The following is a 144,179-nucleotide window of genomic DNA, read 5'->3' on the forward strand; positions in this document are numbered from 1 at the left end:
GTTTTAAAATAAGACACCTAACTTCTGTCCCTGAATGATTATTGTAAATTATCACGGCTATTGACTTACTCATTATTATCTTATTATGAACATAGTAAATAATGAATTACATGTATATTTGAGAGTATTTGATAAAGTGAGTTCCAATACATCTTCTTTCCATGCATAAGGACACCCAATCATGGGTAACAAGTTTCCACAATTTAAGCGGGCCTCTCATTTGCAATTAGATTAATTTTGGAAACAGCACACAGGGTAGTAGCACACTGAACTGCAGAGCAGGTCTCAGGAAATGAGATGGAAAAAATGTTTCTTGAAAGTAATGAATTAAAATCATGGCAGGATTTGTAATATTCAGAATGTACTGAAATGTTAGAGGGATTATATTTCTGCCAAAGAAATACATAAACTAAAAACTTAATTAGACATACATTTTCCATAGATTTAAAATTTTTTATAATTCACATTCTTATTCTGTGTACTTCTGAGAAGTGAAATAACATTAACCTTCTCCATTATAACCAGTTATTTGTTCTATTTAGGTAAAAGCTACAAATGGAACGTTCCCCCGGGACACATTTTCTTTTCCTTTTCTAGTTTTTTTTAAAGCAAGACAATAGATTAAGAAACAAAAATAACAGTTTTGCCACAAATCCTCTCTAGAGACTATAACCACTCTAGGAGATAATTTTGGGAAACCAAACTAGCATAATTTATCACATGCTTCTTTTATGTGAAGCAATATGGTGAATTTAGATAAAAAAATGAAAATCATTAATGGTTCATTAAAGCATAAATGAAATGCATAGGCAATAGTCAACCATTAATTTCACAATTAAAGATTGATGATAGCTACATAAGTGTAACCCAGAAAGATAGCATTGGGTCTCCAAAGTAACTTAAAGAAACCGAGAAACTACTTGCCCATATTGCTATGTTTCTGAAGGAATAAAATGTAAATTTAGCAGAGTCTATTAGAATCATAGAAGTATGGAAGGTAATGGTTGGCTTCATCAGCATATGGTTTAGGTAATAACACCAAATTTCAGTGACAAGTACATCATCTATGATGACATTTCCTATTTATTTCTATATCTTCTTCATCTATCTGTCTCTATATATACATAATGTTTTATTTTTCTGTTCAGATGTCTTTTACCTGAAGATATAGATATTAGATAGATATTAGATGAGAGAATATTAGGTAGGCACATCAGAAAAATACATCATGGGCACCATTAACGATGGATTTAAACTCTTCCTGAGACTTATTAAGATGGAAACAGTGATGAAATATATATTCCTGAAGACTGAAACTAATAAAACTAAGAAGATTGCAATGGTCTGTTGTAATAAATGTGATAGTAATAAATATGGTAGACAGATGAGAGATAAACACTGAGCACTTATAGAACTTATAAGAATCAAATAATATATCAAATAGTGATGAAAGCTCTAAAAGGCCGTGTAGGAGAGAGAAAGAGCGAGATAGAAAAAAGAGAGAAGAGAGAAGAGAGAGAGGGAGGGAGAGAGAGGGAGAGAGGAGAGAGAGGAGAGAGAGAGAGAGAGAGAGAGAGAGAGAGAGAGAGAGAGAGAGAGAGAGAGAGAGAGAGAGAGAGAGAGAGAGGAGAGAGAGGGGAGAGAGGGGGGGGAGAGGATGTTTAGGGAAGCCTTCTTTGCATAGTTGAAGGACTATTTTGAGAAACACCTGAATGGCAGGAAAAAGCTAGCCAAATAAAGATCTGGAGAAGCATGATAGTCAGAGCAAGCTGCTAATGAAAAAAAAAGGTATCAAGTTTAGTGTGGTGAAGAACTGAAAAATAAAACCGTCTGAACTGAATGCAGTGCACGAGAAGCAATATTAAAAGAAACGAAAGATATACCACAGAGTCTCAGGTCATATGAAGTACCATTACAAAATGCTACCATGATTTATAGTGAACTACATCATTTTTCCTAGTTCTAGAGGTTGAGAAGTTCAAGACAAAGGGACCATAATTTGGAGAGGACCTTCTTATTGCATCATCTATGGCATAAGGCAAAGAAATAATAGTATCAATACACTCATGAAGGCAGAGCCCCCTTAGCTTAGTCAACTCCTTAGTACCATTCTTGGTGCCTCTTCTTGATACTATTAAAATGACACATTTTAACATGAGTTTGGGAGGGGGCAGATGTACATCATTTAGGTCTTTACAAGATGAAGTAAATTAGTCCATATGTGACAGAAAGTCGTTAGACAAGTTGGGCAATGCTCTGATGTTACTGTTTCTAAAATATTGCTCTGGCTAATGTGTGGAAAATGCTTTGTGAATGTTCAAAGGAAAAGGAAATTTCAGTTATGAAAGGGAAATTTGATGGTAACTGAGACAAGAATGGTGGTTTGTTGGGTAATCGCAGTACTTAACACTTACTAGTAACCAAATTCATAAAGCATAGAGAAGAAGAGAATCACAAATAACAAAAGCATGTAGAACCTGGGTGACAGATGCTTAGAAGATGCTGTGAGGTTCATGACCATGAAATCTGGAGGAGAGGGGCAACATCAGAGATGAATATAAAATGACTTGGATGGATTAAGACAGAGTGACAATGAAGGATCTATAATAGCATCAATTTACCCCCCCTCAATTGACCTCAAGGCTGCGATGTGTCCATTTATCCTCTCACAAATGTTAATTCTTTAGTATTTAAATCTATGTTTCATTCATTCTTATATTCTCTGAAGTTTCTAGCCACACAACTATGCTTAAATGAACAAATAGTGAATATTTGTTGACTTGAGTGGATACAGATGATTTAAAGATTGTTTACTCAGCTTTCTATCATATATTTCTCTTTCATGTTGCATTCTAGAAAAGTACTTGTCTTCTGCCTTCTATTTTCCTATATCCCTAAGTACTTGGCATTCTTTGTATGGCTAGCTTTTATTCTGTATATTATCACTAGAATTAGCCTATGTTTCATAGTCATATATTACTCCTGTTTCAGCCAGTGAATATTTGGCTTTATCCTCTCCATTTCTTCACTCTGGGAGTACTTGGTCCACACATAAAACAAATAACACTGTCTGAAAGTTTATCCTAATAATTAACATGAATTTATTACTCTGAAAGCACTGAATCCTTTATAGGCATAGGAAATTGTAAAATGTTTGTGCATTATTACCCACATCCCTCTTAAATTATGGTGTAATTGGGAAGAGTTGAATCTCATTATTCATGTCATTCCTGCTTTTCTATTTATTCTCTAGTGGTTGCCTGCATGGAGTTTGCACTGAAGGACTACACCTAGGGCCCTGTTCCTTTCCTAAAACTTATCAATGTTTGTTCTGTTATATCAAATGGTGACATAAGTTTCTAATACAATCTATGGATCTTTTCCTGTAATCCAAATTTCTTGACTGATCTCGGCATGAAAGGGAATATACTGTTTTACTGTAGATAATGAACTCTAAGATGCCCATCTATCTTCTCTTTTAGGCCTGCCACATTCATTTCCTCAAGGAATTTGTGCATGCTTGTACATATAGCTTTGAAATATTCCTGAAATTCTTCCCTGAACAATGTAATGGAGCTCTTTGGTTCAGTTCTTCAAACCAGTTTCATACGGTCAGTAGACAGTCAAGTTAACCTGTATCTTCAAATAAGATTAAGCCATACTGAATGGAACAGATATGAACAAAGCTGTGACATAATTTATCAATTTACTAAAAGGGTTGGGATTCCACTAGAGTCTTTCCTCTTCCCCCACTTAAATTCATCCTTTAATGCTGGAAAGCTAATTCAATTGAGTTGGCCCTGTGCCCCATGGTGACATTATCTCTTAGCTTTGCTTATCTTGGCAGAAGCTCTTACCTTGTGACATTGTAAGGGCACTAATTTTTTAAAAAATACACTCAGATGACACACAAGGATTTAAATTCTGTAGCAGTGACTACAGTCACAAGCTTAGATCTTTGTTTCTCTTGGAAATTCATCCTGTTCCAAATATTTTGACAAAAACACTTAAAACCTAAGGAAAAAAAAATGTCTAGAGCCTTCCGTCCTTACCCACAGATAACTTTGAAAAGTGTAAGTTGAATAATAGCTACAAAGTCCTTGGTAGAATACAATCTAAACACTTCAAGGAAAATAAAATCTGGGGATGACCAGCTTGTTATTCGAGACTGTGAGAACCTCGACTGTGCCAAATGCGAGGCTCCTACAAATGCTCGCCACATACCTGACACCAGAATAAGTCACTCAGAAAGAGTTTAGCCAACACCATGGCTTTCTCTAAACATTTCTCCCAAAGTGTACTTCAGAGTAAGTTTAAATTTCACATCTCCAGGCTAAAATGAAATTCCTTAAATCTTTCCTTGCATGACTTGTTTTGAAACAGAGTAAGCTTTCTCCTTGATTGACCAAAATAATTATGCCTGTGTGCAGTTTCCAAGATTTAAATTGGAAATAAATCTTAGCAGGATAAAATGTCTGGCACTGTTCTTCGCTGAGTATAAAGAAGTGGGGGGTAGGGAGTGTACTCTGAGAAGATTCTGAGGAGAATTCAGTGCTTTAGACGCAGAATGCAGCATCTAAATACATCAATTACCATTCACCCATTCACACCAAAGCTTCCATGCTTGGGTAGCACCTGAGCTTCTTTGTGCCCTGGCCTGTGGGGAGACCTTATTGCCAATTACACTCTAAAAGGCTTTTTCCTAGTCTCAGGTTTTTCCTGAGAATTTTCTTCCAGATTAATTTCTTATGGTTTCTATTTTGTATCAACTTTTAAAAATATATTTAGAATGCGCTTTGCCTATTTTCGGGGGTGGTGTGGAATTGGAACCCAAGGCCTTGTATTTTGCAGGTACTCTAGCATTTGAGCCACATTTTGAAACCCTTTGCACATCTGTTTTTCAGTTAGTGTTTCATGGTTTTGCCCAAGGCCAGCTTCAGACATTGATTTTCCCACATACAGCCTCCTGAATGGATCATCATGGCTAGTTGATTTTTTTTTTGAGATAGCTCTTGCTAATATCTTGTCTTAATTGTTTCTTTTAGCCTTTAGATCCCTCTGATCTCTGCCTTCCAAGTGGCTGGATTACAGACACAGAGCCTTATCTGCCTTTTGCTCTAAGGTAAGATTCTAATACACTTTCCTAAATTAGTCAAGTTAAATACCATTTGAACTTGAATGGAATGGTATTTTTATTTTATAGATAGAAAGGTTAAACCGTGTCAGTACTAGGCTAATCTCAGGTTCACGTGACCTAATCTGTGATTGAAGCCTGTAGTAATAACATACGCTAAACAACTATTTATTGGGATGAAAAATGGTCAGACAAATAGTTGTCAGTGAGTGTTAGGGTTGCTGGGAAATAATTTTAAGGTGAAAACTTTTGAATATGTACATCCAGAGGTTAGGATGATAAACAAAACAACAACAACAAAAGTGTATCAACCGTTCTTTGCTTCTTGGATTTCTGGAGAAACCCTCATCTTTGTTCTTCCTAGTAAGCAACTGTCTCGATTCATGGATTACACTATTTTTTCCCTCCTGAATTCCTGTTCTCAAGTTAGCCAACGTCAGTTTCTATTACTTGCAACCAGAGAATGTGGACTAAGAGAATCCTCACTTGATTGAAGTAAAGCTTCAGAAACTAAGTAACTTGAACAAGATTCCACAGCAAGAGTAAACAGAATATGAACCCAGACAGATTCGTTTCAGAACCAGTCTTTTCCTGCAGCTGCACCAAGCCATACATTCCAATTTTGATCTCCTGAGCTACTTATCGTTGAAGGTAGTGTATTGATGCCAAGATTTAGGAAAACAAATGTGACCTCTATAGCCAGCAAGTAAGCAAATGCTGTTCATTGGAGAATTCTCTCTCAGATAGATTTTGGTCTCTCTATTGTATGCATTTTCTTTTTCTGTGTACTGATTTCTATGCTGTTTCATTTTGATGTTTAACTACAATATTTCTCTCTTTGGCTTAAAATTCCTTCTGAAACTTGAAGATAAAAGCCACAAAGCTGAGCATACACTTCGATGATGGACCTGTGAGTTTCATTTTCACACATATCAATTATATATATACATGTATATATATATCCATCTCCTCTCTCAATCCATTTCTTCACCTTTCACCTAAGCCATTTACCTCTTTTTCATGAGATAATCCCTTCACAATTAATTAACCCATTGCTAAGAGGTACTCAAACTCTTCTGTGTCTGTAGATACTTTTCTGTTATTACTGTGCTTATTCTTGTTGCTGGCAGTGCTGGTGTTTGAACTCAGAGCTTCAAGTACTTGCTAGACAAGAGCTCAATTGCTTAAGCCATACCCCTAGCCTCTGCTAAGTGATTTTTTGGATGTTCAGATTTCTCCTATTGTTAACATGCACACACACACACACACACACACACACACACACACACACACACATCTCCCAACAAAATGTCTATTTTATCTTTCTTCTAGTCACAACATTTTTCAGACTTTTAGTTTCTAAATCTATCTGGAATTGATTCTGTAAGTGCTTTGAGATAGGGCTCCAATTTCATTTTCTCCCATATGAATTAACCCTGTTTCAGCACCAAGTATTAGTTTCTCTTTTGCTCAATGACTTATCACACAACTTATATCATGTATCTGAATTCCACATGTGGATACCATGTTTTGTGAGCTTACTATTTTGTTTTAACAATCAAAAGTCCATCCCTACACTGTACCTCTTAAGTATGAAAGAGTTTTATATCCTCCGTCTCTTGAGCCACAAACCTTTTCTCCATTTTGTTCCCTTTCAAAAATGAGTTGGCTATTCCTACTCTCTTCTATTCTGCATAAATTATAGAATCAGTCCACCAGAAAATATCATGCTGAGATTCATCTGATGATTTTGATAATGTAGAATCAATGGATCTATATTTACTATGCATTTATAAAAATATATTTCATAATTCATATAAATATTTACATTTATTACATACATCTATTTTATTAAGTTTTATAATTTATATTAATTGATTAAAAATCTGTTTGGTTAAAATTATGCTTTTATTTATCCAGAAGTATTTCAAAGTATTAAAAATGTTTGGTAAAAAGTACACTAAAAAAGAAAAAAACACAAAACCCTCTTGTTTGCATATCATAGAGGTAATTTTGATTAGCATCATTTATGTGGTCATATATAAATAGCTAATGAGCTATTGTGAACTTATGCTAGGACTATCCTAGACATATATTAATTATTACAAATGAAGGAAACCATGGAGCCTAAGTTTCTTGGGGTCTGGCTTATTTTACTTAATATGATTTTTTTCCAAGTCATTCCATTTCCTAATGAATGGAGCAATGTCATTCTTTCTAATCAGCAATATTTACTAGAAACTATGTTGGAAATGAACTTTATCAGATGGGGGGGATGAGGAGTCTGGGGAGAGGAAAAGTGAGAGAAAACAAGTAAGAGGTAACACTAATTGAAAAGAAAAGTACTTGTTACCTAAATTATGTAACTGTAACCTCTTATGTAACTGTACATCACTTTTAGAATAAAATAAATTTTTAAATGCTCAGTAAAATATTATCTCCCCCATCAAACAATGTATTAGGAAAAAATTAAAATGTATTTAAAAGGTTAAATGAGTAATAAAAATGCATCACAGACATCAAAGATCTAGATGGAACATATGTTAACATTTTGTTATTTCAAAGTAAGTTGCAGACATGATACTCCTAAAAATAAAAAACCTTTACATTTCTTTTTGTTCTAAAAAGATATCTTCTGAGGGGAGGGGGTGGAAGGAAGGAAATGGAGACAAAAACATGAGAAGGGGTATCAAGTGTGAGTGAAGTAATGCACCTTTTATCTGGCGAATATAATTGTAAACCCTTCTATTAATTACAATAAAAAATAAAAATAAAAAGTATCTTCTGGATTTGGAGGTGTGGTTTAAGTGGTATCATGCCTTCCTAGCAAGTTTAATATTCTGAGTTCAAACCCCAATACTGCCAAAAAAGAATTTTCCTAGATAACCACAATATTATTATTGTCCTAGAAAAATTCAAATATAAATTATCAGTGTAATGTAATACTATCTTATATCTAAATATCTCCTTGGCAACAAAGTATCTTTTGTAACTTTTTGTAGCTTTTTCATAAGTAAAAATTCCATAATTTAACTATGATATTTACTTATTAAAGTCTTTTAGTATTTCTTCATTGAGATTGGCATTACCATCATTTTTCCTTTTTGGAAATTATTTAATTACTTTTAATTAGTTGTACAAAAGGTTTCCTTTTTTTTGCCAGTCCTGGGCTTGAACTCAGGGACTGAGCACTGTCCTTGGACTTTCTCAATGCTAGAGCTCTACCACTTGAGCCTCAGCACCATTTCTGGCATTTTTCTATGCATGTGGTACCAAGAATCAAACCAGGTTTTTGTGCATGCTAGGCAAGTACTCTACCACTAGGCCAAACTCCCCGCCCAAAAGGTTCCAATCCAACATGTCAGTTTACAAGTAAAATGCAATGTCACCTCCTCCATCTTTCCCAAGACCATCTATCCTCTCAAGTTAGCTGGTTCCAGTTTTCATATATACATTAAATATTATGACTGCTTTTGCCCACCTTTCCTCTCTCCATTCATGGTTCTAATACCCTTAACTTCCCTGCCACTTCACATACATGTTTTAGCTCCTTTTGAGGCTACAATTCCAGTCCGGCTTTTTACTGTTTATTTTGGAGATGGAATTTCATAGTCTTTTCTGCTTGGACTGGATTCAAACCTCAATCATCCAAATCTTAGCCTCCTTAGTAGCTAGGATTACAGGTGCCAACCACTGGTATCAACTCAATATATATATATATATATATATATATATATATATATATATATATATATATACTTTTTTTAGTCACTCTTGCTCTTTAAAGAAACTAATCCAGTCATCTCATTGAAGTCCTACAATTAGAATTTGGTTGGATTATTTCTACCTAAATGCCATTCTTTTTGCTTCTTTTATCTCTTATATTGATATTAAACTAAAAGTTTGGTTCACAGGAAAACATGAGATTCAACTTAAATGTATCCAATACAAACTCATTATAGAGGATGTAGTATGCTTTGAATTATGTATCAGGTGACCCATAAAATCAGATTGTGTTGTTTTTGATAATAGCAAATTGTGGTACTTAAGACGGTAGACGTTTGATGCTTTCATTGCTATTTTTAAAATGCTTATAATTAGAATATTAATGTTTTGTCTCTGAGTACATCAAATATCATTCCTAAATATTTTTTCCAATGGTCTTAGTACATTTGATAATTATTACAACATCCAATGATTTCATTATGGAATTAGAAAACGGTAGAAATTTCTCTCCAGCTGTATACATTTTATGTTTATTAGCAGGCGTTTATCTCAAAAGAAAAGTTTTCTTTCATGAATTAAAAGATTAACTATAGTCCTTTGCAAAAAAGTTTTATGTTCCTCGTTTTCCTTTACTTATCAATGTTCAGAATAACATTGCTATAGAAAGGTAATTTCCAAAGATGAGTTGACCCATGAAAGCCTCTTCCTCCTGACACATCTCTCGTATTCTTTGAACTCTTGCTTCCTATTTTAACAAAATGCTCCCAAATAATTTTACCTTCTTTAATCCAAACCATCAAATGAATTATTTTACTTAATCATTCTGATTCTCTTAGTCAAGAATTATAGTAGGAACCGAAACCTTAGTATCCGGTTGCTTGTTTACCAGAAAAATATACTTTTAGCCATCATAACTGAACAGAACTTGTTTACCAGAGCAAAAAAAATTCTACAGTTGCCTTTTGGGCCAAGGTACACTAATGAGGACCAGATTTTTACCCTCGTCCTTGAAACAACCAAAAATATGTTGGATAATCCACATGGAATGATTTTCAAGACAATAACTACAAGGTGACTAAAGACAGTTGTTCCCTTTAAGCAAGAAGAATCTAAAGATTATTTAAAGTATATTCCTTAAAACAGTTTTTAGGGAAATAGCCCAAACAACAGTGTCTTGAGCATTCCCTAAGGTGAAAAAGGCAAAATTTCAGAATTTTCAAGTCAAATTACTAGAGTTGAATGGCTGCACATTAGGGAAACAGGAATAGAAGTGCACACTAAAGACACATGCATAAGATTACCACTTAGCTGGTACTAATAAAGAAATGCACACAGTATTCACAGTATCAGACCATGAGGTAGAGAAGTAACTGGCAATAGTGCCTATTCTCACTAGAAAGACTACAAAACCTCAGAATCTACAAGTCATTGAATAAGATATTCAGAGAAGTCTTGTCTAAGCCTTACAGAATCATAATCATTAGTCTTAGATCAAATACTTCTCCTGTACCAATCTAAACTAACAATATTCCAAGATGTTAAATCACTCTGACTGAACTTAGCTGTACCTCAGGATAAACTTCAAGACTTTTTATAGGAATGTAACTAGCACCTAATAGGTTGAAATTCATAGGCTGTCATGTAACAAAACAAACAAGAAAAGCAAGACTATAGGACCTCTAAAAAGGAATTTTAATTTTAAAAAGATCCCAAATATGTGTATGTTAAAAATTATTAGGAAAGTACAAAATAATAGTCATCATAAGTGCATTCCACATATCCAAAAATGTAACTAGAAATGCTGAATACAGACAATAGTCAACCTCTAGAAATGGAGGTTATGCTGAAGTGAAAAGCACACTGGATAGAATAAGACATAATGAAAGATTCAACATCATAGAACAAGTATTAGTGAACTTGAAGACATAAAAAAGAATTCTGCTATATTAACTACAATGAAAAATAATTACAAAAATTAAAATGACATAAGTGATGTGTGTGTGTGTGTGTGTGTGTGTGTGTTCGGAACTCAAAGGTTATAGAAAAAGTATTTGAGGGCCGGGAGTTTAGCCTAGTGGTAGAGTGCTTGCCTAGCATGCATGAAGACCTGGGTTCAATTCCTCAGTACCACATACAGAGAAAAAAAGCCAGAAATCGTGCTGTAGCTTAAATGGTAGAGCTCTAGCCTTGAGAAAGTCCAAGGACAGTGCTCAGGCCCTGAGTTCAAGGCCCAAGACTAATAAAAAATGAAAAACAGAAAAGTATTTAAAAAATATTGAGTAAAATTGCAAGTTAAATGAGAGGCTCATCAACTTTCCTTCCTGGGTTGTCTTCCATCTACCGTCCTCAGATCTCAGCCTCCTAAGTAGCTAGGATTGCAGGCATGTGTCTTTGATGCTGTGCTACGAATTTCACTTAGTATCTTTTCTATTTCTCCTTACCATCCAGCCTCATTTCCACTCTTATTATTTTTAATTTTTCATCTGTCCTGGGGCTTGAACTCATTAACATTCTTGTTGTCAAGGCTAGCATTCTACCACTTCAGTCACAGTGCCACTTCCAGCTTTTTCTGACTAGTTGAATAGAGGTAGGAAGTCTCACAGATTTCCTGCTGGGGTTCTAACCACAGTGCTCAGATCTCAGCTACCTGAATAGCTAGGATTACAGGCTTGAGCCACTAGCACCTGGCTTCATTATCTCCTTTTTTTTCTTTTTCTTTTTTTTTTTTTTTTTTTTGCCAGTCCTGGGCTTGAGCTCAGGGCCTGAGCACTGTCCTTGGACTTTCTCAAGGCTCGAGCTCTACCACTTGAGCCTCAGCACCATTTCCGGCTTTTTTCTATGTATGTGGTACGGAGGAATCGAACCCGGGTCTTTATGCATGCTAGGCATGCATGCTACCACTAGGCCAAACTCCCGGCCCTTCATTATCTCTTTTAAAACCAGTTTCTGCACACCTTCCAAGTCCTTCCTTTACCTCCCAAGCTTTGACTCACCAGATCTGATTTGTTTTCCACATTTCCCAACGGGGTGGGTTTCTCCTCTTCTGTTTGGACCTTATTGACATCAACTGTGTTCCACATCCTGTAAGAATGCCCTATGCTGTCTTCTTGGTCCAGTCACTAAATGACTCACATCACCACTGTGTGTCCTAGAAGTTCCTGCAATAATCCTGACTGCTGTCTCTCCATTTACATGTCAATTAGACTTAATATCTCCTCTGCTTCCTTATTATATGACAGGTATGGGATAGGGGTGATTATAATCCTTTCTGTAGTGAAAATTCTCATCATTCTTATTAGAGTGTGGGGATAGGTTAAGTCTGTTCGTGAGTCCCTTCCTGTCTATCTTGCTTTTCCACTTTCTATTCAATGATACATAAGGTGGCTTCGAAGCAATCTAGAGCAGCTGCCTCAGCAAGGTCGTTCGTTTATTGTGTAGACTTTGAAGGATGTATCACAATGCTTTCTTGACTTAATGCTTCTGTATGTTTGCATATTTTTAGCTATTCCTCAATTCTTGATATGACATTCTTCAGGTTTTTTTTCTCTCTTCTTGCTTGTTTCTTGGTCATATCAGTTCTTCTACGGGCTTCTATCTGATTCGATGTCTGGTCTAGATTTTAATCACCTTTTATGCTAAACCTATTTTTTTCCTTCTATGATTTCCCTCAAAATATTTTCCTAAATAAGACCTCTCACCCCAAATTAAAACTATAAACCTGCTTGCTGAAAATCTCTATTTTATTCTGTGAAGCTGCCTCAAAAAAGTATGTCCCAAATTAAATTCTGTACTACCAAACCCTACCCAACTCATTCCTACCTAATCTGTTACTTCCTGACTCTTGTTACTAGCCTACCATGATCCAAGCCAGAAATCTAGTCTTTCTCTCGCCCTTCTCTCTCCTCTTCCTCAATGGCTTGATGATTCTCTCTCTTTGTTAGTTGTTGACTGCCCCATTTATTGTATTTATTGCTATTGCTAGCTTAGTTCTAGTCTCATCATCTTTTTCCTGATTATCACATAGACTAACAGCTACCCACATAGAGTAACATCCTTTATCCAATTGATACGTCAGAAAACATTTGATCAACTGTGAATCATAGCTCCAATTCCTTAAAATTCAGGGACTCAGTCTGTCGAAACTCTTTAACATGCCTTACAAAGTCAGTAAGTCAGCCCTTTTCTTTGAACTCAGTCTTCTGTGGCACTGACCACATTCCAATTGTATGGAACTCTGTACTACATTCATAGCCAATTCTAGGACTTCTAGGACCCTACGTTTTAGGCTGCACCTCAAATCTTCCTTCCTCTTTGAAGCTCTCTCTTATCCTCTCCTGCCTCAAGAACAAATTAAGAATATTTCCCTTTGGTTCTGTGATACCAAGCACCTATCCCTCCCATACACATTTTCAGAGTATAACTACAATTGCTTGTTTCCAGGTCTATTAGCTCTATTAGAAGATGAGTTATTTAGGCAAAAATATCTTCATTTGAACTATTAACCTGACATATAATAAGTACTTAATAGGTAAGTGCTAAAGGAACACATGATTTATGCATACAAACACAAATGAATGATTTATATTAAATTTATGTTAAAATGCTTATTCTCATTAGTTAACATATTTATTAACAATCCTATTTATGAGATTAAAATGTGCATACATGACTCTCAAGTGGATATGATTCTGGTTTTGTAAAATAATGCCCATAAAATTCAAAGTTATCTTTCTTATTTGAAACTGAAAGATTTTCAAATTCCTTGAAAACAGCTAGTGTATAGTGTATAGCATTTTCAAGTGTAAATGAATTTTTTTCTGGGTTCTACATTTCTAAATGATAATAAGTTAAACTTACCAAGCACTCAGTGTGTGTCAAACAATGGTCTGAGAGTTGCATATCTAATAAATTAGCAAATCTATTCCATTTTGTGCTTTTTGTGAACATGGTACCTTATTTAAATCACAACTTATTTGCTGCTATCCCATTGACAAACTGATACATTATGTAGTTTAGTAACTTCCTAGAATAACTGGTAATCAGAGCTGAGATATAGCTCAAAAAGTCTAGTTGCAGAATACTCTTAACTACCAGGCTTCATGGTTACTTCCTTTTTGTGGTTTGAGAACACTTTCATGTGAATGTTCTGCCTATTCTTTGACATAACAAATAATTTTTATGTTGATCCATGTAAATATGTTATCTGTTCATTTACATTCCACAAAACCAACTCCAAATTAACTTTGTCTTTTGAAATCAAAAGACCAAAAACTAATTCTTTCTTTCTTTCTTTCTTTCTTTCTTTCTTTCTTTCTTTCTTTCTTTCTTTTCTTTCCTCCCTCCATTTATCCCTCCCTTTCTTCCTTCCATCTTTCCTTTCTTTCTGATACTGGGTTTGAACTGAAGGCTTCCATGCTTGTTAGGCAGGCAGACATTCTACCATTTGAGCCACTTTACCATCCTATACCTATTTTTATTATAAGGTACAATAATGCCTCTATTTATGTGGTTCCCTGCCCCCCCACCTCATAAATTTGAACAAGCAAGCATGTAGCACTGAATTTCCTTCCTAAGTTTCAGGGCTGACTAAGTAATTTGCAAGACTATGTACAAAATGAAAATGTAAGGTCCTGGTTCACAAGTTATTAAGCTTCTCTAGGCGTTGACAGCATAACAGTAATCCAAGCATGAAACCCTCCTAAGCACAAGATCCTTGCAACTGCTCAGGAAACACATCAGGAAGCTGGGCTTGCTGACTCCTCTAAAGAACACCTACGTTTTATGTGTAGTTGATACTCACTTGAGAACAGTGTTACTTGGCTTTGTATTCTTATGTTTAAAATACCACCTTTTAGATTGTTTATGTTACCAATCCTCAATAGCGTAGCCTAGACACAGAACCTTTATAATCAAAGGAGAATCTATTAAGCCCAGTGTCTTACATATTTTAGCTACCCCATACACACTACTTCATAACTCTGTGCAATAGAATTAAGTTTTTATTTCACAGATGAATAAACATACTGGAAGATATTAAGTAACACCCATAAAACCACTTAGCTAGTAAATTAAGGAGCTACTAGTTAAGCTCAGAACCACCTGCCTCTAAGGCCCATGGTTTTTCCATTATACTAGGTCATGTCTTCTGCCGCAATGGAAAAATCTTAATCAGTCATGGACTAATAAGTTGAATCATGAGATGTTTATTGTTGCTTCAAGGAAAGAAAAACTTACTCTTCTTTTCTGTCTCTCTATGAAACTGTCAGGTTCTTCATTCATGGGTACATTTATGGGTCGGCATGGGCAATAGATGAGTTTTTAAGAGTGAAGCTATCTTTTGAGGCTTGTTTATCTCCCCCCCACCCCAGGAATGTTGTCATGGTCATTCTCAAATATCGGGGCAGATGTCTATTAGGAATTACAAGGCCAGCTGTTGTTTTATATCATTAGACTTTTGCAACCAACTGGGAAAAATCCACTTCTGCCAGGAGGCAAATCTCCAGGCTCTGCAACAAATATCAATTCTAATTTGGTTGAAGTTGTGCAGGGTCATTCTTTTTCTATTTCTCATGGTTCCAGAAGTGATTCCCTGCACACTAGTTGGAGCTCAACCTGAAGTATGTCACATTTTCCATATAGATTTAAGAAAATGTGCATTGACTCTGACCCCCCCCCCAAAAAAATGAGTTGGTATGCATTTTCCATCTAGATTGAAGCATATGCCCTCTAAAGTCAAACTGGGCATAAAACTTGCCTGAGAGTTTAGCTAAGAACAGTGCATGGTTTGCAAAACCAATCATCTTTCCTTGGAAAAAGAAAAGAAGAATTATAATTTGCTGTTCTCTCTAGTGAACAGTTATATTGTCCAGTCAAGGTTATTAGCCTTCTAACAATTCACAAGTGGCTCTCCTTGGCAAATCTCATTTTGAGTCTGACAGCAATCTGATGATTTCATAGCATTTTAAAATCATGAAGTGTTAGCATTGGAAAGGACTTTAGCAATCATATAATGTAAATACCTCATTTTCCAGATGAGGACACTGATGTTCAGAGATGTTTCAAGGTGGCTAAAGTCATAAAGCCAGCAACTGAGTTTGTCCTTGAAATTGAAGCTTCCAGTCCTAGGCTAGTTCCCATTTCTTTACCTTATAACTGCCTCAGTTTACTTCATTGATGTCAAAAAATCAGCTTTCTTTTATTTTGTGAACAGTTTCCACCCTAGCAGGGGCTTTATTAAATGGAACCACTTAAATGAATCATTAAAACAAGTACATACTTAGCTTTTCAAAAAATATTTTCGGAAGCATCCAGTGTGGCCCTTTGCTTAGGGAGTTTTCATTCATTCTCCTATCCATTTATTCAGTCAACTCATATTTATTAAGCATTTAAAAAGGCATATTAGACTATGTGGTAGAATCCATTGCTTATTTTTGCTAAGTGATATTTAACTCGGCTTAAAGGATATGCATACAAAGAATTCATAATTTTAAAATTTTAGAAGTTTAAATGAATTTTAAATCTAACTTATATAGTTTAAATTTTAAATGAAGCTAGTATGACAGATCTATAAACAGTTTTAATAACTATTTTAGTTAATAACATATGTATATATGTATGAAGACATAAAAAAACCACAGGAAGTAAGATAAGCTTTCATTGAATATACCCTGTAGGGTCAAGTGATGTCGCTGAAGGAAAGGTCATTTCTATCTGCAGTCCTGATGGAGAAAAGGCTTCACCAGCAGGTGAGCAAAACATCTATGTAAAATAGCAAAAGTATTCCATCAATTATTGGAGGTTTCTGAACATCATGGGATATTTTCGTGTAAATGATTGAAATATTAAGTTAAAGGCACGAAAATGATTTAATCTGTGTGTTTGTGGATGGTGTGAAAGTTGTGCTGAAAAAATAAGAGAACAGAAATAGCTAATAAATCACCCCAAATTTGTCTTTCCCAGATGTAAATGAGATGAGCCCATTATGAATTATATATTATTATGTTGCTTCAAAATAGTTCTTTTATCTCTCATCTCTTTTGCTGTCCCTTGGTTATCTCATATTGTTACAGTATTTTACCTTGTTATCTGATATATTGGATATATGAGTATTTGGTTATTTGAAATCATAAGGAAGGGGGAAAACAAGATAAGAGGTGGGAGTAGGGGGAGGGAAATGGGGACCAAGACATGAGAAAGGGTATCAATGTTTGTAAAGTAATGCACCTTCTATCTGGTGAATATATTGTAACCCTTCTATTAATTGCAAATATATGAAAAAATAGTTCTTTATTGTTATTCATAAAATGTCTACAATCTTCAATATTTCAATGTCTAAACTCAACCTGTCCCAACCAAAACCTCTAAATTTCTTGGCTGATATCCTCAGATTTGTTCCTCTGCATGCACTACATGTCTCTGTCCAAGGCAATTCCCTCCTTTCACTTGGTCAGGCTAAATCTTGAGTCATTCTTGACTCCTCTTTTTCTCATATCCTATATCCAGTACCTCAGGAATTCTGTTTATTTCTACCTTCATAGTCTCTCTAGAATGGAACCACTACTCCTCATTTTTGCTACCAGCCTAGTCTAAGCCATTATGATCTCTGTGCTGGATTATCACTGTAGCCTCCAAAAAAATCTTTTTTCTTCCTCTCTCTATTCTTGCCCCTGATTAGCCTGTCTAAGGAATGATCAATTGTTGAACTTTTGCACGCCCATTCAGGGATATTTGGCAATATTTGGAACTATTTCTCATTTGATTATCACAACTGAAAGAGATGGAGCCACTGTCCTATAGTAGGCAGAGGTCAGGGATGCTCCAGTTGAAATTGCGCATGCCATTCTGTAAAATACAGAATTGTTTGGTGGAAAATGTCAACAGCTCTGAGCTTAAGAAATTCTTATCACCAGCATCACTGCTACACTGATCCTATTGGGAAACAAAGCCAATTTGGAGCAGCAATAGTGCTATTTGAAATGCTTTAGAGATTATCTTTTGCGCTTGGAATAAGACTTAAGTTCAATAATGGTCCAGAAGGACCTAGAAGATCTTTCCCTGGCTTAGCATTCTGGGATCATTTTCTATCAGTTTCTACCATGCTCTCTGTTTCAGAGACACAGCCTCCTTGCTGGCTTTCAAACAAGCTGGTGACACTGCTACCTCAGGCTTTCCTCCAATCATTCACAGTAGCTAGGACAATCCTAAAACAGTTCACAGATGTATACCTTCTCTAAGTCTCATACACTATTTCCAGGTAGCATTACAAACTGCTCTCTCCCAGGAAAGTTTCGATTCTCCTTGTTCTGCTTTATGTAGTCATTATTTACCTTCTCATGTAATCCTTAATTATGTATATCATTTGTTGTCTGTCTCTGGAATAGCTCCACAAGGGCAGAGTTTCGTCAATATACCTGAGCATGTAAACGTATTTGCATAGAGGAAAAGTTTTGCTTATATAATGATGGTTTCATAAAGGCAAGAAGCCCAACAGAAGAAAATGGCTTATGTTAGCATGAATTGGTATCTTGAGCTATTTCCATGGCAAGTACAAGAGGAAGGAAGGAAAGAAGGAAGGAAGGAGAGGAAGGAGGGAAGGGCAAAGGAAGGGATGGAGGGAAGGAAGGACTAAGATATAGTCAAATGGACTCAGGAAATTATATTGTCATCTAAGGACTGTCTACCACATCTCTTTCACCCTTCTGTAGAGTCACTCTTCAAATTGTGAAAAAAATATAGTAAACATTTGAGTAATTTTATTTAATTCAAGCACAAAGTGACTGCTGATTGTTTTCACATTTATATAACAAAAAGTAAAATTTTAAAGTATATTCATTTTAAATATATTCGTTTCCTACATCTTGTGTGTTGGATGCTTTGTCCACAGCTCCTGGCACTATTTAGGGCAGGTCTAGAAACACAGAAGTTGGGGCTTGACAGGAAGAAGTAGAGTCATTGGCAGTAAAGTCATTAATTATACTTGCTTCCCAGTCCCTCTTTACTCTCTTCCTCCTGTCCACAGACACCCCTACAGCATATCCAATGTGGCCCAGGAGCAATGGAATCAAGGACGGTGAACTGAAACTTTCAAAACTATGAATTCATATATATCCTTCCCCTTTTTTTAAGTGGTTTTTTTTTCAGCTATTTTGGCACAGTGCTGAAAAGCCTAATACTCAATGGTTTAATACTGATGCCTTCCTCTGTCCCTCTGTTTCAAGGACAAGACTAATGTTAATGTGTGCCCTTAGTCGATACATATTTAAACAACACATTAAAGCAGAGCTATTCTTTCTATAGCAACTGAGAAGTGTTTCTTTTTGTTTGCAAACATTTCCCTATGCCGTGATCCACAACTTTAACATAGCTGATGGGCACTTATTTAGGCATTTGCTCCTATTACACATGCACATGCAATTATATTTGTCCCCTAGCATGCCAGGAGCATGGTCCAATCTCCCAAATTGGACTCCACTCCACCCATGTATATTCATAGGCTTCAGAATCTGGTGGCTTCTCCAAGTTCCAGTGTGTAGCAACTTTTGCTAGCACCAGATTCTCTTCTCTTCTCAGTGGCCTCCCTGTCTCCAGCACTGGGGAGTCAATCATTCAATCTAGCTGCGTGACAAACCTCCATGGCAGCTGCAAAGTATGCAGAGGGGTCCCTGAAAAACTCTTCCTTGGGTTAAGCCTTTGGGATTAAGTTATAAATAGATTACTAAAAATATGAGTGTCTAAAATTAATTTTCAATATAATAATAAATCAGAAACTGCTTTCCCCCACTTGAGGAGTCAAACTTGTTAATATATTACATGCATTCCCACTAGTTCTTTTTTTTGTCATAGTTCCATATGTGCATATGATATAATTTGAGATATATACATATATATACATATTCCTTTTGTTTGCTCTCTTTTCACTTCCATTATCCCATTTTTCTTTATAATGTTTTCACACATGTACACAGTGCATTAAATTTTCTGAAATGATGTTATATCCACAAACATCAAAATGAAAAACAAACAGATGTTTTACAGTTACATTGTACAGAACAATATATATTAATTATACGTCATTTATTAAGAATGGTTTGTCCATGGCTTATCTTCCTTGTCATGACTGGAGTAGTTGTTCTCACCTACTTTTCAGATGAGAAGAAAAATAAGCTCTATAAGTAAGTCATTTTTCTAAAATCATTCCATTAACCCTTGAAAAATGAATGTGGAAACTCAGATTTGCATTTCATCCAACCATCTGTCCTGCCACCTCTCACCTCAAGGACAGCACTACCTCTGGGTGAGGAAATCAAGTTAATTGGGTGATTCCCTTCCACAGAGTTCTTTCTCAAATGCAGGAGGTGGCAGGGACTGGTGAGGAGAGGAAAGCAGGGAAGGGAGGAACTATCAAAGAACGCTTCTAATAAATCTTTGTAACATTTAAGAAACAATTTCTGAGCTCAACATCTCTGGCCATAAAAGAAATGTGAATCAAAGCAACTATGAGATTCCACCTCACTCCAGTTAGACTGGCCAGGATCAAGAAATCTAATAACAACAGATGCTGGAGGGGATGTGGCCAGGAGCAATCACTACTACACTGTCCGGGGAAGTGTAAACTCATTCAACCACTATGAAAAGCAGTATGGTGATTCCTCAAAAGACTAAACATAGAGATCCCCTGTGACCTAGCAATTCCACTCCTTGGCATTTACCCAAATGTCCAGAAACAAAGACATACTAAATCCACTATCACAACAATGTTCATTGCAGCACTATTTACCATAGCAAAGGTATGGAACCAACCCAGATGCCCCTCAGTCAATGACTGGATCAACAAGATATGGAACTCTATACTGCCACCATAAAGAATGACATTGCCCCATTCATAAGGAAAGGAAAGACTTTGAAAAAAATCATATTAAGTGAAGTAAGCCAGATCGAAAGGAACATAGGCTCAATGGGTTCCCTCATTTGTAATAATTATTGCACACTGCAAGAGCTCAAAACCTAGGCACATAAGGTCATATAGAATGAGACTAAATGAAAGAAACTATAGGATATGGAAACAGGAGCTTTATCTTGTGTGATTGTTGTTCTTAATGTACTATATTATTTCTCTTCTCTTTTTTTGCCCTTTGATTAATCTCATATTGTTACAGTATCTGACTTTGTTACCTGGTATATTGTATATATATTTATTATTTGAAATAGGAAAGGGAAGGGGAGAAAACAAGATGATTGGGAGGGATGGAGGGAAGGAAATGAGGACAAAACCATGAGAGGGGTATCAATGTGTGAGAAGTAATGCATATACTACCTGGAGAATGTAACTGTAACCCCTCTATATATTACCACTACAATAAAAAATTTAAAAAGTAAAAAGAAACAATTTCTAATATTAAGATTTTTTCTGATTTTTTAATCTTACCTGTTTAGTGAAATTCATATAGCTTCTTGGAGAAAGGAGCTACAAGGGGAAAAAAAATTTTAGTCATGGAGCTTTTCTACTCTTCATGCAGTTATTTCTAGAGCCACCATGTGGTTTTGTTGTGCAATTAAAAATGCTGCTCCTCTTAGCAGGCTGGTCTTTCCCTGACTAGTTTTCATCAAAGGAGTATCTTTTCTGAATATTACTCTGTAAACTAGACCATAGGTGCTTACACATCTCTCCCCTTATTTTTTAAATTTTATTGTGTGGGGTAATGCATAGAGGGGTTACACTTACATTCTCCAGGTAGTATATGCATTCATCAGGTGGTAAGTGCATTACTTCTCACACATTGATATCCTTTCTCATGTTTTTGTTCTCATTTCCCTCCCCCACCTCTCCCTATCATCTTGTTTTCCCCTTTTCCTCCCTTTCCTATTTCACATAAACAAATAAACATATATATATATATATAATATACCAGGTAACAAAATCAGATACAGTAACATCATGAGATTAGCCACAAGGGCAAAAAAGAGAAAATATATAACATAGTACATTAAGAACAACAAACACAAAGATAAACCTCTTTCCATATCCTAGAATTCATTTTGTTTAGCCTCATCCTATATGACCTTATGTGCATAGCTTTTGAGCTATTGTAATCCTCTGCTAGGAGAGCTCAGATGTGTACTAATTATTATAAACGAGGGAAACCATGGAGCCTATGTTCCTTTGAGTTTGGCTTACTTCACTTAATATGATTTTTTCCAAGTCTTTCCATTTCCTTACAAATGGGGCGATGTCATTCTTTCTGACAGCAGCATAGAATTCCATTATGTATAAATACCACATCTTGTTGATCCACTCATCAACTGAGGGGCATCTGGGTTGGTTCCATATAATGCCAAGGAGCGGAATGGCTGGGTCATAGGGGAGCTATAGCTAAACTTTAGGTTTAGTCTTTTGAGGAACTGCCATACTGCTTTCCATAGTGGCTGAACAAGTTTACACTCTCACCAACATACACTTCTCTCTTTAACATCTGAACGCTCACATTTCTCCCGAAGCAGAGAAGAATGACTGGTTAAATAGGCCTGGAGTTTGGCCTAGTGGTAGAGTGCTTGCCTAGCTTGCACGAAGACCCGGGTTCGATTCCTTGGTACCACATACTTAGAAAAAGCTGGACGTGGTGCTGAGGCTCAAGTGGTAGAGCTCTAGCCTTGAGAAAGTCCAAGGACAGTGCTCAGCCCCTGAGCTTAAGCCCAGGATTGGCAAAAAATAAATAAATAAATAAATAAATAAATAGGCCTGAGTTTTAAGATTCGATCACAAGCACTGTTAATATTTTGATATGATTTTCTTATATTAAAATGGGTGTGAAAGCATATTTTTACCTGTACTCAATGCGTATTTGCCTACTGGATTTTGTTATCCAGGCTTCTATCATAAACATGTAATTGGCTTTTGAAAAAAAAAGTCACTAAGATATATTTGCACATGCCATTGGTCCAAGGAAGAACAATTCTGTATTTGTTGCCTGGCTAACTTTTATCACAGCACCAAGTGATAGGAACACTTGGCCCCCTGTGAGGAGAGCCGCCCAGAGCCTGTGTACAGGACATCATTGTCTGGACACACCAGCTTGAGCCTAGGTCTTTGATGCTGTCCAGCTCTTCCATCATAAGAGCCACATAAAAGCACATGAAAAATTAGGTCTCACTTTATAACTCCCCAAGGGAAAGCTATCGCCAGGGGAGGGCAGTACAATAGAAGGAGTATACTGAGCTTTGGAATTTGCATCTGCAAGTTCTGGAATCTCCTTGAAGACCTCTGGAAAGTTTCAGCCCTCAGATTGTGCTTTAAAATATTATCTCGTCTTCTTATCACAGTCATCACCATTTGTGTATATGAGGATTTTTATTGTAATCTTTTGCTATTTTCTCTTATATCCAAAAGGTCAATGTCTTACACACAAAGATTGTACACAAAAAGATGCACATAAGGCAAATTAGTAGATATTAATCATATTTAGAATACTTTTTCATACATTATCCAATGTAGCTGCACAGTGCCTCTGTAAGGCAGATATTGATTATTGTGAATGGCAAAACTAAGTGTATGTGTGTGTGTGTGTGTATGTGTGTGGCACATGCATGCACATGTGCCAGTACTGGGGCTTGAACTTAGGGCTTCACATCTTCCCTTAGCTTTTTCATTCAAGGCTGGTTCCCTGTCACTTGAGCCACACCTTAACTTTCTACTTTTTGCTAGTTAATTGGAGATAAGAGTCTCAGATCTTTTTCTGCCTATGCTCACATAGGCAGAAACAACAATCCACAGATTTCAGCCTCCTGAGTAGCTAAGTGTACAGGCATCAGCCATTGGCACCAGGCGATGAAACTGGGATTCTCAGAGGTCAAATGATTTCCTTTAAATCATTGAGTGACAGAAGCAAGATAGAGCTTAGGTTTTGGAGTATCAGTGCTCTGAGTAGTGGAATATCACAAACACACATGTACATATGCACATATACTCACACAGTGAAGGAAGTGTGAGATAAAAGACAGCCAAGTCAAGCATGGCAAGCAACTGGAAATTAAGACAACAGATGACTTTCATGAAATGAGAGAATTTCTAGCAATCAAAATAGAGTAATGCTTTAAATTCTTCCTAGGTAGAATTTCTATAAAATAATTTAGTTAAGTGGCCAGAAAGTTGATCACATGGAGTAAAAAATATATTTTTTAAGGAGGGAATAAAACACTTCTTATCAGCTAATGTTTGTCAGGGTGTCTTTCACTTGAAAATGTGCTTTGCACATGTGGATACTAATAATGATCATGACAATGAGAACTGATGAATTGAAGTCACCTTTGGCACTGAACTTGCCAGCTTTCACATGAGTAGCATATGATGAAAAATGCTGTGTCCCATAGCTAATTTGCTGAGCATTAGAGCCTATATTAAGAACTTTTTGAGCCCAGCATCCTTTTGGTGGGGGTCCAAGGGCTGATAGCACAAGGCCATGTATACATAATGGCAATCATTCCGATGAAAACTGAAAAATAACATCAATCATCTGGGGAGTTATCCACATGAGACCAAACATCTGGATGACGGAGTGCTTCCTGGTTTTCACTAAGAAGATGCTTACATCTATGTTTAATGCTGCAAGACAAATAAGCTTTTCCATAGTTTACCACTAGATGGGTCACCAGAATGTATTTCATCTCTTCACTCCAGAAACATCTCTAAGATGGAGTATTATGTGTGCCTAGCCACTCTTTTGCTATAAGACACCAATATGTACAAAGTACTCATAGCCTCATGGAAGGAGATTGTGAGATCAGTGCAGGGGGAAGTTGTTTATCATAGAAATATGATCAGAAATGTGAAGAAAATATGAAGTGGCAATGAACTCTGCCTGAGGGGCTTACAAGGATGCAAGGAGAAAGTACCACTCAATAAGCACACTTGATATATATAAATGCTATAAGTGGAAGAGAAGTATAGAGGGAGTAACCTAGATGAAGACAGAGAGATACTGAAATAAAACAGCACAAGAATAAGCAGAAATTGGAGGGTATAGAAGGGAGGTCTAGTAGCGATATTTGTCCTCAGCTCTCTGTATGACAGGGAGAGCTTCAGCTCTCTTCTACCTACAGCCTTCCAAGAAACAAGACCATAGACTAGAGGGAGAGCTTACCCAGAACCAGTCTCCTTTGTGACCACCATGTTGCTTCCTGGGATCCAAAATGCCCTATCCATGGGGCCCCAACTTAAAGTGCCCTGCACTGGTAACTGGGAGGGAGCCGCATCCATTCCTGGAGTCCAAGAATTCTAAATAGGAATCTAGCTTTTCAGGTTGTTACAAATGTGGGATATCCACATAGGGCAGTGTGATGTATTTATGTCATAGTTTGCAACCTGGCTTTATAACATTAACATGTGTAAATGCATGATGTACTCTTAACCACTGATACTGTTAACCAGGTACTATAAATGTTAGGAACAATTCTTATCAGAAATGCAGCAGGACAGAGGTTGGAAGTAGGCACTGGAGCATTGTACATGACTGATTTGGCAGAGATATATTATTAATGTTTTTATGACCTTTAATTATTTGTACAAAGGTATTGCCACTAAAGAAAACAGTCTATGAATACAGTACATCTTGATCAACGTCCATGCTTCCCAGCTCATCCCTTCTCTCACTTTTTTTTTTTTGCCAGTCCTGGGCGTTGGACTCAGGGACTGGGCACCATTCCTGAACTTCTTATGACCACCCTACCACATAATTTTTTAGGATGTGTATTGATTTTTTTGCCAATTAACAAAGCAGCCTATGTATATAATGCACCCTGATCTATCATCTCTTCAACATTTCACCCACCTTTGACTCACCCCTTCCCTTATTTTTCTTAATTTTGTGGTACTCACAATGAATTCTTGACTGACTTTCCCCCTTTGTCCCATTCACTTGTCTATCCCTCTCCCCTCAGCCCCACTTAACCTCTTGCAACTACCCAGTTCTTGTTACATATTTTGTTGGACTTTGGCTTAGCCTTTCTAAAGAATTATACTCAGGGCTGGGATGTAGCTCAGTGGCAAAGTGTTTGCCTAGCAAGTGCAGATAGGGAAGGGGGGAAATCAGGATGATGGGAGGGGGGAGGGGGAATGGGGACCATGTCATGAGAAAGGGTATCAATGTTTGTGAAGTAATGCACCTTCTGTCTGGTGAATATAATGTAACCTTTCTATTAATTACAATAAAAATATGGGAAAAAAGAATTATGCTATTTGAGCTCTCCACTGGCAGAGAGATTGCTTCAATAGTTATATGCTAGGCGCCATGGCTCATGCTTGAAATCCTAGCTATTTAAGAGGCTGAAATGTAACAGTCACAGTTCAAAGCCAGTCTGGGCAGGAAATTCCATGAGAATCCAATTAACCACCAGAAAACTAGAAATGGAGTCTTAAGGGACAGAGTACTAACCTTGATTGAAACAGCTAAGGGATAGTGCCCCGGCCTTAAGTTCTAGCTCTAATAGGAACATACACACTCAAAAACTAAATGTCTTTTAATGACTCAAGTCCTTCCTTTTCACAACCTCTCCGTCTATCCCTATCCTCAATGATGCCATTGGTTTAAAATTAACATTTTAATTATCTGTAATATCCTGTTTATCTTTTATGCATAGAATGTATCAAATTTCACTAATGTGGACAAACAACATTAACTGATCAGAAATACTAGATAAAATGCCTAGTATTTCCTTTTTAAACTTCCATGGATATCTTATATAGTATCATCATGGAAATTTTTCTAAAAACGACTTAATGATTTATTGTAAAGAAATTGTAAATGAAAAACAAATTTTAGTGTCACAACTGAACCCTGCTCTGCTGCCAACCTTTTATGTATCTGTATCACTCCGGGGATGACTACATAATTTTCAAGAACTGATTAAAATTAAAATGTGGAGCCTCCTGTCCTAAAATTAGTCAGAACTTCAGGAAGGTAGCAGCAGAGCATTCAACAAAGCCCGGGGCCCTCTGAATTCAGGACATATGTATCTATATGGGTAGCTGTCTTTGTACTCATTTAAGGCAAGATGCTTCTCCTTCAGGCTTAGTACACCCAGTGAAAGTCTTTTTTCGACTTCCAGAAGTGTGGTGCATCAGTAAATGAGATGGTACACAGATGGTCATTTATTTAGTGTCATAGTTATGTACCAATGTATTATGATATATGTAATAGTTATGTAAATGTGCTTTAGGGAAATAGAATTTGCACATCAATCAATAATTTAAAGTTTTTGATTGTTTGAGACAAGGCTAAGTTTAAAATTGGGGCAAATTAAAAGAAAAATATTAAGTAAATAAGGGTACAGGTGGTATATAGATGTTGAGTGAAGTATAACATGAGAAGGGACAGTGGAAACACTGGAAAATTAAGATGTCCTAATGGCCTTATGTATTTGGTAGCTTCTTGGGCCATACCTGACCTTTGATTTTCTGTTCTGGTTGATCCCATTTTTATGTTTTCCATTAAGCCGGCAATATGTTTTGCTTTGTTATGAACAAAAGCTACTAAATATAGAGCCTAGTGAGAGGCAGTCACAGATAACCTCCTGAATCTCCTATTCCAATTTTACATACTGGAAAGATATATACAAAGCTGTTTCTACAACTTGCCAATTGGCCTTAAGGTACTTCCAGTGTTCTTTACATTATTAATTAAGATAGATATCTAAAAATGTTTGCTCCATGGATATGATTTACTGTTTATACTACTTATTTGCCTTCTCAGATGTATTACATGGGCATATAAAATAGAGCAAAGGGTTTACATGATATAATTGGTTGAATTGATACTCTATTTCTTTAGAGTAGATTAAATGATATAAAGTATAATTCCTCATTTTGATTGATGTTTTCAGTAATCCATACATATTCACATCTGAGAGATGAGTCTCACAAAGCCAGGTGAAACTAACTAGTCCATGGACACCTGGAAGGTTATGTTTGCTTTTTTTCTCTTCTAATTCTGAAGTTCAAGACATTTTCACCTTTCATTTGTTTGGATATTTAACACCAGGGGTCCAATATGATGAATTTAAGGATGTATTTTGCTTCTAAATCCCATTATTTCTTGAAATACTGCTCAGAGAGTCTGTATAACATATTTCATGTCATTAAACTTAGCAATCTTTTATTTACAAGAATGACTCACCATTAGCCTCACACTGGGGCATGCTTATTGAGCAATAACATGATAGTAACCACAAGCAATACTGACCAATTAGAGTCTGCTCCTTTCTCCCTTCATGTGCGCCTGGTCAGGGCACATAAAGTGCCAACCTCAAACTCTGTCATCATTTCTTGAGACTTCTGTGACTCAGGAACTTCTCTTTATTAAGTTGAATTCTTCCAGAAGATGATCTGTTGTTCAGGTTTTCCCAGCTTCTCTGCTAACTTTGTTTGACATTCAGGATTAGAAAAAGCAAATTAATGTAAAAGAAATGCTTGAAAAAAATTCCATGTGGCAACATAACCCAGGTCAGGCAATAGCCCAGGATTATGCTCATTTGGGTGGAGCAGTTAATTTATTTGTATTCCAAGAAAAAGAAGGGTAACAAATAAGATTTTGACAACACTTCCCTTTTGAAACAATGAACCTTTGTAAAGCTTGTGTTGGTCATGAGTATTCTATATGCAATTAAAACTCATTCTCTTCCCAGGAAGAACTATTACTTAGGAGTTAATTACTATTGCTTGTTTAGACTTTCTGTGGCTGTCAGATTCTTGCTGAGTAGGGACCTTATAAACAAGAAGCTCCCTAGCATGTCCTTGCCAGACCAAAAGGACATGTGTTTCCCATTTAAACTTTTCATTGCCCCAACTGAAAACAAATCAGCTGTGTCTTTGGGATCTTAAGGGGAGAAGGTTGGGATTTATTCCTGGACAAGCCTGAGGAAAACATTATCCTAATGAATGAAATATGTTCGTACTAAAGACTTCTTAAAAGTGTTGGATTGGTCTTTCCTAACTAGGTCTCTCCTGTTCCTTAAAGAGAGGAAAAGAAGTAGAGTGTGTGTGTGGTGGGAGGGGTGGGGGGTGGGGGAGTCCATGGGTATTAGCCTGGCTTTGTCCTTAAATGAGAAGTAATGGATAAAACTTGCTTTGGTTTAGGTAAGCTTCAAAAGTAGTCTCTGTCTCTAGGGTTTACCCACACACCTTCAACAATGTGGCCTTAAAAAAAAAAATCTCATTCTCTTGGCTTTATATAGCAATAGAAACCCACTTCCTGTTTTCTTAAGCCAAATTCCTCCATCAATGCAATTTTTCCCAAGAAAGCTTGCACTGATTTCTCAATGTGGTCAGCAAGAAAATTGGTTCTGGAAAAAATATTTGCTTTGCTGCATTCAAAATAATGGTCTTCTTAAGATTGCAAGCCCACTGTGGAGGAATTTTGGCTTATTTTATGTTTTGAACCCTGATGGAGCTCAGGAAATAGGAAAATGAATTTTATTTTCCTTGGCAAAACTGAGGTATGCTTGGTTTAGTAATTTGACAATTTTTAAGAGTTCAAGCTGGGCAGCACAACATGAAACCACTCTCAAAACTGTAGGTCAGAAAAAAAATCTGTAGGTCAGATTCTCATTCGTAATTAGGAAAATTCATCACCACAAATGACCTTATTCTGAATGCTGTACGATGAAACTGCCCAGAAAATGATCTGTTGTCTTCTTCCTTTCCTTCTTTGCTCTCTACCCATCTTCCTTCCTTCCTTCCTTCCTTCCTTCCTTCCTTCCTTCCTTCCTTCCTTCCTTCCTTCCTTCCTTCCTTTCTTTCTTTTTCTCTCTCCTCCCTCCCTCTTCCTCTCTCCCTTCCTCTCTCCCTTCCTTCCTTCCTTCCTTCCTTCCTTTCTTCCTTCCTTCCTTCCTTTCATATATAATGAGATTCAAATTTAGAATGAGCTGTAGAATTCATTGTTCCATCACTCAGATTGGTAGTTTACCATATGGAAAGAGTCTGCTATATAGTGCTTTTTTGTTTTATGTTTTTTTCCTATAACCAATGAAGAAAATTTTAATAGAATTATCTGAGAAACACCTGTGATTTTTTTATTTTTTCTTTTTTGTCAGTCCTGCGACTTGAATTTTAGACCTAGGCAATGGCACTGAACTTGTTTTGCTCAAGATGAATACTCTACCACTTGAGCCAGAGTGCCTCTTCTGGCTTTTTATGAGTAGTTTATTGGAAGTAAGAGTCTCACAATCTTTCCTGACCAGGTTGGCTTGGCACAGCAGTCCTCAGATCTCAGCCTCTTGAAAAACTAGGATTACAGGCTACAGCCACTGGTGCCCAGATTACCTCTGGGATTTTTACCTAAATCATCTTTTGCTTTCATATTGCATGGTACAAACTCTACCTTTTTAATTTTGACTCCAAGTTTTTTGCATGAGCATCATTCTCTGAAGCACAGTGAGTTCTTGACAAAATAAATTCACATTCATACAGAATGAAAATGTACCTGGTCACATTGAAAACTTTTATTCATCTTATTTTTAGCACCAACATTACTGGTCTTATAAGAAACTATATTTACATTGTAGAAACTCTCCAAGTAGAAATATAACTGTTACAGGATTACAAGATAAATGGATATATGCATATACATATACAATCAAATGTAATATATAATAATAGTGACTATAATTTCTGGATTTCAGACCCTAGTCAATATCTTTTAAGGTCTGAAGGCAATTCCAAACATGTCATGTTCTTTGAAGTCATTTTAGAAATTTTATTTTTGGCATTAATGTACAATTAATAAAACTAATCAACACATACCAAGAGTTTGTTCCATACTTTGCAGCTTCAGTTGTTGGTCAACAATTTCTGTCCCATAGGTCTCATTTCCTATGATTCAAACACTTTGATTGCAACATATTCATGAAGTTTCAGTTTTTCCTGCCATATACTTTACTAGTCTATCTTCAATTTTTCTTAGAATTTTACAACCTTGCTATTCACAACTTTATTGATGCATAATTTATGTCTAGCTGGTTTCTTGCACTCATAGGTTAAGAAGAAAAGTATCTGTACCAACTATATACAGACATTTTTAACATTGTTCTCTAAACAATACAATTGTGTAACTATTTTAAAACTATTTACATTGTAAATAGCGGAGAAATGGTTTAAAACCCAATCATCTGCAAATACTGCAGATTTTGATAAGATCTTATGCATCTGAAGATGCCTGTGTTTTCTGTGGTCCTGGAATCAATACCTCCATGAGTACCAGGGACACATATAGACCAAACCTACGTACTTCATGAGTATAGTTCATAAGCTTTAACAAACGGACAAGACTGAGAGAAATTGCAAAACCTTGAGAAGATCCCTATGACCTATTCAGTCAAAACCTCTAACCTCACCCACGGGAATCACCTGAACCTTCTCCATTTCTATAGATGAGAGTTGTCTTTTCTAAAATCTTGCATAATGCAATCAAACCTGTATACTCGTCTCTATTGACTTAGACTCAACATAATACTTTGGGACCCATTCATGCTTACATTGCCAAGAATTCCATTTTGGACAGAACACTAACTCACTTACTGTGGGCAATTAGGTTGTTTTTACTTGTTGCTACTATGAATAAAATTGTTATAACATTTGTATGTATACATATTTTTATCTAAATAAATACTTTATTTCTCTTGAATTAAGTATATAGAAATAGAATTTCTTTAGTCAGAGGGCCACAATATTTTCATTTAGATAAAAAACTAACAAATTGCAAGTGATTATATACATTTTCATTTCAAACTACAATGTGTCCTATTTCTAGTTCTTTCATATTCTCACCAATAATCATTATTGACAATCTCTTTTATTTTAGTCATTCTAGTCTATTAGATGTAAACTAGATATTAATACATTTATGGTTACTAAACTTAGTAGATATTTCTGAATTTACAGTTTCTTTCCTACTGGTATTTTTGGACACTGTTGACTGGTTGTCTAATATACATGTGAAATAATTAGAGTCTTGCTGACTTTCCTGTCCAAGCTGACTTTGAACTGCAATCCTCAGAATTCAGCTTCCAAAGTATCTAGAGACTATAAGCACAAGCCATCAGCACACAGCAGAGTTCATATTTTTGATTAATATATTGTTTAGGAGGTACCCAGTATGCCTGTCTCAATTCTATATACTTTCTCAGAAGTTGAAACAGTTCAGAATTATTCTAAGTTAAAGTTACTTCTCATTCTTATGCATCCCCTTCTAGTTTACTACATGCATAGGTTTACATAAACATTGTGACACTACCTGATTTTTTTATGTATATACAATGGAATAATTCTGAGACATAGCCAGATGAAAAAACATACATGTGGTTCATTCATTACTTATGTCTGATTACTATTCCATACCACATTCTGCTTCTTTCTCCCAATGATGGGCATTTTGTTTATTTCCAGTGTTTCGCCATTGTGAACCATGCTGCAGTGAGTCTCTGTTCTTGTTTTCCAACTCTCCAGGATTGCTAGCCTTATTTTACCTCTGCTAAACTGAGAGACACTAAGCAAAAAAAGTACATAACACTAAGAAATACTTTTCAGATGCCTTCAATTTATAGACAACCTGGTTATCTTCATCTTAGGGATGCTGCCTTTCTAGAATAACACTAAGGGATATTTTCCAGGAATCCCAGAAAGCCAGTTATTACTGTTTGGGGACTAACTTACTATAAAGTTCAATTATTTATGAGATTATGATTTTAAAGTGACAGATGTTATGTAACTGTATACCATATATTTAAATGGCCAATCTGAAAGGGTAATCACATCTGGTTGTTGAGAGCTCTAAGTCTGTAAGTAGGGACCTTGAAATGTAGAGACTGAGAGGTGGAAGCCATGTGTTTACTACTTTCACAGTACTTGCATATCTAGTGAGGTATGGTAACATGGAGAAGCTAGAGGGTCACAGTGCATGCGTGCAGGGTCAGCCCTTCATATAAGAAGTGAGACTGAGAGTCAGAATCTGCCAAACTACAAAAGCATTTTTCCCTTTTGGAGAAAAGGCATGAAGTTTAAAATTGAGTAGAAAGTACTAAGGCTTAGGATACTTTAGAGAAGCCAGGTGCAATGGTCCACATCTGTAACCCCAGTGCTCAGAAGGCTGAGGAAGGCCAGTCTAGGAGAGAGAGAGAGAGAGAGAGAGAGAGAGAGAGAGAGAGAGAGAGAGAGAGAGAGAGAGAGAGAGAGAGAGAGAGAGAGAGAGAGAGAGAGAGAGAGAGAGAGAGAGAGAGAGAGAGAGAGAGAGAGAGAGAGAGAGAGAGAGAGAGAGAGAGAGAGAGAGAGAGAGAGAGAGGAGAGATGGGAGGGGAGGGGAGGGGAGGAGAAAAGGGAGGGGGAGGCAGAGGGAGGGAGGGAGGGAGGGAGGGAGAGAGAGATCCCTTCTGGGCCACTCTGCTATTGTCCTCATATTCCATGTGTGGGCCTATTAAAATGTAACAAAACACTACCATCACTGGCTACTTTCGCCAGGATGCTGAGTGAGAGCACAGTCATATCTTCAGTTCCCCAACCTACTATGTCACTGTGTATCCCAGCAGAAGACTGGGATGATGCCTTTAAATCAAGGTCCTAAGGGTGAGCAGAACTCTTGAATACCATCATGACAGGTGAAAAATGAGTGAAAGCTGGGCCCTGGTGGGTCACACCTGTTATCCTAGCTATTCTGGATGCTGAGATCTGAGAATTATGGTTTAAAGCCAACCCCAGCAAGAAAATCCATGAGACACTTATCTCCACTTAATCACCAGAAAACCGAAAGTGGAGATGCGGCTCAAAGTGGTAGAGTACTACTAGCCGTGAGCAAAAGAGCTCAGGGACAGCACCCTGGTCCTGAGTTCAAGCCCTATAACCCCCCCACCCCTGAAGTGAGTTTAGATTTAGGAGTTTAGCTACATTTTTGACATTATTTACTAGCCACAGAGTCAGAGAGTTGAAGCAAAATCAAATCAAACCATGCTCTAAAGTAAGCATGTGCTAGTCATCTACTAACTAGCATGGTAGGTAGTTCAGCTATCAGGAAGGACTTAAGGGCAAAGGTTTGAAGAGCAAAGGCCAAAGCAGGCAGAAATTGGGGAACTTTCTTCAGTGGAGCGAGTCCCGTACATTTCCAGTCTCATTTGCTACAGATGAGTGGAATGCTGTATATAATTTTCTCTCTGCTTTACCCTAAATAGGAATTTTACTTTTGGGCTCTGTTCTTCGCACTCAGTAGAGATGCTTAATAATGTCATTTTGGCTATAAGTTGGAGGATCATAAGAAACTATATCTACACATGTGCCTCACAGTCCTGGTTAAGTGTTTTGGGGAGTCGTTGGCATCTTGTTAGTCAAGGGCCTTGTGAGTGGAAGAAGGTAGCACATGTTCTGGGAATCAAGCATGCACAGTATTGGATCTGTGTTGTTCCCAGTCCATTAACCCTTCCCAGGGGATAATAGCATTCCCCTTCTCTTAGGAGGCTTTTCCCAATTCACAACCATTTCCTTATGGTCCAGGAAGATCTGTCATTCAGAGCATCCTGCCGGCATCCATCTGGCCAATCAGAGGATGACAGTTGCCTGACTTCAGCACTATGTTAAAAAGACCACAATAACCCAAGTCAGGCCACATTCATTCCCCAGGATTATTGTGCTTAGAACCAGTGCAGAAAATTCTTTGTCTCTTGGCAGAATGCAAATATAAAGCTGTGGCCCTATTTTCCGTCTGTTCAAATAAGTAATGAAAACAAGAGAGAAAATGGAGGGAAGTTGGTGGGTATGGGAGATAAGAGTACCGAGCCCTTATTGGCTTTAGGGTTCGAAAAGTCAAAAGTACACATTCAAGATCTGGATATTTATTTATTTTTATGTTACAAACTATGCTAATAGACCACTCAAGTATGTTCTACTCTCCTTGACAAATACACCTCCATCATGACACCCAAAAAGCCAAGTTTGTGTTTGAATTCTCAGACTCGTCACGTGTTTCTTTCAAGAACATGGCAATACAGGGAGGGTCAGACCCCATGAGTGTATTTTTTTTATCACCTAGCATCACATTGGAAAATGGACATATATGCATGGCGACTGTAGAATGCATGTTCCGGATCTGTGTGCACTCCCAACTCCCACACAATGAACCTTTGGCTACCCCTCAGTCATATGAACCAGGATGAACTGGGCTTGGGATAATTGGATTAGGGATCTCCACACCTCACATGCTCATAATGCCGTGTACAAATGGAGGTGCTGGCTCCAAGTGCATGTGTGGAAGTGTCTGGGTGGGGCTAGGAAAGGGAGAGTCTAAGAAGACCTCATCTGGTCCAAAGATATGTCTGCATGTTTGGGTCCACATGAAGTTCACATATTGAACATTGAACCCCACCTCCAGTTGGCGCTTAGGAAGGTGGGTGATATTGGGAAATAATCATGTTTAGATGAGGTCGGGAGGGTAGAGTCCTCTTGACAGGATCTGTGTCCCTATAAAAAGAAAAAGTAAGCTCATGTTCACCACCTTGTGGGCTGTAACAAGAGGAGAGCTGTCTCAGGAAGATGGCTTTTATCAGACTCTGAACCTGATGTTAGTCTGCTTGGGACTTTTAGTCTCTAGAACTGTAAGAAAGCATCTTTCAGCTACCCACTTTAGAGTGACTTATTGGGACAAAGTATGGGCTTCATTCCAAGATCTAAAATTCCTAGTGCTGTTGTTCTGAGTCTGGCAAAACTTGGAGACTGAGGAAACCATCCTCTCAGCCAAGCTTCTTTGACAACTCATTGGAGAAGCTTATAAAGTGAGCTCAAACTTCTATCATCATTCTTGATCAAGTCCAGCTTTCATGCCTTCCCGTACTGGACTCTTATATTTGATTTTTCAGGTTTAATAATGTATCAAAAACCTCAATTGTCATTTCCTGTGACTGGATCATTCTGTTTTTATTGGCCTTTTTCACAAACAAAAACATTGATATGTTCTTCTACTCACCAGTTTTCATTGGTTTCCACTGCTTTCTGTCTACTAAGTCCTATTAATTCTTTCCTTATATGATGCTCCCACTTCAGCTTTGTTTTTTGTTTCTTGTGTATCAAGCTTTTTCTGATCTATTTCCCTTTCTTATTCTGCACTAGTTTATCCTCATTCTTTAAAGAATAGCTTTACTAAAATGGCATAATTATATGGCTTTTTCCCCTGCTTAATAGCCTTGAATAGATCTCGATGGCCAGCATTTTCTTCTACTCTGCTTTAAAATAAACTATCGCATCAAGGATCATCTCTCCATGTTTCCCTGGGCTAAATTCCTCACATCTGTATCTCTGCCCTTATTTTCTCCCTATTTCCCGTTACTCTCTGTCCAAATAAATGCTTGTTGATGAATCTCAACTCCCAGTTCGGCTATAAAATACTTCTCCCACTCTGGCTCACAGTGTTTTGTTTCTTTTTCTGGAATCCTTCGGTCTGGTTTATTTGTTTTGATATCTATTAATTTATTGTCCTGAACTGTTGCATAAACTTGCTTTTGCACAAGATTTTAATTGTGTGAAAACGTAACCTGTGTCTCACAATGTGGATTTCACTGTTCTCCTTATTATTATACCCTATGTTATGCACAAGAACAATGGATACTTAATATACTGAATTTTCTTACTTGCATATTCCAAAATGAAAAGTATGCTTTATATTTTTTTATTGGTCATGAAGTATCTACTCTTAATGTTACTTACCATGTTAATTTTAAAAATACTAAGTTTTTCTAAACATCCTTCCATACATTTATCCATTATTGTAAAGTACCCTTGTGATCACCACTGTTTTCTTTCTTTTTTAACGAGAAATAAAATATATTCTGATAAAGAATTTTTCTCCTCCTTACCGTCACTCATGTGAATGTCATTTTGTGTCCTAGTAGAGGTTTTTAAAGTTTAAAGTGTTTGCATTTATCCAAAAAATTACAAGTTAGGATATAGTAAAGACACTTACAAAGATACTACCACTACCTTAAAAAACATTATCTATAGACAGATAGATAGATAGATAGATAGATAGATAGATAGATAAAATTTTACTCATTCATCAAGAAGAATGGTATTATGTAATTTGCAGGAACGAGGATGGATCCGAAAAAATTATGTTAAGTGAGGGATGCATGTTTTCTCTCATATGTGGAAGTGAGATCTAAATTATATATACATAAACATATACAGGGTTATACATGTACATACACAATGGTATTAACTAAAGTATTGTATATGAAGTGTAGGATTCCAATGGTATAACTCCTTTGAGAAGTTAATGTAGATGTCAACGAAATGGGTACCAAGAATCTGGAACACATGTTCTGAGGAAGTGAGGTCAAGGGGCAAGGGTAGGTGAATGGTGAGAAAAGGAGTTGGTGAGTATATGTGAAACTGGAATCAGGTAAATTGAGTGAATGAGTGGTGATAGAGATGAGGGAAAATGAGAAAGGAGTAGCATTGATCAACATATGTTGTACTCACAAACTAGCACGTTGAATGGAGACTCCTTCATACAACTACTTAAGGATAATACAAAGTCAAACATTCAAAGAAAGGAATCAGCTGGCTCCAATGTGTATAACAAAAGACAAGATTGCATCATTCTTTCATTTTATTGAAAACGAATCATTTCTACTCTAGCGCAAACAATGTATATTTTACACCATAAAGCAAGATATAATTTACATATTACATTTCTTATGAGATCTTTATTCATTCCATTTTTCTTTTAATTAGGTCACCTCTCTGGTTTAATTTAACCTTCCAAGTGCCCTACCAATCCACATCTTATTTGGGGAACATCTGAGGACACAGGTAGTCATACATATCCATCTGTATCTGGGTCTACTGCTGGTAAAGAACAGGGATGTGGCTGGAGTGTGTGGTACTTTGACCCTCTTCTACAAACTGGCTTCAGAGCCAGACGTCTACTCCTCCAAATCACTTATTGAACTTGTTTCTAGATCAGTGATAAGTGGACTGAAGTGAATGCTTCTTGACCAAATGCTCAGATAATAGATGCTTGTGGCATTAACCTACCGGCAATGAGCATTCCTATGACTAACCAGCTCTGTGGCTCAGCGAAAGTTCCAGACATTGCTTGCCCAAGGCATGAGATAAATGTTTTCTTTACCATTAGGGTGAATGGGAACAAACTTTTCTGTTGGCCACTGGAAAGGGGTGTCAGCATGAAGATTTCAAATGATTTTTTTGTTTCACATGACCCTCTACCTTTCCTCTCCTGCTTAGCAAATCCTCTGCATATGTCATTTGTTCCTGCTCTCCATAATTCAAAGCCTCTCTTTAAACTCCACCCCCCTAAAGTTTAGATTCAACATACTTCTCAAGCCAAAGAATATTCTGATCTTCAAGGATATACTGTTCTTTCAAAACCTGATAATCCCCAGCAGTGAATGGGACAAAAAAATGGAAGATTTCTTAGAAGCAAATAATGCGTGTTGCTCAGTGACTTACATGAACCTCCATAAAAAAACTTTCTGGTTAAAATAAGAGAGAGCCAGGGCTGAGAGCAAAATGCAAAAGATGGGTGCCCTTATTACTGAAAGAAATACAGAATCATTAGAAATACATTTCCAGATTGGTAGCTGCTAGATTTTTTTAAGAAAACATTTCTGTCAGCTCAATCTGATCGGAATACAAATATGTGTTAAAAGTGCATTTTACATCCCAAATTCCTTGCCTGTAACTCCGAGTACACAAAGTTGGCATGTTTAGCCAAAACCAACCTAAAGCTTTCTTACCACTGATAACTGAAATGATGAGAACCAAGCTGACCAGGATAAGAAAATAAGTTAAAAATATTGTCTATTCTGTGTGCCTTTAGTTAGTCCTTAGTCAGATGACATGCTTTGTGAGACATCCAACAATACAAGCCTATTTTCAAATACAAGATGATAAGTACGTACAGCAATTGCAGCATTCCCTTCCTACAAGACAAGCCTTACAGATGGCATCTCATTCCACTGATTAGCCCTGTACACTTTTACAGCCCCTTTCTTCCCATGGCTACAAAGTGCTGCACATACAGAGAATACAGGAAAAGAAAGATGAATAGAGCCTCACAACACCCCTGTGAGGTAGGTAGGAATTGCCATCTTGTATAAACAGGTAAACTGAGGCACCACTTGGTCAAGTCCACCTGGCAAGTAATTTAGGAAAGCAGGGCTGGGAACAAAGAGTAAGAAACCTGGCTTTCATCCCTCGAGTCTAAACTTTTATTTGGAAATACTAACTATATCTGTGTCAGTAATTGTATTTAAATTTTTTGGAATTTAAGCCAACTGTTAAGTAATCTACTTTAGTGTGTGTTTTGTCTTTTACAGTTCCATGAAGTGGAGAAGGAGCAGATGACTAAACATCTTTTCCTCCTCTTAAGTGGAATTCCCTGGACATCAGGGTTCTGGCTCCAACCTCAAGGATACTTTAATAGTCTAAAACAACTTGTAACTCATTGAAAGCTCTAAGGTGAGAAGGAGCCCTAGTTCTTAAACAACATTCTTGCCGACTGCACTATAACTCCAATGAGAAAACAAGCAAGATGCCTAATTAATGTTTCATCGCTGTAGAAGTAAAGACAGGGAGGGAAGTATGAGTTTTGCTTTTTTGTTTTGCTATGTGTGAGAAACTGCAAACTCAAGCTTGCAATATTATATATAATATATATAAATATATACAGTATATATATATAAAGTGTGCATCTGACTACACTTAAGGCACCAAAGAGATGTAGGCCAGGCATTTCACAATTCAGTCTTGGTTTTCCTGAAGAAATTTCTATCCCTCTCAAGTGAAAAAAAAACTATATATATATTCTGTATCAAATAGCTCTCAACAGCAAATCACTGAAGCACAACAAATGCCTTGAACGTAAGTTTGCTGATTGCTTGCATGAATGTGTGAGGTGATGTTGATGGCAATATTATAATCTATAGCTTAAAGCTTAAATCCATGGTTAAGAAGTAGAGTTTAGAGCTTAGAATTAGCCAGATTTAGCTGATTATATTGATCAATCTGATAGGCCAATAATCAGAACTTGTGCACGATTTTTGTGTGTGTAGTAGCTGACTGTAAGAACCTTACCATAACCCACAGACATGTAGACAGTGACAAAGGCAGTCATGCCTGGAACAGGTTCTTCAGAAAGACTTTGGCTTTCCAAACATTCCTAGGGGGGACTAGGAAGAAGACAGAGTAAGGCACTGAGGTCAAACAGGTTGATGAGAAATTATAGGTGAATCATTTTGAATATGGATATATGTATATAGGGGATTATTTCTTTGGCTACTGCACAGTTTTTTTAAAACCCATACAAATTTATGACAGTGGGTTGGCAGGCCCTAACTGATGAAGCTAGGAGTATATTAAGCAAAGCATAAATAGAAAGAAAAATGAAATAAACACACACACAGAAACAAATGGTGGTAGTATTCCAGAGAAAGGAGGTACATTTGTTAACTAATTTTCATTTTGTTCCTCTCCTGCTTTTCTCTGCCATGGTCCCAATATTTTAGTTCTGTCTTTTGTTTGTTTGTTTGTACTTTTTTTCTCCAGCAGATGAAGAAATGACAGAGCAGGATAGGTGTCTTATGGTTTTTTTGATTTCTTCTTAGGCCTGTTTAATTATTATTTTTTCCTCAGTTGACTGTTGGCACCTGGTTCCTCTGTAAACTATATTCCTTGGCCTTCAGTCTCAGGTTGGCAATGCTGTTAGCCATGTTGATACCCTGTGCAGGGCTATTGTTGGCACATGTGGCAGAATAAGTAGCCATGGCGCTGTAGGGACAAAGAAGAAAGCAGGAAGAATAACAGACATTAGTTTCACCAAGAAGCAAGTCTGTGCCCCAAATGGATGTACTTTCAGGATGCAGGCAGGAAGGGGCTGCTAGACTGAACTAGGGTGTCTAGGAGCTCTTATAACCCCAGTTTTCCATTCATGTAAGGCATTTGGAAAGAGGGGTAGTCTTGTGTTGCAGTGCAAAGGAAAGCAGAGGAGAATGACACAAAGGGAGGGAGAGGTATTTGCTGTACTGGATACAGTGAGTAATGATTTATTTCTGGGGTGAGAGAAAAAGTTACCTAGTAGGTTTTTCATCAGCTGACTAGTTAAAACAGTCCTTGATCTCTTTTTCTTGCCCACACGATCCAGACTGAAGGGGGTGGGGCGAATGAAGAAGGAAAGCCAGCCATTTGACAATAAATGGAAGAGAATTTTGGTTCTTTACTCTAGGTAGCTGTACTTTAGATTATCAATAAAATACCACAATAAGCACTGTGCTTGGAGAATCAAATAATCCAACATAACTTCTTTGTTCCTCTTGATTCATTTATTGATAGTACCATGTGTCGCAGGATCAAAAGGTCCCTACTCACGTGCTTTGATTTCTATGATCTGTTCTCCAAGTATGTGAGTAGCATGTAAATGCTTTTGGATCAGTTATTATGTGAATGTTTGAATTTCCTAACTAGACTAAAAGAGCTCCAGTTTTAGCATTTTTAACCCTCAGAGGTAACTCTTTCTCACTACACATTGCTGAGAAAAACATGAAGTTTGATTTTCATTTCAGATATTGTTAATAAGACCTAGGAACACTGCTGACTAAAATTCATCAATGGTGGATCTTTGTTAATTGCATTCAAGAATCTCTTACAAAAGGAAAAAGAAATGGTGTGTTGACTTAGGGTGCAAATTCTCTTTTATTTTATCCTAAATGGTTAAAAGGGGACATTTTAATGAAATGAAAACATTTCTAGTTGTTTCTAAGATTAGCAAAACCCTTTCAACTGAGATATATTTATAAATGGAATGACATGTGTTTTTCTCTTGCCTGCATTCCAATGGAATTTTGTCACCCACACAGGAGTTTGTGGTTCTGAGGATCAAGTGACAAGATCAGAAAGAGAGCAAACTGAAGTTGTTCTACAAATAGAGAGAATGTACCATTGATACTTATCTGGGACACCACATAGTCAAGACTCATAGTCAAGACTCTTAATAGTCTATTTACCTCAGATACTAGCAATTAAGAAAACCAAGTATTAAAAAAAGTATAATTAGTTCCAGATAATTTCCTCTTTCTAGATATACACATCTTTAAAAGCCTTAGAGCACTAATTACAAATATGTGAGAGAATGTGTGTGCATTTATATGTATGTTCATACAGAAGGATGAAGACTCAAAAGAGTTACAAAAATAATCCTACTTTGGGTACCAGTGATTCATGTCTAACTACCCAGGAAGCTGAGATCTGAAGAACTATGATTTAAAGCCAGCCTCAGAAGACAAACTCACTAGACTCCATTCCAAAATAAGCAGCCAAAAAGCAGGAACAGAGGCATAGCTCAAGTGGTAGAAAAAAGAACTTTACTTTTTCTATTCTTTTTTCTTTTTTTTTTAGCAGCTTCACTGGGATCATTTCTGAGGAAATGATCTACACACGTGTATGTTCTTCTGAACTTTTGCTTTTAATTAACAACTTATATGGTATATATCGCTGACCTAAAGCATAAGCTTTATAGATCTGATATTACACCTGCCTGCTCACTATGTCCTCAGGGAATGCTGATAAAATCATAGCATATGTTTAGTGTTCAATAAATCATCAAGATATCACTATGGTACGATTAAACTGATTTCTATTCAATGCCATTGATCTCTATCACTATCTCTAGCTCTGTCCCTCTGACATCTAAAACCTATCTGACCAATATTATTTTATTCTTAGTAGTAGTAGTTTTTACTGTAAGTTTCATTGTCTCAGCAGAAAGAATAAAAAAGACTATAAAAAAGAAAAGTTGGGCCAGGAGTTTGGCCTAGTGGTAGAGTGCTTGCCTACCATGCACGAAGACCCAGGTTCAATTCCTCGGTATCACATACATAGAAAAAAGCCAGAAGTGGTGCTGAGGCTCAAGTGGTAGAGCTCTAGCCTTGAGAAAGTCCAAGGACAGTGCTCAGGTCCTGAGTTCAAGCCCAGGACTGGCAAAAAAAAAAGAGAAGAGCTGATGATTATTTATCTTGAGTTCATAATGTCATTTAACAAGAAAAAGAAATATCAGTACAGTTAAGGCTATCTTTTACCATTGTCCACCAAAGGACAGAGGTAGTGGGTTTAGATTAGGAGTGAGATAAATGATCAGAACACATTAAGACAAAAGTCTTTTTTTTTGAATGTACCAACAAATGTCATTTGATTCAGAAATCCATATGCACTTATTCATTTACATGTTTCCATCCAATATCCTATAGGAAGTTTTAGGACATACCAATGACTCTAATATTTAATGGTTAAGAAAAGACATCGTTAAAGTTAGGGAATCTAACTGGTGGATTATTATAAAAATCAATAAACTTAGCCTTTTTTTTTTTTTGCACCAGTCCTGGGCCTTGAGCTCAGGGCCTGAGCACTGTCCTTGGGCTTTCTCAAGGCCAGAGCTTTACCACTTGAGCCCAGCTCCACTTCTGGCTTTTTTTTCTATGTATGTGGTATTGAGGAATCGAACCCTGGCCTTTGTGCATACTAGGCAAGCACTCTACCACTAGGCCAAACTCCTGGCCCCAACTTAGACTTTCCTAACCACAAGCTGGTAAGATAATTAAGTCCTAAGAATGGTACAGAGCACCATTTTTTTTTTTTTTTGCCAGTCCTGGGCTTGAGCTCAGGGCCTGAGCGCTGTCCTTGGACTTTCTCAAGGCTAGAGCTCTACTACTTGAGCCTCAGCACCACTTCCGGCTTTTTTTTGTATGTATGTGGTACCAAGGAATCGAACCCGGGTCTTCGTGCATGCTAGGCAAGCACTTTAACCACTAGGCCAAACTCCCGGCCCCGCATAGCATCATTTTAAACACAGAGGAATGAACTTGGAATTATAAGGTATATTATTTCTTGAGGACTGATAATAAAGTTGGATGGCTTTTCAATACATAAGGTTAAAACTGTGAGAGCATTAAAAGCATTCTCTGGTGGCAAATTGCAGATTGTCATGGAACTTGTACTTTAAGTTCTTGGCTGAGTTTCTGAGAAATGTGGTTCCCATCATTTTAGATTCAGGACCAGCAAAAAGTCTGATTTAATAGAAACCCACACTGTCTTTGATAATCAAAGATGTGTTCAATTTCCTCAGCAAACAAAAGGAAATGGAACCATGGGGGATTATTTTGGTTTACTGAAGTTGTTGTGACTGTTTTCCAGAAATATGTACCGTAGTAGTGATTGCACTTTTATCTCCTCTGCACCAGTTACTACAGTTGACTAACTGCACCATCTGTTATTCCAGTGTGGGGATTTACTATGGTTAATAGCTGTTTTAAAAAATACTGAGTTTGTTTCTCTATTATAGGCCAGAGAGTAATATCTGAAGTGAGATGAATGTTTATCTTCTTTGTTACTCAAAAAATTAATGGACATATATATTCTCTATTACACAACAGACTGACTATTCACCAAGTCATTTTTCATTTAAATGACAGACTACTTCCACAACAGAGAACAGTAACTTTGTCCAGTTATATGATGGTGTTAATATGGAACCAGCATTAGAACAGTGACTCTGTGCAAAGTTTTGTAGGAATTCCTTTGTAGGAACTTGAGGGTAAAATAAAAACCTGTTATTATTGGAAAATGAATTTTGTTATCTCTTAAGTTATCAATAAGTGATATCATTATCACTTGATTGTTTAGGGAAGTTGTAATAATTGAACAACTTTTTCAGAATTTCATGGTCACAATATGTTGACTAAAAGAGCAGAGGCCAAACGGGGAGCTGGTTGCTGATGCCTGTAATCCTAGCTACTTAGAAGGCTGAGATCTGAGAATGACAGTTCAAAGCCTACCCAGGCAGGAAAGTTCATAAGACAGTGACAGCATCTAGGCCCTGAGTTAAAGCCCCAGGATTAGCATAAAAGAAATAAAGAAAAAAGAACAGAAGCCATCTCAATGTATTTCTTTTCAGCAAACATTTAGAATATATAATCCTATAAACAGAGTCTAATATTTTTCTATATACTAAAGAAAGATCTCTCACTCTAATAACTTGCTTTATATCTAATTTTACAACTTGATCTAATTATGCCATCTAGTCAAGTGATAGCCAGTCCTTTGACAAACCAGTGACAAGCAAGTCTTGTTACAGGTCAGAAAAAAATAGAATTAATATGTGAGTAGTCTAAGAGTAGCTTAGTCATGCTTTAAACATGACATTGGAAGAGGGAGAGGGCTTTCTTCCTAAAGTGACAACAGATGTGAGACACCCTTGAATGGCTGCCAATCTGAAAGAGAGCTCACTACCACCTGTTCTTGTCATGGAAACTTCTAAAGCTGCTTCAGCACAAGAAAGAGAACCCTAGAATAAAAGTCCTTCCACAAGAGTGTGCCACTGGGGGTAATTAGCTGTTTTCAGCTCAATTCACGGGCCCTCTGAACCACTCCTTCCTATCTAGGATTAAACTTCCTGGGATAAAAAGCTAAGGCTAACACTAAATAATTAGTGCATGTTAAGGACAGGACAATAACCATGGATGTGTTTCACAACCAAGTTCCTTCCTGCTGGTCTTGCATTCTAAGTAACATTCATTTATTCCTTGGAAATAAAAGATCTGGGCAGAGTCAGTAACTGAATTTCTAGAGGTGGTTTAGAGCACTATTTCTCCTGAACTTTTAGCAAAACTCCTTTGTGCCTGTGACCAAAAATGACCTTGCCAAATAAAATGCATTGAGCCATTAGAGATTAATTTAAAAAAAAAGAAAAAGCTTTTCTTCCATGTGTTGACTCATCAAATCTGCACTGGGACTTCCACAGAGCTGACACATTTAAGAATGCTTAAATTTTTTTTTTCATTTCCTTATTTGGAGATTCCTAACAGATGCAGCCCAACTATGGACAACAGCATACTAACCCCACCAGCAGCAAGGAATAATGTTTTCACTGGGGACATGTCATTTATAATCCACTCAACTCTTTCTGAAAAGTTACTGTGAGGAAAAATATGTTACAATAACTGCCAACACGAAGAAAAGGCTATTAACCAGATGATTTTAAAGGCAGGAAACAAATGGGCATCTGCTTTGTAATCACCCTTAATATAAAGCCTACAAATCACAAAACAGTTGAGAATAACGTTTTTTGGAAAGTACTATTTGACTCTATTTCAACTTTAACATTGTTTTTTTATTTGGGTTGTTTTAAACACATAATGATAAATTGTTTAAAGTTTCATCCAAAGTCAAATGTGTGGACTTGTAGACGTCTGTGGGTCTCCCTGAAGATCTAGGGTTTCAAATCTTTCACTCTGAGGCACTGACGTATAATTTGGAGACCATCTCCTTGGTTTGTTCTTTTCTCAACCCAAGAATAATGGAGGCATACTTACTTCATCTAAGAAAACTCAATATCAATTTTTATAAGAAAACTTACTTCTAAAGAAAAACCCCATCAATTCTTGAAAGTGATCTTGTGTGACTTAAAAAAAATCATTTCTCACTGACCATGAAATTCTGAAATAAGTTGTTCAATTATTACAACTTCCCTAAACAATCAAGTGAGAATGATATCACTTATTGATAACTTAAGAGATAACAAAATCATTTTCCAATAATAACAGGCTTTTATTTTACCCTCAAATCCTAGCTACTGAGGAGGCTGAGATCTGAGGATTGCCGCTCAAAGCCTGCCCAGCAGGAAAGTCCATGAGACTCTCACCTACAATTAAGCAATAAAAATGTTGGACATGGATATGTGGGTTCAAGTGGTAGAGTGCTAGCTTTGAACAACAACAACAACAAAAAGCTCAGGGACAGTGGATAGGCCCTGAGTTCAAGTTCAGGAGTGGTACACACACACACACACACACACACACACACACACACACACACACACACAATCATTTCTTACTCTTAGTTGAAAAATTCCATAGTTGATATTTTTAATGGATATTGGCCCGTCTAAGTGGACACACTTGCACTTCATTTCACTGGTAAGCCTTCAATTTCTACTATGTGTTCAATGATCCTTTGGCAACTGTTAATCTTTCTTCCTAGGACTATTTGTATCTATAAACTCCCAATCTTATATCTTATATCCTTCTATTACTGCAAGAACTTCCTTACATTTCTGCCCTTTGATCTATAAATACTCTTGTGAGCTATACGAAGAGAAATCTATTGCTAGATATAAGATGACATATGAAATCAATGATCTGAGAAGCTGTAGTAGCCAGGACAAAAATACTTTGCCATGTACTCTAGTCATCTAGGGCTTTGCTGTTCAATGTAAGTACTGAGGGACAAGAGCATTGGCATCAACCGTGGAGTGGCGGGACTCAGATATACAGAATCCCATTCTCCCCTACCCTTAGTGCAGCAAAGTCTACATGGGCACTGACCCAAGAGATTCCTGTGCACAGCCATGTTTGAAGAGTCCTGTTGTAGCCTCTCATGCTCCTTTTAATTTTATGGACACATTTTCTTAGGATGCTGGCTTCCAATAGTCTTCCCTATGTGAGGACCTCCATCTTGACATTTCTAAGGCTCAAACCCCTTTCTTACGTATAACTAATTTCCCCTTTACCCTACCCCCGGGAGCCACCTCCCAACCCCTCTGACAAGTTACCTTTTCAGTGTCCTCCGTTAGAATCCGTTATGAAGCCCCTCGTGTAAACAACATCTTGGGAGGGACGAGGATCTATTTTTGAAAGTGTGAAAGGGAGAAATGAGCCAAATGCGTTCAGCAGATGTCATGTAGCACCATGACCACGACCAAATGAGGGGAGGAGGAGAGAGAGAATGGAGGAGGGGGAACGTGGATGAGGAGAGTCAGCCTCTCTTTCACTTGTCACGGGTTTTCTTTGAAGTCTTGCCCTCCCGCTCAAAATAGCATTCTGAACCAACAGTGCAGAGCCCAGGGCATTTGCTATCTACCTCTCACAAGAGCAGAGGGCTCGAAGGGAAGGTTTCTTGGCCAGTTTGTCTTAAACCATAGTCAAAAGTCCATGTCTGGATTGATCACCGATACCCAAAAGGCACAGTACTAGAAAATTAGCAAGTCTTAATTAGTTCTCTTGCTCATGTGTGCTTTCATTCTCACAATTTGCAATAAGAGAATAGTTCTGAACTAAGAAGCAAGCGTGTGTTCCAAAAGCAAGTTTCCTTTCACTGGCCACAAATAAACAAAGCAGCCACCTGCCAAGAAAGTACAGCCTTGTTGGAAAGTGTTTTGCTCCCTCGGGGACTCTGTTGCTGGCCTGCCACCATCATCTCTAATTTGCTTAAGGGAATGACGGAGTAACACGTGTGCTCTAGATCGCCAGGTACAATCCTGTGTTATGCCTGTTGTCTACCGTTAACTATTAATATCAGTCCCTTTTTACTTTAAAATGCCCTAGTTTGACAAGTCATGCGCCACCACTTTGAATCGCTAATAGACACTCATAAAAAAAAATCACATAAAATAAAATCCATATGGGGTATTTTCCAGCCCATACTTCAGACATGTTGCAAATGTGTCCTGCTTTCATTCATTCTTAGGACCACGAAATTGTTCTGTCTAACAAAGCTGTCTAGTCACTGAACCTGGGACACATGAATGAGACACGCAGGTTCTCTCAATGTGATGCCCACGACTCCACAATGTGGACTTGACACAGACCCAAAAGATTGTTTAGAAAAAAAATTGCATCTTATTACTGCCAATACAATGCAAGGTTTAATTTGAATAAAATATGGGGATATGTCCTAATATGTTGGACAGAACCAGGACTCACAAGCATGCAGTCTAATTCTGCTTACTGAAGACTTAAATTTGGACAAGTGTTCCATCTCCTCTTGTTTGGAGCCAGAAGAAGGAAACAGCTATCACACAGGAGTGTCCAAGGATCAACCGAGAGATATGTCTTTTAATGAATGTTACATGTGAAGTAACTAACTTGACATAGTAGTACCAACAGAGACAGCACATTTTTCATCTCACTGAAGATCAGTCATTTCTTTTGCTTTTCATTACTTGTTTTTCTTTTGTACTTTGTAAACAATAGTTATACTTCCTAGCATGTTTCAAAGTGTGAAATTGTAATGAATATTTCTAAACATAGCATAAAATATCTCCAAAGAACAGAACAGTTTTTGCCATTTTTAGAAGTGAACCAAACTGTAAAACACTTCAGTCAACACTGAGTCAAGGAAAAAAACGTATTATTGATAAATAACTGCTTTAAATCATTGCTTTTCTACTCATAGTGGAGATTAATTAATTCCTCTTACAGAATATGAATCCTCACTTTCTATGGTATTGTCTTAATTAATTTCTTTCTTTTTTTTTTTTTTTTGGTGGGTCATGGGGCTTGAACTTAGTTTGGGCACTGGCCCTAAGCTCTTCAGCTCAAGGCTACTGCCCTACCTTTGAGCCAAGTCCCACTTCCCATTTTCTAGTGGTTAATTGTAGAAAAGTCTCAGATTCTTTTGTACCCGGGCTGGCTTTGAACTTTGATCCTCAGATCTCAGCTCCTGAGTAGCTAGGATTATAGGCGTGAGCCACTGTGCCCGGCTTGTCTTTTTTTTTTTTTTTTTAACCAACTCTGGATCTAAGAGAGAAATGATATAAATGCATACTCTGGAATGAATAAAATACTAGGTTATATGATTGTAAGAAAAGAGTAGAATACAAAATAATGTGTGCACTAATGCTATATCTACATAAAATATTGAGCTCTAGTCACAAATATGAACAAACTAATTATATATTTAAGGGTGTTTTTGAAAACGTATCTAGAATTTTACATAACATTTTCAGTGAACGGAGGATATCTCCACAAACAAAACAAAATAAAAAGCACATGCAAGTTTGTCATGTTCATAGCTTCAGTGAAATGCCCACGTACAGAAATCCTGTGATGCAGACACTGAGGCTGGGAGTCTGCTTTGGTCCAGTCTAACCCAAAACTAATTCAGGAAAAAATTCATCTCCATTTGTACCCTGTGCTGCTCTCGGCACATCCTTAAGAAGGATGGAGCAGCAGCCATCTGGATTTATTTTAAAGCTGCTTCAAAAGCTTCTAAGGAGAGCACAGGGCTAATACTTCCTCATTAGCCCCAAATTCAAACTAAGAGTCTTGAAACATCATTTTGAATGACACCCATTCCCCGAGGTAATCAGTGAACCTATAGGATACCAATGTGTAGGAAAGACAAAGCAGCCCCCTACTTATTTAAAATACTGCAGAATATATGATTTCACAACCATCTTCTTAATGTCCTGCTGGTAAACCTGAAGGAAGAATCTAAATTTTAAATAAGGCACATAGATATAACTGATCTCAAAATCAGCAAAACAAGGGTGAACAGAGACCTGGAATAGGAGTTTGCTATACATGAAGTTTCTGTGTATTAAGACCAGACCTGTGTCATGCTTTTGTTAGTGGCATTTCTCTGAAATGCTGATTTGGCATTCAGAACAGAACCAACCATTCAGGTGAGGTTACTGGCATTAACGAGAGCATTTGCATTTTACAAATGTGTCATTTCATATTAGGGATGTATCTCCAGCTAAAACATAATCTGTAATTACAGCAAGGCCTCTCTTTTAGCCAATAATCAATCTTAATGATGAATAGGCAAATAAAAAAGTAATACATGAATGTGTGAATACTTTTTTCTCCCCCTGAGGGAACATGTAGCCCGAACCTGGTTTCCTCTGGGTTAAAGAGGCAAGTTGATGCATTAACACCAGGCATCTCAGCTATCTGGATGGAATAAATTTATATTTTCTGATCACATAATAAATGGAGGTTAAAAACCTCACAATGAGACTAAAATATTCCTCTGATTTTGCGTCTTCAGAAATTTTACCTTTTTCATATAAAATTAGGTTCAAATTATATATTCTCTTTAGTCAGAAGACACATATATGTGCACACACATATTCCCCCACACATACATACACTCATTCACTGATGTCCAAAGAAATCTTTAGCCAAGTAGATGCCAAGTAGATAAGTATAGCTATAGATATGAAGGCATTTGGAGCCCTAAGATATCCACTTATTAATTAAAAAAAAAAAGTGATCAAGTGACCTTGAGTTTTCTTTCTTTCTCTCTGCCACGTTTTCCCTCTTTTCTACCTTCCACTCTCCTTAATTTCTTCCCCCTCTCTCTCCTTTTTTTGCTCTCTTATAATTCAAAATCAGTTTTACTGTGAAGTTCGCCATTGTGCCTGTTTGGATTCTTACACATTCATTTCCTACTTGAGCATAATAAAATAAACCTATCTTAAATTTGGGGATGGGGTAGCCTTCTTCCAAAATGGTTATGAGAAGGGCACTCAACACTGCTTAATAATGTTCTTTTCCTTTAGATTCTTTCCCATCCTTGAAAGCTTTCCAAGAGTTCCCAAGTCCAAAAGGAGATTGCTGAGGGCCTGCCCCCCTGTCTCTTCTGCCCCAAACCCTGCTCCTGGGGCAATCTCCTGTGAAAATGTGGGGAGGCCAGCAAGTTGAGCGTCTCTGAAGAGGTTAACCCAGGAAGAAATGTCAGTCTGCTGCAAATACAGCTTTGAGTGTGACCGACTGCTGAGAAATATGTGGAATGGAGCAAGGGAGAGTGGACCATCATTCACCTGTACGGAGAGGCTGTTCCCCAGGAGAGATAATCCGTGGGCCTTGGTGCAGGACGAGGTACGATGGGCTGCTCCACAGCAGTCACGTCTCCTGAATAGGTTTTGAGGAGAGAAGCATTTTTATTGGCCAGCATGGCTCGTTCATTCCTGCGGAACTTGGCTCTTCGATTCTGAAACCACACCTGGAAGGTTAATTGGGACAAGAGAAAGACGTATTGAGAATGTAGAAAGGAGGGGGAGAGAAAGAGAAGAAAGAGACAAAGTGATCACATGAAGGGAATTCTGGTTGTTTTTCTTTACTACTGGATACTTTCTAAACAAGACACTCAACATTCTTCCTAGAACAATAGAAACCGACATGGTCCCTCCATGGTAGGTGGCTATACAGCTTTTAGGGTTTATGACGATAGGGCTCAATGGCAGAGCATTTGTTTAACATGTATGAAGCCCTCTGCTCAGTCCCTAGCACAAAAGCAAAACAAAACCACAAAGTACTTCCAGTAATCAAGATTCCAGAGATGGAGTCTGTAATCAATGGGCAAGGACAGCAACCAAAGTTACAGACACTAAGGCATGAAGTTGATCGGATTACACTTATTTGTAGGGTATGGAGTACTTATCCAGTGCTAGTACTGAGAACCAACACAGGTACTTTACCTACAGAATTTCTCATGACATTTCCACATGTTAAGTTCGATCATTCCTAATATAGAGCTGAAGGAATAGTACATTGATGCTAAGTAGTTGATGTAAGTAACAAATGACTGATATTTTTGTTTGATCATGGGGCTTGAAATCTGAGCCTGGGCACTGTCCCTGAGCTCTTCAGCTCAAGGCTAGTGATCTACCACTTTGAGCCACAGCTCTACTTCCAGTTTTCTGGTGGTTAACTGGAGATAAGGGATCTCACAGACTTTGGTGCCCAGGCTGGCTTTGAACTGTGATCCTCAGATCTCAGCCTGCTGAGTAGCTAGGATTACAGGCATGAGCCACTGGCACTCAGCAAAATGACTGATTTTTAACACAAGGATATCCAATTCCTGGACCTATAGCTCTTTCAGATTGCAATGGAATTTTCTTCAGTTGCTTGTTCATTCAGGAAGTCTGTGGAGTACTGTAGCTCAGATCCTGTACTACATACCAAGAAGAGGAAGACTTTCATTCACTGCTTTCATTGTTCACAATCTAATTAAGGAAGATATGTACATTGGAAACATTGCAAGGCAAATATTTTAGGTGTAATTGTATATGCCTACAGTAAGGTATGGGGTAAGGAAAATCCACGGTGTGGTGAAATGGCTGTATGACTCTGTGGTCTACATCTACCAAAACTGCTTTGTGTTCACTGCCTACTCTGTTGCGTCTGAGTAGAAAACAGGGAAACCTGGATGCCCTCTCCCAGGCCTCCCAGACTTCCATCTCTCTCTTCTTTCTGTTCTGCCTTTTAGATTCTTATTACAGCTATCATTTTAAATGTGACTATGTTCATACCAGCACTCTACTTGTTACCATCTACTGTCTTCCCATTAAAGAATAAGATAAAAACTTCTCACCATGAAACACACAATGCTCAGAAATTGGCTCGGTGCATCAAAAAAAAAAGTCATAACACTATGACTTTCTGCGCTGGTCATCTATCATTCTAACTCCTGTCATGAGCTTGAAGACTACCTACGGACTCCTCAACCGAGGAGGCCATTTTCTACCTACATATAGTCATACCAGATCCTCTGCCTGCAATATTCTTCCCTTTTGTCCAGTTGTCAGCATCTAATGTTCAAGACTTGAATTTAACACCACCTCTGTTGGGAAGCATTGTAGTGGAAAGAACATAATTTTAAAGTCAAAGTGGATTGGAGAAAATACTTTCTCTAGTACATTAAACATTTATTCTTGGATAGTTTTTTCTTTGTTCCGTTGGCTCCCATTTGGAGATAATGACATTTACAGGATAGTTGTGAAAGTTAGTCAAGATTGGATGATTAATAGATGTGCGTTCCCTCCCTTTCCTCTGTGCATCCTGAATCATCATTTCCTCTGATCTAGAACTAATTCTTGAGTAATATTTGACAGTAGGATTATGATACCATAATCTGATGGTTTATACATCTGTCTCCTCTACCTCAGACCATAACATCCTTACATAGAAGCCCAGTGTTTTACCCATCCCAAAAAATCAACACAGCTCCAAATGTACAAGAGGTATTCACTAAGTGTTTGAGGGAAATGAGGACAATAAAAGAAAAGGGGGGGGGAATTAATCTTGCAAAGAGGAATAAAATCTGGCCTCTATATAAAGGGACCATCACATGGATGATGTGACCCACAAATAACTCCATATTGTACGTGTCATATTACAATAACTGCTCAAAGTATTAAATAAAAACAACTAGATGGATTACTTCAGTCTGGGAGAGGGTAGAAGAGTAAATTCATGGAGAAAATTCTTCCCTGTTCAGGAAAATAAGGATTCATGGCACTGAAAGTTATCAATATGTAATGTGATATGAAAGAGAGAAGAAAAAAAATCTGTCCCCTTTCCACAGACAGATGAACAGACAGACACACACACAGATGGAATTTGTCTTGATATGATATGAGTTGTCCCCAATTCAAGATGAACTCTTCCACATTTTTGTTTAATTTCTACCATTTTGTTTTCTAGGCTTCCTTCTTTAAACTTCAGATCACTGTAGCAAAAGTGGTACAGTTAGGTACTGGGAGTCCCTAGTTGAGAATTACCCATTACTTCAACTGTGGGCTGAGGTTGTGGCATGAGTGATACTAGGGAATTAGGAGAGCAGAAAGATTTTGAGAGCTCAGTATAGTAAGTAGCCTGGGGGAAAAGGTGGGAGAAGGCATTGAAGAAAGAGCTAAGTGGAGAGAGCAGAACTGAGATTTGTCCTGAGGCACTGCTATCCTGTGTTGCACAGTGCATTCGTTCTCATGAACCTCTGCTCTTCCTTCCCAACTCTAGGAAACTCAGGAAAGCTAAACAGCCTTTTGCTTTTGCCATTGACCATTTTCTTCCTGTCTCTTGAGATGAAGCTACTCTTTGCCCCAGGGAGAAAATATTTTCATACTTTCTTTTCAGGATACCTTCAGGACCTCCCCATCCACCTAACATGTGTGATGAGCTGTGTCTCAACAAGTGTCTACTTTGTGGACATAAACTCCACACTGCTCAAGATGTCTGCTGCGTGGCTCAAGTCTCCTTTGGTCTAGAAGGCTACAATTTATAGAAAGACATTCCTCGAACTCATACTGAGCATAAATATGCAAATAGTAATCTTGTTAGCAAGACAAGACAGACTGGTCACATGTGTTTTGTCAAAACAGATGCTTACTGCTGGCAAGATAATTTCAGCAGAAATAGCAAAGCATTACTTGTGAAAGTATTTGGTCAGAAGACCATTATTTATTCAAAGTCTATTGTGTATGTGCAGGCGAGTGCATGTGCTAGTGATCAAACTCAGGGCCTTGAGATGCTAGGTAAATGCCCCCACCATGTAGCCTCATCTCAGGCCTTCAAAGTCTATTGTGGGGATTAAAGGCCCAAACTCTGGATTGACATTCCATCATTCGCATTCTTATTGACTAATTCCTAGCTGTGTAACTGCTTGCCAAATGCTTTAACCTCTATGTGCCTCAATGTTTCTCAGCTGTAAGATAGAGAATAACATCCAAATCACAGATTGATGTACTAGAATAGTCATATAAAGAGCATTTCTTCACGTGTAAGGGCTTCATCAGTTTTAAGTGTTGTAGTAGTATCACAACAATAACTGGTTATATTGTGGTTTAGTTGTATGGCCTGTCGCTGATGCATTGTGGATGTGAATTTTAGAAAGAAGTGTTCTTTTCCCTTTCCCTTTCCTTGTATCTTCTTTTTTTTTTTTTCTTCACTCAGAGACAGAGAATGTGTTTGCAACCCAGTTCTGCAGTATCTGTTTTCCACTTCCACCAGGGTTCATACATGTGTACTCAGAAGAAGTTTTTGGAAGATCACGGCTCCAAAGGTGAGTGGGGAAAGCTAAGAGGAGGGAAAGCTAATCTATTTGGCTCCCAAAGGTCAAAGTGAAAGCTAGAGGTGTGAAGTCAAACACTACAGTGTCTATGAACTAAATCTGAAGGGGGTCAAAGAAATGGGGAGCAAATGGAAAATTCTGCTCTTTCTAAAGTATTTCGTTTGAGTTTTTACATTCTATGTAGCCTAAAGAAACACACCTAGCCCTGGAGTCTGACCACATGGGGCCCAATTGTAACCCTTCCTAGTACTGGTGTGTCTGAAACCTATAACTTTGTCTGGGTCTGTGTGTGGGGGGAGGTGGGGTTGTTCTGTCACAGAGTTTAACAGATAGGTATTTCATAAGACATGTGTCTCAAATACTATGTTAAGAGACTGTGACTCATCAACTATAACAAAGCTGTAATGGAAGAAGGAATAGTTCCATTCAAACTAGAAAGTTCTAAAATCCAACCTGCCAAATAGTTTAGGAGAGCCCAGTGTTATAAATATGATTTTGATACAGTAGATCTATACTTCGAGGGTTTCTGCCCTGCAGAATTAGTGCCCTTAAGAGTGAATTAATTTTTGAGGTAACACAGCCTTTGGAGACAGGCCTAGAAAATGTTTGGTGCCAGCCACCCACAACCTGAGTTACCTGTACTCTGGCCTCAGTGAGGTTCACCCGGCGGGCAAGGTCTTCTCGCACAAACGCATCCGGGTAGTGTGTCCGCTCAAAGACACGCTCCAGAGCCTGCAGCTGGCTGCTGTTGAAGGTTGTCCTGTTTCTCCGCTGCTTTCTCTTCTTCTTTTCCTCTGAGTTCAGCTGATCATCTACAATATAAATTTGATGATAAGGAGCCAGATTCAATTTAGAGATCCTGGTGAACACTTAAAACCAACAACAACAACAAAACATCTACAGTGAAGGTTGCTTCATTTGCTCACATTCTTATCAAAACACTGCAGCCAAATGCAGCTTCATGTTTTGCAAATGCTGGCACTGCTGCTCATACATTATGTGCCAAGAACCCCCTGCAGTTCTTATGCTTGGCTGTTGCTTCTGAATATGAGATCAGAGCTGAAGTGAGACCTTTGTTGCCTGATCCTTGAAGCCTGTTTTGTCAATGAGCACTGAAAGAAAAATCTCCCACCTATGTTGTCTCTAGAGGTGGGGATAGGAGAGTATATATACTAGACAATATTAGGTTCGCTCACAGAGTTTTATAGCCAACCATTTCGACTACCTCCTGGTTCCTTCTCAACACAGGAACACACATGCGTGTCTGTGGAAGAGGAAATATTCGTACTACACAGACAGGATATCTCTCAAATTCACGGGCATTCTCTTGGAAGCAGTGGTTGATTTCCTGCTAGCATTCTGTCTGGGCTGCTGTTACTATGGCAGGTTTTCAGGGCCCCACACTTACAATCCAAGCTAACATGATCCTGGAGTTACCCTAAAAGAACCAAAGAATGGGGAACCAGATCCTGAGATTCCTGGTGATTGAACTCAAATTTGAGTTCTAGGGTCCTGTAAACAGATTTTTGCAGAATCACAACCCTGAGTTTTTACCTACCAGATCCCTCCTGGGTTTGTTCTTGGTATTTTCAGAGGTATCTAAACAAGCTAATCACTCAGCCTCTCTATGGAAATCAGCAAACAGCATAGTCCTGTCTTAAATCCCCACCAGGCCTCAGAAGAGTGATGGATTGTGAAGCAGAGTTCAGTACTCCCTGTATGAACATCATCATCAAACCGTCACCCACAGGCCCAAGCTCTGAAGGAATCTATGTGGCTCATAGCAATGTGCAGCGTTGAGTTGCCCAAGCCCAAGTCTGATGTGCTAAATTCACACTCTCAATGACTTCTCCTCACAGAGGCTCAGAAAAAATTACAAGGAGTTGGAATGACGCTGGGAAGAAAGGAAAACTTGGATCCTTGTTCCATATTCAACAGAACAGTAGTTCTCCTTGCTCTGTTTTTTCATGTACACATTCTCATGATCTTCTGTAATTATAAATGGACCACACAGTCAACAAAACTACTCACATGAGGTGTGATGTCTTAAGAACAAGGACACTTAAATAAGCTCCCATGATATTCTTATTCCAAGTAAGAACACATCCTAATTTGTGTATGGATTCAAAATATACCTTAGATTTGGGATCCTAAGCCAGATCTTGGTACGTGATGCCTGAGGCCTGTCTTTGCGCTCAAAGACCTTTTTGTCCTCAGGGCTGCCTCACTAGAAATGCCTCGGGTCTTAGAATAGAGACTGTGTATTTCCTATTAGTAATAAAAGCATTCATGCACAGTAACTATTTGTTAGATTTGTTTCATTGGGATGCATGAAACTTCACTGGTCCTTAGGAAAGTATCTCATATGATCTACCCAGGTTCCTCCAGCTGAGAAGCCACAGCCAACCATTGTCTCTGCTACATGATTGAGCTCAATGAATCCTACCTTTGGGCTTTCACATTGGTGGCAGCCCACCTAGAAGCCCTGCTGCTGTAATCTCATAAAGAATGTCAGATTGGCCATATCTTGAGAATGGAGGCAATTCAATCATAACTTCTGGGATCTATCTCAACTGTCATCACTAAATATAGCCTTATTCAGATATTAATTAAATTTTGTTTCCAATAATATCAGCACCAGAATGAAAGCACTTAGAATCTAATGCCTTTTGGGAGTTGTCTTACATGCATGTTCTACCGGTTCAAATGTTTGAAAGAATTTGTCTTGTTCCCACTCTTTTTTATTTTCCAAATCTCTTGAATACGATTCCATACGCCTTGCTCTTTGAGTCTCTCTGGAATTATCAGGAGTTTGAGAAATTACCATAACTGAATTTCAGGTTTCCAAGAAACAAAAATCTGCAAAACATCTTCAGCTTTCATACCGCCATGAAACGAAGACCAATCAGACACTAGACTATTATCTTTTAATTATTTAAGGGGCTGCTCTTATGAAGGCAACACACCATGATTTGTTTCTTTCCGCTGAGAAAATTCTCAGGTTTGAGCATAAATTCTAAGTGTTATTCTGTTTTCTAAGCCTATTTCTTGCCCTTGCCAAACTGTGATTGAGATCAAGAATACTTTATGGTTCATTCTAGTACTACAACCTGCTACATAATCTCTCAGTAGTTCTTTGAAATCTTTCCACTGTTCATTCAAATTCTACTGGCTGTCCACCATAAACCACCAACTCCCCTGACGTGGGAGTAAGGGAAATGGAGAATTACAGTTTATGACAGGGAATAAATAGCTATGATGACCTGAAACGATTCCAGAAAAAGTTTCCCAGTGAATGTTCTTGTTGTTTTTAACAAATGAAAACATCAGTCCAGATCATGTTGAAGGTGAGAAAAGACATTCAAATAACAGGGCTCCCAGGAGTCTAGCTCTGGCAAATGTCCTTCCAAGTGCAAGCATAACACAAAGAGACAATGAGTGGGCAAGAGACAGCTGGAACAGCAGCCCTTCAACGTTTCTGTCTTTGCTCACTAATCACACATTCTGAGCTCCCAGTTTTCCTCCTGAACACAGAGGAACAGGACTCAGTATCTTTTGCTGATTGAAAAGAAACATAAACAATGAAGAAGTTTATAAACTCAGGGCATCTGAAGGACCTGGGATAAACATATTTATCAGATTCTTGGCTCTGGTTGCATATAAGAGAGAGAAAGCAATGTGCTTTTTATCATTGCAGGAAGCCCATCTTTCTTGTGAAAGGAGCTACAGTGAAGACTGATTTTGAAACATAGTGTCTAAGGATATTGATGTAAAATTGAATCACTTAATGCATATTGATCTTTAACATTCTGAAGTGCCTTGCCATGTTGTAAGAATAACTATGAATTAGGAGTATATTTTTATTAAGTTCACAATATCTCAAACCTAAACTATTTACTGATTTTATAATTTTATTGAATTGAATAAACCTTGGATAGGTACTCCTTCCATCAAAACAGGCAAAATAGTATAGGCTCACTTGGAATTGGGACCTATGAAGTACTGGCACCAAATAACACCTCCCTAAATTTGTGAAATTCAACCCTATTATTAATAGATGAAATCCAGACCTAGTGGAATAAAGTGACTTCTTTAAAATCACGATGAAAATCTGAAATCTGAAATTTGAAGCCAAGATATCTAATCTTATTTTGGTATGTAAGAGAGAAAAACCTCATCAGAAGCACATACGGAAACCTCTACCTAGGGACAATATTTATGGGAATGTGACATTTTCACAGGACCTGTAATCAAAAGACACTAAGACAGGATCAATGTCAATCTGTTAAAAAAAAATGCAACCAATGGAAGGAAACTGAGGGAAAGTAAAGAAAGGAGTGACATTATCCAAAAAATAAATTTACTCATTACCTGATTCATGAAATAATAGCCCCTCTAGACAACACATTAATAATTATAACAATAAAATTATTTTTAATGCGACCATGCGCTGAGGATGTGGTGCAAATATACCTGTTTAGCAAGTACAAAGCCCAGAGTTCAAACCCCAGTAATGTCAAAAGAAAGGGAGAAGGGGTTGAGAGAATGAGACACGGACAACAGACATTCTTTCACCTTCTTTTACAATGGTCTTCCTATATGCAGGGTGACCTTAAGACAGTACTTTACTTCCATCTTCCATCTTCTCCTCATATTTATAATGTCACTTCTCTTACATTTTAAGACAGCCTCTTCATCTCCTGAGACACATCTCAGACCTTATCTCCTCTGTAAGATTTTTGCCAACAGCTCCAATGCATACTGATTTCACTCTAAAATAATATGTGTGTATGTGTGTCTGTATCTGTGTATCAAGCACTTTAAAAAAAAGTTATTATACAACTCTTTGTATGTAAATGTTTGCCATCATATGCAGTCAGGAATTACTTAGAAGAGATGGGGACTCCTCCATAAATTAAGTGACAAGAAAAGTTGGGAAATTTAGAATAGTGTTGTAATAGAGAAGCAGTCCCAGAATTTTGGAATTGTAGTGATTCACTTGAGATCCTAAAGGGCAAATAATTTCTGAATTCCATTTTTAATAGGGCAAAGCAGGTAAGTTGGTTAATATTAACTTTATCTCTAGATTGAACTGCAAGAAGGGGAAAACAGTGTCTTTCACAGCATTTGTTTTTCAGGGAGGTTGATCATCACATTGAGAGACAAGAAAAGTTTGGTCGTCTTATTCCTTTGTAAACATAGAAATTGATCCTTCATTTTTATCCTTTGCATAAGAAAATAGCTTGATGATAAATGAATTCTTTACCCAATAGGAGCACATACTAGAAAGAAATGTTAGAGTGAATGGCACTTCCAAGGGAAGTTAACATTCACATAAAATATTTCCCAAGGATGAAAGACCACACATCCAAGTAGGATAGATACTCTATACCTATTCCAATATGACTCAAAGGGGACAGTAGCTCTACTGTTGATGCTGCATTACACTATCAAGTGACTGCTGACGTTGTGCTGGAGGGAAGGTGATGAAGTCATGGAATGGCACCTCTAAGCCTGAGGAACAGGCATTGTGGGGTGACCCTTACTAGTAATAAGGCCTTGGAGATCCCTAGTCAATGGTCAACCCGATATAATTTAAAGGTACAATAAAAAAAACAGAATAAAAATGTTTCTTTTGCTTGAATCACGTCAATTTAAGAAGAAATCTGATGCAAGAAGATAAAATGCCAGTTTCAGTAGCAGAAACCAACCACCACATCAAAGCTTGTCATCTGCCTTTTGGTTAAAAATATGGCAGGCAAGCGGATCTAAAATACAGCCCGCTGATCATTTTACGGGCACTGAAGAATGTTTTCAAAGGAACTTATATTGCACAACAGCTACTTACTTTAATGGGATTTGTGTGGTTCGGGCCCTGTAACCTTCAGTAAATTGAAAGGAAGTATAATTGCAAAAGCCACTAAAAACTGTTTAGCTTTTATTGTAAAGCCTATGAAAAGCAGTGACATGCAGCTGTGGCATTCATTTGCGTTTCTTGGATTCCACTTAGCTTTAACTGAGTTTAGGATAGCATCCTTTTAATATATGTCCTGATAAATGGCACACACCCAGGCCACTGAACTGGGAAAACCATGGCACTATAAATGGACTTTAGCACATCACACGTTTTCAACAGCATAGTCCTCCAGTGTTCTTCTACCACTGGACTACCAATAGTCCAGAGGGAACAGGTCCCTTCCAATGGAAACACCCATTTGCACTCACTGTTGGTTGCATTTGCAAGCTCCTAAGCTGTCAATGTGACATGTTTTGTTGTCATTTGCTCAGGTAGACAATAACACTAAAACATTTAAATGTAATTTGGGGAATGATAAGTTCTTTTAAATATATTATTTTATTATTTTAACCAAAAACATGAGCCAGTGACACTGTGCAAAGTTACTTTATCTGTAGACATACCTTAACATTTAGCTCTCTCATTATAGCCAAGCTTACTTTGAAACAGAAACCACTGAAGACTCAAAGGTACCCTAATGTTATCAGTATTGCTTTAACTTCTATGTATGTTCTTTTACCTGTCTAGGACAAATATATTTCCATAGAACCAGCACTATCAGTGTAATCCACCACACTTCTTTTGTTTTAATTCTCTTATTACATTTCCCTTAAGGAAATTTTTTTTTTTTTTGCTAGTCCTAGGGCTTGAACTCAGACCCTGGGTAAGGTCCTTGAACTTTCTCAAGGCTAGCGCTCTACCACTTGAGCCACAGCACCACTTCCTGCTTTTTCTGTTGTATAGGATACTGAGGAATCAAACCCAGGGTTTTATGTATGCTAGGCAAGCACTCTACCACTAGGCCACACTCCCCAGCCCCATCCCTTAAGGAAATTCTTGATCAGAACTTCCAAGGATATCCAAACAAAAGGAGTTCCTGGGAACTCCTACATCAGAATTCTGTGGATACACTGAGAATATCTCCAAAAACAATACTTTCCCTGTTAACAGTCGGTGTATCTTAAACTGCAAGTTTAGGATATAACATTTGTGTTTCTATCTAATTGAAGTTCTCATCAATGCTCAGTAAATAAAATTAATAATCAGGAATAAAACAGTTATACATTAATATTCTTTTGGATATGGATAAGCCATTGGTGGAGCACTTGCCCAGTGTTCTCTGAGTCTTACCCTTAGAACCACAAAACAAACAAAAAAGTTTTGTTGTTGAGTTGTGCTGAGAAGAGAATGCCTTTGCTTTAACTAAGATACAAAGTTCTGCTCTCAGACAGGTTTGCTACCTCTATTTTTTCTATTGATTAATCATTGATTTGTTTTATTCAATTGATGCAGCACACAAGTAAAGAAGCAAATAACTGATTCCAGAATGTGGTAGAAAACAAAAACATGGATAAAAATCAGGATAACACGTTTTGCTACCGTCTCTGCCTGAGACAATATACTTTGTGGCTCTGAGCCTCAGTTTTTTACATCAATAATTTGAGAGCAAGACAACTTACTTCTTGGGATAGTTTGAGGATTTAATCAACATATAAAGGGCACAAGTAGATTTTACTTCTCCAATTGCTGCTGTAGTTTCTCCTAGAAATGAATAGACTAGTTAAAACTATTGCTGCTCACTGCTGACCTAGAGGAATCCCATAGAAGTATAACTGGAAAGAAAGCAAGAACCTCCAGGTATGTAATCATTGCCTTGTCAAGTTTGATGGAGAACGTAATTGAGGAAGCTAGCAAAATGAATGTTATCTCTGAAAAACAGGAGGAACTGAGGCACAGTGGTGGACCCAAAATTGTTTGAGAATATTTCACCATAGATATTTGTCCCCAAAGTTCTTCAGGGACACTCTTCTGCTGTTAGTCAATTCTTGGCTTTCTCACAAGCCAGTTTTTCTTCCTAAATGGAGATTTTTGTAAAGAAATATTTACAAAGTGAGCTGAATTTAGCACTTACAGAAGCAAGGAACAGATCTCTTTAACAAGTAATCTCCCTAGGAATTAACTTTTTTAAATACACAGGAAAAAAGAGGAAGGCCGAGGGCTAAAGACAGTCTATGAAAATTCAATTATTTCCCAGTCCATTTGTTTTGGGTTAACCAATTTGATTGCCACATGACTAGAAACACAAAAGTTGGCTTAAATTACTCAATATTTATCCACTGGCTTTTCTTTTTAAATGTCTGAGAACTTTGGGAAATTCCAAAAGATAAAAAGGAAGGCCACATTTGGGTAAGGAGTGCCTTCTGAAGTGAGTTTTTTTAAAGCTTTCTAAGCTTGGATATTCCAGGTGTGTGGTCTCCTTGGAAGTGCCTGGCATTTGACTAGAATTACAAACAGTCTGGATGAGGCATAAGCTGCTTTTGCCTTTTCCTCATGATATGTTTCCTTTGTAGTAAGACTGTTGTCACATTGTAAAAGACATAACATCAATCAAGACTTTAGCTGTAGAAAACCTGGCACCTTCCTATGAGACAGCTACCACGAGTCATTTTTTAAATGATTCTCTGTTGTTGTTGTTGTTGTTGTTACAATGTTAATGCTATTTTAAGACCTGAGGAAACAACAGGGTTAAGAAAACATTCCTGGAAGCAGATGGAAATAAAGTAGACATCTGTAATGAATGAGTAAGCAAGTTCAGCTCATGGAAGATAGGAGTAATGGAACAGAAAAGGCTCTTCTGCTGGATAAAAAAACATAATAATAATTATGAGGAATTTGACTCTTGAAAATAGAAGTATGACTTGCATTTCCTCATGGGTTTTTTTTTGTTTGTTTTTCTTTTTGTTTTCCGTTAAGTTAAAAAGGACAAGATGCTGCAGCAAAGAATTAGCTTTTTACCCCCATGAGAGATAGAACTAAGGGTAATTCTCTAACTATGTTAGTGAAGTAGTCTGAAGAGGAATTTAATAGTTACTCGCTCTCTTCTTGAATACCAAAATAACCTGAAGACAGGAACATACAAATGTGTTCAACCTAAGAAGCTTTACGTTCAAAATACTCTTTAGGTAAAGAATATGAAATAATGGCAGACATATTGATATTTTATGAGAAAAAAAATCATTCTGTCACATCTCCAGGTTTTCAATGTTCTTGTGTATAACATGGGTTCCTATCTCCATCTTCACAGCCTGTCAAAACAACATGTCATCCTCTGGATGGCTCAAACAACAGAAATGTGTTTCTCAACAGTTTTCAAAGCTAGAAAGTCATGATCTGGGTGCTAGCCTGTTCAGTTTCTGGTGAGGGTTCTCTCCCCACTTATCTTCCTGGCAGAAATAGACAGACAAAAGACAGAGATCTTTTCTCCTCTTACAATAGTCCTAATTTCATCATGAAGTCCCCACCCTTCTGATCTCATCTAGATCTAATTACTTACTTCACCTACAAATAGCATGGCACGGAAGGTTCTAGTTACATCATACGAATTTGAGAAGATATAAACATCCCTTTCATGTCAACTGCTCTGAGATACAAAGAATACAATTCTTTCTAAAGATACTAGTTTTAAAAACTAGCTATACCAATTTCCTTCTATTTTGTTGTTAAAGATATCCATATACTGGGAATTACGGAGAGGACTGTGAAACAGAAGGCTCAGATTTGAATTCAGGGGAGTTATTAGCCAAGTCTGTGAGCTCAATCCTCAGTGTCCTAACTAGCAGAAAGTCATGAACTGTGACACTTTCAAATCTATCCTTGTGGAGTTAGAGGATTAGGTACATTTCCAATACCTATCCCTAATCAAAAACTCTCAAAAATTAAGTGATGACTGAATTTTGTTATTTTGGTGGTGATGGTTTTGTTTTCTGCTTTTTTTTTAAAGAAAAACTTTAGCTGGATTATAGATTGGAAGAGAATTGTGCTGCAATTACTATGCCTGGGTAACGCTTAGATAATTGACATATTCCTTTGTGCCAAAAAAGCACTCTCTATGGACAAGTCTCTAGATTAATGCGATTTTTTATAAAATTAGTTCATCTTTAACTGTACTGAGACATAGACAAAAAGCTAAAATGTTTCTAGGAATCAGTTATTCTACCCCTAAGAAAAAGGGAATCATATTTACTGCACAGTTGTCTTATTTCTTCTACCATCTTCACTCTCCTGGTCGTAGGTTGGGTAGCATTGATCTTGTTGCAAACACTGTCTATATCAGCCATCATAGGCTAATCCCCAAACTGGTGTCACTAACAGTGGTTGAAACCAGCCTTGATCTTTATGTCCTACTTGTCCATTTAAAGAAATATCTATGGAGCCTTACTACCTGCTAAGCAACAGGTGTGTTGAGTACACAGAGGCATTATATAGTCTGATATAAACAGACTTTATTATTGGTAAGTAAAATCCAAAGCACTTGGACAGTAAAGTAATAATAGGTGAAGTATTTTCTAGTAGACTTTGTGGCTCTCTAAGTCAGCATTGGCCAGAAAGGAAGACATAAGTACCATAAGTACTAAGTCAGAAAATAAAGTCAGCTGAGCCCTGGCTTCCATTTGCCAGCTTCAGCATCTCCTCAGCTACACTGTTGGTTTTATTTCTTATCACTCTATTTCCCCCACCCTAGTTAAACTGCTAATAGTTACAAAACATGTTTTTCTTGTCTTTCATTTATATTTTCATTTGATCTTATCTTTTTGTCTAACAACACATCCTAGATTTGATGCTTACTCGTTGACATTACATTAATGACTCTTTTCCTCTTCCAATCTCAGTTCACTTGTGAAAATAGACTTTTTCTCATTTTTTTCTCTTGGGTATCCTAACCTGCTTCCTAATCTTGACAACAATTTCCAGTTGTATGTATAAATTGCTTATATACTACAGTATAATTTCATGGGGAGCAGGCATCTTGTCCAGCTCATTCACTGTGGTAGTCTAGCAATTAGTATTGGCATCTGACATATTTTAGGCACTTTTCCTTGAGGATAAATGAATGGATAGATTATACTCTGCTTGGTGAAAAATGTCTGCTGTGGACACTAATTTCACACCTAGCTACCAAATCTGACAACTCTTTCAGAGATCCATTTCTATGCAAAGATCTTGACCCACATTTTCCAGTACTGGAGGTTGAGCCTCATCTTTGAGGCATGCGGAGTTCAGGATTAGTTGTTACCCAGTCCTTTCACGTACCTCCTCTGTGCATCAGCAGCTACCCAGTTACATCAGTAATTATTCTCAACTAGAAGGCAAGTTAATGAAGGCTACATCCCTACACCTCTTAGTTACCCTCCATAAGTTTATAACCTTGACAATGATTACACCTTTAAAACTATTTGGTCACCTTGCTCCCAGTAAACACAAAATATGTCTTCAAAAGACATAGTTTAGGGGAGAATGCAGTCATAAAATTCAGTGACTAGCCTACAAAATTAAGAAAATTGAGGAATGGAGTAGAGTTAGAAGAGGTGAAAGAGTGATTAAAAAGGGATGAAATTGATCAAGAGGCATTGAACTCATAAGCTGCTTTGTAGAATAGCAACTCCTTTGTGAAACTACATAAAGATTATATATATTTATCATATTTATCAATTATGAAACAAAAAACAAAGACATAACTTGGTACAGTTATTCCTATGTGCCAAAAAAAACCCCACAAATATTTAGTCTGAAGTTGTATTTTCTTCTAGTTCATCATTTCCCATCTGTGTTTTCCATTCCCATTCACTGGCAAAGGAACTGGGCAAAAGTCTGGTTAATTCATTCTCTAATGTACAGGAACATTACTGCCTGTTAGCCACACCCAAACCTTAATTATAGGTAGATTTCTTCCCCAGGGATGTGTGACTTTTTTAACTAGTAAAGAAGTTGATGTACCAAGGTTGTAGGATGGGGAAAAAAGAAGTAAAATTTGGGCAAAGTATCTAAAAATCCATGTGGAATAATTTTATTCCACTGAATCATACCCACTGTTGCAGAATGGCTCTAAAGAAGTTCTTGCTAATAGGTGATTCTGTCTGCCTGGGGTGGAAACCTATGAGTTATCTCCGTGTCACAGTGACTCATGTTGTGACCACCAATTTCAATTCTCCATCATCTGAAAGTTGGGGGAAAAAAGGAATTCATATTGTGCATTTCACATCAGGAAGAAGCCAAGATGGACAAAAAAGTTGTTTATGAAAAGGAAATGATAAGAAAGACTAAGAATAAGGAGAATAACTTTTTCATCATCATCTGGATTTTCTCTTGGCTTCTCATTCCCACATTCATTCACTTACAGATAGACTTTCCTCCATATCCTTTGGGATTTTTTTTTAAAAAGATCTGCTCTATTTTTAAGTTTTTTCAACATTTAAATTATTTCTAATAAAGGACTTCGGTGATATCACGTTGAACACAGAGCAAGGAGAAGCTAAGACAGGCGTGTGTTTAACTTTACAAGAGTACTCTCCCAAAAATTGATAGAACTTGGACTTGTCTGCTTTTTTATTCCTTCTCTTCTTCTCTGCCATTTGATTTAAACAGCATAGAGCTGGATTATCTATTGGTTATACTTAGGTGTCAGTATCTTTAAAGTGAAATATATTTTTGGGGGGTCGGTCGTGGGCATAAGTGACAAAGAGGGTAAATGAGAGTGAGTATTACCTTTTTACTTTATAGGCATATGTGAAAATAGAATAGTTGAACCTGCTGAAATTGTCCTAAGAAGGATCAGGCAAGGGAGAGTAGTGAGAGATACTTTGGTCAGGATGTATTGTATACATTGGTAGAAACTTCTCAAAGACTCATCTCTGGAAAACTACTAATAAAATATCAATTAAGAAAGGAAAACATATTCTGATTAAGTAAGTAGATAGGAGGGATTCAAAAATAAAATTTCATAAAAGCATTGTTTGCCACCAAAGAGAAATATGTATAGCACCACTGATATGTGTCAAAGTGAGAATATTCTTTTTTTCTGGGTTTTCTTTCTTTCTTTCTTTTTTTATTGTAATGTATAGAGGGGTCACAGTTACATTCGCCAGACAGAGGGTACATCACTTCTCACATCAAAAATGAGAATATTCTTCAATTGCATTTTAAATTTTGTTATCGAGCTGAAAGGAAAAGTATAGAATTTTAACTGACATCTTCCCCTTTCTTGCTGTTTGCCTGTGTTCTGCAGACCTCTGCTGGGCTTATTCACATTGTTCTGTATGGTTCTTTCTATACTAAGGCTTTCTAGCTTTAGTGATCATTTATCCTTTGACAACGTCATTAAATTTCTTTCTGTGCCTCAGACTAGCTATGTTTCCTTGGTTAGAAGGATAATTATGGTTTTATATAACTTCTTTGCTTCTTTCTTTGTCTTTGTCCTTTCTTTCTTCCTTCCTTTCTTTCTTCCTTCCTTTCTTCTTTCCTTCCTTCCTTCATTTTTTTGTGCTGGTTCTGGGGCTTGAACTCAAGGCTTGAGCACTCTCCCTGAACATTTTGCTCAAGGCTAGCACTCTGCCATTTGAACCACAATTCCACTTCCTGTTTTGGGGTTGTTAATTGGAGATAAGGGTATCACAGGCTCTCCTGCTAGGGCTGGCTTTAAACTGATCCTTAGATTTCAGCCTGCTGAGTAGCTAGGGTTACAGGCATGAGACATCAGTACCCAGCTTCCTGTAGATTTCTAATTTAAGCATCAGTATCAAAGGCCATAGGACACTGAGTTTCCTAACCAAAAATCCTAAGTGACCACCAAGTGACGTGAGTATAGTTAACCATTGCAGAGAGTCTCCTTCCCTTGGTTTTTTTTTTTTTTTGTAATTAATAGAAGCGTTACAGTTATATTCGCCAGTGTGTTTTTTTTTTGAACCAAAGCTTATTTCTAGTTATAGGAAGGCCAGATTTACACAATAGTAATTTTAGACCTTTATTCATACTTTCTTCAACTCATAAGTAGTAAATTTTTTCACAGAAATTCACAAGATAATCAACTTTAAATAATGAGAAGAGGAAGGCCTAGTGGATTAGAAGTTAGACAATCTGACTTCTTGTCTCTTAGCCCTAAAATCTCCTGTCATAGTAAAAATGGAACTTTGTCAATCCAGGTTTCTATTTCTGTTGAGATCCAAAAGAGCATTGTATTAGATTTCTTCTAATAAACTTGACAATTTCATATTACAAAATGCACCTTGACCATTAAAGAGGTTTATAGTATAGAATAATGTCCTTATTTGCTAATTGTCTCCAAGTCTGGAATCCATGCATCCATCTCCAAGTCTGAAAATAATACTAGATTAACTATATATCATGCAATTTCCCATAAATATGTATGTCTGGAATCAAATTGGCAATGCTCTTGATATTCAAATAACACCATCAATGATCATTGTAGATGCCAGTGATGTCAAGATTGCATGAATGCTTTTATTCTTTTCGATAATTTTTAAAGAAAAAATGAGGCATAAAAATTATTCAAATGAAGCCAGGCACAGTGGCTCATACCTGTAATCCTATCTACTCAGGAGGCTGAGATCTGAGGATTGCAATTCAAAGCCAGCCCGGGCACAAAAGTCCATGAGACTCTTGTCTCCAATTACCACTAGAAAACTGGAAGTGGCTCTGTGGCTCAAGGAATAGGGCAGTAACCTTGATGTGAAGTGCTCAGGGACAGCACCCAGGCCCAGAGTTCAAGCCCCATGACTGACAAATAAAATTCAAATGTTTGAGAAGAAGGGAAAGATGAAAAATACCTTGTAAAGTTATGAAGATGTAAAGTAATCTTACATTTAAAGATGAGGAACATAATTTCTTTGAAATTGTATATGATGTGTGTGTGTGTGTGTGTGTGTGTGTGTGTGTGTGTGTGTGACTCAGCTGAACTGGTAACAACAGTGCTAGAAACATGAGAACTCTGAGTAGATCCAATTGCCCATGGTAGGATGTACTGATTTGTTGCATTGTGAAAAGTTTACCTGTTCTAGCTTTCTGCATAACCCACAGAAGCAATGTGTTGTCATGACCTAGTCCAACACAGACTATATCTTGGGGTAACTCACTTTGACACAACTGGTTCTAATGGGAGCTCCCACACAATGGTTATATATCACTTCCAATTGGCCCTAGCTGTAAACAAAAGAAAATTTAAATAGCTATTTCCTGTCTTTGAATTCAAATAAACCAAGGTAGAGTACATAAGGATCCAGGTATGGTTGTTTGTCTAGTTGTGCTGGTTGACACAACTAGGTACTTCAATGGGACCCTAAATTAGAGCATCATGCAAGCATAGAAAAGAAGGAAGATGTGGTGGGAAGAAATAATGGGGTATATTAAAGATGAATCCCAAAGGATAAAGTCTGAAAGTTTATACAAGGAGATGATCCTACCAGATTCAAAGTGATATATGTAGGTTTGGAACAGTTTACAGTGAATGTTTCAAAGGTAAGACCAAAGCCACTACATAAGTTTTATGGTCCCTCTAGTAAAAAAAAAATCATTTCTAGTCAGGACTGGAAAAATAATAGGACAAAGCATCCAGTAACAACACAGTAGAAGTCTGTTAATATGATTCCAAGCTGATATTCTTCCAAAAGGAAAAGATCCAGAAAAGTAATTTGTTCCCCACATGGAGTGTGAAAGTCTAATAATCAAGATTAGAAAAATACTGGTTATAGAGTATGACATGCAGGGTGGAGATCCACTGGGGAAAATCTGTTTGCCATCTTCTTTGTTCCAGTAAAGATGATTGTGGAAGTGAGTTTCTCCAAGACCGTCATAGATAGGGGCTAAGAACAAGAGTCAGGAAATTTATGTCACCAGCCTCCCAAAGCTTCTCAAGATTCCTACAACTAAGCAGGCAAGTGTGCATACAGTCCTACACAATGACCACAGTGACCAGAGGCCAATAAATCAGTTATATCTTGTGTACCTTACTTCACTTATGGATATGATGAATATTTGGAGGTTGTTTTGGGGGTCTCAAGCCAAAAGTTAACCACAGCTGAGTGATTTTTGAATCTCTGAAGAAAAAAAAATGCCTGAAAATCTATGTTCCCCACTTTACTGCAGTTTGAGAGAAAAGAATTTCATCAGAGAATGATAATATCGTTGTATTCCCCATTTCTTAGATTGGAGAGATTGGAACGGTATAGGGTTTTTCTTCCCAAGATCATAAATCCCTCTCACATAGGCTATTTCAATTATATATCGAATGTCTTCAGTACCACAAAAGAGCAGTTTAATAGATTTTTATTTTTTAAGGATTAATGTTTTAATATAATTTAGCTAAACTTAGCAGTCACATTTATCTGATTTAATATGCAATAGAAACTAACATTTAGTAATATTTCAGAAAAATAGCAAGCAAATTATTTTTACCTTTTAATTACCATTTTTATTTTTTGTTTTCCTTTCCCAACTATTCTAGACCACATTAATTGCTCTCATTTCCCCCCTCCCCTTGTTTTTCTTGTTGTTGTTGCTGGTCCTGGGACTTGAAATCAGGATCAGGGTTCTGTCCTTAGCTCTTTTGCTTAAGGCTAGCACTCTATCACTTGAGCCATAGCACCACTTCTAGCTTTTTTTTCTTATTAATTGGAGATAAAAGTCTCATGGACTTTCTTGCTCCCAGTAGCTTTGAACTTCAATCCTCAGATCCCAGCTTCCTGAGGAGCTAGGAGCATGAGCTACTGGCACACAGCTGCTATTATTTGTTAACTCTGAGTTAGTCCTTGATTCAGACAGTGTAAAACACTGTTGTATATTTTCAAATTCTTTTTTTATTTTCACTTCAATTAGAGGTGAGATACTGAACTGAATCTCACTGTCACTCGACAAGAACAACCAAAAAATAATCAAAGTTCGTGATCTGCAGTTCCTTTCCTATTTCATGAAAATTTTAAAAATCCTAAATATCTTAAAAGATTGTTGTGAATTTCAAAGAAGATGGTTTCCTAAACACATTATATATTCATGTAAGAAATACAGTATTATAAACTCTGTAAGACAGAAGAGTTTAACTTTTTATATACTTTCCAGAATGTAATATGATGTTGAATCAATGTGATTTCTCAAGTATTAATAATTTGCAATAACCAACTATTGTTGCACACTTTCTATATGCTTAAAAAAAACACTCATTAAATGTTTTTCATGATCTATTTTGTAGTTCAGTGCCCTGGACATCGGTCATGCTATTACTATGTCTATACTGTAGATAAAGAAACCAAAGCAGCCTGGCCAAAGGATCACAGTTGAGGCCTGGTAACTTGGGTGTAGTACCCAAGTTCTAAAATACTTTTTTCTACTTGGAAATCAAAAGACGATGATTCTGATCTTTGAAAGGCAACAGCATTTCATTACTAGGAACTAGGAGGAAGTAGAAGAGGCTAGGCATAGTGGCACATATGTGTGTACTCCCAGAATTCAGTAGGCAGAGGTCCACCTGGACAACATAGTAAGAGCCAGTCTCAAAAAACAAAAGAAATTATTTTTAACTTTTTAAAAAGTAGATAGGGTGCCTGAGGTTTAGCTCAGCAGTAAAATGCCTTCCTAGAAAGTGGGAAACCCTTCGTTGTAACACTAATATCACCAAAAATAGAATAAGAAGTATATGCAAATGTGTAAACATGTTTTGGGAGAAACTATAACCCAGAAATTAAATGAAAGAAATGAAATGGACCAGTTTCTTGATTACGACTAAGTAATCAAGTGATTTACATGAGGTGTTTGTTTTCAGGGAAATACTTGCATATATTTGGGTTGTCTTTGAAAACGGGTATTCCAGCCTGCAAGATATTTCTACTGGTTTTTGAATCCACCAGTTACAAATCCTTCTCTGAGTTGTAGGAGCATAGATCTGATTATGCATGAGGCCAATGGGAACAAGAAAATTGCACAGATCTACTACCCATCCATTACTCTCAGCACCATAAATCACTGAATTGCCACAACCTCAGCCTTCTGGAATCTCCAAGTTCTTTGAAAGACTCTGCTATTGCCATCTATGAGAGAGCCATAGTGTCTTTTACTATTAACATACTACAGAAATAAAATTGAAAGTCAGAACATTCACCTTTCAGACCGTGCTGATAAAATAGATCAATGGAAAACACACCAAAAAATATCAAAGTGTGAGCTCTTCTTCCATGAACACATGCAAAAACTCTGTCTTGAGAACCATTTGGCCCCATACTTAAGAAATTAAGTTATCTAGCTTCTCTGATTAGTGCTTTTGTGTTGGAAATTACATTTTTTGTAGAAATATGTTACTGCTTTCCCCACATATTACCCCATCATGTAGTACCACCAACTCCACATAGAGAAATCTGATAAAACCATGTTTTAGCGACTTCTTGAATTCTTCTACTTTTTAATAATTTGGGGAAAGAAATGTTATAACCTCTAAGACTAATTCCTGAACAAAACAAGCAAGGCATTTGGACTGGGTAAATTTAAAGTTATCACATGTCCACAAATTAAACTGAATTATTGCCTGAGGCTTATATAAGCCTTTAAGCCATGGAATTCAAGTTGAGGTACAATGGCAAATTACACTGTGGATTTCCTATCTTGTGTTTTCTTCCTGTTTGAAGTAGCTGTGCTCTTAGTAAACAATGATTTTGCTGGTAAGCATCCTAGCTCAGTGGTTCCCACCACTACTAAAGCTCACAGTTGGATGAAACAGCAGACATACAAGCTATTAAATAGCTTCAACAAAAGGAGGAACCAATTGACCTAAATAGATTAAATAAATTAGTAGAAAAGAGTTATAGAAATCAAGAGGAAATATTTGCACTAGGTTTTGAAGGGGGAAAAATACAAATTTTAGCCAGTGGAGGGGGGAAGACTATTTGTAATGGGCAAAGCAGGGTGATTGAAAAACAGCAACAAAAAAAGCTGTATTACTCAGATTAGATTTTTATTTCATTCATTCCTCACACCAGCCTTACAAAGGGTGTTATTGTCCTAATTTTAAGAGCGGAAAAGTGGACTTCTCAAGAAATCAGGCATCACAGTTTGCAGCCACTGAGCACTTAGGAGCTTGAAGAACAGAAGATGAAGCTACAATTTTTCAGAGCTGAGCCACTGGTGGAGGCCTTATGTAACAGGCTAAGGCTTTGAGACTTCATCCTTTCTCACAGTCAGTGCAGTCTCTCCTCTTCAGACAGTAACCTGATGAGCTCATGGAACTTGACTCTGGCTAGACTTCAGACAAACATCTCGGCTTTTTACAGATTCAGAAGTTCAGAACTAATCATGAGGCCCAGCCTGCTACTTTTCACAGTCAAGATGCATCAGACTATCGGCTTCCTTACGTTCTGCCATGGGGTCTCTGTGGATCACTGCTCACATTCTCCTCTGTCCAGGTCTGTTCTTCACTCTCTCACATACTTTATGTCTTACAATCGGTAAAGAACATGAAGCATCCAGGTTACTGGGGAGAACTCTGATAGTCTCTCTAAATGGCCCAAATACATATCCTAAAAATCCATACAGTCCTCTAGAAGGAATCCACCATGGCACAGTTCTATACATAAGGGTCTCTGCCTTCCTTTGTGAGCTTACTAGGCTCCTCAACTTCCTCATGTTAAGCAATCTGAGTCATAAAAAAGTAACCTCCAAAAGCATAAAATCAAGTATTCTCATTCATTCCCTTAAAAAAAAACTTTATTGACATTTAAATACATTTATATGCTTATGTGGGAAAGTCCTGAAAACATCTATTTATGCTTTGGGGCATACTGAAACATATTAGTGTATTAGTTTTATTTTTTTCTTTCTCTTTTTTTTTTTTTTTTTTTTTTTTTGCCAGTCCTGGGCTTGAGCTCAGGGCCTGAGCACTGTCCTTGGACTTTCTCAAGGCTAGAGCTCTACCACTTGAGCCTCAGCACCACTTCCGGCTTTTTTCTATGTATGTGGTACCGAGGAATCGAACCCGGGTCTTCATGCATGCTAGGCAAGCTCTTTAACCACTAGGCAAAACTCCTGGCCCCATCTTTCTCTTTCTTTGCTTATCTTTCTTTTAGCTCCTTGGTGGTGCTGAGGATCACATCTAGCATGTTTAGCTTCATTCCCAACAGTTTGTTTCAGTTTTAAAGGTGCTAATTATCCATTTAGACTCAAGAAATTCTGCGCCCTTTGTGCAATAGGAACTCTGTAATCTCTCTTTGTTATTCTCTCACAATCTTATCCTACCATTTTTTCCCTTTAGTCTTGAGGAGTGACAGACCTCTGAAGAATCCTCTCCCTAATGCCATTTTCCTGAAAATGGTCATAAGCAAACTGACTAGGGAGTCATGTCCTTGCTCATCTGGATGTGCTGTGTGCAAATCAGAGCTCTTAATCTGAACAGAGAAAAAAAGTGGGACAAATTTAAAAGCTCAAAGAACCCTTCTCACTTTAAGGATCCAAAACATTTTACTCCTCTGAGAGGCTTTTGTAAAAAGAATAGAAAGAAAAAATAAAAACAAGTTTATTAATGTTTGTTGAAGAAACAAAAACGTTCTTTTCCACAAGAAAAGTCCTTTCTGTACAGAAATTGGCAGCTGGAGGGCCCAAGCATTTATCTCCTGCATAGAAAGTGCTCTGTCAGGCAAACTGTGTCTAACAATAAGCTGCAAAACACACCACAGACTTCCACTGTATTTTATTTGGCATAGAGGAATTATTTCTCAGCACAAAGTATTTGCAACTGGCATTGGTTAAACATGAAATTACAACCTTTAAAAGCCCTATTTATCATTAGCTGTAAACGTGCAGACTTCACCGTCAATTACCCTGACAAAGGATTACAGCCCATTGACACTCTGATGGGCCTTGCCAAGGGAAGGATTGGAAAGTTAAGAGCCAAGGGCACCTTCTTTAGAGACCTTGTTGGCCCTCCCTTTCAACCATTCCTTTACTGACTCACTCTCCAATGTCAAGCTTTTTCTCTCCCTTCAGGTTTGCAATTGGAGGCTGGTGGACCATCAAGCCTTCCACAGAAGGATTCGACAACTATTTCGACTGCCATTTCTTAAAACCCCTTGATCACATTGAGTTGGCAGCAACTTCAGTCCAGTACTACACTAAATGTATTCTGTTGAATGGAAGAACAAGATTGATTCCTGGAAGCCAAAGAAATTATGCAGTGTTATTCTTCTCTGCTGCTTGCAGATGCTACATGGTCCTTAAGGAGTGGATTTTAATAAGCAAAAGGCTTAAGCTGTGACTGGTTCTAAAGTAACCTCCCAACCCCACCATGGTGCTTATGTATCTACAGAAGAGGCCATTTTGGTTTTGCATTGAGCCAGTTACCAATCTTCAGTGGCTTCCATTGCATTGTGAACAGTAAAACAAACAGTATTTTGTTTTCTAAGCCTTGCAATTTTTTTCTCAAGTGGTTGATTAACAATTCCTTGGAGATTTCTCTCAGGAAAAAGATAGTTGTGACTTTTCTTTTTTCTTTTCTTTTTTTTTTTTTTGCCAGTCCTGGGCTTGAGCTCAGGGCCTGAGCACTGTCCTTGGACTTTCTCAAGGCTAGAGCTCTACCACTTGAGCCTCAGCACCACTTCCGGCTTTTTTCTACGTATGTGGTACCGAGGAATCGAATCCGAGTCTTCATGCATGCTAGGCAAGCACTTTAACCACTAGGCCAAACTCCCGGCCCCGATAGTTGTGACTTTTCAAAGGAGCACCAAGTCCTTACCTGTGTTTCTGCTACCTTCTTGCCCACTGAGTTAGTTTCAATGGTCCTCGCAAGGGAACAAAAGTGTACAGATCAATATTTCTTTCTTTCTCTTTTTGTTTATATTGGCTACATTTGTCTTGGTATACATATATTAATGCATGCAAATACTCTAGCACAATCTATGTGACCACTTACATGACATTTGGCATATAGTGTATAGATAATGGTGGTGCTGATGATGATGATGATGATGATGATGATGCTGCTGTTGATGGCTGTGAAGATGGTACTGACAAGGCTAGTGCTGATGAACAGGGAAATGTGTGGTACCAAATGTTATGTTTATGAGATCTTTTCGGTGGCATTAAAGAACATATGATATACATATGATACATATATATGTATACATATATACATATACATATGTATACATATGATGCATATATATATATATATCACACAGAGGATCACAGTGAAAGACCTGGCATATTCTTAACTATATTCAACAAAAAAGCCCAAAAGGCATTACATGAAATTGCTAACCATTTCTGCCTCTGTGTGATACAATAGTGAGCCTTATTTTCCTTTTTCTTCCCTTTTATATCCCTGTCTCATTTTCCATGATAAGTTTGTCTTACATTTATTATCATTAAACTAGATAAAGTCAATAGATAAGCAAAGAAAACAATTTTCAAGGAAGAATGGCTTGCCCCATGGGAACTAGTTCTATTTTATAGGCAAAGCTAAGGCACCTCAATCTCTGACCTGTCTCATTTATTTACTCTTGTGCCTGGACTGATATACGTATAGATGCCCTCAATCCCATATCATTCCCAGTTTATGAGCATTTAAGATGTGGATTTAGTCCCATATGCAACCACTAATCTCCCCTAATAAGAGAATGTTCTCTCACAGTTGGTCTGCTGTACCCACAAAAAGAGTCATAGGCTATCACTTATGGATGACCTTCTCAAAAAAAAAAAATCACAGGAGTTTGGAAAGCTTTATTTACCGCTATTAAGTTCAAAGAATTTGCCAGGCAGATTGGCAGTCCAAAAAATAATCTCCTTTTACTGGCACTCTAAATTAAGTCATAGAAGATTGAGTTGAGCTAAATTAAAGCTTTCATACAGCAAGGCCCAGGGATTTTTTTTTTACTGAGTGGTAAACGTTTTCTCTCTGTGTGAGAACTTTACTGTTTCCTTCCTCTAGGAGAGGCTGTACTTAGAGGGAAAGAAAGTAGCTCAAAGCAGATCTGTGAGAATCCAGTTTATTTGACAAAGATTATTAGTGTAAGCCCCCAGTGTGGAATATTTAAATTTTTATAAGGTTTCCTAGCTTCAAAAATAATTTATATTAAATCAAGGGATCCTGGCAAATAGCGAAAGAAGAGGCATTTAGTGCCTTTAAAAAAAAAACTGGAAAATTAGATTCATAAGAGTCACTGGGTGAGCTAGGTTTACTTATAAATGATGAATAGCTTTACAAATCTACCTTCTGGACCCCCAGAACACCTTACGTTATCTTTTTATGATGACTTGAATACTATGATACATTCCTCTCTGAGGAATACACACTAGGGACTAGGCAACGTAAACATAAAATATGAGATAAGACTCCAGTTGCCTCATTTTCACTAATAAAAAACACTCTGGCTGGGTCATGGTTAACTCCATGACACCCTGTGAGTTTTCAACCAGCCAAAGACCATGTAAGCCTGGGCCTTTTCAATCACTCTCTCCTTTCTGTCTACCTCCTGCCTTGAAGGAGTGACCAGTGCTGGTGTCCCTCTTCCTGTACCTCCACCAACACAGACAAGGGGAAGCAAAATGTGGAAGCCTTTATGTTGAAGTTTGAAGAAAGTGTACATACTGCACATCTAGAACATTTGAGGAAAACCATTTGAAGTTAGTCTATGCATGTGTTGTGACTAGAAAATGAGATTTCTGCAAATGTTTTAGAAAACAGAGGAGTAAAAATAATTTATGGTGAGAAAAGCTAACCAAAAGAGAGGTCAGCATAGTTGGGAGATGGGGGGATTCAAGTTTGTATTTATCACATGAAGAAATGTATGTGCGAAACCATAAGCTCTGAGTCCTTTTCTGGGTGCTTGGGTAGTAAGTTCAAACCAATAGGGAATGTAATTAAATAGGAGTCGACTTACCCAAGTCGAATGCAATAATGACAGTCTAAAAACTTTTGGTTCTGATTCTAAAGAAGGGAAAAAAAATAGTTTTCTCTAACTGTAACTGAGGATTACGCATGTCCCCAGCATAAGAAAATGACAAATATTTTCACCCCATGACATGACCCATATTCCTTCTACAAAGTGAACATGAGCAGACAGATGACACTAGTATCAAAGACATCCCCTTAAGGTTTTGGTATAATGAGAGGCACATGAGTGAATGTTTAGGCATGCAGTATATATTGTTTCTATAGCATCCTGTGTTGGGTGGCTCTATCCATAAGAAAACTATGGGCATTACTTAAGGGCCATGAAATAGGAACTTAGGTTTCAGTTACAGTTTTGTAATCACCTAAGCTGATGGTGTGCAAATCACAATAGTTTCCTCACTTTGCAGTTAAGAGAGTTGGAAGGACATACTCTCTGCTCTAACAGTTCATAATGTAGCGGTATGGCATTAGTCATACTAGTATCATATATCTTACATATTGGGCTTCCAATGACACTAGCAAGCCTTCATCCCCATCTCTGGAGAGACAGAATCTGGTGTTTCAAGTTCTTGCAACTACAAGTAAGCTTAGTTCACCTTGGAATCTCTCTCCATTGTTGGACTTGGTAGGCTTCCTGAGTTATTTCATGAAGAGGCAAAATGACCAATTGGAAGAATTGATGCCCTTAATTTCCTCTTAATTTCTAAGTCTATTGTTATCTAACAACAATACTTACATATTATACTTTTGAGTTTTATCTTTAGATAACCCTTTAGGCACAGCTGTTACTCATTAAATCTCCAGTGGCTAAAAGCATTTGGTTACTATGGGGAAAGGGGAAAAAAAGAGAGAATCAGTAAAGTTTTATTTACAATCTGCTCTCATTGTAAAATGGTAGATGGCCTGAATCAATGAAAAGATGTGCTTGGTACTACAAGCATAAATATGCTCTTTTAAAACGGCAGTAAATAGTGTGAGTACATTTTCCAGAGTTGGAACACTCTCTCCATCCTATCTTATTTTCTGCATGTGTATGATCACCCTTCTCAGGCCTTCTGCCTAGGTTTTGAATAAGACAAGGCAGCTATGTAGGGAACAAACGCTTCTACAAATTGGATGTACAGGTTGTACACACACACACACACACACACACACACACACACACACACACACACACACAGCATTTTCATGTAAGATAGCTTTGTGCAGTGGCAGTATCATAGCCAAAAAGGTTGATCCAAGGTGTGGTTACTGCTGATAGAATTTTCATATAATTTTAATTTTATAACAATACTTTCCACCTCAATGAAAGAAATGGCTATCCTGTGAGATAGTATATCTCTATCTACGAAAACCACCAAGTAAGGCTGGACTGTGTCTGACCAGGAATGCCAGAAAAGGCATTTCAGCTCCAAGAATAGATTTGGTTTGATCACTTGGAGGCTCTCTTTCAGCTCGGAACTTGAAGATTCTAAGAGTGAACCACTGTTTTTCTATAACTTTGCTTTAATGTTCCCTTGTATTTTACATGTTGGCAGACTCTGTACCTAACATAAATAAGAAGATGAAATGTTGTGGTGCCAAAATTTGGATATGTTGGCATCGGGGTTGGGATACATGACTTGTACCTGGAAACCACAGTCTATGGTAAGAAAGTCCTTCGGGGCAGCAACTTCCCCCTAAGAAAACTGCGAAGTACTTTGTGAAATTTAAATTCTATTTGCCCCATGAACTCCCTGCATGGTGAAAAAGTTATGCTTACTTCTCCGAGGCAGAAAACAGGAAAATAAGGAATCAAATGTCAAATATGTGTCAATCGGAAATGTTGCTCTTCACTGTTTCCTCTGTGAGCATGAAACTCAGCAATTTCACACTACAGATTCATTGCCATCCTGTGTATCTCGCCACCCATACCCACACTTCCTAGAGAATACATTTCCCTCTCCTTTTAATCTTAAAAACGTAGTCTGAATTTGGGGCTGAGCTTCTCGTTTCTTAAAACTAAATTTCTGAAGAAACTGAATATTCAATTGCCATATCCACCCCTCCATTATTTACCTTTCAAAACGTAAGCTGCACTATGATATTTTCAATTCCTAAAAGTTTTCCTTTGAAGAGGCACGCTGAGCCTGTCTCACAACACGCATTTTAAAGTGACTTAAGATGGTGGTAGTAATTTAATGACGGAGGGGTGGTGGTGGAGGGGAGAATAGGCAGTGATGGGGACTAGAGACTCACTGCACAGCAAGAAAGTCATACTGTTATTCTTTTCTGGGCCCCCTAGTGAATAAGGCAGTACTGCCATATCAAATGTCCTGTTTCCTGGATGCCAACTTCTGAGATTGGTATGTGCAAGAATTACATCACCACATCACTCACACTCACTGGAAGTGGACCCATATCCCAACATCTGTCCTCTGACCTCACCTCCCCAATCACATTTGCATGCTGTCTCCACTAATGATAGTGTATTTGGAACCTTTCTACAGCATATTCTACTTCCCAAGTCATTTATCATTGCTAATTTGTCTCTTCTCAACTTTATTCCTTTGAGGTAGAGTCTTGAGATTAGTGACCAAAACAAAAGCATGGTATTTCATTTTTCCACAGCTCCTGTCTCCTGGGAACTCCACCAATATTAACAGCACACATAGCAGTCTCTTGGAATGGCTTAGGTCACAGGCTGGGGGGAAAATGCTTTGACCAGCCAAAATGGAAGAAATTGAAGGCTATGTTGGAACTGAATCAAGATGCTGGTGTTAACATGCTTGACTATTTAGGAAAAATTCCAAGATCACTTAATGATGAAAAGCAATAAGGCTGTCAAATTTTGCCTGGAATCTATATATAGGATTAAGCCAACTTCTAAAATTCCCCAGGGTACCTCTGGGTCTAGGGCTTTCTGCAGAAGGTAAGAGCTTTTGATGATATATATATATATTTTTAAAAAATCCTAAAGTCTCTGTTGGAGAAAAATGTAAGAGGTGTGTGTGTGTGTGTGTGTGTGTGTGTGTGTGTGTGTGTGTGTGTGTGTGTGTAGGAATTCTTTTACTTATTTCTATCAAAGTTCTCTATTGGACCTAAATTTGTCATAGATTATCACTGCTTGGAAAAAAAAATCTTACAACAACAATAGACTCACTTTTTAAAATAACAGAACACTAGTTTGAAATAAAAATATAGCTTCAATGGGTCTCTAAATACACAGCAATTTAACAATAAGGTGAGATGACCCTTTTCAAGGGAAATACAGCCTTGCTTTAAAGTAAAATTCAACTATGAATCAAGGAATATTATATCATAGACTTACTGACCCATATTTATTGAGTTTTTTTAAGGTTCTCTAAATGGAGAATTTACTCAAAGGTGTTGAAATCTATAGAAAAATAAATTGGATTCTTAATGTAGAAGTATTTATGTCCATTATTTAGAATGGCATCTTAAACCTAGATGGATGTTAATATTCTTTTCTAGAAATATAAAATTTAATAAATTCTACTCCAGTTTTTTTTTTGGCAGTCATAGAGCTTGAACTCTGGGCCTTGGTGTTGTCCCAGAGCTCTTCAGCTTGGGGCTACTGCTCTACCCCAGAGCCTGGGCATTGTCCCTGAGCCCTTCAGCGCAAAGCTACTGCCCTACCACTGGAGCCACAGCGCCACTTCCAGTTTTCTAGTGGTTTACTGGAGATAAGAGTCTCACGGTCTTTAGTCCCTAGGCTAGCTTTGAACCACTATCCTCAGATCTCAGCCTCCTGAATAGTTAGAATTATAGGTGTGAGCCACCATGCCCAGCTTTTCTCCAGTTTTGTACAAGAAATTCCTGTAGCATATAATTTTCTCTTTTCACATGGCATCGCTTTCCAACTTGATCTTGTATTGATATGTATGTGTATATATATATATACATAAAAACATAGATATGTAAATTTTAGGCCTATTTACAAACTCAAATTTCTTAAAGGTTAAGGAATCTGAATCTCTCTGAGTACTTAATATGGTACCAGGAACACAATAATTGTTCATTAACTATTTCTTGAATGAATTAATAAAGCCTCTTAAAGATTGTACAGTGATATCCAAATTCAGTAGAAGCAAGTTAGTTCTCTTTGTTTATGTAGATTTGGCCAGATTAAATTCAGATTAAATTCTAGAATATATCACTTTATATTTCACTCTTAGGTCGACTAAGAAATATTTTCCCTCTTTGCTTTTATTTGATCCATCAGTCACAATTTAATGAGCCATATATTGTCGATCATTTTAGTTTACTCCATTCAGTTAAACCTTCATTTTTTAATTACCTTTAAGTAGTTGTACAGAGGAGTTGACATTTAACAAAACAATTTGTGAATGCAATCTATCTTGAGCAATGTTACCCTTTTCATAAGATCGAAGAAATATTTTTGATCCAACCAGCACCCAACCATTCTCTTGTTTTTCATGTATTCATTTAATAAATACTTTCCTTAATAGTAAATTTCCAGATCGAAGAATGGTACTAAGGAAAAAAAATTGTGAAGAAAATATTACCTCACTTGAAAGGCTTATCCTACTTTCTCTACTGTCACGTAAAACTTCAATTTATCATTTTCCCCCTTACAATCAGGCCTTTTCCAATGACTTCATCTGAACAACACATACATTTCCTTATTCTAACTGTCATGTCAGTAGCAGCACCAAGTTAACTCCCTGTTCCTTCTCTAGTCATTTATGTTCTCTACAATTTCCATCTCTCTGAATAGCTTCTATGTTCTACTTCATCCATACACTTCCCGGAGTCATACATCCAAAGTCTTCTAGGATGTCATCCTTGTCACCTACATTTAATCTCTCCTGACATTTGAATGCCCAATTTATACTATAATGACTCCTGTGATACAATTCTGTATGCGGGGAGAAAGGAACATTAAGTCTTACCAAATATGTATTTGCTTAAATTCAACAAGTAGAATCCTGGTGGTAACTCCTGATTGTGCTTATGAGTACAGTAGAGAATGAATATTAAGACTCAACCAACTTTTCTTATGTACATTGTACATACTCAGACTATTTGTGGGGAATATTTATCTATTATAATAGCTTCCTTCTCCCAAATCTAAGTGATGAATATCTATTGAGTTTCCAGTATTCAGCTCAAAGTTCTTATCTCCCAAATATGTTTTCCCCCAACTGATATCTCTATTCTTTATATTCCTCAGGATCCTACTTTGATCCTAGGACTTCTTAGTCAAAATGTGATCAAAGCTTCATAAGGTTTCCCCTGCTTTGATTTGTTACACACAAACACACACACACACACACACTCACATACATGTTAAAGCTAACCAGTTTGCTCCCCCTGTATTCTATACCCGAAGCACCTATACATCTCACCCCATATTGCCACCTTACCTAATAAATGAAGAAATTAAACAGACAGAAAAACAAAAATGCCTGATAAACATCAGGTCTTTGAAACTACATACACTGTGAGTTATTTTGGGGTTTTTTTTTTTAATGTATTTCTTTTTTTTTTTTTTTTTTGCCAGTGCTCAGGGCCTGAGCACTGTCCTTGGACTTTCTCAAGGTTAGAGCTCTACCACTTGAGCGTTAGCACCACTTCTGGCTTTTTTCTATGTATGTGGTGCAGAGGAATCGAACCTGGGCCTTCGTGCATGCTAGACAAGAACTCTACCACTAGACCAAACTCCCGGCCTCTTAACGTATTTCTTGACAAACACATGTTCACAGACAAATCAAACATACAAAAATGCCTTAAAGGACAACCTTGCTTCCATTCACATTTTTTTGATATTAAAAAATAATAATAGGAATCCTTTTCATCTTTTCAACTTCATTGACCAGATTCCATGTGTAAAAGCTGTCCTATGAACTAAACAGTGTCTTGTGAGTGCATTGTGTAACTTCAAAATTATCCATTCTACTCTTTGATGTGGCCTTTACCACTCTCAAAGAGCTATACTGAGCTCTGTGGAGTCATGCGACATGGATTCCAATCTAATTTTTAAAAAATATTAAAGTCTCTTTTGTCTGTAGAGAGTAGATCATACATTTCCATTGGTTTCTGTTAAACAGGACTTAAATACGTTTGCTTGCTTCTCCTAATTTGAGAATATGAGATTGGGTGCTAATGGATTAAAATATATATAGATACCTTCACCGAATATCAAATCAATACATCCTGGTAAAAGATTATCTTTTATTTGGTTTTAAGTAACCCATTAGTTATGCATATATATTGATGACATACTTATCACAGAACTAAGATCAAATGAAAGGGGTTATATTGATCATGATGCATTGCACTGATTAACTGATTTGTTGAAGGGTAACTCCTTTGTACAACTACATACAGGTAATGGAAGTATAATTTTTGAAAAGAATAGTATCTATCTTTGCTTGAACTTGAGTTACCATAAAATTATCTACACAGTTTCAGCAATGAAACTGAACACTGTATAGTTAAAATCCAGGAAAGAAAAAAGGGAAAACAAATTTCAGAGATTCTCACTAATAAAACTCTCAAAGCAATACAATTTTTTCAAGTTTTCCACAAAAAGTTAAGGAAAAATAAATACAATGTAGTAAGTTTTCATGAATGAAATATATCCATTTGGTTTATTTTGAGAATAAAGTCATTTTCGTACTACAATGTCTCTTCTGAAATGAACAATCAGATGGTAGGAGGTTTATTTAAATGTCTTCATTAATCTACATAAATAGTTTCTGCAATTTTAAATAAAATTTTTCTGCTAAATAATTTTATAAAATCTACATAAACTCAAGCATGAATCTAAAATTAATTTCCAAGGGAAGTTGAAAGTTTGAAAGCACCATAATTTATTTATATGATTTAAGACTGTCTTTACATCCTATTTAAGACATCCTATTTCCTTTTCAAATGTATAGGTAAATAAGGGTAATTTTTCAGAAAAACAGAGAAAAATCTTTCCTTTCTCCCTAGTCTAATTTCAGAAGTAAATATTAAAATATTAAAATGTACTTTCTGACTATGTTGTATGTAAGAAGTATTAGTTTCTCCTTAAGTTATTATTTTATCATGTTTTCTGGGTTCAAAGTCAATAGTGAGCTTTAGGATTTATTTTATCTCCTAAGATCTCTAGTAACAATATTTTTTTAGAAAGGTAACAAGAATTTAGAGGTCATACAGCAAGCAAACATATTCAGGTGTTGACTTCTAAAGTAGAAAGTAGAAAACACATTGCTCTAGATATAAATAATCATGACAAGGTTTAAATAAAATCTACTGCTCCTCCCCATCCCCTTTTTCCCTTTCCTCTCAGCACAGTGATCTTTGGATTGAGTAGAAGTATTTGGTCACTTGCACTTTGACCTCAGAGTCTTCTGAGACTATATATTCATGTTGAGAATGAGTCCCTTTAGTTACCTAAAGTGTCCTCAGACTTAATTGTTTCCAGATGTTTACTAATAATTCAAGGAAATATCCACATAGTTTTTATGGCTGAGTGATAAAGGATTCCACAGTGTCTAGTTGTTAAATAAGGTCTAAGCACTTATGATAAAATAACTCTCAGTTGACAGATATGCTGCATGCCAGAAACAATGCTAGCCACACAATGCTATCTCATTTAATGTGCACATATTAGTGAGGTATGACCATCCCCAACTTAGAGAAAAAGTGAGGCTCAGAACAACTTCTCAGAACAAGGTGAGCTCTAGCTCACATTCTCCATAAGAGTGCCCAACAGCTCTGAAATCCAAGATCTTCCACTGCTGGCTTAAAACAGGAAAGCAAAGAGACAATTTTAGTTATAATTCATTTTTGTATAGATATTAAACAAGAGAGAGCTTTAAAGTGTGCTGCATTCTTGAGTATCGAAAGAGATTGCCTTTAAGAAGCTAAAGAAAGGTTGTAGATTTAACATGTTTCATTGTTCAGCTCCAACAAGCATTTCCAAGGCACTTGGTCATTGAATACGCTTTCAGTAGGCTGTTCAGAAACCATCTCTCACATATGGGGTGTATAAGTTGGTCTGTTTGAGTGTGTATATTGTTTCTCACTGGCAACATCCTGGGGCTTGTGAATGAAAGAAAAGAAGAGGAGAAAAGAAGAGAAGACAAAAAATAAAAAGAATAAATGAAGGAAAAGGAAGGCCAAGTTGACTATTTATAAAGCTCTTATTATATAAATCCTGCTTTTATTTAATCAGGTGGTAATCTGACAATAACAGTGGCTCCTAGTAAGAAAATAGAAATGTCTCATCATATAACATGTGGAGAGAAGCAAAGGCTAAATTGTTCATAAGGCACTCATTGAAGGTCAATTTTACCTCCCCAAACAAGCAATAACCAAAAAGCCTTTGGTATTTATGCTTGGAAAACATTATATAGTTCTTTCATCTGTCTTTAACTGGGTGACACACCTGTGAAGGGTCACCTAAGTTGTCTGCCAGTGATTTGGGATTCGTAACATGCAGACTGATAATGAAGTGTGCAAGTTACAGAGAAGTGTCAATGGCAGGCTTTCGAAAGGATCTATGGAGAGGTACATCTCTACATGCAGACAATTAAGAGGTGCCTCTGTTTGTTCTGGAAATGACTCTCCTGCACAAGCTGCTGCAGCCAACTGTCTCTACCAACATGAAATGTCATCTGTTCATGCCACTGCTTCCTCTGTTCTCATCTAATAGCTGCCCCCTGAAGGCTAGAATTTGAACCAGTGTCAGAAATCGCTGACCGTAGCAAGTCGAATTTCCCCTGGTCCCTCTCCCCAAGGCACTACAGAACTCTGAGACTTTTGACCTTGCTGAAAACCATGGGATTGTTTGAAGGGAAATTCTCCTCCCCACTTTCCTTCTTGACCTTTTGCCGCCGGCCTCCTCCTCCTCCTCCTCCTCCTCCTCCTCCTCCTCCTCCTCCTCCTCCTCCTCCTCCTCCTCCTCCTCCTCCTCCTCTTCCTTCTCCTGCTTCTCCTCCTCCTTCCCCCCTCCATCTCCAGAGCCACCATGGGGATCCTTTCAAAGAAAAGTTGAGCTGTAAAACAGAGCTTCCCACTTTGCCTGCTAAGATTTTAGGGTCTTCTATGCAAGCGATTTTTCCAAGCTGCCATTCTTCACTCACCAAACTGTATTTTTAACAAATATCTGGAACACAAACAGCAACTTTTTCTTATCCTAAAAATCTGCCAACCGTTCTTTATAAAGTAATATTTTAAATCACTCTCACATGTGTTTAATGCTGGTGAAGGGGGCAGCCTTGTAAGCCAAGGATCTATATTTTTAATCACAACAGAGTGATGTCAGCAACTGTCCAAAAATCTCCAAGACTTACTCTTCACCCCTGGAAGGGTGTTTGTGAGATTGAACAGGCATTGGTTGCACTTGCATTTGTTTGTTTAGTGTTTATGTTGCCCCTAATTCATACTTGCTTGATTTGAAAGAAGAAGAGGAAGAGGAAGGAGGAGGAGGAGGAGGGGAGGGAGGGAGGGGGGGTGGGGGGGGGAGAGAGAGAGAGAGAGAGAGAGAGAGAGAGAGAGAGAGAGAGAGAGAGAGAGAGAGAGAGGGAGGGAGGGAGGGAGGGAGGGAGGGAGGGAGGGAGAGGGAGAGGGAGAGGGAGAGGGAGAGGGAGAGAGAGAGAGGAAAATCTTGTTGCACTCATGTCCCATTCCAACAAACTCTACCCTTTTCCACAAAGCCTTTCATCCCGGTATTCCTGTTAGGAAAATTCTACCCTCCAACCCCACAGCTGCCTGCTGCCCTCTCATTATACAAGAGCTATGTAGAAATCTTTATCAAACCTCAAACCACATCATGATTTAAATAAAATAAAATCAAGCAGGCGTGATGATGTCTGTTTTCTAAACTGGCCATAATGTTTAAGGCTGTTAGAGATCTCTGTTTTTCTGATACAAATTCCACACTCTTTTAGTCTGGCCTATCAAAAGGAATGCTATTTAAACTTCCAAGGTCAAGTGACATTACTTTAATTCCCAGATCATCTTCCCTATGTGTCCTGTGACTACTTCATGTGTCCCCTGCTATCCATTCAAACTTCTGGGGTCCACTCAGATGTCCCTTTGCCAGCTGCTAGTCCACACTTGGGTCAGACTTTGACAAGACTCCCAAAGCCTGGGCTGATATGAATGGGTCCTCAGGACACACACCTTGTGCCTTCCCGCATCAAAACCTAAGCTGGGCTTTGAGATAAGCCACCGCTTGGTATAAACTAGCTTGTCCCAACCCAGTTTCTCCTGCCCCTTTATTCATTAATGAAGGCAACTAGAAAATGTCAGAAAAAGAGATGAACCTGAAATAACATCAGATACAACTGACCTAAAGCACATATTTCTGCCTTAAGAAAACATATTGATACAATTTTTCTGGGCAAAGAAGTGAATAGACTGAACTACTGAACTTATCTTCAGTCTTCAGACTAATTGCATAATTGTAAGCTTGTGCTGAGTGAAACTGAGCATTTGCCAAATGACTTCATAGAAAGTACTAGAAGGTTCAGAATTCCAAGAAAGATAAGATGATACAGTATTTCTTAGTATACTCTTTCTCTCTTCTCTTCTCTTCTCTTCCCTTCCCTTCTGTATCTCACCCCTCACCCAATCCTGGTGTTCCAAAGCAGAGAATACTTAAGATATCTGAGGTGCAAAATGTTCCTTATATTCAGATAGTTTACTCTCATCATTTCCAGCTACTGTTTCTGTAGAGGGTTGAAATCCTCATAGAATCTGAAATCACTGGAAGCTCATAGGAAGTAGGAGCAGACACCAAGGAGGTAAGGGTACTGCAGGTATGCTGAGCTGGATCCGGCTGAAAGCACCAGGTACAACCACATGATAGGAAAAGGAGAGGAACAGGTTGGAGGGTGGATGACTTCAAGATTCTATATGTTAAGATGAGGCCTTGAGCTATGTGAGACACAGTGTTAGATTCATCTCTCCAATCAGATCATGTGCTTCTTTAGTAAGAAGCCATGTCAGAAAACTCTTTACTATCCTTCAAAGTACTTGGCATGGTATTCAATATGGCAAATGCTTGTTATCAGAATGATCAATAGTAGGCAATAGTTTCTGATTCAACTCATCTGAAATACGAGTTCATTTTTATACATAGGTGAAAAAAAATAAAACCTGACTTTTCTGACTTTCCTTTTTTATCAGTCATAGGGCTTGAACTCTGGGCACTGTCCCTGAGCTTATCAGCTCCAGGCTACTGCCCTACCCCTTGAGCCATGGGGCCACTTCTAGTTTTCTGGTGGTTAATTGGACATAAGATTCTCACGGACTCTCATGGCTGGGCTGGCTTTGAACCACGATCCTCAGATCTCAGCCTTCTGAGTAGGTTTATAGGCATGAGCCACCATGCTAAGCAGACTCTCCTTTTTGACCCTCCTCATGGTTATCCCTGAAGTGGGTGGGGGGGAGGGGTCAGATCTAGGAAGCACAAGTAATTAACTCCTGGGTTAACAAATTTCTTCCCTTGAGTCTTATCTTTTGATGTTGTACCAAATCACTTAGAGGATGCTTTTGCAACATTTCAAATAGAACCTTCCTTTCTGAATTATTACAATCAGCGCCTGAAGTGTTTAATTCTTCAAATAAAAAACTCAAAAAACATTGTCTCCACTTTTCACTCATGTGAAAAGTGACTGCTCTCCTCTGTCAGTTCCCAGGGAGGTGGAACATTTGAGACAAGCTCTGGGCACAGAAGTATAGAAACTATGAGAACCTTAAATAAGGCACTCCAGGACAGAACATTCTGCTTCATTAAAAATGCCCATCTCTTTTCATCTACCATGCTCAGCTGGATCCATCTGGCTTTCTGAACCTGTGTGCTATACAACTTGTGGATGCTTGCCATTAGTCTAAGACATTTGAGACTAATATGGCTAGATGTCTACCTCAAAGTACTGTGACACTGTTTTTTCCATAGCTTCTCCAATAACCTCCTTTTTACCTTCCTTCCTCCCTCCCTCTTTCTTTCCTTCCTTTCTTCCTTGCATTTTTTCCTCCCTCCCTCCCATGCTTCCCTCCCTCTCTCCCACCCTTTTTTTAATACCTGCCCACCCTTTTTTTAATACCTGCCCTGGGGCTTGGACTCTAGATCTAGGCACTGTACCTGAACGTTTGTGCTCCACAGCTCAACATTCGGGTTTTTTGAAGACAAGAGTCTCACAGGATTTCCTTCTCGGGCTGAGTTTGAACTGCAATCCTCCCAAGTAGCTAGGATGAGAGCATAAGCCAGCAGTGCCCAGCAATACCTGTTTATTTCTCCTTTCTCCTCTTCTTCCTACAGCAGTCAGGTTGTTCTTCCACAGACCCAAACACATTACAAATTTCCATAACTTAAATTTCTCCAGTGGCTTCCCAGCATCATCAAATTTAGAATACTGACCAAGGTTTTGAGTATACAAATTCTTATCATTTTTCTTTTACATACATATGTGTCTTCATCTGCCCTCACACCCTTATTATTTACTATTCTAGTCACAGTGTTCATTTTTCTGTTCCTAGCACACAGCATGTTTATTCCTCTTCACCTTACTCTCTACAGGGTTAGCTCTTTTTAATTTCATTCATAGCCTTGCCCAAACAAGCCTGTCACATTCTCTTTGTAGAACTTATCTCTAATCATAATTGAATTATTTACCTATGTATTGTTCATTTTATTTATTTATGACCTTTCTTTCCTAGGAGACTGTAAGTTCTGTGAGAAAAACCATTTGCTTGCTTTGGTAGCTGTTGTATCCCTCAGTATCTAGAACAAGAACTGGTAACCAGTAGGCACTAAGTACGTATTTGTTAAGTCTATGGAGCAAATGAGTAAGAAAAAGAAAGAGTGGAATAGAAATTTATTCGGCACACTTCATGCTCTTAAAGCTACACCTCCCACTTTGCTGTGTCAGCAATGGGGCATAAAGTATCCAGGTCCTAATGAGTGCCCAAATAATACTGGTATAGTTCATTATTTTCCATTTAGCTATTATTACATATACTTATCTTCCTCATAGGGAGACCTAAAGAAAGGGGATGAATAGAATGACTAAGGCACTAAAAGCTCACAGGCATTGTTCAAGAATTTGTAATAAAATGTAGCAAAGCTTTTTTTTTTTTTCCCAGTCCTGGGGTTTGAGCTCAGGGTCTGAGCACTGTCCTTGGACTTTCTCAAGGCTAGAGCTCTACCACTTGAGCCTCAGCACCACTTCTGGCTTTTTTCTATATATGTGGTACTGCGGAATGGAACCCGGGTCTTCATCCATGCTAGGCAAGCACTCTACCACTAGGCCAAACTCCCACCCCCAATGTGGCAAAGCTTTAAAGGGTTATGTGAAAGTAATTCTCACCAAGACATTGGAGGCTAAAGGAGGAGTGTTATAGAAAGCTGCTCAGAGGTTAAATTTATTTCCTTCTAACTTTATTCTAGAATGGCTTCTAACCCATGATAAGAGAAGGACCACCTCTTTCCTCCTCAGTATTGGACCATGAAGCCACCTCCTTCTGGGATGCAACCCTCTGGCTGCTTCCACCAACACTAAAGTTTCATTTTATCACACATTCACTAGTAATTTGAAATCTTGGACCTGCCGCTTTATAACAGTATTTTACAACCCCACCTCAAACATGGTAAAATTCAGAGCTTGGTTATATTTATAAAACACATAGAATATGAAGTACACAGTTCAGGAGCAGATCTGGGCATTCCTGATTTAATTCTCCAGCAGAATTACAAGAAGCTATTTCTGTTATTCCAGTTAGAGCTCAGAAGGGCTGAGGGCATGTTCAAGGTCATTCTTTTGGCGAGACTCGTGGTCAAACTAAACTGTCCACCCCAGGAAAGCTCTCTGGCTCACTCCAATGTCTTCTCTAGTCCTGTCTTCTAATTAATTCTTTCAGAGACATTTACTGATCCTTCGAAATAATTTTCAACCTCGCTATTTAACTGATACTGAAGTATCTAGTGTCATCAGGAAATTGTCTTTGCAAAGGTGCTATTTTCCAAAGGTTAAATTGCATTTTTTTTCCCACTAATCCTGGGGCTTAAGCTCAGGGCCTGAGCACTGTCTTTGGGTTTTTTCTCAAGGCTAGAACCTTACCCCTTGAGCCATAGCACCACTTCTGGCTTTTTCTAGCAAGGAAGCAAACCCGAATCTTCCTGCATGCTAGGCAAGAACTCTTACCACTAGGCCAAACTCCTGAAGGTTTAACTGCATTTTAAAATTTATAATCCCAGCACATTATCTGGTATCAACAGTAATAACATCTATTTTCCTTTGAATAAATGTCACCAAAACATTATTCAGTTAAATTCATTCCTAATGTTCTAGCCACTGAAGGATAAGTGAGAGGGTAAAAGACATACAAAGGGTCCAAAAAGTTCTGGTTTTGCTATAACTTAGAGACTACAAGCAAGTTGCTCAGTCTGCTCTGAGTGTCAAAGTCCTATTCATAAAGGGAAGTGACACTTTCATACTACTCAGCACTATCACAAAATTGATGACTATAATCACTTAACTCAGTGCCTATTCCCAATAAATCTTTATTTCTTGCCTTTATTCCTTTTACCTCATTGAGAAATCCATGTAACTAGTAGAATCATTTCTGAGCTGCAAGACCAAATATGACTGATTATGGAGGAAAGTCTAGAGTCACCTTGCTTACAAAGAAGCCTTCTTGCCTCATGACTACACACAAGTTAATAGGGATAGAACCATGTGTTGTAGTCATGCTAAAAAAAATCACTCTCACATGAGAAATTATAGTTCTATGGAAGTTTTTGTTTGTTACTCACAAGGCCATATTTAAGCCAGTAACAGTCTTTGGGAACTGTGGCCTCCCCTCCCCCTTTCTCCCCCCTCCCCATCCCCAGGGGAGAGAAAAACTCATTGAGAAGGTGTGGCTGTCTGGATTCCTTTCAGGGTAAACACCACCAAGATGAGCATCTGTAAAGCCTGAAGCATGGGATGTTGTGACACTTGGTGAACAACTTCTGACGTACTCCATTATGCAACAAGGAGATTTGCAGGAGCATAACCACACAGTTCCCCTGGGTGTGCAGCCAGTGTGTTCCGCAAATGATTAAATGTAAAATAAACAAGAGCCAACTGTGAATTATGAAGTTGTAATTCCACTAAGGGGGGGTTCCAGTGATGTCATAAACCACTAGAGCAAAGTTCATGTCACCAGAGGATCCCAGATGGGCTTAGAGGCCTGAAACTTGGTAGTGGTCTCTGCCACAGACGTGGCTTTGGGAGAGCCTTTGGCCTCTGGCTTAAGCCTCATTTCTCTACTTTGTTTCCTTGATGACTTCCTCTGAGCTTGGTAAAATCATACTCATCTCAATTGTCTAAATGCAGTTTCTTCTACTCAATCCACTTGTGTATCAGGTAAGATAGGCTGACAAATGAGACATTTGAATAGTAAACAATGATTACATATACTTCATTAGAAAATCAAAGCCTGATGCTTATTAGAATATCCATTTGCAACAAAAGCCATGGAGAATACACTGAAGGGGGATATTTTAAATATAATCTTAGTATGTGTTAAGGCCCATGCCCACTAATGAAATAAATTCAGCAGTCATTAATATTAAATCAGAGAAAGTGAAATTTCACAGAAAAGCATCTTAAAACAAGGATATATTAAAACTAGGATTTATCAGATTATATAGAAAATACATAATCAGGAAAAAAATACATAATCAAATTTTAAAACACTAGCAAAATTATACTTCATCAGTCATCTGTAAGTCAGGAAGTACTTTATAAAAGAAGAAATCAAAGGAGAGTGATGGAAAGGAAGAAGAAAAAGAACAAGGAGGAGGAAGAGGAAGAAGGAGAAAGGTAGAGAAAAGAAAAGCCAAAGCACAAGAAGAATGAGGAGGAGGGGAAGGAAGGAAGGAAGGAAGGAAGGAAGGAAGGAAGGAAGGAAGGAAGGAAGGGAGGGAGGGAGGGAGGGAGGGAGGGAGGGAGGGAGGGAGGGAGGGAGGGAGGGAGGGAGGGAGATAAAGAAAGAAAGGAAAGAAAGGGGGAGAGAGAAAGAAAGAAGGAAAGAAAGAAAAAGAAAGAAAGAAAGAATAAATACAGTAACTAGCCAACTCTGATGGTGTATGCTCATAATCCCAGCTACTTGGGAGGTAGAGGCAAGAATATTGCAAGTGTGAAGCCAACCCAGAAAAAAATAATCAATGAAGTATCTTAACAAAACAATTTTTAAAGGTGAAAATATAGCTTAAGAGATGACACTTGCCTAACATGTACAAGGCCCTTGGTTTAATCGTGAGTACCAAAAATGAAAGAGAGAGACTGAGAAAAGAAGAGGTAGAGGCAAAAAGTAAAAGCACTGAGGATAGTAGAAAAGAAGGAGAGGTGAAGGGAAGAAAGGGAGGAGGGAAGGAAGGGAGGAGAGAAGGAGGAATAGAAAGAGAAGAAAGGAAAGAAAGGGGAAGGAAGAAAATATGTGTTGTAGTTTAACTCCCTAAATGTGGCACGCTTTCATTTGAAAACTTATACATAAAACTAGACTGCCGATACTAGTAACCAGGTAATGACCAATTTTAAATGCATGCTTCTCCTAGAATAAGTGCTGAGATAGCCATCAATTAAAATTAGATTTAGTATTTGACACCCCTCAATTGTTTCCTCAAGTTGGTTGTCCTGCTCTCATGCGAAGAGCTTTCCGGGCTTTGTGAACAGTGTTGAACTGGGCTCTTGTGATTGCCACATGTGCACCTTTCATTCTGACTTGTTTCTTCATTTGCTCATGTATTCAGTAAGTGTGTGCAAGCCACCCAGGATAGGAAAAGCACCATGGCAAGTGTTTTGATGTATGAACCATTGGCCTCTCTGTCTTTTATCTCCAAAAATGTGTGCACCCTATTGGAGAACTAAGACTAACACTTAGGAAGGGGATGATTAATTAAACATAAAGAACCTAATCAACCACATTGCCTTTACAGGAAATGTGATGACTCCAAATCAGTCATTGTGGGAAAAAGTGAGGTGGGGCAGTGTTTCCATCATTTGTGAAGTTTGAAATTCATCTGTGCTATGCAACATGAGTGAGTGTGGGGTGGTTTTGATTTCCATGGTCTGGGTGTAGCCCTAGAATCTGTTTTTTTAGACACTTCAGCTCATTCTGATGCCAGTGAGCCAGTTACAGGGAAAAATGAATTGGGTATGGAGAAGACAGAGAAGAAACAAATAAAGCAAACAAAAGCCAAAGGGAAAATTTCCCACATACGAAAACAGTAATCCAGAATCACCTATATTCTGAAGTATAGACACTGAACAACATGCTCGAGACAGCATTTTTAGCAAACACACATCAACACTTTTCTGCCAGAACTGCTATTTTCAATAGAGTTGTGCTCCTGGCTTCTGCCTAGCACTCGTGACTGTTCAGGGATGACCTGACTTACACCCGTGTAAGTCACACTGTAGGCTGTCTATTCAGAGAACTAGCACTCTAGCCTTGGTATAAACTGTCCTTAATGTCTCACCCACAATGACTCGTTTTCTCCACATGTGTCACAGCTGTTAGAGTTCAGGTTTACTGCCTAAGAATGCCAGGCAGACATAGTTATTATTGGTTTGGCAGAAAGAAGGAAAGAGAGAGAAAGAGAGAGAGAGGGAGGGGCGGGGGAAGAAGGAATCCTAGATTCTTCATAATATAACATGCAGTCTTCTACGTATATCAAATATCAAAGCATAATATATGAAAACAGGTCACATGAAACCAGTCATGCAATATAAGTTAGAGAAAGAATGGTAACCTTATGTATAATCACACATAACATGATAACTTAAAGCACCACAGCGATCTCAGTGGAGTTACGAGTGTAATGTTGGATGCATTACACTACACACAGAATGTCCTGTGGCCAATCTCCTGGAAATGTACTGATTATGTCAGGGCTGAGCTACAAAGTCTTGATACATCTAAGTAGGCATTGTATTATCTTCATAGGTTTCAGAAGCTGAAAAAAGGAGGGAATTTATCTTCTCTATCCTGGATGACTGAAGCAAATGGGAATAGATAAAGTTGATGCCATCCGACGTACCAAAGGATCATTTTTTACTATTTCGTAGAGGAAGGGCAATGTGAAAAGGATGACTCTAACCAGGGAGAATTTTAAGCCTAACTACAGTGTTTGCCTCACACTTTTGGTGAAGGCTTATGAATGTCACCAAAAGTCACAAGGCATCAGTTCCTAACTGTAGATTAAAAACACGTGTGTACTTAGTCACTCAAAAAACAGCAATCTGAAAGAGTGAGACTTTTTGGAGTACAATAGTATCGCAATTTCAGTAGCTTTAAATGTGAAACTACATTGAATATATATATATATATATGCCTGTAATAAAAAATGCTTGTCAGAGATTTTGTGAAACAATTCAAAAAAGCAAGTATTTATATGTGTGCCTGCAGTGGGAAGGGTAGTGGGTACTGGGCAGGCACCTTGTTTCCATTATCTCTTTATTACAAGCAACAAACCTGTGTTACAGGTTTTTAGTATAATAGGTAATTAATGTGCAGTGTTTATAAATGATTGTAGTAAGTCTCAGAGAGTTACCTCAAGCTAATGAGGGACAATAATTTAACACAAAATTCCCTAGATCCAAAATAAAATAACTGGCAATAATCCCTAATGTTCCTAAATACAAATTAAAGACCTGTGTGTGTGTGTGTGTGTGTGTGTGTGCATATGTATGTGTGTATGTGTGTGTGTGTGTGCACACTAGGGTGGTGGTTTGAATCTAAAGCTTAATTCACTGTACAACTTAATACAACTGTACAACTTAATACACTGTATAACTGACCTACATGCCCAGTCTCAAAAATGTCTCATTTTAGGGGGACATGGAATAAAACTAATGAAATACATTCTTAATTTGGATCTTTACTCCATAATTCACAAAATCCATAATTCACAAAATTCTTCAGCTTTTCCCTTAGGATGTGATCAAAGTTTGTTCATATATATATATATATACATATCTTTTATTCCAAGAGTTTTCATAAGTACCATTTCATGTTGGCCTATATTTCCATGAAGAAGGTAGGCATGGGCATGGCAGCTGCGTGCCCACTCCACAGTGAAGAATTTGAGGATGGTTAATTTAGAAGCATTTGTGCAGTGTAACAATATATTGTGAAGTGGCATGCTAGACCATCTACTTTCTAAACTCACCTTGTCTCATTAGATGGTCAGGAATATGGGAAAAAAATTGATGGACATCAAAAGTGGAAGGATTCAATTTTTAAAAATTCAAAGAGAAGAGTTATTCAAGTCATTTTATAGTGGTCTACTAAAATTTGCTAAGCCACAATTTTCTTATGTATTCATGAAAACAAGTATGCTAGCTTTATCTGCTTCTGGCTTCCTGAAATATAATAATGCTTGTATATGTTAAGTTTAAGAAATAGTTTCACATTTTACCTTACTCTGCCTTTCATATTGTTAATGGTGTTAATACTTCATAACAAAGTAAGCGGTCAGTTTCTGCTGAAAAGAATTAAATCACGCAGTGCTTTATTTATTTAAAATTATTGTGTTTTAAAATCTACCACAACATACACTAAATTTCCTGGTTCTTTGATAGACAGGGAGGGTCTGTCAAGTGGAGAAGAAACAGATGAATGGAGAGAGGAATAGTGGTCAAATCCTATCATAATATTCAGTGTACGCCTGTGAAAATGGAGACAGGTAATTTGAGGAGAAAGGTAGTACTGGGAGAGATGGGGAGAAATGATGAAAAGAATGACATTGATTAAGATGCACTGTACTCATAAATTAACACATTGAATTGAAACTCTTCCTGTAGCTACCTAAAGATAACTTTAATAAAAGCAAATAAAAAGATACATGTCCTTAAAGATAATCCTTGATCTTTAAAACAGAAAATCTCAAATAGCATAGAAAGTAGACACTAATTTCAAGAAAGAGAAAAAGGGAAGGGGGAAAACAAGGGAGAGAGGAGACAAACATTTAAATAGTTAACTCGTGCTCCATATATTCTGAGCAAAAATGATCACACTCGGAAAAATCTTTGTCCCTAAGGGGAGTGAAGTACAGACTGCTGCAATAATCAAGCCTGCAGTGATATTAATTTCTGTTTCTCTTGTCAGAAGGGATTCGGTCTCTAAAATATGTCTAGCAAAACTGCAGATTTCAGCTCTATGATTAATGAAGTAAATTACATTTTATTTCTTAAATGTGTTGAGGATTCGTCCTGTGGTCTTCTCCCCCGATCTTGAGGATTACTGCTGTGAAAGAGCACATCTGGTTATGGGCAAGGAGCTCTCTGGGTGGCTCTCTTCCTTTCCTCCCTTAGAAAAGAGGCCCCAGTAGGGAACAACAGAAATTTTTATTGGGCAAGTGTGGTTCTTTTTTAATTCTCAAAAGTGATGATTACTCTCTCCCTTGCCCATGAGAAAAGAGAAAGGTTGATTATTGAGATACATTAAATTCATCATTTAAAATTTTTTGTTTGATGTGACTTCCTATTACTTGTAAACTATTTTGTATTCATAGAGTAACTTTGTAAATTCCATCTTTCCTAAGAATGATTCTTAAATTGACCCTGTAAAATAATGATCTGAACAAAAGGCGCATGGTATCCTTAATATGTGGCTATTAAATCCAAAGAGTACAAGAGCGAGGACTCAATATCTGCATACCCAATGCTATGGGCATGGTAATGGAAATATAAACATAACTATATAGACATAAAAACCTATGACTCTATAGACATAATGTTTTATTTCATAAATTAATATATTTCTATGATATACAAACCCTTAGCCTAATTTTGATTAAGTTCTAAATACTAACTCCCAGTGATTGTAAATAAAGATTCCCTTCTTGAACACTTGTTTGTTAAACTTGTCATTTAAAATATGATGTAAAAATCAACGTTAATAAATTCTTTAATAAAAAATAATGATCTGAATCTCTCATAAGGTGGTAATTACCATCTTAATTAAAAGTTTGTATTGGAAAAACTATATTACCTTTGATTTTTTTTAATTATCCCCCCCCACAAGTGTTTCTTCCTCTATTAAAATACATTCCCGTGTCCTGGGATGCGCTGCTATTCTATCTTAATTATCATTTGAGGAGTGTACCTCCTACAGAAATAAAGAATGCTTTTCTCCTTTTTCTCTACTACAGTACATATGAGCCTTAAGACATTTTGGTAAACAATAAATTCAAGATCCAAGGATGGGCAAATACAGATTATTTTTCAATCCCTTCCTTGTGCCATTTAGTGAACCCATTCTTCCCAAGTTATCTGACCATTTAATGACTGGCACTTCTCTAAACGAGTTCTAGAAGCCTGAGTTAGGGGCTATCCAGGCTCCCAATTTCAAAAGAAGTACAGGCTTATCTAGAGAAGGCCCCCTGCTAGAACAAGCTGGAAAAGAAAAAGAAACTGTTTACTCTCAAATCCTTAGGACAGCGGGAGGATGCTGGGAATTCTTCACTGTGAGGCCTGGCATACATAATCCTATGGAAAACCTATGTTTGCTGTTTATGTGTTTATTTGTTTAACTTTTCTGATGAGAACAAGTGGGACAAATGTTTATATATTTTCTTAGTGTAGGGGAAACACGATATCCTAAATGGGATTAAAAATTCCTCCACTGATTAAAGAAAGATCAGTAATCAAGGATGTTAATACCATGTAACCCGAAATCATGTAAAAATCAAAAAGAAAATATTGTAACACCAAAATAATAACCCCTGAGTGGTGAAATAGGGCAACTTGACTTTCCTATTTTAATTTTTAGTATAAATTCCATATTCTTCTAAAATTGGTATATGTTATAATTCGGTATTATTCTCGTAATTTGCAAAATTACTTGCAGCGAGGTAATGCAAAAGACACTAAAACTGTAGTGTACCAAAATTATCAATTGAACTTACTTTCTTACACCGTGGAGTAGTAGAGTTTATGGACATATTTCCCTACTTTAAAAAAAGTCTCTAGTCTTACGAAAATTATCAAGACAATTAACAGTCACAAAATATTTAGCAAAATAGGTGAAATGCAGAGGAGTGACTTTTTCTAGAGTATCAAGGAAGAAGGCGGTTTGTGGAAAGGTTTTCTTGGAAGTAGACAATCAAAGATCTTACAAGAAGATGCCATGGGAAAGAACCTTGAAAGGAGGCATAGATAGGCTTGCCATAAAGACTCAGGGAGAGGACTTTCCAAATGAGAAGTCGGAGGAGCAGAAATGAGACTAAGTGTATGGGGGGAAATATACCAGCTTAACTAGGAGGTAAGGGAAATAAATCCCACCTGCACTTGTCTGTATTTTGAGAGAGAGAGAGAGAGAGAGAGAGAGAGAGAGAGAGAGAGAGAGAGAGAGAGAGAGAGAGAGAGAGAGAGGCAGACACAGAGAGAGACACACATAGACACAGAGACAGAGAGAATGGAAGTGGGAGGTTGTCAGAATAAGAATGGAAGATTGGACTCTAAAGACTGATCAATACAAAAATAAATTCATATTTATATGAAAAAAAGAAAATCAATTGTGAGTTCTAAAGAGGTGAGCTAAACTATGTATTTATGGAAGAAGTGAATCTATATAATTCAACCATGTGAGAAGCATGTGTTAAGGATGTATTACATTCTCCCCTACACACTGGGGAAGAAAAACATGGGTGCTGGGAATTAGGGATGAGGTAAACAAGGGGAGGTAAGAGAGAGTCAAGGATTGGTTTGAAATGTCTAGTTTTGCACCCACATGTAGTTCTGTAGGAAAATGGGGAAATCTGTAAGAGAATTTGTTTGGGGAGAGGCAGCTCATTAGTTGACTTTTTATTGTTTCTGAGATTGGAGCCCTTTGTGACATTCAAATGTAAATGTCAATTAGGAAAGTCAAATATATTTAAAGAGTTACAGCTCTGGTTGGCGGGGGAGGTCTTAAAGCTACAGGATCACTAGACTATAGATGATTCTCCAAATTGTGGGTCTAAACTGTATCCCTAAGCAAAGAGCATAAAGTGGGAAGGGAAGGGTAACGTGACTAGTATTTCAGCAAAATTAGAAAGACATTGGACTAAAGATGAGGGGTTCATTCTATGACTTAGTAAGTGCTAATGAATTAGGGGACAGCTGGACAGTTGTTCGGTGACATATAATAATCCAGATCAGAATTTACGAGAGTGGCACTAGAAGGAAATGGAGAGAAAAGCCAAAATGGAAGTAGCTGGTGTTACCACCCAATCTGGATTAATAACAACATATAAAAAAGAATTAAGTGCAGAGATTAAGATCCAGTACCTTTTTCAAAGTTTGAACTTTTTATGTCTATATGTACAGTGAGTTACCTGAAAAAGTAGCCAAATGATAACCCAATCTACTAAACCACAATTGCCCAATTCCCAAGAAGTCTCTAACTGGACTATCATAAAACGAATTTAGAAGAGAGGAAAAACAGATGTAGATATCTGCTAACTAATGTATCATTGATTTCAGCAGGCCTTTTCTTTTTGGAAGATTCTAGAAAACAATATTTAAGGGCTTTTTTAAGCCCCAGTTTCCTCTTTGCGAGCCCACAGATCTTACACAGATGTTGGGACAGAAGATGTAGAATGGAGAAAAGAGATAGTAGATCAAGAAGACAGGAGTCTGAAACGGTGATTCCTTTAGCACCCAGGCCCAAGCCAATTCTACCAAGCCTTTCGTAAAATAACACTGCATTTGTGTGGGGAAAAAAGTGCATGGGAGCTTGGGAAAATATGGTGCTCTGATTGTTCCTGAAGTGCTTTATACTTTTCCCATAACCAAGCTGATTGACCTTAACACATTCTGGCTCAAATTTTGATTGAGTTCAAAGACATCGAAGAAGTTGTACATCTGAGACTCTGAAAGTATTTGTCCCTCATACACATGTTTGGAGAACACTAATCTGTTTTTATGCTTATTTATAAGTTCTACCACCTTCCAGCACTATGAGGTCCTTTAAAATATAACAACATGACTGATAAGAAATTTAGTGAATGGAGTGAAGGTTCTTATTTTCTGACAAATGTTAGCGGGAAAGCAATTTCCCTTACAGTTCTGGCCTCCTGCTTCAGCTTCCCCAGCTCAGATTATCCTCAGAAGTATATATAACCATCACCTATGCAAAGACTATGTTGGCTGAGCTAGAGTGTTGTTCCCAGTGAAGAAGAGAAGGAAAAGGTGCTCTGAAATGTCTGAAAATGTCATCTGCTGCCTGTGAAACTTGTGCCTATACAGAGCGGATCACTACAGTTCAAGAGTGAAATTTGGAAATAAAAGTTGTTTAGACGCTCAAGTTGCTAGCTCACACAAGATTTGGGGGACTCTTGCTGTGTTTCCCTTGGGGGAAAAGGAACACCCTAACTCCAGGACAGACCTCCAGGGTACCAGATATTCTGCCCAATGGGAAGGTACTAGGTACTGGGCGAACTCCTGCGGCAGCTGTCTCTCAGGTCTGCTCTTCTATTCCCAATCATCTCAAGGTCCAAAGTAAAAGAATCACACCCCTGGGGCCGGGAGTTTGGCCTAGTGGTTAAAGTGCTTGCCTAGCCTAGCATGCACAAAGACCCGGGTTCGATTCCTTGGTACCACATACATACAAAAAAGCTGGAAGTGGTGCTGAGGCTCAAGTGGTAGAGCTCTAGCCTTGAGAAAGTCTAAGGACAGTGCTCAGGCCCTGAGCTCAAACCCAGGACTGGCAAAAAAAAAAAAAGAATCACACCCTCATCCACAAGGCCAAAACCCCTCTGTTTCTCCAGTAAATGCATGTGCCCGTTTTAGCACTTATGGGCTCCGGGGACAGTGTTCTTGTCCCTTTTCCCGTGGCGGCCTCTTGCTCACCCTGGAATGCAGGCCACCCTCACTTCAAAGGGGGAGGCAAAGAGAACAGGGGTCTTCTATCAGCCAGCAGCCTCTCTGCTTCTATCAAAACGCAAGGTATGTCCACACAGTCTCAGAGGTGTCTTCACCCTCTTCACATCTTGCCTGTCTCTGGTCTCTCTTGAGTCCAGAGGCATATGAAGGGCTGTTTGTCCAGAATCCAGCCTGGGAGGAGTGCGCCCCCTGTAGGAAGGAGTAAGAAGGGCGCATCTGGCGAGGCTAGTGGCTCATCTCCCTCTCAGAAAGTGGAAACTGGGTGAAGTCTTTGACTTCGTTAAAGTCAAAAGAATTGGGGTTGTGTTTTAAAAGTTAAGAATTTGCATCGAATTAACCTCTCTTCTACCTCTTTCATATACACACAGTTTCCTGCAAAAAAAAAAATGAGACTTCAAAAATAACCAAAATAAACGCCTGGTGCTCACAGTCGGTGCAAACTCCCTTTCTGAGTTCCAGTGTAGTATATCCTGGCCAGTTAACAAAATGTCCCATCCCTTGCAAATAATTCCATGAAAGCAAGCAAAAATCGGAATAGAGCCTATTCTGACACAGCGCTGAGCATTCAATGTCCAAAGACTGTTCTCTGATCAGAACTCCGGCCTTATCCGTGTGGCCTGGGGTTAGGATTTTGCCCTCCAGCTCTCCTGAAAACGTCACTTGGGCATCTAATTTTTTTTAACTTTCATAAAATTGCCTTAACCACCATTTGTGCAAACGCACATGTGCTAAAAGCAGCTATCGCCTCTTCCATCAGCTTCTCGGGTATTGTTCTATTAAGTGGTTGCAGAGCCAGCGAAACTTCGGTAATTTGCAAAGTCTTCAACTAAAATGGAAGGACGGCGATCTCGTTGGCCTGACTACTTCCTTGAAGCTGTCACACTCCATTAGACAAATGATGGGGAATGTCCAGGGAGATTCACGTCGAGGGAGAGAGAACTCGGCGCGTGTGAAAAAACAAACGCGCTCACCTGCAAACGACAGCCGGGCCTCTGACTTTTCTCGGCAACATTATCTCCCCACACTTACAGGCTTACCAAGAAACAGCATTCAGAGAAAAATAAAGGAGGTTGTGGTCATTTGTGGATCTTTTATGACTGCACGGGAGTGTTAGTTTTTAATTGAGTGCTGTTAGGCTGCTCACCGAGGCATTTGCTTTTTCCTCTTAAGAATCCAAATTCTTGGTAGATACACACCAAGACCATTGATACATATACGTGTTATCTTGTTGATATATTCATTCTTTTATCTTGTGGGTGGGTGGAGGAGGATAAAAGTTGACAAAAATCGTGAAGAATTGGACAGTCAGTGGCCAACTGAATTTTCGTGTTTTGCACTCAGGTGGTTCTATAAACGTTTGGGTTGGAAAAGGACACTGGGAATTGAAGGCTTATCCAAATATTTATTATTACTCTTATTATTATTTTGCAAATGTCTTGTCTCTGACTCTGAGAAACACCTAGAAGGCCCCTTTCATTAGTTACAAAGACTTAAAGCGAGGATGCTGATAGTTGTATCCCCGTATTTTACCTTTTTCGTTGAGGGAGGGTATTCTTCCATCCCGCCGCCCTCCCCCCAAGAGAAAAAAGAAAACTTCTCTTCTACCACCTTCCTCTCCTTTCGAAATAAATGACCCAAAAGACTTAGCTACTTACTTTCTACAAATACTCTCCTGATCTTAAAATGTTCCTCGCCTGGCTTCTGTGAAGCCGGGAATTGTACGCACGCGGAGGTCACAGTTCGTGAGCCTAGGAGATCACAGACTGGAACGTATGCAATAACCGGGTACCCTGCAAGCCCTGGGACTTGGAGGAGGGTTCTCCGCCCGGGGGCTTGAGAAGGTCTGCTCTGGAGGCAGTCCCCCGCTAATGGAAAGAGCTGGTAAACCGTCTAGGAAAATAACTTGGGGTGGGGGGTATGTCTTTTGAAATAAATCGATGCTCCTGAGTGAAACTAAGTTGTCAAATGATTGCAAAGGGATCGTGGGTCCCCCCGCCACGCCCAGTGCAAAATTCAGATCAGGGGTGCGTGGACTGGCAAGGCATCACCACCGCTTTTGAAAGCACTCTTCGCTGTGGGCGTGGAGGGGCGGCGGGGAGCGGGGAGGCTGACAGCGTGCTGGTTTATTGATGATTTATTCACTTGGGTTGTAAAATCTAAACGGAGGGCCCCGAGGAAACGAAGGCGCAGTGGGGACCCGCTGGAGCCACAGAAGCGCCCAGGACGCCGCGCGAGTCTCGGGCCTGAGTGTGCCAGCGTCCAAGCCCGAGGAGACGCGCCCGTCCGTCCGGGGTCGGGGCACACATTCGCCTTGAAATGGTCGGCGGGGCCCGAGATCTAGGGCTTTCTAAGAGTTAGTGGAAAAAAATAATCTGCAACCCCAGGGGGTACTGACAGAGCCCGGTCCCCGAAACCTTCACTCCCAAAGTTCGCTTCGCCCCCCGGGGGGGGGAGGGAATGGAATCGCCAGATGGCCCCTCTCTCCAAAAGTGTGGGGGAAGCAGGCCCCTAGGACAACCCAGCCTCCATCACCCGCACACCCGGCGACCCTGCCCTGATTCCAAATTTCAAACCTCTACCCTTCTGGAAAGAGCCCGTGAGAGTGCGTGGCTGCACGGTCTCCTCCTCGAATGCTAAGCACGGGCGCACGGCTTCCACTCCACAGTGCTATCTTGGTGTAGGAGTGGGGGGTTGGAGGGGGGGGAGATGGCACCTAAGTCCTTCCCCGCGCCGCGTGGATGGCAAATGCGGATACTTGGGGGTTGTGATATTACTCTGCCGCAAACTCCACTTGGGAAGAGCCCTTGAGAGGTTCCGGATCTCCTGGGTATTTTTTTCTTCTTTTTTTCTGGCGAGTTGTTACAGGAGCTGGACCTGCCAGATCCTTGCTGGTGGACCGGCCCGGCGTCCTCGCCGCCGCCTTTCCACCTCTCCCTTTGTGACAAATCGATTTCCTCCCGCAACGCTGTTCTGCATTTGCGTCCCGCCGAGGCCCGGGGCCCAGCTGTGCGCGGCGCACGCTTAGCACCGGCTGGTGAATGCCTGTGTACGCGCGCTGTCTAATTGACTTTCCGTCTACCTTTTTATGAGTACATGTGTTTCCAACAAAAGGTCTTATTAGGACAATCTGGTTCCACTAATTTAGAGGTTGGGAAAGAACGTGGGAGACCGGCGCGCTTTTTTTTTTTAAGAGTTTGCAGAAGTTGAGATTAAGAAATGAGAGGGATGCACTCGTTACTTCCCCCCTACCTCACCCCCCAAGTAAGTCTGCCTGTTTTTATAACCAGCTCCCCCTTTTCTCTCTGGCGATCCATCACTCCCATTAAGACATCAGGTATCCACAATAGCCATTTGGTAGCCATCAGGTAGTCACAATAGCCAGTGAAGAAGGAGGAGGAGGAGGAGGAGAAGAAGAAATAGAAGTTGTTGTTGTTGTTTAAGAAATATGCTGAACTGGACAACAAATGGGGGAAGAAATCCTCTCATAGAAAGGAAAATGGAGTGAATACCATCCAAGATGAGGAAGGGTGAATGGGATGTTGGTTGGTAGGGCTTTGGGAAGGTCAGTAAAAAGCCCTCAGTTCGGATCATACTTAGTTCCTCTTTGCTATATTCGATTAGGCTGTCCATCCAAAGTTCTCTGAATTAAGAATCAAATAGTGCAAACTGAACCAAATTGCTAATTTCCTTAGAAGAAGAAAACACAGAAAGGACAGGAATTTGGACAGTTTCTCTATACCTGGAAAAACCAAAGGCATCAATACATTGTTCCACCTCTCTGAAGGAAATGATCTTTTCCCTTGCCCCTGAGGAATCTCAGCAGAGTGCTACCAGCTGCAGACTCCTGGCGTAGCTTTGAGATTACTTTAGACTCCTGAGTTCCTTGCACCCTGCATCCAGGCTCCCCTCTATCCCAAGAAGAGTCACACTGTCCACTGCAATCTGCAGGCCCAGTCTTGATTGTTAGGTAGCTCCTAACTAAATCTAAGAGCTAAGAATGGAGGATGGGGCATCTCTCTGGCCCCGGATTGACTTAACACATTTATCAGGTTCACTATTCTTCTCTGGCAGAAGAGCCATAGCTCTCCTTGGCATCCCCATATGAAGTAAAGCTTGCCACCTTGTGTATGTGTATTTTCTGAGGTGACCACTTTCCTCTCCCCAGCTCCCTCTGCCGTGGGCAGGCTCCACCAGAAACTACAAGTTGACCATCCTCCACAGGGTATCCTCTCTCCAGATGCCTCTGGAGCCTCACCGTCTTCCTTTCCACAGAACCATATTTCTTAGTAGAAAATGGAGTCAAGTATTACACAGGCAAGTTCCCAGAGTGCTGGCCCATTCTCCCAGGACAAAAGATCCCAACTCTGTCTCCAACTTCTACTTGTCCAGTCTAAAAATACCCCTAGGGATGACACGGTGCTTGATAAGCCACAATAGTGCCAGGCCTGAGTTACAGAGAAGTCAGTTCCAATTCCCAGTGACCCCTTGTTATCTTCAAAATGGCTTTATAGTCAACAGTTGGTTCTCTGGCCAATTCCACTAATATAAGGCCATGACAAATCCCTATCTCACTCCTTCTGGGATTTGCTTGAAAAAAAAAATAATACCACAAACAACCATTGCTTTCTGCAGTGGCTGGTGAAGTGCAGCCCATAGCTGGGCTTCGAGCTTACTGGGGCCATTAGATCTGTTTCTTAGCCTCTGGCCTTCTCTTGGGGCCAAGCAACACTGTCCCATTTCTCCTACCTCAACCTACCCATACTGGGGTTCTAAATACTACTCTGCCTATTTATTGTACGTACGTTTTATTTTCTTTAATAAAGTGCTTTAAAATAATGGTACTAACTGAACGACACATTTTGTAGAACTAAAAAGTGCCTTTCCAAACAATTCTTGCTGCTGACATGAGTGGTAGAAGAAGCAACCCTCACCAAACCAAATGTCACTGTTAGTAGCCTTTGACTAGAGTTTGGGGACACTGGCACTGCATTCCTCAGAGTTGGCAGTTTCATAACTGAAAGACTTAGATAGCTCTCCGACAAGTGTGTATATTATGCGTTGGCCTCAGGTCACTTCTGGCTAAAATCATTCAAGGGCTTCCTGGATCAATCTAGAAAACTAGGGTTAACAGTGGAGGCCTCTGAGCTACTGAGGGCCTCTCCTAGGACCTGGTTGAGGGGGCCAGCTTGTCTCCCACCTCTCTTTCAGGGATCTTTTTGCAGCTGTTTTCTGAGTTCAGAAACAGCTTGTTTTGAATATATTTGGGTTTTTTTTTAAGTCTGTGAAACTTGAGTGTAATAAACCATCAGAAGCAAATCATGGTATGGAAGTGATCATTTTACTTCCAGCAAGGTTCAGACCCTCAGCCCCCACCCCCACCGTGTGTGTGTGTGTGTGTGTGTGTGTGTGTGTGTGTGTGTGTGTGTGTGTGTGTAGACTTGTCACCTGGGATTAAACAAGGGTGACAAGTCTGTTCCAGGCTTGAAGTACACTCAAAGTCATCTTGGGAAGGCAAAGTTGATAAGTAGGAGTGATCCTTTCATGAGGCAAGGAGGGAAAGGATGGGAAAGTGAACCTAGGAAAGGCAAGTTTGGATGTGGACATTTCTGGAGATCTAGGGGTCAGAGAGCCCTGCTCCCCAAATGTGACCAGGGCGCCCATGATTCTTTAGCGTGCCCCAGTTTTGCTGGACGTAGCCGGGCCGAATCTAGGACTTCACAACTAAAGGACATTCCCTTTGCTTCGCCAAAGGCTGTTAACAGATCCACCGGGTTTGTAAAGTGGTACAGGTGGAGGCGGCAGCGGAGCTCACAGCCCGGGCAGCCGAGCCTGGCTGCTCTGAGCTGCGCTGCGGTGGGCTCAGGGCTTCAGTGACCGCTCAGGGCTCAGCCTTTTTCAAGCCCGCACACCGCTCCCTCCGCCCTCCCAAAGTGCTGGCTCTCAAGTTGGCACCCCAGAAGAAACCCTTTTTCAGCCCCGCCTGGCCGCCCCGGGGCGGGCTGTTCTGGCTGGAGCCCTCACCGGGTCCGGGACGCAGCGCGATGGTTACAGTCCTAGGCCTTCAGTGCTCTCTCTAACATCTGCAAGGCTGTGCCCTCCTCGAGGCGGTCCTGTTTCTCACCTCTTTTTGTTTTTTTTCCCCTCTGCCTGTGACCAGCCTTCTAGAAAATGCCTTCGCCCCTCTCCAGACTCCGGAGCGAGCGCACTTGCTGCCCATACCTGGATCCCCCCCAGCCACACACACATCCAGGGCCCCACGCGTGCATGCAGGTCCCGGGGCGCGATCTCCCCCCGGTCACTCACTGTCCTGCTGCGGAGTGTCGCTGCCACTGGTGAGTCCGGGCGACTCCAGCAGGCTCCGGCCCGCCTCGCCCACGCTCTCGTCCGCCTGCGCCGCCACCATGTCCCCGGCTTCCTCCAGGTCGAGCAGGTGACTGACCGAGAAGTTCTTTTTGGCCTGCAGGGTGTCGAGGTGGCCCGGGCTGTCCAAGCGGCCGCCCAGCGCCGGTTGCCGCTCCAGAACGTGCCCGTAGCTGGAGGTCATGGTCTCCCCCGCCTGGCCCACCCACCCCCCTCTTCCCGCTCGAATCAACACGCGGTGGGCGCGCGGGGGGGAGAGGAGCCGAGCAGGGGGGTGGGGAGAAGGGAAAGAGCGAAAGAGGGACGGGAGAGAGGGAGAAGAGAGAGACAGAGGGAGAGGGAGGGAAAGAGAGAGAGAGAGAGAGAGAGAGAGAGAGAGAGAGAGAGAGAGAGAGAGAGAGAGAGAGAGAGAGAGAGAGAGAGAGAGAGAGAGAGAGAGAGAGAAAATTGGAAAAGAGGGCGGGGACCCCCTTTTGCAGAGCTGAGAATTCTGCACCCGCAGATTTCAGCAGGCAGCCTGGGATGTTTTCTTGAAGCCAAATCCGGCGCGGTCCAGAGAGATCATCCACACCAAAACAGTTCAAAGAAAATTTAAAAAGAAAATTAAAAAAAAATGTACCTTATGTTTCAATCAGAAGGGGGGGAAAAAGGAAAAGAAAGAAGCCCTTCGTTCTTCCAACTTTCAAAACTCTTCCACAGGCACTCACTAAAAATAATAATAAGAGGGAGAAAGGGAAAAAAAGAGAGAGAGAAAGAGAGAGAGACGCCAGCGGGGCAGGGCGGGGGAGTTAGGCAAACAGAAGAGAGGAGACGGGGGTGGGAGAGAAGAATCAAAGTGGATTTAAAAAAAAAAGGTTAAAAAAGTTATTCCCCCGGCAAGAGTTCAAGCACCAACAGAAGAAGGCTTGTTCCAGCTTTATAACATCTTCAAGAAAACGTGTTTCCCCGCTCTGCACTCCTGTGGATTCTCAGGAGCGACTAAAGTTTCAGGAGGAGAGGGTGATGTCTTGCAGATGTATTAGAGAGCGGATTCTCACTTTACTTTTCCTAAGAAGTAAAAAAAATATATATATAATAAAAAAAAATAGGGCTTCAAGAGTCCAAAGGAGAGTGGTGGCGGGCTCCCCCTCTTCCCTGTCTCCTCTCTCTCCCTCTTTCTCCCCCTCTTCTTGCAGAGAGCTCCTTTTTCCTTCTCAGTTGGATCACGAAGCCCTCTGGCACTTCAAAAGGCACAAACTGGCATGCAGAGGAGGCTTTGTAGGGAATACAAGAAAATTGGAGACCCCTGGGAGGGCAGATCTCGACTTAATAGGAGCCTGTAATTACGTGGCAAAGCCTTTGTGCCTCGCCTGACGTTTTACAGACCTCCTTTCTCCATCAGTCTCCGTCTTCCTCCTTTCCCTCGGACCAAAAAAACAGTCTGATTAAGAAAACCCCCTTTGCCAACATCAGAGAGAGCGAGAGAGAAAGGGAGGGGGCAAGAGAGGGAGAGAGGGACAGAGGGAGGGGGAGGAAGAGGGAGGGAAGAGGAGGACCTTTTTTTTTTTAAGTGAAGGTCTAATTATCATTCCCTTGCAATAGTATCAGGAGGAGAGAATACAAACCGAAACCCAGTCCCTTCAAAGAGGCTGCTTATTTTGCTTCGGCATTAACGCCTCCAGATTTTGTTTAAGATCCTGTTTGGAAAAAAAAAATCTCATTTGCATGTTTTGATAACAGTGGCCGAGAAACTGCTGGGACAAAACATCCGCAACTATCTCAATCACACTTTCTTTTTTTCCCTCTCTCCCCCCACGTTTGTTTGTTTTAACAGTTATTTTGGGGGGGGGGTCGGAAGGACTGGGAGAGTTTAAGAGAGGACGGAAAAAGAAAAGCACCCCAGCGTGTGAAGGCTAAGCTTGGCTCGGTAGAGACAGCCAGTTAAATAACGTAATACAAGAAAACAAGACCGATAATAACGGCGGAGCTCTCCCACGCTTCTCCTGCTGACTTGAAGGCAGGTTGTGGGGGTGCGTCTAGAAGCCTTCGAATGGATTCGAAGCCGCCCCTACTATCTGGGCCAGGGGCAGTAGAAAGGTTGGCATTTATTGAGGAGGAAAGGACTGTGAGAAGGGCAGCCGAACCCTCCCCCTTCCCCCACTCCCACTTTTTGCCAACTTGTGTAACCTCTTTGGTGTGTGTCCCAGGCCGCTGCTCCAGGCGAGGTGGCTAAGCCCGGGGTGGGGTGGGGGGTGGTCTGGCTGCCCCAAATTCGGAGCAGCCTGGAGCCCTGGTAGGCGGAGTGCAGGGAGTGGGCGCTGCCAGGCTGGGCGTCCGGCGGCGGGGTGCGGTCCAGCCGAGGCGCAGGGGCGGGCGAGCTCCCCGCCAAATCCACTGAGTTTGCCCCGTCGGTCTCCCCCTGCCCAGAGGTGCGGAGCCACGTTCTCCTGACTGCTGGAATTTGGAAACCAGTTTGGTATAGGACGAGCAGGGCAAATATGAAGTGCCTATTTGTGGCGTTTGCGCGCGCGCGCGCACACACACACACACACACACAAGCGCGCGTTCTCCCCCCTCTCTTGAGGGCTAGATATCACCCCTCCTTCTCTCCCCCCCCTCCCCGCCATAGCCGAAAGGCTGGAAGGAGAAGGAAGGGTCCGAGTGTGTGTAAATGGTTTCTGGGCTCCAAACGGCCAACGTGAGCCCAGAACTTCCAGCCCCGATCTGGGAAAAGAACATTTGATGCCATCAAAGGGTTGCAGATTGAAACCAGATGTGCGCGCCTCGGTTCTTTCCATGCATTTAATTAAGGAGCCAGGATGGAGGAGACTTTTTCATCATTAGTCCACCCACTCCCCCTCCTTTTTCCACCCCCTCGTCCTGCCCGCCTCCCCTTCCCCTCCTCCAGCCACTGTTCCCCCCCCCCCCGGGCCGCCCCCGACAGGGAGCGCACGCCGGGCCCGCGCTGGGCCGTGCGCCTCGACGGTGCGGGTTGCTCGGCGTCTGCTGCAGTGCCTGCTCTGGGCAGTAAACATTTTATCCGGGTCAGAGGGAGGTGCGCGGTAGGGACTGGGGGGCACAGAGTGGGAACCGGTGTATCTGGGGGATCCTGAACAGAGCGAAGGGGTGCTGATGCCATCCGCAGGAAGGGAGGCACCTTAACGGTTCGGGTGGATTTCCACCCTTGGGCCCATCTGAGTGCGCAGGTGAAAAGGCGGAGGGGCCATTTCGTCCTTCCCGGCGGTGATTCCCCAGCCTTCTCCACCTCCCTTGAGTTTCTTCGCCTCCCCGTGCACCCCACCAAAATTGCCCTTTGGGACAAAGGTCCAGGGAAGGGGTCAAAGTCTCTGGCATCCTGGAGACAGACTGCTTCCCTCCGAGGCCCCTCGACCTCTGCCCTTGGGGAGGGGGCGGGCGCTGCGACCCTGGAGAGGAAGTCGGCTGTCCCGGAATGCAGGCTGCGCGGGTTTGTAACCTAAGGATGAAGCGCGGGGAAAACCGGTCAGGTAGGCGCCCAGAAGCCTGGGCCCTGATCTCATTTACATTTGACCGGGCTCTAAAAATCACTTCCTTGCCTTTCTTAATAGTGTCAACACAACTTTTGGCTATTTTGCTAAATATGTGTGTCGTCCAAATACGTTTACTAAGTACATGTTCATACGGTATATTATTTTATATGCACAGCATTGCCCCACAAATCAGTGGTGCTCCAGCCTCCCTCTCCACTCTAGAGGCCTGACGCCAGGGAGCTTGGAGACCCTCTGTGTGTGTGTGTGTGTGTGTGTGTGTGTGTGTGTGTGTGTGTGTGTGTGTGTGTGTGTGTGTGTGTGTCCTCGTGTTCTCCAAGGCTTCTGAGCATGAGTTCAGGGATGGCCATGAAGGAGCCTGTATCAGAATGAGTCTTCTCTAGGGGGCTGGCCAGGTATGGTAAAACCCTGAAGCAGTGTAGGTCTAGTTTACAAGGACCCCTTACCATTCTGACTAGGCTGCTTCTTCCTGGAAAAATACCCTGTAAGCTTCAACTACAGAGAGGAAATCTCTGCTGTCCTTGTGCCTGGGGATATTTCATATTAGGAGTCAGGGCAATGGATGCAGAGGCTCTGTGAGTTCTCTCTCACTCAGCAATACCTCCAGGCAAGTAACACTACAGAACTGATTCCTCTCCCTCCCTAGTCTGCTAGCCTGCACACACCCCCCCCTCACTCAACCTTGTTGTGTTTTAAAGGTCTTTGTACAAGGAGGGTTCTTCCCATTTTTTTTTCTCTTAACAATTACAACTGGATTAGATGTACACTCTGATTATGTTTATGCATACCATTTGTAATTTGTTGAGATTCTGGATTGTAACTAAATTGGGCCAGAAGAACCCTAAAGGAAAATTCATGTGTGTATTTATCTCCAGAAGGCTAAAGGTGGTCCAGGACCAGAGATAGGGATTCCTGGAGGAAATACATTGTCTCGTTTTCTATTTCTAGGCTCTAGGCCCCCCGCTCTCTGGAGGGGTGGGGCAAGATGAGAAACTGGTAGGCTAAAGTTCTCTGGGCTCAGGTTGCATTTACCAAGCACCTCCAGAATTCCAGAACAACCATCTGGCAGAAAGATGTCAGGCAAAGAGAGCAGGCAACATTGTAGCAGAGGGTCCACCATTTCCCATGCTAACAGCAGGCCTGGGAACTTAGAAGGCCCTAGAGGAAATGGCCTACTGTTGCCCCTGTATTTCTTTAATCACTACTTTGCTTTCCAGGCGTGACTTCCTTTTAGGAAGAGTTGGAAGGAAAGCATCTCTAATTCAAAATCTCCAAACATGTGTAGGTTTTCCCTTGGCTTTAGCTTCGACTTCCATCCATCCATCAATATTTATTAGTTTGAAGACTTAGATGATGTAACCAATCAGAACCTTCTTCCTCATGACCCTTCCAGCATCTGAGAGTGACTTTTCAACTATTCTTTCTGCCTCAGCCCCTTTAGAACAACTGTTTTGGGATTCCTCCACAAGTAAGTAGGAACAAAGTTAGGACTAACAAAGAGAATTGCCAAGAAATCAGACTAAGGTAGGAAGGAGCTTTGGTTTACAGCCACATGCCCTTGGGTGGTCCCATTCATAGGTTTGGTATTGATTACTATCCAGGGTTTCCTTGGCACTGGAAGCTGGCAGGACTCTGCCTCATCTGGCTAGCAGAATGCCCCCCACTCAAAGCAGCTTCTCCCTCTGAGCTATAAGCCAGGAGTTGTAATCCCTGACATGTTAATAAGCTGACACGATAATCACACATGACAGGTCACAGGTTCCATGACACAAACAGAATACTATGCTACTCTCATGGCAAACAACACAGTGTGGGGTAGAAATTCTTTCCTGCTCATGGTTGACAATCTAGTACATATTCATCAAATAAAATGCTAGATGGATTCTGCAGGATTGTCCACATTTTCATACTCTTGAGAAGGAAATTTAATGACAGACTTCTTCTTTGCCCTTCCAATTCTTCTTCCTGTATTCCTAAGTGACATTTCAGGAATAGTCCTTCTGTGCTTGGGCAAATGTTTTCCACTCATCTTCAGTTCCATCAAATAGTACTATCAAATATTTTTGAAATCTTGAAGTAATAGAAAGAAATAGGACTAAAAGCACATGATTTCCAAGAAGGAAGCTGATAATGGGTTTATTCTTTACAGGCTGGGATGCTCAATATACATTCAGATCTGAATGTATTCAGATCCCTGGGCCCATTTACTCTTCAGACAATCGGATGTTGACTCTGCATGCACCAGGGAGGTGACTTCAAGTGAAGCCACCAGAGACATTATCAATGCAGTAAATATTCTGTAGAGCTTTGTGCCTCTGTGTACTGAACATTCTCCTTTAGAAATTTCTTCTCCTCGACCTTGATTTCTCTGACTTCTTTTGGTCTCCATCAACTATTTCTTTTTCAAATACAGGTATTCTCTAGAGCTCTGTTTATCATACACACGGACTTCACAATAAATAAATTCATGCGATAATTACTAAGTTCTTTGCAATGAATCAAAAACAAAAAAAAATTTTAGTCCGGTGCTGGTGGCTCATGCGTGTAATCCTAGCTACTCAGGAGGCTGTGATCTGAGGACTGAAGTTCAAAACCAGCCCATGCAGGAAGTCCTGTGATACTCTTAATCTCCAATTAACTACCAGGAAACTGGAAATGATATTGTGGATCAAAGTAGTACAGCTAGACTAACCTTGAGTGAAAGAGTTCAGGAACAGTACCTAGGCCACAACTGACAAGGAAGAGCAAGCAAGCAAGCAAGCAAGCAAGCAAGCAAGCAAGCAAGCAAGAAAGAAAGAGAGAGGACGGGAGGAAGGGAAGGTGGGGGGGGTTATTGAGACAGGTGTTTGCTATAAATCCAAGTTAGCCAAAATCTTACTGCATAGCCCGGTTTTGCCTCATATTCATAATCCTATAGCTTCACATCCAGGGTGTTGGGTTTATAGTTGTGTTACCCTACTGTTGCTTCAGTTCAAAGATGATCCCTCACCCTAAGTACTAGGGATTAAGCAAGGCCTTGTTCATGCTAGCCAGGTATTCTACCACTAATCTACTTGCCCAGCCTCTAAAATCTAAATCTTAAACTGAGTTCTCTACTCTGTCATTTTGGATAAACTATAGAAATTACCTCTCTCAATTTTCTCATCTCTCAAATAGCACCCTTTCCACATGTGTCTATGACATCTAAATACTAATACACATATGCTTAGCACAGTGCTTGGCATATCCTAAGCCTTAAAAATAAAATGACAGTACCTGTAGTTTGGTAATCCTAGCTAGCTACTTATGAGGCTGAGATCTGAAGACTATAGTTGGAAGCCAGCCAGGAGAGCAGAAAACCCATGAGACTCTATCTCCAAAATGATTAGCAAAACCTGTGACAAGAGGTGTCCCAAGTGCTAGAATGCCAGCCAGGCAAGCAAGCTGAGCAAATCCTGGTTTTAGAAGGAAAAGAAAAAAAAAGATTATTATCTCTTTGGTGGATATGCACATCATTGAAGAGACTTAAACTAAACTCAACAGAGTCCAAAACTGAACTCTCCATCTTCTCCTTATTCTTATCCATTTTCCTGGTAAATCCCTAGAAGTTAACTCAACTGCCTCCTCTCTAAAACCACCCCAAGCTTATCCAGCTAATCATTATGGTCTGCCTATTTTATTTAGCTATTACCAATCCTGCCATAAGATAGTTGACAAATACTTGTGGAATTGGAACTGAAGACTGAGTAATAACAGGAACAGGTAAATTGGCAACGCTTAAGTATGAGTATTAGGGTAGACTTATGATATATAACCCTGATAACAATAATCAATGTGCCTTGTGAAATGCTCAGAGGAGATATGTAATATGCTATATGGCACAATCTCTGCTCAGGGAAGTTCAAGCCTCACTCATCACATTAATCAGATTGACTCAGGTTGGTATGGACTACAAATGATTGTTGGGGGCATTAAGAAAGAAAAACAAAGGAATGATGAAATTCATGTTTAATCTCAAACATCATGGTTAGTCTATAAATTAGAGGATTCTTGAACTTAGGCTCTTTTTCTTTTCACTTTTACACCTACCCCTCCCCCCTTTTTTTGTGCCTATACAAGGGCTTGAACTAATGGTCTCACATTCTTGGCTTGGCTTTTTCACTCAAGGCTAGCACTGTATCATGCTAGCTTTTCGAGAGTCCTACAGATTTTTCTGCCTGACTGATTTCGAATCATGATCCTTAGATCTCAGCCTCCTGAATAGCTAGGATTCAAGGCTACCAGTGCCTTCCGCCTTTTGAGAAGAGGTTTGTTTCTAGATTGTAATAAAAGACTCATCAGTCGTGTAATACTGGGGTGCACATCTTTCTTTGTGTGTTCTTCAGCATTCTGAAAGTAGCTTTTTGTTCTTGAACCAAGAGCCTTGTTATCACAAGTGAGTCTGCCTCTGGATTGTGCTGGTGAAATAGGTTGTTTCTGGAGATAACAGATGCAATTGGGCAATAAATCTATACTTATACAAGTTGCAGAATTTCAGCTACTGCACCGTGTTACAACAAGAGAACCCATAAAAACTGTGAATCAGTCACTCACATAGGAGAATAAAGGTAGCATTAGAGAAGGTCACATAAAAAAGTAGGAATACTGAGGCAGCACATGAAGACTCCAACATTCTCTATTGCCCATATTGCTTTTAATAACATATCACATTAAAGATCAAGTAGAATTCAACACAGTGGACTCTTACCAGACTTGAGTAATCTATATTTTCAGATTCTATTTACCTCTTGAAGCACAATGTCACTTCTTAACAAGATGGCTGTGCCTTTTATTGTACATTTCGTGTCTGTTTAGCTAAAAACCTAGCCAGAAAAATGTGTAATTCAGAGGCAATCCCTTAGGTCTTTCTACACTAGATACCCTGTAGATTTAATAAGGGAATCTAATTTGCCCATAATATACTCACTGCCTGAAAGCAGGGAATACAAACTGGTATTTGAGAAATGATCTGTGTAGCATGGTGAATAATTGGGCATATTATTGCTCAAATGTTGAAAAGCTATTTCTTTAATTTCTATAACTCATGTATTATCCTAGCTCTTTGTCCAGAAGAGCCAAAGAAAATACTTAAGTAGTTAATGTTAGCTTTGAACCCCAGAGATTGCACAATCTTTCGAAGATAATTTAGTCTCTTGGAACATTAACGCTCAGGCAGACTTTTTTTTTGCTTTCATTTCATTTTCTCTGGCTTTCACCTAGTCTGGTGTATTAGCATATCGGAGAGGTTTCTCAGTCTCATAGAGGCTAAAGAGGGATGAAAGATCCACAAATGAAAATTCATGGGATTAGATATCAGGGACCAATTTCTGGACTCCTGTTGAAAGTATTGTCAATTAAAGTATATTTTTTTCTACCTAAATGGTGAGGTCTGTTGCTTTGCCTTGGCTTACTTCAATCAGCATTGCACACTCCTCACACACCCTACCAGTGCTGGTACCATTGTAGCTGTCCTCCTAGCCTGCAGAGCAATTCTTTGTAGGTTCAGTGGCTCCACTTAATCCCTTCCCTTCTCCCTACCACTTTCCTGCATCACGAGGCATGCAAACTTCTGGATCTCCACTTAATCACTTTCCTTTTCCCTACCACTTTCCTGCATCATGAGGCATGCAAACTTCTGGATCTCTCGCATTCCTAGGAAAAGCCAGGTGCTGGTGGCTCATGCCTGTAATCCTAGCCACTCAAGAAGCTGAGATCTGAGGACCAACCGTGGTTCAAAGCCAGCCCAGGCAGGAAAATCTGTGTCTACTATCTCCAAATAACAGTAAGTGAGTTGTGCTCAAAATAGTGGAGTGCCAGCCTTGAGCAAATAAAAGGAAGAAAAGAAGGAAGGAAAGAGAGAGAGAGAGAGAGAGAGAGAGAGAGAGAGAGAGAGAGAGAGAGAGAGAGAGAGAGAGAGACACTAATGAAAAACAGTGGGGGAGGGTCTCTCCAGGGATAATTAAGGTGTTATAAACAAACCAAATCTTTTTTTTTTTTTTTTTTTTTGCCAGTCCTGGACTTGGGCTCAGGGCCTGAGCACTGTCCTTGGACTTTCTCAAGGCTAGAGCTCTACCACTTGAGCCTCAGCACCACTTCTGGCTTTTTTCTATGTATGTGGTACCGAAGAATGGAACCCAGGGTCTTCATGCATGCTAGACAAGCACTCTACCTCTAGGCCAAACTCCCAGCCCCCAAATCTTTCCTGCCACTTTCTATTGACATAGATTGGAGGCCTATGAGGCCATCTCTTTCTGGATATCAAAATAGGAAGTATAGATAAGGTCTCAGATTAAGTAACAGGTTTCAAGGACACTTCAAGGACACCATGGAGAATGAAGGACTGGGGAAAGGAGAATGTCTGAGAAAGAGATTGATTCTTCTCCCCTTCCCCTCCCCTTCTCTTCCCTCCCCTCCCCTCCTCTTCCTCCTCCTCCTTCTCATCTTCTTCTCTCTTTCTCTTTCTTTTCTATTTTTCCTTCTCATAATCTTTCCCTATCATTTTTGTTGGTATTGAGGTTTGAACTCAGGGTCTTCCACTTGCTAAGTAGGTGTTCCCACCACCAAGCTCATATTTTCAGCCCTCCTTCTTATACTCTATTAGGCCAAAGAGGTGATCTCTCCCTTTCCTACATGGGAAAGTCTTAGACTTTATGAATTCTTTGTATGCATGGAAACCTGACATTAAAGTCAGTTTATCCTAGTTCTTAATATTTTAAAGGGAGTAGAAGAAAACCAGAAATGTATGTTTACTTTTCACAATGATTGTCTTCTAAGAGTGTTACAGTAAAATAATTCAAAAGTGTCATGTTTTTGTAGTAGACAATTGAATTACTAAAGCTCCTTTCCCATTTATATTTGTTATCTTTATGTAGATGGATATTTCTGAGTCACTAGAATTACATATATGTAAATATTATTAAATGTGTACATTTTGATGCTTGTTAGATATGCTGTGATATATTTATAGTCAGTATCTTATGCTGCTTAAAATAGATTATATACTTGTAGCTTTACAATATACTATATGCTGTTATCCAATATTCTAAAATATGTCATCGCCATTTTAAATCATAAACTTCAATGGAAACTGCAAAAGTAGTAAATCACTTTATGGACAATCTGAAACAAAATTAATTAAGCTGATAGAAACAGTTTCCCTTTGGGAAAGTAATATCAGAGACATCTTCCTGGTAAGCCGTCCAAAGGGTTTCACTGACAGAATACAGGTTTTATAAACCATAAAGAATGAAAGAAAATGAGATAGGAAACTATAATGCAATGTACTAAATTAATGACTAATTAATTGGTGACTCTAAGGCAATGTTGCTTTATCATCCTAAAGCTAGTAGAAACCAAATAAGTATCTCTGGACACCTAGAAATATACTTAGCAGCCTGGGGGGAAAATGACCTAGGGAGGAAGGGATATAGACTGGTATTCCAAGTAGGACCTAGTTATTCAGTCACGGATCCCCTGTATATCTCACACTGTGCCCTGCTAACACTCTCTTTCCAAATGTGTAGCCACATGGCTCTACTCATCTATGGCTTGCTAGAAAAAGCTTGGTTCACAAAGTTGTATGGCAAAATACCGTTGCATTAATAAAGGTTGTAGCTCTCAATTCCCTTTGATGCCAGCAAAGACACTTTGAGCATTGAAGAAAGAACCACTTTCATTAAAAGTTACACTACGTAGATATATACTGCACATCTTGATGTTGTATCACTTGAGTTTGACTACTCTGTTTCAGGGAAGAGTACACTCACTACCTTGTAGTATTCTTTTTTCTTTTTTTTTTTTTTAACGTGGCAGATAATTCTTTGACTGTTATTGAATATTCTGCTGTCTTCTGATATTGGTTAACCAAAGGCACATTAAACTTGGGTGTTTTTTTTTTGGTTTTTTTTTTCTGCAATCAGGTGCCAATATTGCTATAGTTTTAACAAGAGCTGGACACCAGGGCTCGTGTTTGTAATCCTAGTCAATCAGGAGGCTGAGATGTGAGGATTGTGGTTTAAAGCCAGCCAGGGAAGAAAGTTCATGTGGCTCCTATGTCCAGTTAACAATCAAAAAGCTAGAAGTGGCACTGTGAGTCAAATGTAGAATACTAGCCTCGAGAAAAACAGTTCATAGACAGCGCCCAGGCCTGCGTTCAAGTCCCAGAACTGGCCCCCCAAAAGTTATAATAGATCTCCGATAATGGCAGGGGGTTAGGAAGACAAATTGAAATCCAAAGAAAAGAAATGCTCAGTGTCAGAAGACAGATCCCCTAAAGTCCTGTGAAAATTTGTTCTAAGTTTCTCCTCCTCCCTTCCTTACCCTCTTTCTTTTTCTACATTCCTAATTTTACTAAAATTGAAATGAGTGTGGGTCTGACTTTTGTATCTCCCTGAGGACTTGGTAAATTACCTCTCAGGTCACTTTCCATTTTTTTTTTACCATGATATCTATCATCAATCGTCTTACTCCCACTTCCTCTGTGATCCATTTCTGAATAGGTTATTTGTTCACTTGTGATATTTGTAATTTTTCATTAATAACTCTAAAAAGTAATCATGAAAATGGGGGTATTTGAAAATAAAGCTTAAACCAAAAATCTAGACAAAAATCACATGTAAAGGGGGTATGGAGTTAAGTAATCCTAAAGCTTTTGCATTCTTCCATTCGAGAGGAAGATGGATAAAATGATTAATTATAGACTTCTTAAATGAAGTTAAATTAAATTTGCTTGCTACAAATTTGAGGTTAACCACTAAGAGGATATAAATAGAAGGTATAATTTCAAAACCACAAAAGAAAAAAAAAGAATTAAGAGAATTCATTAAAGTCAATAGAAAAAAGGAGAACAAAAACATACAAAGATGCATGGAAAATATAAACCACAAAACTAAGAATATCAGCACTCACAGAATTATGCATTGACCAAGACCATTATTAGAATTAAGCGTTGGCCAGACAAGATTTAACATTGTGTTACCAAGAAAAGATATTCAGCAAGTAACATGATACCTGAAGATTGAAAAGTAGGAAGACAGAGCTAATAAGGAAAGAGATTTTGAAACCTGATTTGGCACATGATAGAATACCATACAGCAACTATAAACAAATGATCTCTCCATATATCTATGTCAGGTGATACAGCTCCACTAACAAAATGCCTGAAAATTAACTAAATATGAAGATGTGAAAGTATACATCAATATGTTAGCATTTTATGGGTCTTTCCAAATGTACAAACAGGAGCTGGGAGTTGACCTAGTGGTAGAGTGCTTGCCTAGCATGCACGAAGACCCGGGTCCTCAGTATCACATACATAGAAAAAAGCCGCAAGTGGTGCTGAGGCTCAAGTGGTAGAGCTGTAGCCTTGAGAAAGTCCAAAAGAGTACTCAGGCCCTGAGCTCAAGCCCAGGACTGGCAATATATACATATATATATATATTTATACACACATACACATTTTTAATATTGTTCTTCAGTTTGTAGACTTGTAAGATTGCAAAATAAAGGACTGACAAATTCACACAAAGCTTATCATGTCTTTATAGAAGAAAAGAAAAACATAATTGAACAGAAAACTAAGATAACTCCAACTTAAATACTTGATTTTCATCAAAAATGTTGAGATTGAATAACGTAATCAACATACTAATAAGATAGCAATAACAATCAACACATTATGATATAACTATAGAGCTATATTACAAGGAGGGAGAGAAAAGAAAAGAAGAAATATCTAGCTATATCTGGAGATGCAGCCAAAGCTATTATTTTACAAGTCACTATTAAACTAGGAAGAATGGCAATCAATTGATTATAATTAGAAAAGCAAACAGAGCTAAGAAATGTAAAAGGATAGTAGCTGAAGAGGCTAAGATCTGAGATTTATGGAAAACAAATCCAAGACACTCTTATCTATACTTCAATCCTTAATACTGGCACTTGAACACAGACACACAGACACACACACACACACACACACACACACACACACACACACAAACACACACATTCAACCCAGAATTTAATAATTAAGAGAGAGAATAATAAATCAATTAAAGAACTAGTTTCATGAAGAACAAAAAAGAGATAAAACAGTCATTTGCACATTTAACTTTTAGTTGTTATTGTTAGTCATAGGGTTTGAACTCTGGGGCTTGGGCACTGTTCCTGAGCAAGAGCTCAAGGCTGCCACCCTACCTCTGGAGCCACCATGCCACTTCCACTTTTCTAGTGGTTAGTTGGAGATAAGAATCTTACTTTATTTAATGCCCCAGCTGGCTTTGAACTGCGATCCTCAGATCCTCAGTAGCTAGGATTACAGGTGTGAGCCACCATGCCCAGACAGACATGCTTTTCTAGTGAGTGATTGCCTCCTTACTGAGAATCTGGAGCAGCCTGCTGTTTTTTGTCACTTCCTATTAGCCAATGTCTGAGGGCACCCAAGATTTCGACTGCACACATATTCTTCTCTGGAGCAGAAGGCAAGTGCTATAAAACTGTATGTGTGTTTGTTTTCTTTGAGGCAGATAGAGGCCAAAGAAACCAAAAAAGTCTAAATCACAGCTCTTCCTCCACTTGGGTAAGGATCACAGAGGCAGGTGGCTGCTCGGTGTTTGTTTCTTCTGCATGTATGATAAGCCCTTGGAGAGGGTTTTCTTTTTCTTTTTCTTTTTCTTTTTTGTACTGGGAATCAAATTTAGGGTCTCACATACTACCACTCCCATCATGCCCTCAGTCCTAAGATTTCATGTTAGTGAATATTTAGCCTGATGTGATTGCACACACTAAAACCTCAGCACTCAGAGGGACAGCCTAAAGGCATTTTATGTTCAAGATCAGCCTGGCTCACAGCAAGTTCAAGACCAGCCTGAGCTACATAGCAAGATCCTGCCTTACAAAAGGCATATGTAAATAATTCATATTTAATCATTTATATTTGATTCAAAAAATTGCCTTGCATTAACACCTCTGAACTGGAAGAATTCTTGGCCTTGATTAGAACCAAACTTTGAGAAACTTTCCTATTTCGGTAAGAATGGAGAAACTGGACCACTTATATAGCATTGCTAAGAATGCTAATATATACAGACATTACAGGAAACAGTATGGAGGGTCCCCTCAAAATTAAAAGTAGAACTCTCAGTCTTATTAGTGGGTATACGTTTATATACATGAAAACTGTCTTAAGGATACAACTACACTCCTTTGCTATTCACAGTGTTATTTACAGCAACACCAAGATGTGAGATTAACCTTAGTGTTGATCAACAAATGTCTGTCTGTGGTAGTAGAGTATTATTTAGCATTATGGAAGGAAACTGCAATATGCAACAGTATCAGTGAACATGGAGATAATAAGAAAAAGGAAATAATTCAGGAACAAAGACAGAGAGAGGTGGGGGAGTGAAGAGAGAGAGGGGGGGAGGTGTCACAGATCTGAGCTATATGTGGAATGTCAGGAAAGTTGAACTCCCAAAAATAGATTACATTTTGGTTACTGGAGGCTAGAGTGCTAGAAAGACTGAGGATAGATGGATCCTAGGACACAAACTTCATTTAGGAAGAGGAAATTATAAGGGTCTGTTGTATATTATGGCAACCATCATCAAAAACAATATATTGTACAATTTGAAAATAGCTGAGGGTAAATTTTAAGTGTTCTAACCTTTAAGATGATAAGTATTGGAACTAATGCACATGTTAATATATATATATATTACTTTTCAAATAAAAGACAATATAAAAACACTGAGGAAAAAAATCACAAATAAGCCCATAAATTTTGTTACATGTATATCATAAAGGCCATCTTAGCTACATTAAATCACTGCTTCAAAAGACATCCTTGAACCAGTCTGTAGCAAATACTTATAATACCAGCAAGCAGGTAGAGGAGGCAGGAGGGTCTAGCCTTTGACTTCTTAAGATTCATAGCAAGAGTTGGTCTCAAACTAAACTGAACAACAACAAAGTAAACAGATACAGCAAACCATACTTCACCATACCATACCATCTGCCTTGTTTACTTGATTTATATCAGCATTATCAATGATCTTAAAATTATTGCTCTATTAATTACATTTGTAGACTAACATAAAGAATGGTGAAGGCTACATAGCACAATGAAAACTATGTTAGAGTGTCATCCTTATTTTAAACACACTATATTGTAAGAAGTTGCAAAGATCAAATAAAACACTTGATGTTTTGAAGGTCATAATATTATTCAGTTTCAGAATATTTGATCTTTCTGAGCTCCATAGTTGTTAGTTTTCTTCATAGTTTCTTTTGATTTCCTATAGTGGGATGCTGAGTTAATTTGGGCTGGACCTAATCTGCAATCATTTTCATCTACAATAATATCTACTTTGTTGATATCTATTAATGTCTATTAATTTTCTGAAGATAAAAATTCTATTAGAATTGTTTCTTTGAGAAACAACTCTAAAAATAATTCAAATGCTAGCTTTGTTTTAATCTTGGTTTTAAAGAACAGCATAAGGACCTAATAAAAGTGAGAATATGTCTACAAATTCAGGACTAAAAGAAATGTTACAACTTCTGCACCAAATTGATTTAATTTTATTTTAAGCCCTCAAGCCACAAGGCAAAAATCATATGCATTAGTCACTCCTGGACTTCTCCAGTTCTGGGTTATACCAGCAGTTTTTAGATCTCCTATAGGGTGACGACATTAGAGGTGGACATCTTGTCTTCAGTCTTTCTGGCATACTGATAACCATTGAATATCTGCCTCCCACATGACTCTACTACCCAGGGATCTTTACTGCTTCTGTTTAAAGCCAAGACCTTTCTTGGTGAAACTGCATATGCTCCCATTTGCTTTAACATTGCTCAACTATTTTCATTTGGGGATATCCATGTGATACCATGAGAAGCAGGGTCTCTTCTGTCCCAGGAACTTATAGATCCCTGTCCTCCATTTTGATCTCTCTTGCTCAAATGGAAATAATTTTTCATGCTATCTATGGTATTGAATGTCCCTTTTACTTCCTCAGCAAACTCTACAACCAATCAATTCTCTCAGATCTTGGGATTTGGGGGAAACACTAAGTAGAATTAATTACTTTGGCCTATTTTTGCTTCCTTTCCTGTCTGGTATCATCTTGTCTGAGGTGATGAGAATAGGATTAGAAATCATAAAATTGGAGAAGAGGAGGTGGAAAATAGATAGCAAGGCCAGTCAAAATAACAAAATAATATTATGCACACGCGTACACACACAATTCATGTTCTAAAACTAGTCATTTTTGTCATACATATTGACTGACAACCAAGGCTAATACCATGGCTAAATTTATGCAGGAAGACCTCATTCAGAGTTACCCAAGAGTTTCTTTATTTTATTTCTGAGAGAAAAAAAACTCAGTGAAACCTGACCTAGTTAAAGCTTATCAACAGGTATCATTGATGAACTATATCACTTCAATTTAGAATTTGGTGGCCCTGGAATTTTTCAGTGCTTCATTGAGACACTTCTCGAAAGTTTTCTACAAAGCTTACATATCACTGACACACTGGATAAGAAAAGGATGATGCAATAGAAACTCTGTTCAACCAAAGCATCAGATTTTGTGGCTAAAAAAAGAAAAAAGAAAAAAGAAAAACAATCTGGACAGTGGCTTATACCTATAATTCTAGCTATTAAGAAGGCTCAGATCTGAAGATTGAGATTTGAAGTCAGGTAGGGCACGAAAGTCTATGAGATTCTCATCTGTAATTAGGTACCAGAAAGTCAGAAGTGAGCTGGGCATGGTAGCTCACACCTGTAATCCTAGCTACTCAGGAGGCTAAAATTTGAGGATCATGGTTCAAAGCTTCAAAGCCAACCCTGGCACTAAAGTCTATGAGACTCATCTCCAATTAACCACTAGAAAAATGGAATGGCACTGTGGCTCAGTAAGGCACTAGAAGAGATCAGGGACAGTGCCCAGGCCTAGAGTTCAAGCCCCATGACCCCACACCCCACAAATAGAAGTGAAGCTATGGCTCAAGTGGTAAAGAGTGCCTTGAGCAAAAATGCTCAGGGACAGTGCCAAGGTACTGAGATCAAATCCCAGGACTGCCATAAGAAAAAGAAAGAGAAAGGGAGGGAAGAGGGAGGGAGGAAGAGATGGGGAGGAGAAGGAAGGAAGGAGAGGGGGAGCGGGAGGAAGGGGGAGGAAGCAGGTTAGAAATTATGGTTCCTTTGCAGAAATCTGATGTACCTGGCCCGTTTGCAAGGTATACCTATTCAAAAGACTTGGTGGGGAGGGGAATACACTTCTGTGTGTATTTATCTCCAGGAGCCCCACAAAATGAACACAGTGAAGATCTGATAGATTATTTCAGCAAGAAGAAAGAAGTTGCTATTTAAAATTATGTGAGTTATTTTGGTTTCAGTAAGGCCTGCTCTCCAGAGAAATTTTTAACAAAAGTCAAAAGTAGTAACAATAAGTGATCATGAAATAGCATTTCCTCCTCCTCAAACACACATGGATAGAATAGGCTTTGTGGTTATGATAGTTAAACTATGTGTACATCTGCCACCTTATTGAAAACTCTGTAAGGAAGGGTTGCAAAGCAACAAAACACCATTGCAATCAAGTTTTAAAGCATGAAGACAATACTACATAATGGAACATACACATATAAAAAATGAAAATAGCAGAAAAATGCATGTTAATTTCAGGCCACATTATTTGTCCACACTTGGACATTTCATAATCAATTTTGTTTTAAATATCAGAGACACTAACCAAATGAAATATGAACATTTACATCTTCTTGATGAAACATCTAGGGAAAGCTTGTTCAGATAGAGCCAAGAGAGTTGTGTGTGTCTTACCCATTTGGGACAGTAATCTTGCTTAGTAATTCTTTTCTGAATCTAATGAATGTCTTATCCTGTACCTGATGGTTTTAACATTTTATTTCATGAATTACTATTTTAATACTAATTAGCATTAAATACTAATTAGGTCCATAATAGTTAACAGTAATTTCTTTCAATACGATTTGGCTCAAGTTATTACTACCAAAGTTTTCTTTTTTCCTCTTGGTGACATCATTTCTATATGAGGCATGCATACACCTGCATAAGCTCTAAGCTTTGTCAGGGGCTACTTGAGGCTTCCTTTCTGCTGGGCCCACTGGAATGCTCAACTCACAATGGTTTCCAGATACATAAGTTCCTTTCCTGTCTCAGACACTGCATTGCCACATGACCTTTGCCAAGTCACTTCTTTCTGCGCTGCCATAACATACGGTTGTAATCATGATGATCTCCCTCTTAGAAATGTGATGAGAAGCTATTCATAACAAAGACTATAACAGTTGTGAACATGATGAGAGAGGCAGATATTAAATGTATGGAAAAGTTCTAAATTAAATATTCATTTCCTCCTTGGTTCTATGTGTCTTTTAAAATGTATTTTAGAAACAAGAATAAGTACTTGATTTGGCTTTTCTGTTAATTCTGTATGAAATATATATATATATATGTATATATTTATCTGACCCCAAATGTGGACTTGATATTCAGATAAGTGACCTTTGTATGAGAGAGGGTTATCTTTTCACTGTTCTCTCATCAAGCACACAGTCCTTTTTCCATTCTCAGGGAAACTGAGATCACTCAGCTAATCTTCAATTGGCAATGCCATTTTGTTCAGTGCCAGACACATAACAATGTGTAGCAGCCATCTGGTCTCGGGTCTGGGATCATATTCCCTTCCATCTTCAATATATGTTCCGAACACTTGTGAGTGTGCTGGAGGACAAGAATCTAGAAGAGGTGAGATCAGGCCAGGCTGGCATCCACGCTGTAGGGTTCGAGGACAGTGTCATACTTCAAAGTGTTGCAAAGGAGTGATTGACAATGTGCCCACATTGTTCATGGTAGGTGAAAGGACAACCGGAGAAAAATAAGCTGCCTTGGTCCAGTTTTTCCCCCAAATTTCTGTTTATCTTCCATCTGTAGCCTCTTTAAGCTGCCTTCATATTTGGATATGGACATTGAAGTATTGCTCACCAATGCCAGAGTCGCAGGAATATCCTGCTGTGCTTTTGATCTTCCCATATGACTGAACTTCCTGAATCATCATGTTACTCTGTGTGTGTGCGCATATGTGCACACGTGAATCTTTTGGCACATCTCCCAGAAGTGCTAGTACTGGGACAAAGGGTCCATTGGTGCTTTCAGAATGTAATATTGATCACTTTGGCTTTCATTGGCTCTGAGCCAGACGATTTGTCTTTCACTGCACAAGATGGCTGCCAAGTTCATTGGCTTGTCTCCTTGTGACAGCCTTTGACACCCCTTCCTGAGGAAGGGGTGATTTTTTAGAAGCCCTGAAAAAACGTTGTTTAAAACTGAAACTTCATGCTTTACCAACTATGGGCAGGAATTTGGTTCTTTTAACCCTTATGCTCAGTGGCAATGCTATATTTAGATACCCCATGCTCTCCAATATTCAGTGGGGCAGGAAAGTTAATCGCACAGAATTAACTCACTCAGGCTTTCCTCTCTATTTTTGCACAATTTTCTGTCTAGGACCAGTTTTAGTCATCTCTACAATTTAGGCTTCAAACTTAATGGTAGTTCAAAGGTCAAATACACAAGAATGAGAAAGAGAGAAATCTAAGATTTCAAAATGTATTTTTGGCATATTGCATCAACAAAACTTTTAAAATAAATGATACAGAAGAGACTTTGATGCTACTTCTTCATCTTTTAAAAGATACAAACTGAGGGGGGGAATCATGAAAGATGTGACAGTGATAATGATGCGTTATTCTTGTAAATTGAATTGCCAAATGATAACCCCTTTGTACAATTAGTTAAAGGTAATAAAACTATAATTTAAAAAGATCAAAACTATCAGTGTCCACTAGAATAGAATAAAAACAGCATTATTACTTTCAGGCAGACATCTTTCAAATCAATAATATGCCTATAAAATTTAGACCATTGGCTAAGTATATAGATTTCTCAATGTGGCAGGATCATTTTTTTCTTTCCCCATTTTCCAAGAACTGCATGTAGGACTTCACCTAAACAGGAGGTAAAATAATAGTTTTTTTAAACATTTTTCTTTCTAAATATCTATTGTATATTTGAATTTCATTTACTTTTGATATATCAGCTCTGTACTTCTTGTCTTTCTTCTCAGAAGAAAGACCTGAGTAATCACAAAACACTTGAGTATGAATTGATTTCATGGACAAATTTCTCTTATTGACCAAAAAAGTTTGGGGTGTTTTTGTTGTTGTTGTTGTTGTTTCTGGCTCTTTGTTTTGGAGGCCTAGGAATAGGCAGACACTCCTAGAGTCTCTTAGTGTTTCTTTTCTTTTCTTTTTTTATTTTTTGCCAGTCCTGAGCCTTGAACTCAGGGCCTGAGCACTGTCCTTGATTTTTCTCAAGGCTAGAGCTCTACCACTTGAGCCACAGCACCACTTCTGGCTTTTTTCTATGTTTGTGGTACCGAGGAGTCGAACCCGGGTCTTCATGCATGCTAGGCAAGCACTCTACCACTAGGCCGAACTCCCAATCTTGGCATCAATGAGAGGCAATCACAGAACTTTATGGGTTTTATTATTTCTATAGTGAGACCGAGTTCATCTTTACTACTAAGATGTGTTGTGCTTTGTGAAAAGATGAATCAGGTGCTTTGATTATCCTGTTTTATTTGACGTCTCCAGGATGCCCAGAGCAGGTCTTTCCTCAAGCCAAAATGAAATTAAATCTGAATTCCACACATTCCACTTGTAATGGAAAGAGCACATGCTTTGGGGATCAGTGAGACCTGCCAGAGCTTCCTTGTTCTGTCACCAGCTGTGTGATCTCAGAGACAGTACTTAATTCTTCAGATCTTAAGTTGCTGATGCATCGAGTAAGAATAATACTGCTTTAGCTTTGGGGTTGTGTCAAGGCTTCGATAATGGATATTAAAGCTCTAGCACAGTATGTGACACAGCTGATTGTTTAATAAATTCCTTTCATTGTGTGCCCTTAAATGTCAGCAGTCTAAGGCAAACCCCATGGAGCTCATTTCTAAAAAACAAACACAAAAACCAACAAAAACATATGCATACTCAGCTGTAATATTTTTTAAAAATTATATTCCATATTTATGATATCACCAGTGTCAAATTTAAACATGTGATGACAGCACAGCTGTGAACTCTCTCTGTGTGTCACATCTTTTGGAACCAGGACACTGAGACAGTCCTGGAGCAGAATTGTCATGTTTGGCATGTGTTGTGTATAGTTAAATCTTTGAATTTCCCAACTGAAAGTGCTGATTGAATCTTGCTCATTTACTCTGAATAGCACACCTCAAATCCTTTCTTTGAAAGTAGATGAATTATAACTAAACATGTGTATTATATTCTCTAAATTCCTACAATAGAGAACTTAATCTTATTTAGTGTTGAGTCTGTTTTGAAATTCATGTTTTCAAACTCTGAGAGAGAAAACCGACAAAAAAAATTAGTTACTTGAATTCAAATGATACTCCCATGGTAGTCTTTCCCCAGATGTAATGAGTCCCTTATTTATTGTTGTTTTCAGAAGAATACTATGACATTTGCAGCCCTGAAAGTCTAGACATTACTATTTTAGCCCAGGAGGTTCTACTCTCCCTCTATGCTCTTGGGGGTGCACAGTGTTTCACCACAATTGTCACGCAGCGTGCCTGGTCCTGTCTGTTTAATCCCACACATCTTGATGTCATCTTGGAAAACTAAGAGCAGGTTGTAATTAGGAATAGAGCTTAGGTTAACAGAAGCAGCAGAAGGGTGAACAATCAAGGATTGTGTAGGTTTGCCATTCAAAACCTCTTCTTCCTCTTAATTTGAATATTCTTAAAAGAGAATAATTGCTAGATTTTTTTTTCAGGGCAGAGTACCGGAGAGGAAAAAGTACATACACACTTGAGAATTCTAGGCCTCCACAAAGAGTTTGCCAACTGTGTTCATTTGAAAACTGAGCTGCACATGCATGAGCTGGAATTGTTAACATTATTCTCATACTAAATGTAGCTTATTCCACTCTAAGGAAGCTCATAACTAAGACTAGAAGGTTCCAATTGCTTCTAAATGATTTAACAACATCCCAAACTAGAGTTAAAAATACTTATAGGACAAAAAGCCCATAACTAGGAAAAATTCATGGTGGCATACAATTAACCCTCCTATCATCAGATATGCAAACTATATGATTGATAATATACTCCCAAAGCTCAATTAATCAGAAATGATATAGTTAATAAATTAGCAAGCTAAGACTTTAAAATAAAAGGAGCATTCTTATACTCAAGAAAATAAAGAAAAGACTAAATATATACGTAGAGAAGTAGAAGTTATAAGTGACAGCAGAGGGGCTTATCGGCATAGCTCAAGTGGTAGAATGCTTGCATATCAAGGTTTAATCCTTAGTACCAAGAAAGAAAGAAAAAGAGGATAAGCAAGTTGACTTTGTAAAGATGATGACTAAAGTGCCTTGGACATGATTAATGACAGATTGAAAATTACAAGAGGAAAGATTAGCAATGATCTTGAAGACATACTAGTAGAAGCTCCCCCAGATGAGCCACGGAGCAAAAGAAGTATGGAAAAAAATGAACAGAATTTCAGTGATTCGTCTGATATATCCATATTGCTAATCTAAATCTAGTGGAAAAGAGGATTAAAGGAAATTGAGGGGCTGGAAGTTTGGCCTAGGGGTAAGAGTGCTTGCCTAGCATGCACGAAGACCAGGGTTTGATTCCTCAGCACTCCACATACATAGAAAAAGCCAGAAGTGCTAGCCTTGAGAAAGCACAAGGACAATGCTCCAGGCTCTGAGCTCAAGCCACAGGACTGGCAAAAAAAAAAAAAAAAAGAAATTGAAGAAATAATGACCCAAACATTTATAAATATGATGAAAACTAAGCTCTCAAAAATCCAAAACAAGTCAGGCACTGTTGGTTCACAATTGTAATCCTAGCTACTCAAGGGCTAAGATCTGAGGATTACAGTTTGAAGCCAGCCTGAGCAGAAAAGTTCACGTGAGACTCTTTTTTCCAATTAACCAGTCAAAAACCAGAAGTAGTGCTGTGGCTCAAGTGGTAGAGCACTAGTCTTGAACACACAGAGGTTCAGGGTTGCTCGCTCTTAATGTCTTGTCCCCAGTTCTCTCCATCCATCTCTTTTTGTCTTTGTCTCTCTGTGTCTTTCTCTGTCAGTCACCCTCTATGTCTCTCTGTTTTTCCCACTGCCTGTCTGTCTGCTGTATCCTTCTCTACCTCCTCTCAGTTATATTGTCCCAGTGACAGAAAGCTGAAAACTACAGTGATCGATGCCCGCTTCCATAGCATTGTCAGTGTGACTCTTAGGAGGAAAGATTTGGAGAGGATTTGTGTCTCCAGTGTCTGCTGTCATGACGGACATATGCTGAATTTGTGCATGGGTGTTGTGAAGACCCCAGAGAGGTCTAACTGTTCAAGCTCTCCTGGTCAACCTACAGCTAAGTAAATTAAAAACATTCAACCTGAAGATTGTTCAATAAAATCCATCCAGTCAGACAGAGGGAAAAAAAATTCAAAGACAAACTTTTCTCCTCAACCTTTCCTGTGACTAAAACAAAGCTACATGTGGTGGGAATTCCCGTAGGATACTGGAAGTTCATTGAACCCTAAATAGAATCAATTCTAGAATATCCACATATAGGCATAAATAATTGCAAGGCAAACACACAGGAACACACAGGAAATCTTAAAGTAGCAAGAGAAAAGTAACCCATTAGCTGAGTACATCAAGATGACTCAGAACTGATTTCCTGGGAACATTGGAGGCAGAAGAGCAATGCAAAAGAGTATACAAGGCTGGAATTTTGAGAACTAGAAGTATGAGCTCAAGATCTTTTATATGCTTAACAAAGTAAGTTTTCAGAAAGGAAGGTAAAGTGATATTCTGATCTAAACCAAGGCTGGCAATATTTGGTGTCAATGCTCTTACAAGAAACACTAAAGGAATATTTTCAAGTTAAAAGAAAATTACTATCAGCAGGTAACTTGAGTTCTTGGGAAAAAGTAAAAAGCAAAGAAACACTAACTAGATGGGTTAATATAAAGGCTGTTGAAATAATCTCCTTATTTAGAAAACATAGAGTATATAAATAAAACACTATAATATATGATGTCCTATATAATAATAATACACAGGGAGGTTGGAAATGGTGCAAAATTCTAAATGTTACTGTGGTAAATTGGCATTCATCTGGATTAAGTTGTGATAAGGCATATATTTTAATTGACAAAATAAACACAATCTGGAGTATAAACTAACAGCATAGTGAAGATCAACAGAAGAATCAAATTATATATAATAAATGTGTATATATTAAATATATTCTAGATCAACATATATCTTTTTAAAGATAAATATTCTGGCCATTTTGAATCAAGCTATTTTGTTTTCCTTGATCTGGCGATTTAGGGGTCCTTTCTATATTATCTGTATTAATCAATCCATCCATTTTCATAAATATGATTTGCAAATATCCCCATTCCCCATCCTATAAGTGGCACTTCTACTTGTCAATGTTTTTTTTTATGATACCGAAAATTCCAATGAAGTCCAATTTGTCTACTTTCTGTTGTTGTTGTCTGTGTCCTGGGTGTCATCTACAAGAAACCATCATAAAATTCAATGTTATAAATATTTTTCCTTGTCTTCTAAGACTTTAATCAATTTTAAGAGGTTTTACACAGGGTAAAAGCCACTTTGAGTTAATTTTTCTATATGGTATTAGCTATGGGTTCAATTCTGTTCTTTTGCACACAGAAATCCAGTTTTCCAAGCATAATTTGTTGAAAAGATTTTTTTAGCCCTTGAATGATCACTGAATGATCCTAGAAGCCTACCTGAAAATTACTTGACAATATATGTAAAGAATTCTTTTTGGACCCTGTTTTAATCCATGAATCTATATAATAGTTCTTTTGCCAGTTCCACTGGCACTTTGATTTCTGTAGCTTTGTAGTAAATCTTGAAATCAGAAACCATGAGTCTTTAAGCTTTGTTCTTCTTTTGTAGGATTGTTTTGGCTATCCATAGCCCCTTGAGATTTCATATAAATTTTAGAATTGGGCCTTTCAAAGAACTAATGGGTGAGACATGACCTCATCTATTAGAATGACTAACATACAAAAATGTCACAGGGACTTTGATGACAATTTTATTAAATCTGTAGACCATTTCTGATATTGTCACTTTTAACAATATCAAATTGTCCAACCTATGGACATGTGTCTTTATATAATCTGTCTTCTTTAATTTCTTTCAAAATGTTTTAAACTTTCATTGTACACATTCCTAACTTCTGTGGTGAAGGTAAATCCTAAGAACTTTATTCTTTCTGATGATATTATAGGCTGAATTATTCTCTTAGTTTAATTTCTGAATTGTCCATTGTTAGTATACAGGAATACATTTGTTTGCTGAATATTAGTTTTGTGTCTTGCTACTTTGCTGAATTTGTTCTTATATTTTTGTTATGGGATTTTTAGGATTTTTCTCTGCATCTGATAATATCATCTGCAAATACAGATGTTTTCCTTTCTAACTTGATAGCTTTGTTATTTCTGTTGTTGTTTTGTTACTTTTGCTAGGATTTCCAGCTGAATAGAAAGGACAAAAGTGGACGGACCATTGGGTAAATGCCAAGTAGTGAAATTTCTGGGTCAAAGGGGAGTTCTATGTTTAGTCTTTTGAGGATCATCCATACTGCTTTCCATAATGGTTGAATAAGTTTACCCTCTCACCAACAATGTAGTAGGGATCCCTCTTGGCTACATCCCCACCAACATCTGTTGTTATTAGATTTCTTAATCATGGCCATTCTATCTGGAGTGAGGTGGAATCTTAGAGTTGTTTTGATGTGCAATTCTTTTATGGCCAGAGATGTCAAACATTTCTTCATGTGTCTATAGACCATTTCTTCTTCAGAGAAGACTCTCTTTAAGTCTTTGGCCCATCTTTTAATGGGATAGTTGTTTCTTTGAAGATTTGTTTTGGAGTGATTCAATTTTTTGAGCTGTAGATATATTTCAGATATGAGGCCTTTGTCTGTTGTATCGTTAGTGAAGAGCTTCTCCCACTCTGTGGGTTTCTAGTTCATTTGCTAGCAATGTCCTTTGTCATACAAAAGCTTTGCAGTTAATGCAATCCTATTTGTCCAAACTTTCTGAAATGAGGACATATTAAAGTCACTAGCACAAAGATGTTCATTGCACCACTATTTATCATTGCAAAGATATGGAATCAACCCAGATGCCCCTCAGTTGATGACTGGATCACAAAGATATGGCATTTATACACAATGGAATTCTGTGTTGCCATTAGAAAGAATGGCATTGCCCTATTTGTAAGGAAATGGAAAGACTTAGAAAAATCATATTAAGTGAAGTAAGACAGACCCAAGGGAATACAGGCTCAGTGGTTTCCCTCATTTGTAATAATTAGTACACACCTAGGATTCTCCTAGCAGAGTATTATAATCGCTCAAACCCAGGATACGTAGGCCATGTAGGATGAGGACAAATTAATGGACCTCAAGAACATGGAAACAAGAGCTTAATTATGAATGACTGTTGTTCTTAATGTACTATGTTTTTTTTTCTCTTGTATTGCTCTTTGGTTGATGTCATATTGTTACAGTATCAGACTTTGTTACCTGGTATATTATATATATATATATATGTTTATTTGAAATAGGAGGGGAAATAGGTGGTGGGGGGAGGGAAGTGCAGGCAAAAACATGAGAAGGGGTATCAATGTGGTGAAAATAACTGTAACCCCTCTATACATTAAAATAAAATTAAAAAAAAAAGAAGTGACAAAAGAGAGTATCTTTGCTCTTGGGTTTTATATTAGAGGAACATCAGTATTTTCCTACTGAGATTGGTATTTACTGTGAAATTTTCATATATGGATTATATTTGCTTTTGAGTTTTTAAAGCTCAAGATTCTAGCTGGGTGCTGGTAGCTGATGCCTATAATCCTAGCTACAAGGGAACCTGCAAGATGAGGGCTGCAGTTCAAAGCCAGCCAGAGTAGGAAAATCTGAGAAACTCTTATCTCCACTAAAACTACCAGAAAAAAGTTAGAAAGAAAGCTATGGCTCAAATGGTAGAGCTCTAGCCTTGAACCAAACAAGCTCAGGGACAGTACCCAGACTCTGAATTCAGCCCCAGATAGGCACCAGAAAGAAAACAAAAACAAAACTTAAGCTTCAGCTATCTGATTTCAACTGCCTTATGGCTTAGGCATTTTATTCCTAGATTTTTAACAAAAATTAATTAAAGATTTTGACACAAATGCATTCATAGTCCCATGTGGCTTTGTTGGTAATAGTCTAAAGCTGGAAATAACTCAAATGTCCATCCGTGAGTGACTAGACTAACAAACGATAATATTCATATATGACATACAGTAACTTTTTAGCATACTCAGTATATGATTCCCAGGAGACCACCATGAAGGAAAAACTGTGAATGCTTCATCTGCATAGAGACTAGTTCTCTGAACTTACTCAACTTTATATGCAGTGTGTGCACAGCAGATCATCCACAATGACTGGAAACCTCCTAGAATCTGTCGCATTGCTACCACTGTTAGCCACTCTTGTGATTAATACTTAATGTTAATTCTAAAAGCAAACACTCTGGATGATCAATTGTTTTTTTCACCACATCATTCAATTTCCAATAAGACATGCAGTCTTTCCGTCTAGCTAAAGTCTCTATCACTTTACTGTGATTGTTTTGGCTTGAGAGAATTACCTTAGCTTTTACCTTACCTTCTGGGGTACTATTTCCTTTTGAAAAGGCAAGATATTCACAAAATTAAGGAAACACTCAGTAGATCACACAACAATTTCAATACAACTGACAAAGATACTGCCTGACTCAGAGTCTGAGTGATACAATGTGAGGGTAAGGGTTTATCATTTTTATTTTTTGAAACTTCTTTTGATTTTTAAAATTTAGGTATTTTGAACCATGCCTCATCCAAAAAAACATTCGTAATAAATCTAAAAATAAGATGGGGTTACTTACCACTCAAAAAAAAAATAGAATGGTGTACTCATGCATGCAGCAACATGGATAAATCTAAAAATAATTGTATTGAGTGGAATTAGCTAAACAATGGTATATGATCATTGCATATACTCACAATGTAAGTAATTCATACTTACAGAGATCCAATCAGTAGCTGCCTGAAGGTGAGAGGAAAAGAAAGAGGAGGTGAAAAGGATTCTAAGGGGTTTAAAGAAGTATTGAGATTTGATATATTTATTTTATGATATTTATTGCCTGATTTGTGGTTATAATCACATAGAAGTGAATTTATGTCAAGTGTTTAGAATTTTAAATTTTACCAATTGTTTTTAGACATGGACTTGTATTCAGTCCAGGCTGCCCTTAAAAATCCTGTCTTCTTGCCTCCGTTTTCAGAGTTCTAGAATGATAGGCACATTTTACCACAACCTAGATTTTGGAACTTTATTTATTATATGTCATTTTTTATCTTTTATTAAGCACCGTTTATCTTTCAAGTCAACATATTTCTCTGTAATTTAATTTAAATTAATGTACTTTAATAAGTACATCTTAACACATTTCAACCTACTTTTTTACTGTCCTTTCTTTTCCTTCCTCTTATGAAACTCTGAAGTTTGAACCCCAGAGCTTCACACATGCTAAGTGGATCCGCTGCCACTCAAATCACACTACCAGTTCATTAAACAAAATGAAAAGAAAGCTATACTTGAGCTCTAATACTTCTATAAGTGATAAAGAACAGGGTATTCTCTAAATGTTTCTTCCACATATGGACAATGACGTTAATATAAAAGACATTTCTCTGAAGACTAGGCCAAAGGTAATAAAGATATCTTCTATCCATTGTGGGTAGAGAAGATTCATTCACAGAGTAGAACTGGGCTAATCAAGACATTGCAACTCCATACATATCCAAATCCCATCAATGTCTTCATATTACCTGCCCAGGAGGACTTCAGAGTTGCTGTGTAAATGTCTATGCCAGCAGTGTGTCTTCCATTCTGTCCATTTAGAATACAGAGTTTACTATCATTGTTGGTTAATATCTGAAAGTGGTAGGGAGATTATGCATTCAGACAGCTTGTCTGTTTAGTTGAAAGAGAAATCTCCAGACCAAGAAAAGCCACATCCAGATTTGATGAAAAAGTCAATCTCTGTCTTGCAACAGTGATCTCATAGATGGTGATGTCTACAAGTTGGAGAAGGGCCCACTTACTTTACCCAGACTTGAAGTGACATGCTCATATTAGGTTAGGGCACTGTGAATTGAATGATAAATACATATTTACATTATTTAGTTAGGGGAGATGAATAGAAACAAAATGAGGAAAGAAGTTAAAAAAAAGAAGTCAATAAAATGACCACTTTAAAACTATATAAATATGATTATTTATTTTATTTCTAAATTTTTTTGCCAGTCCTTGGGCTTGAACTCAGGGCCTGAGCCCTGTCCTTGGGCTTTCTCAAGGCTAGCACTGTACCACTTGAGCCACAGCACCACTTCCGGCTTTTTCTTTTCTTTTTTTGTAGGTCATGGAGCTTGAACTCTAGGCCTGGGCACTGTTCCTGAGCTCTTCAGGTCAAGGCTACCGCCCTAGGCAAGCACTCTACTACTAGAAACATTTATATAGATTAAATTTTACTTTGAAAGAACGAGTTCTAAAATACTTTAGAGGAAAATCCCAAAGATTTCTACTTAATGTAACTGCTTAAGACTGCATATGAATAGTAAATACATTCCTGTTTATCATATTTATACTTTAAACCCTATACAAATAATATAATTATTGAACAACTAAAAACATTCCAAAGGGGGTCTGGAGTGTGGCCTAGTGATACAGTGCTTGTCTAAGCATACACAAAGCCCTGAGTTTAATTCCTTGGTATCACATACATAGGAAAAGCTGGAAGTGGCACTGTGGTTCAAATGGCAGAAAGCCTAAGGACAGTGCTCAGGCCCTGAGTTCAAGCCCCAGGACTGGCAAAAAAAAATCCTAAAGCAATACCCCATTGAAACAAATTTGAAAAATTTTGAACATTTGTATGCATTATGCATTTCTTGTGAGGGTTGGCCCATCTGTATATGTATATATACGGATATATACATATATATATACATATATATGTGCGTGTGTGTATGTCAGCCTAAATACTAATAGTTTCTATAGATTTGTTATAATTTATTCATTCAGTATTATATCTAGCAATTACTTAAACCAAAAAGGTTAAAAATTCTCTACAATAAAAACTGTAAAACACTGATGGGAGAAATTAAACAGAAAAACACAGAAAGCTCTCTTGTTTTGATGGATAGCAAGAAATAGCATTATTACAATATTTATATTACTTAAAGTGTGTACATTCAATGAAATTCTATCAAAACATCAACATCAAGCCACTAGATAAAAAAGGTTTTACAGTTTACATATAATTACAAAAATCCCTGACCATGCAAAGTAAATTTCAGCTAAAAGGACAAAGCAAGACATATTGCACTATCCAGTTTCAAAATATACTACAAAGCAGTAGCAATTAGGACAGTGTGGTATTGGCATAAAAATAGATATATGGACCAAAGAAACATAAATAGATCTTGGATATAACCATGCATCTAGAGCCAATTGATTTGCAACAAATTTGCTACATGCATGCTTAAGAGAAAGTATAGTTTTTTTCAGTAAGTGATACAAAAGAGTGAACTTCTTTCTCTTAGCAGAAAAGTCAATCCCAGGTGTATCAAAGACCTGAAACTTGGACTGTGACTCAAAAGCACAAGAAACAAAAGCACAAACAGACAAGTTTTTGGGTTTTATTGCACAGGATGATAACAAGAAATGATAATAATGTGTGGTGTCTATTTCATAAAGCTAGAAGAAAGGATTGGGATGGCTTCATTTACATTAAATAGTAGGGCTATAAAGATGTTTATCTTGATTTGAACATTGTATAATATATACATGCACCAAAACATACTGTCCCATAAATGTGTGTCACTTGAATGTGTCAATTTAATCATTTCAAACTCCAAAAAGCACATAATTTCCTTGAAGAAGACATGCTGCATGTCAGCAACTAAAATATATCTAGTTGAAAAGTTGAAAGTTTACTTGGAAGTAAGACAAGATGAGAGAGGGGTTTATGAAGTGAGCAAGAAGCTACTTAGCCAGCGTTATCAGGTTGTTTTGTTTGTTTTGTGTTGGATGAGCCCTAGAGGCCCCACGTGTGGAAGGCCTTGTTCTCAGCCATGACACTTCTGGGCAATGGTGAAGCCTTTATGGTGGGCAACTAATGGGAGGAAGAGATGTGATATGGAATATGTTCTTGAAGGGGATCTTGGGATTCCGCATCCCTTACTGTCACCGTCTTTGTTTTCTGGCTGCTGGTGTTAAGGGGAGCAGGGACTGGCGCCATCCTGAATGCCTAAGAGTTCCCCACCCCATTGTGGAAGGTCAACAATGGTAAAGCAGCCCAGCCACCTTTGCCCTTCTAGGGAGTGGCAACCTTGACCTTCTCTCCACCCCCATGAGGAGGGATATCCTTTGGGGAGGGGGCCTGCTTTGTGTGGAGACCTGCCCAATTTGAGCACCAACTCCAACTAAGGTGATAGGTAAATTCAAACACTGGGCTGTAACCTATTGGCTACCTGCGTGTGGCCGGAGCTGGCTATGGTCCCTCTGTGTATGTGACTATCCCATTGGCCACCTGTGTGGCCAGGTTCCACTGCATGGGTTTTGCCCTTAAAAACCCAGTGTGAGAGCTGCTCGGGGACACAGTGTCCGCTCCCGAGTCTGCACTGTGTCCCTGGCCGGTCAGTTCACCATCTACTTCCCAATAAATTCACCTTTTTATAAGAGACTGTCTCTGTGTGGTGGACTCTGGTGGGACGTGGAATCCCCATCTGGAGGGGTGTGGAATCCCCTCCTCCTGACCCCATAACACTGTGAGGTGAGCAGGCCTCTTCTACTGCATGATGTGCTCTACCACCACAAGCCCCAAGCAACAGAGCTAACTAACCAGACATTGAAGCCTCTGAGAACATGAGCTACAATAAACCTTTTCATATCAAGATGAATACCTCAGATATTTTGTCTCAGTTCAGGCAAGCTGGCTGACAAACTCAGCTAGTCTCTATGGAGGAAATAACATAAGAGTTGTGTCTTAAGAAACAGTCTAGGCTTCCTATGAAGGGAATTTTGGAATATATAACTAAATGTATGCTTAGTTATTGCTTAAGTTCTTTTCCTTCCAAGTATTTCATTTGGCAAAATTATGTAAAAGCTGTTCATTAAAGACTTGGATTTGATCCAAAAGCAGTAGAGGATCAGTTATCTAGGGTTCAATTCCTGACTCCACTACCTGCAAATTATTGGGAAATTATGAAGCATTTCTTTTTTTTTTTTTTTTTTGGCCCCCTTCTCTTTCTGGCCCCGCTCGCTCCGGCCCCGCTCGCTCTGGCCCCGCTCGCTCCGGCCACCACTCGGTTGGGCTCCGCTTGCTTGCTTTCGCTCTCTGTCGCTTGTTGCAGTCTCGTCTCTGCCACTTCCGGCTTGGTTGTGTCTCGTCTCTGCCACTTCCGGCTTGGTTGTGTATGTGGGATACCGAGGAATCGAACCCGGGTCTTTGTGCATGCTAGGCAAGCACTTTAACCGCTAGGCCAAACTCCCGGGCCCTTATGAAGCATTTCTAAGTCCTGATTTCCTCATCTGGAAAAAGGGAATAACCATACTACTTTATAAGGTTGTAGTAAAAACTGAAAGTTTACATCCTTTAAGTGCTTAGCTTAAAGCCCCATTCTCAGTGAGACCAAGACTTTTTGTACTTTCGTGTGGTCTCATGGCTTCTTCCTACTGCTTCTACCTATAAGAGACCCTCTGTCTTTACAGATAGCCATATATATATGCATATGTGTATATATAAATATATGTATGCATGTGTGTGTGTGTGTATGTGTGTGTGTAAAAAACTAAAAATAGGGCCAGGAGTTTGTCCTAGTGGTAGAGCTTGCCTAGCATGCATGAACACCGGGATTCGGTACCACATACACAGAAAAAAG

General features: G+C 38.7%; 1 protein-coding gene across 3 annotated transcripts; it reads right to left on the bottom strand.

The window, feature by feature from the left end:
- Positions 1-37,993: 37,993 nt before the first annotated feature.
- On the bottom strand, positions 37,994-110,825 carry Prrx1 (paired related homeobox 1). Of its 3 annotated transcripts, none has more exons than XM_090340469.1 (5): positions 110,437-110,825; positions 56,157-56,332; positions 51,493-51,674; positions 47,497-47,568; positions 40,581-40,667 (listed from the first exon to the last, which is right to left on the bottom strand). In XM_090340469.1, exons 1-4 carry the CDS (start codon positions 110,675-110,677, stop codon positions 47,514-47,516), a joined length of 654 nt encoding a protein of 217 aa, XP_090196595.1. In that variant the 5' UTR covers positions 110,678-110,825; the 3' UTR covers positions 40,581-40,667; positions 47,497-47,513. The 3 variants fall into 3 exon arrangements, with proteins under 3 accessions (XP_090196594.1, XP_090196595.1, XP_090196596.1); XM_090340470.1 differs by lacking the exon at positions 40,581-40,667 and adding an exon at positions 46,105-46,222; XM_090340468.1 differs by lacking the exon at positions 47,497-47,568 and having other exon boundaries at positions 37,994-40,667; positions 110,437-110,820.
- Positions 110,826-144,179: the final 33,354 nt, after the last annotated feature.

The sequence above is a fragment of the Megascapheus bottae genome, chromosome 10, assembly GCF_031878675.1.
Source record: "Megascapheus bottae isolate mThoBot1 chromosome 10, mThoBot2.hap1, whole genome shotgun sequence".
NCBI lineage: Eukaryota > Metazoa > Chordata > Mammalia > Rodentia > Geomyidae > Megascapheus > Megascapheus bottae.

Coding starts and splice junctions, on each gene's coding strand:
- Prrx1 (XM_090340468.1), bottom strand. CDS start 110,677: ATGACCTCCAGCTACGGGCACGTTCTGGAGCGGCAACCGGCGCTGGGC. Junction 56,333..110,436: donor CGACACTCCGCAGCAGGACA/GTGAGTGACCGG, acceptor TTTATATTGTAG/ATGATCAGCTGAACTCAGAG. Junction 51,675..56,156: donor TCACTGAGGCCAGAGTACAG/GTAACTCAGGTT, acceptor TTAACCTTCCAG/GTGTGGTTTCAGAATCGAAG.